Raw genomic sequence first — 144,179 nt, 5'->3', positions numbered from 1 at the left:
TCATTAATTTCATATGCTTTGTAATAGTATGATCAAGGTTATGTAAGTAGCATGTCACTACAAAAATTATTCTTTTTATCGTTTACCTGCTCGGGACGAGCAGGAACTAAGCTTGGGGATGCTGATACGTCTCCAACGTATCCATAATTTCTGTCGTTCCATGCTTGTTTTATGACAATACTTACATGTTTTGCTTGCACTTTATAATGTTTTTATGCGTTTTCCGGAACTAACCTATTAACAAGATGCCACAGTGCCAGTTCCTGTTTTCTGCTGTTTTTGGTTCCAGAAAGGCTGTTCGGGCAATATTCTCGGAATTGGACGAAATCAACGCCAAACATCCTATTTTTCCCGGGAAGCTCCAGAACACCGAAGAAGAGTCGGAGAGGGGCCAGAGGGCCACCAGACCATAAGGCGGCGCGGCCTAGCCTGGGCCCGCGCCAGCCTATGGTGAGGAGCCCCCAGGTGCCCCCTTGCGCCGCCTCTTCGCCTATATAATCCCTTTCGACCTAAAAACACAGTACCAATTGACGAAACTCCAGAAAGACTCCAGGGGCGCCGCCGCCATCGCGAAACTCCAATTCGGGGGACAGAAGTCTCTGTTCCGGCACCCTGCCGGGACGGGGAAGTGCCCCCGGAAGCCATCTCCATCGACGCCACCGCCTCCATCATGCTCCGTGAGTAGTTCCCCCATGGACTACGGGTTCTAGCAGTAGCTAGTTGGTATTCTCTCCTCCATGTACTTCAATACAATGATCTCATGAGCTGCCTTACATGATTGAGATCCATCTGATGTAATCGGTGTTGTGTTTGTTGGGATCCGATGGATGATACATTATGATTAGTCTATCTATAAAGTTTGTGAAGTTATTGTTGCTGCAATCATGTTATGCTTAATGCTTGTCACTAGGGCCCGAGTGGCATGATCTTAGATTTGAGCTCTATACTTATTGCTTAGATTGTATCTACAAGTTGTATGCACATGTCACTGTCCGGAACCAAAGGCCCCGAAGTGACAGAAATCGGGACAACCGGAGGGGATGGCGGTGATGTGAGGGACACATGTTTTCACGGAGTGTTAATGCTTTGCTCCGGTACTCTATTAAAAGGAGTACCTTAATATCCAGTAGTTTCCCTTGAGGCCCGGCTGCCACCGGCTGGTAGGACAAAAGATGTTGTGCAAGTTTCTCATTGCGAGCACGTACAACTATAATCGGAATACATGCCTACATAATTAATAATCTGGATGTTCTGTCTTAATGCTTTGATTCCTATCAATTGCCCAACTGTAATTTGTTCACCCAACACTTGTCACTTATTGGAGAGTTACCACTAGTGTAGATCGCTGGGAACCCCGGTCCATCTCTCATCATTATATACTTGTTCTACATGTCATTGGAAGTAGTATCAACTATTTTCTGGTGCCATTGCTCTCATATTGCTATTACTTTGCTTTGTATTCTTTGTTACTACTACTCTCATACTACTGCTACTTTCACATCACCCCTGTTGCTAGTGCTTTTCCAGGTGCAGCTGAATTGACAACTCAGTTGTTAAGGCTTATAAGTATTCTTTACCTCCCCTTGTGTCGAATCAATAAATTTGGGTTATACTACCCTCGAAGACTGCCGCGATCCCCTATACTTGTGGGTCATCACTCCAGCAGTCAATTGAGCTCGCACAAAATTATGAATGCGAGGGGCATCTCTAAATTTCTCCAGTAGTCCAGGAAGAGTTTTTGGAGCTTCATCTCGAGGAAATAAAGTCTTGTAAACCAGGGTCAACGTTCTCGTGCAAAAATTGAGAAATTCGCGCACCTAGCAAGCGCGATCTTGGAACCTAACAATTTGCTGGGTCCGTTCAGGGGTGGCCCAAAACAGACAGCCACGGTTAAGAGAAAGATTGACGAGGAGATTTGTTCTGACATTCACTCTTTCATCTTCAGTGGCAGCATCAAGAACAGAGCCTATTAAGTGACAAGGCAAGAAATTTAAGGGGAGGCACAATAAAACAAGAAAGAAGCAGTATGAGGTTGGAAAAACATACCTAGCATATCCGTGCTAGCTTCAGACATTAGCTCGAGCATGCTATTTTCTCGAGCAATGGCCTTTTCAGCTTCCGACACAGCAGCATCCTTGGCAGCTATGGCCTCTTTGGCTTGTTGGAGAGCAATTTTCTCTCTTTCAGATGCTTTTCGAGATTGTTCCATCATTGCCAGAGTTTGCTTTTTCATGGATTGAAGTTGTTGTCGAAGTTCTTGCAAATCTTGCGACAAATGTCTGCTTGCAGAACCTTCGATGAGGTTATTATCGACTAGCGTTTTCTTCGAGAAGGAAGAAGCAGGTGAAGTATCGGCAGAACAAGGGTCGGTGGAGTAGTTATCAAATATTAACTGGAAAAGAAAGTCTCGGGATCAATGATAGTGCAAGATAGAATTTCATCGATCTTCAGGAAATTTACATGGATATTACAGAAGAAGGTTCTCCAAAAGGACTACCAAGATAATTGTCGCCAAAGCTAATATGGCGACAATAACAAAAGAAACAGAGAAAGCAAAAGAAGAGGCATTCAACTAGACCTCTGGCCCTGATGAGCTAGGAGTTGCAGATGGCTTGATCCCGAGATAGGCCAGGATTTTCTTCGTGTTGGGCTTCGCTGCCTTGATCAATGACCGCCATTTTGTTTGCTCTATCTGCTCGGTGTCGCCAACTTTCATCCAGTCAACAGTTTGTTGGCTGTCAGCGACCAAGGCAACAGTGCTCTCGACAGCAATCTTCATATTTTCCTGGCGCATCTTCAGTCCAAGATCCTCCGGTGGATTGAAGTCCTTGGCAAGGGCAAGGAAAGTCTTGGGCTCCTCTTTCTTCGGGAAGAAGTAGGGGAACAGCCTTGATAATCCTGCGTCAGCATGCTCCATGCCCTCGCGAACCTCAGTTCCATGAAACTCCAGGAAAGAGAGTGCGTCAAGGAGGGGATCATTGTCGGGATCTTCAAGCTCAAATTCTTGGTTTGTTTTACCTGCCGCAGAAAATATATGTTGGTCGACAGCAAGCAAGGAAAAGCAAGCCTAAGAAAGATAGAAGGGATCGACAAAGTTACCAAGGAAGCGTCGATTCTGCGTATTCAAGCGCTTGATGATCTCCTGTTCACGAGTAGCCTGGGCGGCCTTGTGCTCGTTCAAAGCAGTTTCGGCGTCATCAAGTCTTTTTTGCAGATCTTCGACACCAGCAACTTTTGCCTTGGCCTTCTCAGCCTCTGCTTTAGCTTGGCCAGCGTCAAGTTCAGCTTTCTTGCGAGCCGTTTCACTTTGCTCCAGTTTCTGAGCAAGAGTCTCGACAAGCTTGTTGGCTTCTACAAGTTTCTCTACCAAAATAGTAAAGAATCGTCAAAATTGCGACAAAATAGGAGCAAGAAGCTATAAACAAGGGTCATTAAAAAGTTACTACCTTCAGTCTTGCTGGCATATTCACGGTACCCAATGAATTGGGCACCGATACGAACAAGCTCTTTGATCATAGGCTGTCAAAGAAGGACAAAGAAAGAAAACGTCGGTATGGGAAAAATATGAAGGCATGAAAAAGCAAACAGAGGAAATATAGATAATGACAAGAAAATCAAGAACTTACATCATCCAAGAGAGAATTAGAGGAGCTACCCAATTGGAGGGTAGGCTCCGGGATTGTTTCCACCCTTGTCCTTTTTGGTGAAGGGACAAGAGGGCTCGACGGAGGAGTGCGAGCGCCGACATTTTGTTGAGGAGGCGAGGATTCCTCTCCTTCAACTGGCGTCTCCGAAACAATTAAAGTATGTGACGTGCTCGTTCGAGCAGCCACATCAAGAGTTGGTACTTCTTCCTCATCATTACTACTATTAAAAGTCGACAGCATAAAAAACAAGATAGACAAAAAATTTCAAAAATAAGGGGAAATAAAGGTGACTTACGAGCTGATGAGGGATTCAAGATATGGATCATAAGTTGCCTTCTGACGTGAAGGTCCAACTTCTTCGGCTTTGGAGGTGCCGGAATCTTCGGCATCATTCCTCTTCCTCTTGTTCCTTGGAGAAACAGCAGGAGGAGGAGATTGTGCCGACGCAGTGCCTTCGGAGGCAGCCTCCTTTTCAGAAGATCCCGCAGAATTTAGAGAATCCACGGGTTCATTCACAAAGGAGGGGGCATCTTGGTTGTCATCAATGACAACGGCCCTTTCCTCGACTTCTCCACCTTCAGGAAGAGGAGGAAGCGAGACAAGATTTGGATGGTTCTGTACAAAAAAAACAGGGGAAGATATCAGAAAAGGAGTTACAAAAAAGATAGCAAAGCAATAACAAATCAATCGACAAAGGTTACCTTGGGAAGTGGATTGGCGGCGCTGAATGGTTTTACACGGCAAGAAGAAGGGACAGGATCTTTTTTGCTGAGAGACGAGATTTTTTGGACAAGCTTTTCTAAGTCCTTGACCTCTAAATCCGCTGACAACCGATCTGCGTCCTTGTCGCCAGCATATTTCCAGAGAGGGTATTTGCGAGCCTGAAGCGGCTGCACTCTAGTCCTAAGAAAATATGCCGTGATTTGGATACCTGACAACTCATTGCCGCGAGTATTTTGCAACTCATGGATGCGAGTCATCAGGGCTTCTGTCGCTATTTTTTCTTCTTCGGTAGCCTCTGCGTCCCAGGAGCGGCGGCGAAGGATTTTCTCGGCACCATCGAAGGGAGGGATGTTGTCTTCAGCACATCCATGGTTTTCTTCCTGGATGTACAACCACTTCTTGCGCCACCCCTGGACTGAGTCAGGAAGTTTGACGTCGAAGTAATCGACGGTGGGGCGAACGGAAATAACAACGCCGCCTATATTATAGGCGACGTTGGGAGAGCCATTACGGCGACAAAAGAAAATGCGCTTCCATAGCGCCCAGTTAGGCTAGACGCCAAGGAAGGCCTCGCAGAGGGTGATGAAAATGGAGATATGGAGGATGGAATTGGGCGTGAGGTGGTGAAGTTGCAGACCGTAAATAAAGAGCAGTCCGCGGAGAAAAGGATGAATGGGGGCGGAAAGACCGCGGATGAGGTGGTCGACAAAACTTACCCGATACCCCATTGGAGGGGTTGGGTAGCTTTCCTCACTAGGGAAGCTTAGCGCTTTGGGCTTCTTGCTAATCCCCAGCTTCTTCAGCAGATTGATGTCCTGGGTGGAAATCTTGGACCTTTCCCACTCCGCGGTTCCCAGATCCACGGCGGCCATTGATGATTCCGGTGTGCTGTGCCTGGTCAAACGACGCGGTGGCATCAACAATGGCGCAGGAATGCAGTTTGGAGAAGATGAGCTTAGGGAATTGTGGAGCGCAGGAGGTTTTGCAGAGGAGAGCACAAGAACGGCGCGAGCGGAAGTGCTCGAGGAAGAAGAAAGGAGATCTTATATAGAGGTGCGGCGAAGCGGCGGACCGTTGGATGGGAAGAGTGCGCGGTAGATGATAGCCACGTGGAAACAAGGGTAAACAAGTATTTTAACATTAGAGAAGTTACGGTACGTGCGCCAGAAAAAGCGGAGGACGTGTGTCCCCCACTTACACTACGTGTCAAGATAGTGGATAAATTGGGCCCGCAAGGCAGCGGGAGAAGACTTATCGCGATTTTTGACTGGCAATCGTGGCTATCGTCAGCAATAACGTCACCTTGGCAGAAGGAAAAATTCGCCTCAACATCTTCATAAAAGGCGACATGGAAAAATAATGCTGAGCCTTTGATCAAATACAAGTTTTTGATCAAATGCTCGGGGGCTACTTTGGAAAAAAGGAAAAGAAAGACAAAATAGAAATGACGTGAGCCTATGATCAAATACAAATATTTGTTCATAGCCTCGGGGGCTACTCCCATCGGGAGTGCTGTTCGCGCACCCGAGCAATTGTAAAACTTCGGGAGAGGAAAAAAATATAGCGGCATAAGGCGTGGAGCCTCCAACCAAGCACAAGTCCTTGGCTGTAGCCTCGAGGGCTACTCCCATCGGGAACGCTGTTCGCATGCCCGATGAAATTATAAAAAAGAGAAAGAAAGAATGAAAAGAAGAAAGATAGAAGAGCAAAAGAGTATATTTCGAGTTATAAATAACTCTGCATATACTCCCATCGGGAGAGCAATATAAGTCATCTCTGACTCGATAAAATGTGCCATTCCAACAGCCGAATAAGCACTCGATAATATATTCTCAGAACGCCAAAGTTGCGATCAATTTCTGAATGCCGCAAATTTGCGAAGGTAAGACCCCAGATCCGTTCTGTGTGGCGTGGCGCCATCTCTGACGTCGGTTTTCTACTTTTATCCGTATCAATAGATACGAAGAAAAATCCTAACGGACGCGTTAGGTACCCGATAAATTTTACTGGGACTCGACAGAATGGTAAGACCTTAAGCGGCACCTGTCGAAGTTTACACCAGTATCCCGAGATCATGTCCAGGGACGTGATCTTGAAGTAGGTTTTTGCGGATGGCCACTAGAGCAGTTAACTAGTACCTGATCCGTCAGATGAACTAGCCCCAACTACCATTATCCCTACACAATATAGAAGTTTATGTGAAGAAATATAGAAAAGTTAAAGTTGTCAAATAAAAATAAACAGTGGAGATTTTCCCTGACTCTACGATTCAAGCAAAATCTCGGGGGCTACTGACATAGGCATCCCAAATGGGCCTGCCGAAGATAGTACCCGGGGTTTACTGAAGGCCCACTACCCGAAGAATAAGAAGATTCGGAAGCCCAAGATATTATTAAGGAAAGCTAGAGTTGTAATAGGAAGTGTTATTTGTAATCTTGCGGGATGAGTTAGAAACCTTCCCGGACTCTGTAACTTGTACAACACGAATCCCTCGGCTCCGCCTCCTATATAAGGGGGAGTCGAGGGACGAAGAAATCATCGAATCATTGTTTCTCAAACCCTAATTTCACAATCGTCGAGTACTTTTCGGCTGAAACCTTCGAGATCTACTTGCCCTCTACTTCCAACTAAACCCTAGTCTACAACCCGTAGGCATTGACAAGTTAATACCTTGTCAACTAGTTTTCTGTAAGCCACATATTAACTATTGCTATTAAGAGTTTTACCCTATATGGTTATCGATATGAGCTTAGTGAGTTTCTCTTTATACCCCTCATATATGTGTTAAAGTACCAATACGGTAATGTCACTTCTCCCCGTTCACTTTACCACTATTCAAAGGGTAGTTCCCTCTCGAGACCATAAGGTAAATATTACATGGTTCACAACACATAATATCAAGAGCGAGAACTAACACACATTAATACTTAAAACCATAAATCATCTTTGATTCATCTCATATTCATGCTAGGGTTTTTCCATCTCCCCCAAAAAAATAACTACTCACAAATGAAGCAATAAAGAACATCATCATAATCTTATGGTGGGGATGAAATGAATGGAATGAATTCGAACACAAATCCACGATAGCAATCAAGATTACAATTTACAACTATGGTTGGAGGTGAATGGTATTGCTGATGCAGCGGTTGATGATGAAGGGGATAATGCCTTGTCCTCCGAGGATCCACGTAGCAGCCCGGATGTTGTCTTCTCCAAAGTTTCTTCTCGATCTGGATCGGATCTAGGGCGGTGTTTCTCTGTTTTGCGGAGTTGTGTGTCTCAGATCTCCCTGCCGTCTGCGTGAGATGAAAGTATTTGATGAGGCGATGCTCCTAACGCACCGTGCGGGAGGACCGTACGGGCGGACTCCCCCCGTACCGATGACCTCTAAACTTACTAGAAGTTGTCCTCGCATCCTCCTTTCGCTAAGGTGCATAATTAAGTGCTAAAATGATTTTTATCACATCAAAATACCATGAAATGATACAGTTTTTATTCATACTAGTTGAATGCCCGTGCGTTGCTACGGAATATCATGTAGTTTTTGGCCCGCACATGAGACCATAATGCACGTTCAAAATTCATAGTGAAGTGGAAGATATGCGAACAAAGACACCTTTTTATTCAAGATTTCAATGAATACCACGTCGAATCAAGGGGAAGAAAAAACAATTTGGATTACTTAAACTACGAGTCATGCTATACTTCAAGACTTCAATATCAGGGACACATTTCTATCTGCTATTTTATGTTGCCATTGATGTTTTTGTTGTTACTTCCGTGAAGTAACAATTTGTATAAGTAACAACAAGGAAAATTGTATAATTTTTGTCCATAACCTATTAGATAGGGTTTATCCATACTGAGTAAATCTACATGTTTTTTTTCTTCTGAATTTCTAAATTTTCTTAACATTCTCTTAATTCTTTTTGGGATTTATTGTAAGGGGCCACCCATGCTACAATTCCTTACTCAAAAGGGCATAAGTGAAGGCCACTCCAAGGGACCAATCGAGTTCATGGTCAAAGCAATGTGGTTCAAGTGTCGAGTGACTATACTTTTTTGAACTACAAACCAATTTTCAGGACATGCTATATTCTTGCTTGTTCTGTGTTCTAATGACCATTCATGATGACCATTCAGCAGAAAAAGCTCATTCATGTGAACCTGTTTCTAGATTCAAGCAAGTTTTTTTTACACTTCTACTAAGTATGTACATAAGTTGCAATTGCTCTAGTAAACCTCATGTCCATTAATTTCATTTGTTTGTCTCTTCATACTCTTGCATCTGAACTAGCCGTTACGTCTGGCTCTAGCGATCCAGGCGGATCCCTAACCGTGCGCTGTCGTGCTATGCCGGCGGGCAGGCGACACCGCCGCCTTACGCTGGCGCCAGGCTGCGGGAGCATCGCTGTGGCTACCGATCTTCATCGTCCGAGCAGTTTCGGGGTTCTCTCGCGCGGGGAAGAGGCGGAAGTCGACTGTCAACACCCGGATTTTTAAGTCCAGATGTCTATCATGCCATACATCGCAATCCCAGGAAGATTGTTTTTGCGAGACATAACAGTTGAATATCATAGAGTCATCATTCATTACAATACCAACATAGTCATTACATAAAAAGGATCACATGATCCAGTCTCATTACAACACTTGATCTAATGATCATTACACAAATACGTAGCGGAAGCGAAGTAGTAGTGGACTATCTATTCCACAGGCAACGCTTGACATTAGAAGAAGCTCCTAGTTGTCGTAGACGTCCTGCAGGCCGTCATCTTCATATTGCTATTCAGCTTCATAGTCTAGCCATTTGAATAGCCAGGGACAAAGCCGTGAGTACTTTCAAGTACTCGCAAACTAATACTAGAGTAAGTACTAACATTTCTATTGAGAGTGTTCTAAGCTCTAGAGATATTTGCATAAAGCCAATTTTAGTTCATAAACATTTTTGTAAAAGACTCCGCATGTGATAACTAACTCAAGTGGGAACATTAGTGTCATTCCCACAACTTGGTTGTGATTCAATTCAAAGTCACCTTTCAAGTTCATTCACAAGTCATAGTTGATATAAATTTCTGATGACAGAACAGTATGGTCTTTCCAACTGTCCATGACCGCGGACGCGGCTATTCGAATAGGAGGTTGCACATTTGTGTCACAACATTTGATTACATCCGTCAAGGATAACCTTGAATAATCGTAACTCAGTACGCGGATCATCAACCGTTAACCTTTCACTTACACACCCTAGTATAGGCACCTCTCCCCATGAGCTTGGCCTCCCGGTGATAGCCAACTGTTATCCCGGGAACTGCACAGGGCTTGGGTCGTACATTCACCTTATTTCACGTCATTTTACTTTCAAAGGAGGCAGCATCGGCATAACCTCTATGACGCTTGTTTAGAGGTAACCCATACTAAGACAAATAAACTTCCAGTTAAGCCCTACCCATAATCAGGTATTGTGGGGGTACTCAAAAATTGGAATGGTATCGCATCCAACTCAATCATCAGTTTTTATCAAATTCACCAAGTCATTTCAAGTCATATTCACCTTCAAAATCTTTAAATGAAATAACTCATCATTCCAAGGTTTTCACCTTCATTTCAAAATCACATGTTCCCATCTAGAGTAGTCATTTTTAATTTAGCACTAGCCACTAAGTGCGAGGGGTGCTAAGTAGTTTGCTTTGCTTCTAGGCTAACTTTGATGGTCTTGTATTACTCTAATACTAACCAAGTAAATCATGAATCAAAAAGTAACTTTGATAAATCAAATTCAATAAAGCTTGTAAATAAAAACTTGGGATAGGATCATTAAGCTTAAAGTAAAAAGGGGTGATGCCTTGCTCTTTGTTGAGCTTTGCATTTTGGAAGAATATTAGCTTGCCTTGGTTGGGGAATTGGTCAAAGTGATCTTCTTCTCCTTGGAAGTAGAACTCCTCCTCCTCTTGATACTCCTCGGTACTAGCGTCTAAAATCGAATACGAGGTATACAATCACCACACCAAACTTAAGTACTAGACTAAGCACACACATGAGTCACACAAACTAGGCTAGCATCACAACATTACTATTAGGTTGGTTGACTTTGTTTTCTTCTTTAAGAAAAATAATTTCCTCTCATTATAAATACCAATTAGGGTGTTTCTTTTAATTCATTAGAGAAATAATTTCCTCTCATTATCTTGTTAAGATTTAATTTCCTCCATGACTAATATATGACCTAGGTTGACCAAGGTCAACCTCTTCATACTCATCATTTAAGAAAATGATTTAAATGAGGTGAAGCACCTCATGCAATTTAATACCAACATGGTAATGATTTAATATCATCAAACAATTCCACATGAGATTTAATAGACCATGGTCTATATCTCATTTTTAGTTGTTTGAGACCAGATTTAAATGAGAGAAAAGCTCCCATACTATTTAATAAATAATTTGGCACCATTTAAATGGACTAGAAATAGCCATAGAGCCATTTTTTAAACTAGTCCATGATCATACAAACAACTATGTGATCTTTTTGCATAAACATGTAGAGTATGTGAAATGTGATTTATGAGAGTTGTAATCAACTAAAAAGCATTTTTGGTTGATTTTTAACAATTGTTTGAACTTACAAAAGGCCCTGCCTTGTTTATTTTTTCACATTAATTCTACAAAAAATCTAGGGTTGAGACCAGTGTAGTTGTGTAGATAATTTGCTCAGCTTTCCAAATATATAAAATTTGTTAAATTTGGCCAAGTAGATCTTCTGGAATTTAAATTGGAAGTTGGATCCAGTTTTGACTTTGATTTAAACTAAAATTCGGATTTCAAACTCACTGGGCTGGCGGGAAACTTAAACGGGCTACGCAGAGGGAAAGGAAAATGGGCCGGCCCAGCAGTGCGTCTAGCGCAGCGGGCCGCCTGACATGTGGGGTCCACGCGTCAGCGTGTTTAAACACCGAAACGGTACCGATCAACGTGGCCCGCACGATTAGAGCTAGATCTAACGGCTCACAGCCTTTCGTCGACGACGACGAGAGGCGCGGCCACTGGCGGCGACGGTGGGGGGTGGGAGGCTCACCGGCGGCGCGGCGATGGTCGGCGACGAGCTACGTCGAGGTTGTCGACGATGAGGAAGCAGATGGAAGCAGCGGCGTCTCCAACGGCGGCCTGAATCGATGGCGCCCTTCTCAGCACCTCCGCGGGCTCCGGTGATCAAATTAGCTAGCTACGGTGGCGAATCGAGCGAGGGAAGTGAGCGAGCAGGCTAAGTGAGGTAAGAGGGGAGTAGTGGTGTGCTTGGATTGAGGAGGGAGGCCCTCCTTTTATAGCGGCGAGGCGAGGCCGTGGGGCTGCGATGAGGTCATCCATGGCGACGGTGCTACAGCGGCTCTGGGGCACTGGCGATGACGCGGTCGGGCAGGCGACGTCCTGGCGATGACGCAGAGCTTGATTGTGGTGAAAACGAGGCACGGACGAGCTCGTGAGCTTGACGGGAGCTGGCAGGGCCGTGGCGGGACTCGTCGATGGTGACGACGGCTACAGCGTTCCCGCGGTCCAACGGTCATGTCCTGGCGTCTCTTGGTGGCTTTGCGCAGCTGCTGACGAGCGGAGATGGCGAGTGAGGGCGTGAAGCGTTGGGGCGACGTCATGCTCGTGCGTGCTCTAGCGCGCGTCGGTGCACGCTCTGCGTGCGCGCGCGTCACTGGGCACGTCGCATTCTGGCATCTGCGGTGCACCAACGCGTCGATGCTCGTGTCTAGCGGACTCAGGGGAGTGAGAGGAGGTGGGATGACATGGTGGTGCAGGGCTGAAGTGACCAGAGAGAGGGGTGGCATGGTGAGGGCATGCCATGCCACGGCATGGTCGTGTTTTGGCCATGGTGACCAAGGTGCAACGATGCAGAGGCATGGAGAGGCTAGAGGGGGTGCAGAGGGAGGCAGTGTAGACCAGGGTTGGACTTGGTCCAATTTGAAAAACCAGCATGGGCTCAAAAATGATCCATGCCTGCAAGGTGTTCAACAATATGGCCGCAAGAAATTAATTTTCAAAATTTTAAATGAATTTTGGTGGGTTGTAATCATATATTATTTGAAGTAGAATGGAGGTGGTGGTGGTCAAATTGGTGTTGATTTGCAAAATCACAAAATGCATATGATCTTCATTTTGCTTTATGGTTGCAACTTTGCTTGATCACCATTTGAATTTGAGCAAGAATTTGCAGGGGTTGTTTTGGGTAAAGTTGTTCACCTTGATGTTGTCTTGGATGAGGTGCAAAGATTTGGCATAGTTTAGTTTGAAAATCTTCCAAATCAGGGGCTCAAAGAGGGCATCAGGCTAAGATTGTCAATTTTGACCATTAGTGTATGTGAGTTGGAAATTCAATTTGTTTTCATTTTGATTTGAGTTTCTTTGATTCCAAAAGTGTTTATAAGTGTTTAGTAACCATTTCCAACCAAAGGTGCAAGCCAAAATGGTCTAGGTTAAGAATTTGCAAAAATGGCATAAGCCATATGTGAGTGTTGATTTGATTTTTCCATTTTATTTTCTCCTTTCTTTTTCCTTCCATTTGGGTGATCATGAGATCATTGATTAGGGTTTTAGTACAATGGTAATCACACAAGCAATCATCATGGCAAAATGCACACTAACATAATTAAAAAGGTGAGTTATATGCATAGCACTATATGAAGATAAAAAGTTTTTGTTGGTTCTCAATTTTGCATTTTGGAAACTTTCCTTTTCTTCTTTATTGAAAATTTGGGATGTTACATCGACGAGGGTTCCGATGCCGACGTCCCCATCGAATCAGCCCTTGACGTTCTCGAATCGGACAGTGAGCCGGAGAGCTTGTCGGTGATTTGTAAGGAGAGGAGAACGGATGAGGAGCTAGTGCAGGAGTTCTGGACGGAGATGGGCTACCCAACGCCGGCGTCAAGGTTTTGGGAGAAACCCATCTCCGCCAGCGCTGGTAAGGCTGACGAGTTTTCTGTCGTTGTGTGTAGGGACGATGAGTAGAGGTCAGTGCAGGGTACCAACGACGTCGTATCTTCTTCCTCTCGGGTTAGCGCCGGAGCTCCGATAGCGGAAAAGAAGGATATCGCTGTGGCGCCTTTTTTCCCCGTTCGGTGGCGTCCGAGAGCTGGATCCTGGTGCGGACCGTGTCCTCCGAGACAGATAACTCCTCTACCGGTCTTCGGCCATTTCCTTCTCATGGCTGGGTGGATGCCGGAGGAAGAAGAGAGCACGCCGGCAAGCCCTTCGGTTCAAACTTCCGCAGAGGCGAGATCTCGGGAGCAGTTACGCAGGGGTGGGCCCCAGTTGCATGGCGAGTTTTCGTGGGCCGACCTGGGAGAAGCACTCAGGTTTCTCTGGGTGGACCGTCATCGACACGCAATCAACGTGCCTTCCTCCTCTTCGATCGTCTCCGCCGCCTTGCAGACACGACCCTGCATCGCCACCGCCGCCCTCCCGCAGTACTCGCCGACCTTGTCGCGGGTTGATCCTGGGAGAGGGACAGGGTCTACGTCGCCATCTCCCCTGTCCCCGGTAGCATTTCCTCCGTCTACCCCAAGTCCTGCAGCAGCGTCTTCATCAAGATCGTCGTCGCCTGTTTCTCGGCCCGGACCGTCTCTGCCTCCCATCGTCGCGGCTTACCTCTGTCACGGTTGGGGGCACCCGGGCCGCCCGTCCTTCACGGAGGTCGCAGCCAAGCATCCTCTCACCATGTCGGGGTAGCGTCCGCCTCCTAGGGCGTCGTTCCAGCCGCCGGGGGAGGCAGGCCGGGGATGGTACCTCCGGTTTCCCGTCATGGTTACCCTACGGCGGCCGCGCGTCCGCAGCAGCCGCAATTTTGCCTGCAGCCCCCTCCGCCGGGTTACGTGGCGCCGCTGGGCCCAAGGACGGTTTTCCTTCCGCAGCCGTTGTGTCCTCTGGCTCCTCAATCGCAGCAGCAGTTGATACGCATACAGCACGCGACCGTTGGGAACCCCAAGAGGAAGGTGTGATGCATACAGCGGCAAGTTTTCCCTCAGTATGAAACCAAGGTTTAATCGAACCAGTAGGAGCCAAGAAGCACGTTGAAGGTTGATGGCGGCGAGATGTAGTGCAGCGCAACACCAGGGATTCCGGCGCCAACGTGGAACCTGCACAACACAAACCAAGTACTTTGCCCCAACGAAACAGCGAGGTTGTCAATCTCACCGGCTTGCTGTAACAAAGGATTAGATGTATAGTGTGGATGATGATTGTTTGCAGAAAACAGTAGAACAGTATTGCAGTAGATTGTATTTCAGTAAAGAGAATTGGACCGGGGTCCACAATTCACTAGACGTGTCTCTCCCATAAGATAAACAGCATGTTGGGTGAACAAATTACAGTAGGGCAATTGACAAATAAAGAGGGCATGACCATGCACATACATATTATGATGAGTATAGTGAGATTTAATTGGGCATTACGACAAAGTACATAGACCGCTATCCAGCATGCATCTATGCCTAAAAAGTCCACCTTCAGGTTATCATCTGAACCCCCTCCAGTATTAAGTTGCTAACAACAGACAATTGCATTAAGTATTGCGCGTAATGTAATCAGTAACTACATCCTCGAACATAGCACCAATGTTTTATCCCTAGTGGCAACAGCACATCCATAATCTTAGAGATTTCTGTCACTTCCCCAGATTCACGGAGACATGAACCCACTATCGAGCATAAATACCCCCTCTTGGAGTTAAGAGTAAAAACTTGGCCAGAGCCTCTACTAATAACGGAGAGCATGCAAGATCATAAACAACACATAGATATAAATTGATAATCAACATAACATTGTATTCTCTATTCATCGGATCCCAACAAACACAACATATAGAATTACAGATAGATGATCTTGATCATGTTCGGCAGCTCACAAGACCCGAAAATTAAGCATAATGAGGAGAAGACAACCATCTAGCTACTGCTATGGACCCATAGTCCAGGGGTGAACTACTCACACATCACTCCGGAGGCGACCATGGCGGCGTAGAGTCCTCCGGGAGATGAATCCCCTCTCCGGCAGGGTGCCGGAGGCGATCTCCTGAATCCCCCGAGATGGGATTGGCGGCGGCGGCGTCTCTGGAAAGTTTTCCGTATCGTGGCTCTCGGTACTGGGGGTTTCGCGACGAAGGCTTTAAGTAGGCGGAAGGGTAGGTCAGGGGGCGACGCGAGGGGCCCAGGAGACAGGGCGGCGCGGCCAAGGGTGGGGCCGCGCCGCCTGCCCTCCTGGCCACCTCGTGGCCCCACTCTGTTGACTCTTCGGTCTTCTGGAAGCTTCGTGGCAAAATAGGACCCTGGGCGTTGATTTCGTCCAATTCCGAGAATATTTCCTTACTAGGATTTCTGAAACCAAAAACAGCAGAAAACAGCAACTGGCACTTCGGCATCTTGTTAATAGGTTAGTTCCAGAAAATGCACGAATATGACATAAAGTGTGCATAAAACATGTAGATATCATCAATAATGTGGCATGGAACATAAGAAATTATCGATACGTCGGAGACGTATCAGCATCCCCAAGCTTAGTTTCTGCTCGTCCCGAGCAGGTAAACGATAAACAAAGATAATTTCTAGAGTGACATGCCATCATAACCTTGATCATACTATTGTAAAGCATATGTAGTGAATGCAGCGATCAAAACAATGTATATGACATGAGTAAACAAATGAATCATATAGCAAAGACTTTTCATGAATAGTACTTCAACACAAGCATCAATTAGTCTTGCATAAGAGTTAACTCATAAAGCAATAATTCATAGTAGATGCATTGAAGCAACACAAAGGAAGATTAAGTTTCAGCGGTTGCTTTCAACTTGTAACATGTATATCTCATGGATATTGTCAACATAGAGTAATATAATAAGTGCAATATGCAAGTATGTAGGAATCAATGCACAGTTCACACAAGTGTTTGCTTCTTGAGATGGAGAGAAATAGGTGAATTGACTCAACAATAAAAGTAAAAGAATGGTCCTTCAAAGAGGAAAGCATCGATTGCTATATTTGTGCTAGAGCTTTGATTTTGAAAACAAGAAACAATTTTGTCAACGGTAGTAATAAAGCATATGTATCATGTAAATTATATCTTACAAGTTGCAAGCCTCATGCATAGTATACTAATAGTGCCCGCACCTTGTCCTAATTAGCTTGGACTACCGGGATTATCGCAATGCACATGTTTTAACCAAGTATCACAAAGGGGTACCTCTATGCTGCCTGTACAAAGGTCTAAGGAGAAAGCTCGCATTGGATTTCTCGCTATTGATTATTCTCAACTTAGACATCCATACCGGGACAACATAGACAACAGATAATGGACTCCTCTTTTATGCATAAGCATGTAGCAACAATTAATTTTCTCATATGAGATTGAGGATATTTGTCCAAAACTGAAACTTCCACCATGGATCATGGCTTTAGTTAGCGGCCCAATGTTCTTCTCTAACAATATGCACGCTCTAACCATTAGGTGGTAGATCTCCCTTACTTCAGACAAGACGAATATGCATAGCAACTCACATGATATTCAACAAAGAGTAGTTGATGGCGTCCCCAGGAACATGGTTATCGCACAACAGGCAACTTAATAAGAGATAAAGTGCATAAGTACATATTCAATACCACAATAGTTTTTAAGCTATTTGTCCCATGAGCTATATATTGTAAAGGTAAAGAATGGAAATTTAAAGGTAGCACTCAAGCAATTTACTTTGGAATGGCGGAGAAATACCATGTAGTAGGTAGGTATGGTGGACACAAATGGCATAGTGGTTGGCTCAAGTATTTTGGATGCATGAGAGGTATTCCCTCTCGATACAAGGTTTAGGCTAGCAAGGCTATTTGAAACAAACACAAGGATGAACCGGTGCAGCAAAACTTACATAAAAGACATATTGAAAACATTATAAGACTCTACACCGTCTTCCTTGTTGTTCAAACTCAATACTAGAAATTATCTAGACTTTAGAGAGACCAAATATGCAAACCAAATTTTAGCATGCTCTATGTATTTCTTCATTAATGGGTGCAAAGTATATGATGCAAGAGCTTAATGATGAGCAAAACAATTTCCAAGTATCACATTATCCAAGAAATTATAGCAAATTACTACATGTATCATTTTCCAATTCCAACCATATAACAATTTAACGAAGAAGAAACTTCGCCATGAATACTATGAGTAAAGCCTAAGGACATATTTGTCCATATGCTACAGCGGAGCGTGTCTCTCTCCCACACAAAGAATGCTAGGATCCATTTTATTCAAACAAAACAAAAAACAAAAACAAACCGACACTCCAAGAAAAGCACATAAGATGTGATGGAATAAAAATATAGTTTCAGGAGAGGAACCTGATAATGTTGTCGATGAAGAAGGGGATGCTTTGGGCATCCCCAAGCTTAGACGCTTGAGTCTTCTTGATATATGCAGGGGTGAACCTCCGGGGCATCCCCAAGCTTAGAGCTTTCACTCTCCTTGATCATGTTGTATCATCTCCCTCTCTTGATCCTTGAAAACTTCCTCCACACCAAACTTAGAACAACTCATTAGAGGGTTAGTGCACAATCAAAATATACATGTTCAGAAGTGACATAATCATTCTTAACACTTCTGGACATTGCACAAAGCTACTGAAAGTCAATGGAATCAAAATATCCATCGAACATAACAAAACAGGCAATGCGAAATAAAAGGCAGAATCTGTCAAAACAGAACAGTTCGTATTGACGAATTTTATTGAGGCACCAGACTTGCTCAAATGAAAATGCTCAAATTGAATGAAAGTTGCGTACATATCTGAGGATCACTCACGTAAATTGGCATAATTTTCTGAGTTACCTACAGAGAATTTTTCCCAGATTCGTGACAGCAAAGAAATCTGTTTCTGCGCAGTAATCCAAATCTAGTATGAACCTTACTATCAATGACTTTACTTGGCACAACAAAACACTAAAATAAGATAAGGAGAGGTTGCTACAGTAGTAAACAACTTCCAAGACACAAAATAAAAACAAAGTACTGTAGTAAAAACATGGGTTGTCTCCCATAAGCGCTTTTCTTTAACGCCTTTCAGCTAGGCGCAGAAAGTGTATATCAAGTGTTATCAAGAGACGAAGTGTCAACATCATAATTTGTTCTAATAATAGAATCAAAAGGTAACTTCATTCTCTTTCTAGGGAAGTGTTCCATACCTTTCTTGAGAGGAAATTGATATTTAATATTACCTTCCTTCATATCAATGATAGCACCAACAGTTCGAAGAAAAGGTCTCCCCAATATAATGGGACAAGATGCATTGCATTCAATATCCAAGACAACAAAATCAACGGGGACAAGGTTATTGTTAACGTTAATGCGAACATTATCAACTTTCCCCAAAGGTTTCTTTGTAGAATGATCAGCAAGATTAACATCCAAATAACAATTTTTCAATGGTGGCAAGTCAAGCATATTATAAATTTTCATAGGCATAACAGAAATACTTGCACCAAGATCACATAAAGCATTACAATCAAAATCTTTGACCTTCATCTTAATGATGGGCTCCCAACCATCCTCTAGCTTTCTAGGAATAGAAGCTTCACGTTCTAATTTCTCTTCTCTAGCTTTTATGAGAGCATTTGTAATATGTTTTGTGAAAGCCAAATTTATAGCACTAGCATTAGGACTTTTAGCAAGTTTTTGCAAGAACTTTATAACTTCAGAGATGTGGCAATCATCAAAATTCAAACCATTATAATCTAAAGCAATGGGATCATCATCCCCAATGTTGGAAAAAAATTCAGCAGTTTTATCACAAGCAGTTTCAGCAGTTTTAGCAGTTTCAGGCAGTTTCTCACGCTTTGCATTAGAAGTGGAAACATTGCCAACACCAATTATTTTATTAGTAATAGTAGGAGGTGCAGCAACTTGTGTAGCATTAGCATTGCTAGTGGTGGTAATAGTCCAAACTTTAGCTATATTATCTTCTTTTTCATTTTCTTCTCTTTCCCACCTAGCACGCAATTCAGCCATCAATCTTATATTCTCATTAATTCTAACTTGGATGGCATTTGCTGTAGTAACAATTTTATTATGATGATTTTCATTAGGCATAACTTTTGATTTCAAAAGATCAACATCAGCAACAAGACTATCGACTTTAGAAGCAAGTATATCAATTTTCCCAAGCTTTTCTTCAACAGATTTGTTAAAAGCAGTTTGTGTACTAATAAATTCTTTAAGCATGGCTTCAAGTCCAGGGGATGAATTCCTATTATTGTTGTAAGAATTCCCATAAGAATTACCATAGCCGTTGCCATTATTATAAGGATATGGCCTATAGTTGTTACTAGAGTTGTTCCGGTAAGCATTGTTGTTGAAATTATTATTTTTAATGAAGTTTACATCAACATGTTCTTCTTGTGCAACCAATGAAGCTAACGGAACATTATTAGGATCAACATTAGGCCTACCATTCACAAGCATAGACATAATAGCATCAATCTTATCACTCAAGGAAGAGGTTTCTTCGACAGAATTTACCTTCTTACCTTGTGGAGCTCTTTCCGTGTGCCATTCAGAGTAATTGATCATCATATTATCAAGAAGCTTTGTTGCTTCACCAAGAGTGATGGACATAAAGGTACCTCCAGCAGCTGAATCCAATAGGTTCCGCGAAGAAAAATTCAGTCCTGTATAAAAGGTTTGGATGATCATCCAAGTAGTCAGTCCATGGGTTGGGCAATTTTTAACCAAAGATTTCATTCTTTCCCATGCTTGTGCAACATGCTCAGTATCCAATTGTTTAAAATTCATTATGCTACTCCTCAAAGATATAATTTTAGCAGGGGGATAATATCTACCAATAAAAGCATCCTTGCATTTAGTCCATGAATCAATACTATTCTTAGGCAGAGATAGCAACCAATCTTTAGCTCTTCCTCTTAATGACAAAGGGAACAATTTTAATTTTATAATGTCACCATCTACATCTTTATACTTTTGCATTTCACATAGTTCAACAAAATTATTGAGATGGGCAGCAGCATCATCAGAACTAACACCAGAAAATTGCTCTCGCATAACAAGATTTAGTAAAGCAGGTTTAATTTCAAAGAATTCTGCTGTAGTAGCAGGTGGAGCAATAGGTGTGCATAAGAAATCATTATTATTTGTGGTTGTGAAGTCACACAACTTAGTATTTTCAGGAGTACCCATTTTAGCAGTAGCAAATAAAACAAACTAGATAAAGTAAATGCAAGTAACTAATTTTTTTGTGTTTTTGATATAGAGTGCAAGACAGTAAATAAAGTAAAACTAGCAACTAATTTTTTTGTGTTTTGATTTAGTGCAGCAAACAAAGTAGTAAATAAAACTAAGCAAGACAAAAACAAAGTAAAGAGATTGCGATGTGGAGACTCCCCTTGGAGCGTGTCTTGATCTCCCCGGCAACGGCGCCAGAAAACAGTCTTGATACGCGTACAGCACGCGACCGTTGGGAACCCCAAGAGGAAGGTGTGATGCGTACAGCGGCAAGTTTTCCCTCAGTATGAAACCAAGGTTTAATCGAACCAGTAGGAGCCAAGAAGCACGTTGAAGGTTGATGGCGGCGAGATGTAGTGCGGCGCAACACCAGGGATTCCGGCGCCAACGTGGAACCTGCACAACACAAACCAAGTACTTTGCCCCAACGAAACAGCGAGGTTGTCAATCTCACCGGCTTGCTGTAACAAAGGATTAGATGTATAGTGTGGATGATGATTGTTTGCAGAAAACAGTAGAACAGTATTGCAGTAGATTGTATTTCAGTAAAGAGAATTGGACCGGGGTCCACAGTTCACTAGAGGTGTCTCTCCCATAAGATAAACAGCATGTTGGGTGAACAAATTACAGTTGGGCAATTGACAAATAAAGAGGGCATGACCATGCACATACATATTATGATGAGTATAGTGAGATTTAATTGGGCATTACGACAAAGTACATAGACCGCTATCAAGCATGCATCTATGCCTAAAAAGTCCACCTTCAGGTTATCATCTGAACCCCCTCCAGTATTAAGTTGCTAACAACAGACAATTGCATTAAGTATTGCGCGTAATGTAATCAGTAACTACATCCTCGAACATAGCACCAATGTTTTATCCCTAGTGGCAACAGCACATCCATAATCTTAGAGATTTCTGTCACTTCCCCAGATTCACGGAGACATGAACCCACTATCGAGCATAAATACCCCCTCTTGGAGTTAAGAGTAAAAACTTGGCCAGAGCCTCTACTAATAACGGAGAGCATGCAAGATCATAAACAACACATAGATATAAATTGATAATCAACATAACATGGTATTCTCTATTCATCGGATCCCAACAAACACAACATTAGAATTACAGATAGATGATCTTGATCATGTTCGGCAGCTCACAAGACCCGAAAATTAAGCATAATGAGGAGAAGACAACCATCTAGCTACTGCTATGGACCCATAGTCCAGGGGTGAACTACTCACACATCACTCCAGAGGCGACCATGGCGGCGTAGAGTCCTCCGGGAGATGAATCCCCTCTCCGGCAGGGTGCCGGAGGCGATCTCCTGAATCCCCCGAGATGGGATTGGCGGCGGCGGCGTCTCTGGAAGGTTTTCCGTATCGTGGCTCTCGGTACTGGGGGTTTCGCGACGAAGGCTTTAAGTAGGCGGAAGGGTAGGTCAGGGGGCGACGCGAGGGGCCCAGGAGACAGGGCGGCGCGGCCAAGGGTGGGGCCGCACCGCCTGCCCTCCTGGCCACCTCGTGGCCCCACTCCGTTGACTCTTCGGTCTTCTGGAAGCTTCGTGGCAAAATAGGACCCTGGGCGTTGATTTCGTCCAATTCCGAGAATATTTCCTTACTAGGATTTCTGAAACCAAAAACAGCAGAAAACAGCAACTGGCACTTCGGCATCTTGTTAATAGGTTAGTTCCAGAAAATGCACGAATATGACATAAAGTGTGCATAAAACATGTAGATATCATCAATAATGTGGCATGGAACATAAGAAATTATCGATACGTCGGAGACGTATCAGCAGTACAGCGCTCCGCCATCGCTCCCGCTGCAGCCATGCACCAACGGGTCTCAGTTCGGAATCAATATCACCCACCAGTGGGGATGCATCAACCTGTTCCGCATCATACCGCACCAGCCATATCGCAGCCGCAGCCGAGAGTGTTTGCGCTAGGGACTGCTCCTATGCCCAAGAGGAATAAGAAAAAAAATGTGGTTCAACTGGGTGCTCAAGGTCAATGTCTCCCTACCAATACCATGTAGCCGCAGCAGGTTGGAACTCCTTTTGTGCAGGGACAACCGCCTTTTGTTACTTCTGCTCATGGAGGTTATCAGCCTCAGTTTCAAGGTTTGGGTTCGTCTTCGACCATTTTGGAGCAACACCAGTATACATAGCAGCCAGTTCCGACCCCTGTGGTTCCAGTTCAGAGTGTACCGGTGGGGATGCCTGACAATTCTGCTTCTTCGGTGATCTCTTTGGTGGACAAGTCACAGCCGCAGGTTAAGGTCAAGAAGGCATGGTGCTGGAAATGCGCGGACCACTCTCATATGACCAAGGATTGTAAAGTTAAGCACTACTGTTATATTTGTGATAAGATAGCCCACCCCACGGCGTGTTGCCATGTTCTTAAGGCTCCGAGACCTTTTGCTTATATTGTTGGTTCTGGGTTGGCCGAGACTTTCTTCATAGCGCTGCCTAATGCGGTTGTTCGTGACGAGTTGACACCTACCAACTCTCCTGTGGCCCGTGTGGTTGTTACTGGTGATGCCGTGCCTGCAGAGTCGGTGGCTAGACAGGTAGCGAGGAGGTGTTTTGATTCCCCGGGATGGAAGTGGGAAGCTGTTGCTTTTGGAGAGAACGAGGTTAGTGTGCCTTCTTTTGATGATCTCAACAGAATGGATGGCATTCAAGTGGGAGTTCCAGAGTCGACTTCCTCTCTCAGCATTACCGCGTGGCAATCATCTGAGGTTCCACATAAGGCGGAGTTGGATCAAGTTTGGCTACATGTAGAGGGAATCCCTCACACTCTCAGGCACTTCTTGGGTCTCTGGGCAGTGGGTTCGTTGTTCGGGAAAACTCTGGACGTTAATCTACTAAGCTTACAACGCAGAGGTTTAGTCTGTGTGCTGGTGGCAATGCTTAATTCTTCGGTCTTGGATAGGACTATTTCGGAGCCAGGCTCATATGCCACATCTGATGATGTGGTGAAGCTGAAGTGTTTTGAGTTCCATTTCCGCAGAAAGCCCACTAATTTTATTCCTGACCCGGATTTTGTTCCATTCCTCTGGGAGAAGAGAAATGATGGAAATGATGAAGGTGGGGCTCATGAGGCAGTAGATGATGATGCTATGGATACCACAGAGGGATGGAATGACCCTTTAGCTACAGTTGCTTCTTAGGGGCAGAGTGGTGGTTCAGGTGGGACTATTGGGGCGAGTTCTGGGGTGTCACGAGTGGCTAGTGCTATCATGGCAGTGACTCCGTTGAATAGTAACACGCAGACCTCGGTGGCTAAGGAGATCGTGGCAAGGCTTCGAGAGGTGAGCCCAGAGCTAGAGAGACGCCCACTCCCACAGCGGAGATCGAGGCTGTCACTCCTGTTCTTTCTTCCTCGAGCAAGCCTCTAGGGCGGGCGGTGCTACCTGCTGGAGGGAGGGTGCATACGCTAGCCAGGACGTCTTCGGGGGCATCTCGACGCGCCTCTTTGGCGCCTGTTTCGCCTTCGCTAGGGACCACAGCTGGCGCCATCTTGGAGGATGGGCGGATGGACTCCGGCGCCCCCGCCTCTCCTCCCTCCGGCTTCAGCGGCTACGGAACACCAGGAGGGTGTGACCGCACACAGGACCTGGCGGTGGTGCACGTCGGCACTGCACCTCTGCCCGTCGAGGCAGCTGCCTCCAAGCAGCGTGCCATGGCACTCGCAGCGGCTGCAGCCGGCCAGCACGCCAGTGTTGCTGCTTCCGTGGCGGCAGAGCGTCGGGCTCTGGCGGCCATGGCGGTTGCGGGTGACGATGGTGTTCGGCGTGACGAGCATGGGGCGCCCGACGCGGTTGTCCAGCTACCACCGCAGCAGCCGGTCGATGGCAGCCAAGGACGCGCCATGCCGTCTCCGACCGCTCCGTCGACACTCGAGGCGGTGTCGATGCTTTCTTCGTCCATCACCAAGGGGGGGCTGCACCGTCTACTCCACCCCCCAAGGTGGCGGCCTCACGTCGCGCTCGGTCTGTCACTCCATCGCGTAGGAGCATGCGGCATGGAGTGGCAGTAGACAGCGCCGAGACCACGGATGAAGACTCTCTGGCCAAGGCGATGAGGCGCAAGGCGGCATCAAACCTCGACCCAATAGGTACTACACCAAGTGATAAATCCTTTCTTTCTTTTTCAACGCCTCATATTTCTTCCAAGTTAAATAATCTAGGCGTGTCTTTGGGTACTTCTCTTGATTTAGTTTCTGTTTCAACTAAAGCACTGAAACACATGGAGTTCGATAGATTAAAATGTACTCCTGTGTTGAAGAGTAAGTCGGATACCTCCCATAAAAGTGATGATGATGATGAAGTGTACGCCAATTCGGATGGTCGGCTTCTCTCACATATTTTAGGGGAGGTATCGGAGGTCGGACTAGACGACGCGATGCTTAGTTCATGATATGAACTCAGGGCAAAAGATCGCAAGTCTAGAACTTCCTCCATTAAGAAAAAGCGCTTGGTCTAATAAAAAGGCAAGAGTGTCCAAATATTCTCATGTTTCCAAATGAATGGTATGTTTAAGAATAGTAGAGGTCTGAGTGACTTGGCTAAGCACTTACACATTTATGACTCCATTCGGGAACATGCTTTAGATTTTATTGCGATCTCTGGGAAGCGTCATTATTCCACAAGCTTTCTAAACCGCCTTTCTGATGGCGAAGATTTTGCTTGGGTGTCGCGACCCCCTAGAGGTCGGTCTGGGGGTTTGCTCGTAGGCGTCCAAACTTTGACAATGCAAATATTGGATAATTTTGGTGGTGACTTTCATATAAAGCTTCACATTCGGAATAAATCTGATAATTTAATTTGGAGTTTAGTGTTTGTCTATGGGGCGGCCCAGGATGCCCTCAAACCAGCCTTTCTGCTTGAGATGGTTAATCTAGCAAAGGATAATCCACATCCTATTATCATAGGCAGGGATTTTAATTTGCTGAGATATCCACACGAGAAGAGTAAGGGCAGGTTTGACAGTCATTCGTCTTTTTTGTTCAATGCTGTCATAGAAAGTTTAGACCTGAAAGAAGTATCAATGACCGGGAGGCAATTCACCTTGGCTAATAGTCTTCCTGATCCAACATATGAAAATCTAGATAGAGTACTACTGGACTCGGATTGGGAATCAAAGTTCCCTCTAGTCTCGGTACGTGCTCTTCCTTGCATCGAGTCGTTGTCGGACCACGCTCCCATACTATTAACTACTGGGACTCCTTCTCCTTCGCGTAAACGTCCGTTCAAATTCAAACTAGGATGGATACATAGAGAAGGGTTCTTGGATATGGTTAAAAATGTATGGGACCAGCACTATGTTGCGGGCTCCCCAATCGAAAGGTGGAATAGCAATCTTAGGGCTGTGCGAAAATACCTTGGAGGTTGGGCACGTCATATGGCTGGACGGCTCAAACAAGAGAAGCTCAGTCTCTCGACGTCATTTGATGATCTATAGGCAATAGCGGAATACAGAAGGTTGACGACGCATGAACTTGATCTAAAAAATCAATACAATGCAAAGTTAGCCGGACTATTACGCGAGGAGGAACTCAAATGGTACCAGCGATCAAAGGCTCAATTCTTATTGGAAGGGGATTCGAATACGAGAAACTTTCATAGTGTTGCTAATAGAATACACAGAAAGAAACGAATTCATTCCCTTATCCAAGATGATGTCATGATCGAGGGACAAGAGCAATTATCGTCTTACATTACAACCTACTACAAAAGTTTATTTGGAGCACCTGAGGATTCTCATATCTCCTTGGATGAATCCAGAGTAGATGACATACCACAGGTGTCCCCTCAGGAGAACGTTGTCCTTTCCGCTCCATATACGGAGGAGGAGATTAGGAAAGCGGTTTTCCAGATGGAACACAACAAGGCACCAGGGCCGGATGGTTTCCCAGCTGAGTTCTATCAAACATTCCTGGATACTATAAAAAAAATCTCCTAGAGTTGTTTCAAGAACTACATGGTGGGCAACTAGTTCTCTTTCGAATTAACTTTGGGGAAATAATTCTCCTCCCAAAGGTTAATGATGCGGATCGTATCCAGCAATTCAGGTCGATTTGTCTACTGAATGTTTGCTTCAATTTTTTACAAAGGTTGCTATTATTAGACTTAATTCTGTAGCCGATCAAGTGGTGTGTCCTACTCAAATAGCATTCATGCAAGGTCGATACATCTTGGATGGTGTCGTGACATTGCATGAGACGATACATGAGATGCACCGCAAAAAGTTGAATGGGGTTATCCTTAAAATCGACTTTGAAAAGGCGTATGATAAAGTCAAATGGTCTTTCCTACAACAAACACTTCGGATGAAAGGTTTTTCTCCGGAATGGCGCGCTCTAATTAATAACTTCATCTCTGGCGGAAGTGTTGCCATCAAAGTCAATGATGATGTTGGCAAATACTTCCAGACAAAGAAGGGGTTAAGGCAGGGAGATCCGTTGTCTCCAATGTTATTTAACATTGTGGCGGATATGGTTGCTATTTTAATAGAGCGAGCCAAGGAAGATGGACAGATTGAAGGAGTGGTGCCCCACCTGGTTGATGGGGGACCGTGTTTTCTGTAGTATGCCGATGATACAATTCTATTTATGGATCATGACTTGGATAAGGCAAGAAATCTGAAACTAATCCTCTCAGCTTTTGAGCAATTATCTGGTCTAAAGATTAACTTTCGTAAGATTGAATTGTTTTGTTTCGGTAATGCCCAAGACGAGGCCGACCAATATGCCAAATTATTCGGTTGCGGTTTAGGATCTTTTCCAATTAGCTACCTAGGTATTCCGATTCATTATCGGAGACTTACTCTAGCTGAATGGAAATTGGTCGAGGAAAGGTTGCAGAAAAGAATGAGTAGTTGGAAAGGAAAATTATTATCTCTTGGTGGAAGATTGGTACTCATAAATTCGGTACTCACAAATATGGTACTATATATGATATCATTCTTCCAATTGCCAAAAGGAATTCTTCATAGATTGGATTACCTCCGGTCAAGATTTTTCTGGCAAGAAGATAGTGAGAAGAAAAATATCGGTTGATAAAATGGAGTGTTGTATGCCGTCCCAAAGATCAAGGTGAACTTGGTATCCATGATCTAGAGCTTAAGAACCAGGCCCTTCTAGGTAAATGGCTGGCTAGGTTCTTAATCGAGGACGGAGTATGGCAAAACTTGTTGATGAGGAAGTATGTAGGCTCGAAAGCGTTGTCTCAGGTTTCTTGGAAACCCGGAGATTCACATTTTTGGGATGGCATTATGGCTACTAAGAAGCACTTCTTTCCACACGGGTCTTTCTCCATTCGGGGTGGTTCGAAAATTCATTTCTGGGAGGATAAGTGGTTGGGGATAACTACGCTCCAGGAACAATATCCAGCTTTATATAGGATCGCACGTCATAAGGATGTAACCCTTCAAAGGGTGATGAAAACCTTTCCACCATCTATGACTTTCAGACGTAATGTAGTCGGTCCCCGCTTAACCAACTGGAATGAATTGCTACAGAGATTAGCTTCGATCCAATTGGTTCAAGGGAAAGATCTATTTCGTTGTGAACTCACCAAAAAATGGTAAGTTCATAGTAAGATCCATGTATGAAAAGCGTTGATTCAACCTACTCAACCGGTTTATAATAATAAAAAGATTTGGAAAATGAGGATACCACTAAAGACGAAGGTCTTTGCTTGGTACTTATGCCGTGGTGTTATTCTCACAAAAGATAACCTTGCAAAAAGGAACTGTCATGGATGTAGGAGATGTGTTTTCTGTCATGAGGACGAGACAATTAAACATCTTCTTTTCCAGTGCCGGTTCACCAAAGCTATATGGTCAACCATTCAGATAGGATCTAGCTTAGTGTTGCGAATATTTTCGGCAACTGGCTAAATGGGGTAGAGGTTAGGTTTACGAGTCTTATCAGGGTGGGAGCGTTAGCCGTTATATGGTCGCTCTGGCTATGTAGAAATGACAAGGTTTTTAAGGAAAAGAATTCTTCTCTTATGCAGGTAATTTACCGATCTACGGCTATGCCCCGTTTATGGTCGCCACTTTAGTGATTGGAGGACCGCGACCTCTTTATGGAGGTGTCTACACGATTGGATAATTCGGCCAAGGAGTTTATTATCCAACATGGGTGGCTGCATAGTCTGAGGATTGCGGCTCCTTCACCATGATTTTATCACCTTTGTATGAGAACTTTACTTACAGTTGAATCTTTTATGTTTGGTTGTATCCGCGAACGGTTGTGTGCATCCTAGCTATGCAAAGGCCGGGTGTATTACGTCAAACTCTGATGTAATAAAGCGCACTTTTTCAAGAGAAAAAAATGAATACAGATAGTTAACTTCATTAAGATTACTTAGGAGTAACAACATATTTGGTTTCTTTAAAGATACATAGCAAAAATGATTAAAAGGACCATATTTTTTGATGAGAAGTTGGATGTGTATGATTACATGGAGATTACTTGAAGCATGCAAGAAACATAAGAACAAGAGTACTTGGCCAAACTTGAGCAAATAAAAGAGGGATTCATAAGCATTAATTCACACGGTGTGGATTGAGGAAAATCTAGTTAGGAATCTAATTAGGAAATGTAATCAAGCCTTTCAAATTCACATGCTAGTGAATAAAAATGCTTTGTAAAATATTTCTTGAACTGAACAGTGCATTCATCGGAAGAGACATGTCAGTCTCCATGCTAGTTTTAACATATCAATTCTTGATCAATCTAGTGTCTGTAACAAATAAACCAAAGTGCACATCAAGCCCTATTGCCCTAACCCTTATAGCTATATAACCATATGAGTCTGTGTACCCATTTTTGCTGACAAATCCACCTTTCATTTGTCCAAGTATCTCAATGGTAACTTGGCGTGAGCCATAAATGGAATTTCCCTAGCCTGTAGTCAGGTAAAGTTAGGTGCCCACTGTTATCGCCAGATTTTAACCAAGTCCGGAGATGGGCCGTGATTAAATGGGCTTAGAGAATATGCACGGAAAATATTCATAAATCGGCCTTGTACAAGAGTTTGGGCTAGATTGCCTGTGTATCTGTAAATTATGGTAGGTTACGTGTCGGTTAGAATTAAGAGATAGAGTTTAGCTCGTACGCAGTTGGGTTTATTCCCAAGTTAGAAAGTCTACAGACTATAAATATGTATCTAGGGTTATTGAGAAAGGAGGACGATCATGTTCACAACAAACCAATCTAGACGCATCGCCACCCCTTGTTTCGAGGGTTTCTTCCGGGTAAGCGCCATGCTGCCTAGATCGCATCTTGCGATCTAGGCAGTATCTTGTTTATTCGTTGTTTATGTGTTGCTCGTACTGAAGCCTTGTTGATGGCGAGCAACACCGTTATCATAGATATGTTAGGGTTAGCATCGGTACTTTCTTGATGTATTCGCTTAGTTATGCTATCCCTAGATATCTAGCTGTCTTTACACCTATCTGTAGGGATTCGTTGCATAGAAAACAAAAAAATTCCTACCGCGAGAACGCAATCCAAGCCAAGATGCAATCTAGAAGACGGGAGCAACGAGGGGATGATCGAGACTCACCCTTGAAGATTTCCAAAGCCTACAAGAGTAGGCTCTTGTTGCTGCGGTAGACGATCACTTGCCGCTTGCAAAAGCGCGTAGAAGATCTTGATCACGGTGCCACAATCGGGCAGCACCTCCGTACTCGGTCACACGTTCGGTGTTGATGAAGTCGACGTCCACCTCCCCGTTCCAGCGGGCAGCGGAAGTAGTAGTCTCCTCTTGAATCCGGCAGCACGACGGCGTGGTGGCGGTGGTGGTGGAGAACTCCGGCGGAGCTTCGCTAAGCGTGCGGGAGCGTTGGAGGAGAGAGGGGCGGCTAGGGTTTGGGAGGGGGTGGCCGGCCACTAAGGGGGTGCGGCCAGGCTATGGTCTTGGGGTGGCCGGCCCCCTCCCCTTGGCCCCTCATTATATAGGTGGAAGCCCCAAGTGTTGGACTACAAGTCTTCTAATAAAACCCGAACCCAAAACCTTCCATGTGATAGGGAAACCTACCCAAGGTGGGAATCCCACTTGGGGTGGGATTCCCCCCTTCCATGTGGGGGGTGGCCGGCCCCCTTGGTGGAGACCAAGGTGGACTCCCCCCTCCTAGGGTTGGCCGGCCATGGGAGGTGGAGTCCCTCCGGGACTCCGCCTTCCTTAGTGATTTCTTCCGGACTTTTCTAGAACCTTCTAGAACCTTCCGTAGAACCTTCCGGATCATTTTAAATCTTATAAAATGACTTCCTATATATGAATCTTATTCTCCGGACCATTCCGGAACTCCTCGTGATGTCCGGGATCCCATCCAGGACTTCGAACAAAACTTCAAACTCCATTCCATATTCAAGTTCTACCATTTCAACATCAAACCTTAAGTGTGTCACCCTACGGTTCGCGAACTATGCGGACATGGTTGAGTACTCTCTCCGACCAATAACCAATAGCGGGATCTGGAGATCCATAATGGCTCCCACATATTCAACGATGACTTTAGTGATCGAATGAACCATTCACATACGATACCAATTCCCTTTGTCACGCGATATTTTACTTGTCCGAGGTTTGATCATCAGTATCACTCTATACCTTGTTCAACCTCATCTCCTGACAAGTACTCTTTACTCGTACCGTGGTATGTGGTCTCTTATGAACTTATTCATATGCTTGCAATACATTAGACGACATTCCACCGAGAGGGCCCAGAGTATATCTATCCGTCATCGGGATGGACAAATCCCACTGTTGATCCATATGCCTCAACTCATACTTTCCGGATACTTAATCCCACCTTTATAACCACCCATTTACGCAGTGGCGTTTGATGTAATCAAAGTACCTTTCCGGTATAAGTGATTTACATGATCTCATGGTCATAAGGACTAGGTAACTATGTATCGAAAGCTTATAGCAAATAACTTAATGACGAGATCTTATGCTACGCTTAATTAGGTGTGTCCATTACATCATTCATATAATGACATAACCTTGTTATTAATAACATCCAATGTTCATGATCACGAAACCATGATCATCTATTAATCAACAAGCTAGTTATACAAGAGGCTTACTAGGGACTCCTTGTTGTTCACATAACACACATGTATCAATGTTTCGGTTAATACAATTATAGCATGGTATGTAAACATTATCATAAACTTAAAGATATATTATAATAACCATTTTATTATTGCCTCTTGGGCATATCTCCAACAGTCTCCCACTTGCACTAGAGTCAATAATCTAGTTTACATTTGTAAAGATATAACACCTTGGCCTTCCGGTGCTTTATCATGTTTTGCTCACGGGAGAGGTTTTAGTCAACGGATCTGACACGCTCAGAAACGTATGTATTTTGCAATTCATTTGTGTCTCAACGCATCACTCATTTCCAAATGAGTCGGCATTAAATATGTTTGGTCTTCTGGTGGAACCTTAATTCCGCAGTCTGAAATATGTCACTAATATTGTCACACACAATATAGCTTCAAAGTTCTGACTCTGTCAGAACTACACCAAGTTCTCAAAGAACCTTTTGACTTAACATCCTTTGTCATTGTCAAAACAATGACATACTCTGCTTTCTTTTGTAGAATCCGTTACAATATTTAGAACTCTTCTAAATCTAGTATAGACAACTTCTATCTTATTGTGCTACCTTTTAAATAACACTTAGCCTAATTGAGATTTGAAATTCATTTTTATATGTGACCAAACTAATATTGGTGCAACAACTTACAGCGATTTGTTTGTCATTTCTCCATACAAAATTATATATATATCCTTGGTTCTTCTAAAGTACTCAAGGATATTCTTACTGTCATCCAATGATCATCATATGAATCATTCTGATATATGCTCATAACATTTTTAGAGCACAGGACATTTGATTCTGTACATATTATTCGTGATCCATAATCACTCATGTGTTTTTACTCATTGAGTGTCAGATACACTCAAGACTTGTTAAAACTTCACATGACAAGAATATTTTCGAAATAATTCTATATTGAACTACTTCAATATCCATTCTATGTACTTTGACTTAAACTTATTATGTGTTTCAATCTATCTTCATAGATCTTGACACTAAATATGTTTCAATCCATATCCTTTCATTGAAGTTAATTCTCAATGAAACCTTTTATAATCAAGTATATAATTACATTATTTATAATCAACTATATGTCATCTACACAAAGTATTATAAATATGTCTCAGCGCTCCCACTTAATTTCTTGCAAATGCAAGCCTCTTCATCGTCTCTGATGAAATCAAAAATTCTTTGACTATTTCATCTGGTGAAGATTCCAACTCCGCGATACTTACTTCATCCAATTGAAGTTCGTATACCTATCTAGTATTCCACGGACCAGCAAAACTCTTGGTTGTATCTTGTATACACCTTTAATACACACTTCTGATAAGTAATGTATTTTTCCATCCTACTAACATATCTCATAAAAGAAATATGTAGTGATTACTAGAATAATCCACATAGACTATAAGCATTACTACGGAAGATCTAATCTTATCGTAGTCAACTCTTTGAACTTTGTCGTAAACAAATTTTCGACAAGTCAAGCTTCTTCAAGGATATTTCATCCAAGTCCATCAATTTTATAGATCCATTTACTTTCAAAAAGTATTCATCTATCTTGGATTTCATGGCGTATAGCCATTTTAACGGAGTCAGGGCCCATCATAACTTCTTTGTTTGTAGTTGGTTTATCATTTGTACAAAATCAATCCTTTGTCCACAAATCATTTATTTGATCACAAAGTAAACCATACCTACAAGGTTCAATATGTACTTCCATCTCCATGGCTAAAACACTTTGTAGTCATGGGAGCCATGATCGTCGTGGCCGCTTCCGAAACCAATTCCGATGCTGCGCTACTCTGATCATTATGCTTAGGTTAATAAACCTTATCAAATTCTATTGTCCTCCCACTCAAATACTTCGCTAGAAACAATTTCTTGGAAATAAATAAGAAACATTGACAAAAACTTTGTCTTTGTATCCATAGTGGAAAGAATTCCCAATCAATATTTTGGGATAACCAACAAAGACATTTATCCGATTTTTGGTTGTAATCTTTAGACCAAAACTTAAAGAAAGGACTATTAGGGTTTATACCCATGCCATAACTCGTATGGTGTCATTTCAACGGATCATGATGATGCTCTATTTAGTGTAAAAGCAGTAGTCACTAAAGAATAATCCACAAAAATATAATGGCATCATTTTTATTTTTATCTCATCATTAACCCAACAAGGTTTGGATACATTTCTCGGATACTTTATCATCTCTACGATACTCCAAGAAATGTGAGTTGTAGAACAATTTCATAACTCTCTTAGATGTTCTCTAAAACTCGTAATTCAAATATTCTCCAAATGATCCAATCATAGATATTTGACTTTTCTTTTACGATGATTTCCACTTCATGCTGAAATTTATTTGAATCCATTCAAATGTTTCAAACTTCTTCCTTATCGAATATATTCACATATATATACTCAATTCATTGTTGGAAGTTTTTATGAAGTAGAAGAATCTCCCGCACACAACTATGTCCAGTGAAACACATACATCATCATGTATTTTTTCACTAAGTTAGTTGCCCGTTCAACTCTTGGCCTATGAACGGTATTTTAGTCATTCTCTTTTAGAAAAGATTTGCAAGCGCCAAATGATTCAAAAATCAAATGACTCCAATAATCCATTTGCATGGAGTTTCTTCATGCGTTCCTTTCCAATATGACCTAAATGGCGGTTCCACAAATAAGTGGAATTCAAATCATTTGCCTTATGGCATTTTTAGCGTCAATATTATGTGTGTGTGTGTTTCACCATTAAGATTTATAATAACTTATCCATCGTACATGGAGTAATGTCATAATTTGAACAACTCATTTGTTTTCATTTGACCAGAGCAAAATAACAATTATTAAGTTTTTTATTATAAATTCTAAGGGCTAGATAGAATGCCAACGATGAACATAATAACACTTTATTTTTGTTCCAGACGTGCATTCCTATCATATTCCTTGTCAATCACTTTGGCCATTGTATTCTTGTATTGCGTTGTTTCGTATGACACTTCATACCAACCAATATGGTACAAATACCCAAGAATTTCATTGTGTGACCAAACGAGGAATACCTCCATAACATGTATATCATTTATATACACCTGAGCTAGACTTTCTAGTCTTTTCTTTCTTTCTGCCAATAAACTTTTGTAGTTTCTCTTTTAGCTTTCCTCAATATTCAGAAAAACACTTCAACATCAATAACTTCTAGGTTTGTTGGTCAATGCCAATAACCTTGAGGTTCTTACTTTGAAGTTGATCATCAAATGACAAGTGTTCCGGATTTCACTATTAGTAACCTTTTAATATGATGAACAATTTCACTCATAATTTTATCCATCATATCATGATGACTTTTCGAGACCATGTCTGTACATGCTAGGCTCGTAAAGTATAACCTTAGTATTCGCATGTGCAAAACTGGCTTGCACCCATTGTATGCACACGTAGAATCTATAACACCCGATCATCACGTGATGCTTTGAAACGACGAGTCTTAGCAACGGTGCATACTAAGGACGATCACTTCATGGATATGCGAATATCGTTAGTGCCCCAATAGTTGGAGGATTGGGACGCCTTGCGTCTTCAGCCTTCGTACATTCCCATAAAACTTATGAGTTTATGTAGTCTCACCAAATTATATTCTATCATCTTGCAATAAGGTCTTAGATATCACATATATCTCATACCTTGATTATTTCTGAAAACTAAATTTTCAGCTCCTTAATTTTCAAACAGATTTGAACTTCAAGTTTCACGGAGACAAGATAACTTTAGGTACTAATTGAAATCATAGCTCTTTGAATCAACAATGTGAGGTTTACTAAAAGTTTGCAATAGGACTTAATCAATTCTTGATTCTTTAACAATACGGTACCAATCCGTAAAGTTTCTTGTCGGATTTTAACAGTATTTCTATCTCAATTACAAGACTAGCGCATGGTAGAAAACGGATGCCAATACTACAAAATTAATTCAAAATACTACTTAGACTATGTTTATGATAATTAGTTCATGTTTTAATCTAATTACTAATGAACTCCCACTTAATACAACATCCCTCATAGTTGTTAAGTGGTACACGATCCACATCCACTACACCAAAACCGATCATCACGTGAGATGATGTAGCTTCACTGGTGAACATCAACATGTTGATCATATCATCCATATGACTCGTGTTCAACCTTTCGGTTTCCGTTGTCCCGAGGCCATGTCTGTACATGCTAGGCTCGTCAAGCAAACCCAAGTATTCCGCGTGTGCAACATGGCTTACACCCGTTGTATGTGAACGTTGAGTCTATCACATCCGATCATCACGAGATGCTTCGAAACGACGAACTGTACAACGGTGCATACGAGGGGAGAACACTTTATTATCTTGATATTAATGTGAGGGATCATCTTATAATGCTACCGTCGTGTTCTAAGCAAAATAAGATGCATAAAGGATTAACATCACATGCAATTCATATGTGATATGATATGGCCCTTTTGTCTTTGCGCCTTTGATCTTCATCTCCAAAGCACGGACATGATCTCCATCATCAAGGGCATGATCTCCATCATCGTTGGCGTAGCGTCAAGGTCCATGGCGCCGTCTTCATGGTTGTTCACCTCATGTAGCAACTATTACAACTACTTTGAAATACTACTCAACATGAAATTTAAAGACAACCATAAGGCTCCTGCCGGTTGCCACAATACAATAATGATCATCTCATACATATTCATCATCACATTATGGCCATATCACATCACCAAACCCTGCAAAAACAAGTTAGACATCTCTAATTTGGTTTGCATATTTTACGTGGTTTAGGGTTTTCGAGAGAGATCTAATCTACCTACGAACATGAACCACAACGGTGATACTAGTTTTGTCAATAGAAGAGTAAATTGAATCTTCACTATAGTAGGAGAGACAGACACCCACAAAGCCTCTTATGCAATACAAGTTGCATGTCGAACGAGGAACAAGTCTCATGAACGCGGTCATGTAAAGTTAGTCCGAGCCGCTTCATCCCACTATGCCACAAAGATGCAAAGTACTCAAACTAAAGACAACAAAAGCATCAACGCCCACAAAACCATTGTGTTCTACTCATGCAACCATCTATGCATAGACACGGCTCTGATACCACTGTAGGGATTCGTTGCATAGAAAACAAAAAATTTCGTACCGCGAGAACGCAATCCAAGCCAAGATGCAATCTAGAAGACGGGAGCAACGAGGGGATGATCGAGACTCACCCTTGAAGATTTCCAAAGCCTACAAGAATAGGCTCTTGTTGCTGCGGTAGACGATCACTTGCCGCTTGCAAAAGCGCGTAGAAGATCTTGATCACGGTGCCATAATCGGGCAGCACCTCCGTACTCGGTCACACGTTCGGTGTTGATGAAGTCGACGTCCACCTCCCCGTTCCAGTGGGCAGCGGAAGTAGTAGTCTCCTCTTGAATCCGGCAGCACAACGGCGTGGTGGCGGTGGTGGTGGAGAACTCCGGCGGAGCTTCGCTAAGCGTGTGGGAGCGTTGGAGGAGAGAGGGGGCGGCTAGGGTTTGGGAGGGGGTGGCCGGCCACTAAGGGGGTGCGGCCAAGCTGTGGTCTTGGGGTGGCCGGGCCCCTCCCCTTGGCCCCTCATTATATAGGTGGAAGCCCCAAGTGTTGGACTACAAGTCTTCTAATAAGACCCGAACCCAAAACCTTCCATGTGATAGGGAAACCTACCCAAGGTGGGAATCCCACTTGGGGTGGGATTCCCCCCTTCCATGTGGGGGGGTGGCCGGCCCCCTTGGTGGAGACCAAGGTGGACTCCCCCCTCCTAGGGTTGGCCGGCCATGGGAGGTGGAGTCCCTCCGGGACTCCGCCTTCCTTAGTGATTTCTTCCGGACTTTTCTAGAACCTTCTAGAACCTTCCGTAGAACCTTCCGGATCATTTTAAATCTTATAAAATGACTTCCTATATATGAATCTTATTCTCCGGACCATTCCGGAACTCCTCGTGATGTCCGGGATCCCATCCGGGACTTCTAACAAAACTTCAAACTCCATTCCATATTCAAGTTCTACCATTTCAACATCAAACCTTAAGTGTGTCACCCTACGGTTCGCGAACTATGCGGACATGGTTGAGTACTCTCTCCGACCAATAACCAATAGCGGGATCTGGAGATCCATAATGGCTCCCACATATTCAACGATGACTTTAGTGATCGAATGAACCATTCACATATGATACCAATTCCCTTTGTCACGTGATATTTTACTTGTCCGAGGTTTGATCATCAGTATCACTCTATACCTTGTTCAACCTCGTCTCCTGACAAGTACTCTTTACTCGTACCGTGGTATGTGGTCTCTTATGAACTTATTCATATGCTTGCAAGACATTAGACGACATTCCACCGAGAGGGCCCAGAGTATATCTATCCGTCATCGGGATGGACAAATCCCACTGTTGATCCATATGCCTCAACTCATACTTTCCGGATACTTAATCCCACCTTTATAACCACCCATTTACGCAGTGGCGTTTGATGTAATCAAAGTACCTTTCCGGTATAAGTGATTTACATGATCTCATGGTCATAAGGACTAGGTAACTATGTATCGAAAGCTTATAGCAAATAACTTAATGACGAGATCTTATGCTACGCTTAATTGGGTGTGTCCATTACATCATTCATATAATGACATAACCTTGTTATTAATAACATCCAATGTTCATGATCACGAAACCATGATCATCTATTAATCAACAAGCTAGTTATACAAGAGGCTTACTAGGGACTCCTTGTTGTTCACATAACACACATGTATCAATGTTTTGGTTAATACAATTATAGCATGGTATGTAAACATTATCATAAACTTAAAGATATATTATAATAACCATTTTATTATTGCCTCTTGGGCATATCTCCAACACTATCTTAGGTGTAAGGACAGCACCTCGCTTAGTCTTTATTTAGTAGATTCGATCCGTTATGGTTGTTCCTTGTTCTTCAAGGTTTATTTTGATATCCATATAGTTAGGCCTTGCAAACGGGTTGAATGATCCAGTAGTGCGTAAGGTGTAGTTTGCTGATCCTAGAGGGGATGTTCCGGGAATCAACTCTACGTTGGTTTTGAGGCCTTGTCTAGGGTTGGTTTTCTATCATCTTTCGTGTCTGCCAGGCTCAACTACGTGTAGGATGTTCCGGTTATATGGTGAAAACCCTAAATCATCGTAGATCGTTTTAACTTAGTATTCATCAAGCAGGACCACCATGTTATCGTAGATCCAATCATGGGTGGATCGGCTCCTTGAGCCGATTCACAGGATAACCTGAGAGCCGATCGAGGCTCGTATTTAATGTTTACGTGTATGCCATGCAGAAAACTAGTCGAAGCAATCCATCACCTTCCTGACCAGGTATAGGTCAGGTGGCACGCCCTTGCACCAGCTAGGACGTGTGCCGGAGCATTGCGGGCCGTCGCCCGAGGGACCAGGGCCCACCAGTAGTCCTGGGAGCCTCCCGACTCTCCGTGTTGCCCGTCGCTGCTCGCCGGTGGGTTTTGGCAGGCAACACATTCTAGCACGCCCGGTGGGACACTCTACAGCAACTACGTCAACATCTACAGCTGAGATGGCGGACGCACCAGTCACATACGAAGATCTGACTGAGGAGCATAAGAAGAAGTATAATGAGCTTAAAGCTCTCTTCGAAGCCGATCTCATCGGCTCTTTTGAGAGGACCCGTACACATGGCATTAGGTGGAAAGGGTTCTCAGCCGAAGGCGCCCTCGATGAGGTGGATCTGTCTACCGCTTCAGAAGAACGCACCAGAGCTCTGCGTCAAGAAGTCAATTACATGGTGGCTCATTCGCTACACCGTCATTCTGAGAGCCTGGTGAACGCTTTCGAGCGCGTTGCGGTTCGCGTGGTGCAGGAGATCATGAAGCATCAGTACTCTCCGTCAGGACCTACCCTAGGGACTCACCAGGGAGAAATACCATTCCAGACCAGACCGCAGCTTCCATTCTCGCTTGCAGCTCCAGAGCCGCCGGGTTCACCGGCGTACGTCTTCTACAAGATTGGGGGCGATCCTGGTGATTACCAGTTCCTGTGTGAACCACCTAAGGAAATCCCGCACGGATACATGTGCACGTACGTGCCGGACTGCAATAACTTGGCGTGCACGAATCAGGTTGCAGCAGGAGGGATTTCTGGAACAGCAGGAGGGATTACCGGAGTAGACGCCGATAAATAGGCGTGGCTGGCCAAATATGCCACTGGAACGAGTCATCAAAGCTCGGCCCCTGCAACTCATACAGTGGACCAAATCAGTGCAATCTTGAGAGACCAGTTCGGCATGGTGCCAAAAAGGAGGGCAATCGGCTATTCTAAGCCGTACCCCAACGAGTATGATTTGATTCCACTGCCGCCCAAGTATCGGCTCCCTGAGTTCTCAAAGTTTAGTGGATCAGAAGGCTCTAGTTCAATTGAGCATGTGAGACGATATTTGGCACAGTTGGGCATGATTTCAGCATCAGACCAGTTACGTGTGAGGTTATTTGCGCAATCTCTCACAGGATCGGCTTTTGGGTGGTACACCTCGTTGCCACCAGATTCAATCCGGACGTGGAAGCAGATGGAAGAGCAGTTCCACATGCAATATCACTCAGAAGCGACCGAGGCTGGCATTGCCGATCTGGCGCAAGTGCGACAGAAGCGTGGAGAAACGGTGTCGGAATACATTCAGTGTTTCAGGGCTGTCAAGAACCGATGTTATTCGGCTCGATTGGGTGAGAAAGAAGCAGTCGATCTGGCAGTGTTGGGCCTCGCGGCGCCGATCAAGGATATGGCTTTCCAAGCAGAATACAGTTCACTGGCGCATATGGTTTAGAAACTATCATTGTATGAGCAGCGCCACCCAGAATTGTACTAGGACAAGTTCAAACGCCCGGTAAGCCTGGTTGAGACAGAAGATGATGAAGATTCTACAGGAGACCAGGAAGTAGCTGTAGCTGAATGTGCTCGGGGGGCAAATCCCGTGTCCTGCAGATGGGTGAAACCACAAGGTCCTGCAAAAGGGTTTGACTTCGACGTAAGCAAGGCTGAGCAGATATTTGATTTACTGCTTAAGGAGAAACAGCTGAAGTTACCTGAAGGCCATAAAATCCCTACGGTGCAAGAGCTGAACGGAAGACCGTACTGCAAGTGGCATAACTCGTTCACCCATATCACCAACGACTGCAAAGTGTTGCGTCAGCAGATCCAAATGGCGATAGAACAGGGCCGTCTGATTTTCGGTCATTACGCCATGAAAGTGGACATGCAACCGTTTCCTGCCGTCAACATGGTGGAGTACTGCAGTCACTCCGTGAGGCGCCAGCCAGATTTCTCGTTCAGTATTAACATGGCAGGACCTGTATACCACCATGGTAGGGACAAAGAAGGGAGCAGTCGCTCTCGTGGCAAGGAAAAGGAGGAGGCCGGCCCACGCGACCGGCCCCGATATGATGACAGACGGTACATCACAGAGGAGCAAGTGAAAAACGTGCGGTACCAACGACCACTCTCCGAGCATCTCCTTAACAAGTATGAGCGTCAGTACGACCGACGCCGGCGATACGACATAGACGACGAAAGGGATCGTCGGTCTAGTGTAGACAACAGAAAATATCGTCGGTATGATAGAGACGACGAAGGATATGAGCGCTGCGCTAAGGGAAAGTCGAGAGAGCAGGAGGACATGGACAAACACTGGGATTGTCCTTTCTTTAAGCACTACTGGGATTCAGGAATGAGCCGATTGCCTACAGTCGACAACTACCCGAAATGTAGATAGAAGAAGGACACAGGTGACATGTCAGTGTTCAAACGCCTAGGACCTCTCCCATCTCGGAACAAGCAAGCTGAGTCCTCTCGGGTGGAAGACCTCGAGGAGCTAGAAGATGGAGATGAAGAAGAAGAAGAAGAGGATAGATACCACCGGCCAAGGTGGTGCCCTGATAGACTCAGTCACTCCCAAAAGCGTAGGGTTCAGCGACTACGTAGCTTGGAGGAAGCCGAGAGGCAATACTTGCACACGTTGAGGAAAGCGCGGCCCGATGTGGCCGTGAAAATTTAGCAAACTTTGGACGAGGAGAGTCGTCCACAGAAGAAAGAATGGCGCCCCAAACAAATGAAAGCCAATGATAAGACATCGGCTGGCACAAACATGGTGTTCATACTTCCGTCTGAGTTTTGTGCTCCAAGAACAGAAGAAGCACCTGTAGTACAGCTTGACTGCGGCCCACGGCCAGTTATCTTTGAAAAGCTGCGAGAGAAGAGCTACAAACATCTGAAGGCCCTGTACTTAAGAGGTTATATCAACGGGCCGCCTGTGAACAAGGTGTTGGTTGACACGGGAGCGGCAGTCAATATAATGCCATACTCCATGCTACGACGTCTGGGACGCTCTAGCGCGGATCTGATCAAAACCAACGTCATACTAAGCGACTTCAACGGCCAAGCATCAGAAGCGCAAGGCGTTCTGAGCGTGGATCTAACCGTAGGCCGAAAAACCATCCCTACGTCATTCTTCATCGTCGACAGCAAAAGCACCTACGCTGTCCTACTAGGGAGGGATTGGATTCACGCCAACTGCTGCATTCCATCCACAATGCACCAATGCTTGATACAGTGGGATGGAGATGAAGTAGAAGTCGTCCATGCAGATGACTCAGTCGAGATCTCAACAGCCGGCATGAACATCTGGGAAGTGGAAGACCAAGAGCCACTCTCTGGAGTCAGTTTGGATGGCTGTGAGCGCATCGAAGTTACAAAAAACGGGGTGAGGCTGGTCTTATCCACCGGCCTGACGGAGTAGAAAGAGCAAAGTCGAGCGACGTACGTGGTGAGGCCGATCCCTGCGATCGGCCCCAAAAAATAAAAAGGAATGATCTCAACTCAAGCACGTCACGTAGTCGTAGTAACGGGAGTCCTTCCCGTAGTAGAGCACGAACAAGTTGTAAACCTTCATTGAGCAATGCAATCAAAATGGGGGCCGATTCCAGCAATCAGCCCATATTATCCTCGCCATACATTTTGCCTGTGTTTAACATCGATCTAGCAGGCGACGGAAAGCTAGGGTATGGGTTTACATCGGCTGATGAGCTAGAAGAGGTTGACATTGGTCCTGGGTATAAGCCACGACCAACTTTTATCAGCAAAAAGTTAGATCCGCATCTGAGGAGCCTGATGATAGCTCTGTTGAAAGAATACCCAGATTGCTTCGCATGGGATTACACAGAAATGCCTGGGTTAGACAGGAGCATCATTGAGCACCGGCTCCCTCTCAAGAAAGGATTTCGGCCGTTCCAGCAACGTGCACGTCAGATGAAGGCCGATATTCTGGAAGAAGTCAAGAAAGAGATCGAGAAGATGTTGGACGCCGGGTTCATCAGGTCATGCAGGTATGCTGAATGAATTTCTAGTATCGTACCTGTACAGAAAAAGGATGGCCGATGGCGTGTCGCCATAGATTTTCGAGATCTCAACAGAGCTACTCCAAAGGATGAGTATCCAATGCCGATAGCAGAGACATTGATCAATGCAGCTGCTGGTCATAAGGTGTTAAGTTTCATGGATGGCAATGCCGGCTACAACCAAATTTTCATGGCTCCAGAAGATATACACAAGACTGCATTCAGGGTACCAGGTACAGTGGGCTTGTTTGAATACGTAGTCATGACTTTTGGACTGAAGAATGCCGGCGCAACGTACCAAAGAGCCATGAATTACATCTTTCATGATCTGATCGGCAAGTTGGTGGAAATATACATCGATGACATGGTGGTCAAGTCTGTCTCCGTAGAAGGACACTTGGAGGATTTGCGACGCATCCTGGACCGAACTAGAAAATTCGGGCTAAGAATGAATCCAAAGAAGTGTGCTTTTGGTGTAACGGCCGATCAGTTCTTGGGTTTCTTGGTTCATGAACGTGGAATTGAGATCGGCCTGAAAAGTCAGGAGGCAGTGCAAACAATGCAGCCACCCACCACGAAGAAAGAGCTACAGTCTCTCATCAGCAAAATCAACTTCGTCAAAAGGTTCATTTCCAATCTGTCAGGACGAATCGAGCCATTCATGGGACTGGTGAAAATTAAATCTGATGATGAGTTTCACTGGGGGGCAGAGCAACAGCGGGCGTTTGACGAGATTAAAGAATATCTGACGAAGCCACCTGTGTTGGTTCCGCCCCAGCAAGACAGACCATTCTATATATACTTGTCAGTGGCTCACACTTCCATCGCCTCAGTGGTGGTGCAACTGTATGATGGTCTGGAGAGAGTTGCTTTCTACCTCAGCAGGAGGATGCTGGATGCAGAGACTAGGTACCCTGAGATCGAGAAGTTTTGCGTCTACCTATTCTTTACCTGCACCAAGCTTCGTCACGTCTTGCTGACAGCAGAAATTGTCATCATATGCAAGTCAGACGTCGTCAAACATATGCTGTCGGCTCCTGTGCTGAAAGGCCGACTCGGTAAATGGATGTTTGCATTATCGGAATTTGATCTCCGGTATCAGCCTGCGAAGGCAGTCAAGGGACAAGTGTTGGCCGATCTTATTGCTGAACGAATCAACACGGATATAGCAGCACTATCGGTACGTGCATGGGCCATGTTTTTCGATGGATCGGATTGTGACGATGGTTGCGGCATCGGTATTCTACTCGTGTCGCCCCGGGGGGCAACATATTCCTTCTCCATCAAGTTATCTACCTCTTGCACCAACAATGTTGCTGAGTATGAAGCAATACGCAAGGTAATGGAGTTGCTTATAGAAGCCGGGGCAGAAGCAGTGGAACTTTTTGGAGACTCAAAACTGGTGATTTCCCAGCTCACGGAGGAATACAAATGTGAGAGTGAGTCGCTCTTCCCATTATGGATGCAATGCCGTGAGTTGATAGCACATTTAGGTACATAAACTTCAATTGGATCCTAAGGTCGCAAAATACCGAGGCCAACGATCTTGCACAGATGGCATCAGGCTACAAGGACGTAACTGATGGAGCCAATGTTCAGGTGCAGTTCCTGGAACAGGATGACTGGAGAGCCGATATCTTCAATTACTTGAAAGATCCGGCTCGGGGGGCACCTAAACGGATAAGGTACAAGGTCATGAAGTATGTCCTTATAGGAGATGACATGTTCTACAGGACTTTGGAGGGGTTACTTCTCAAGTGCCTGGGGCCAGCCGAGTCGAATCGGCTCTTACACGAGGTACACGAAGGCGCCTGTGGAACCCACCAATCGGCTCATAAGATGAAATGGTTGATCAGGCGATCAGGGTTTTACTGGCCCACCATGCTTGAGGACTGCTTTAGGTACTATAAGGGGTGTCAAGCGTGTCAGATGTTTGGGAAAATTCAGATGGTGCCTGCATCAGCAATGAACCCTATCATCAAGCCTTGGCCGTTTCGAGGTTGGGGCATGGATATGATCGGCAAGATCAATCCTTCATCAAGCAAAGGCCACGAGTGGATTTTGGCCATTACAGATTATTTCACTAAGTGGGTGGAGGCCGTCCCTATGAAGTCAGTGGCGTCGAAAGATGTTATTAGTTTCGTTAAAGAACATGTCATTCATAGATTCGGGATTCCCCAGACTATCACGACCGATGGAGGTTCGGTCTTCATTTCTAAGGAGTTCAGAAAGTTCTGCGACGACATGGGGATTAAGTTGATCCGATCGTGTCCATACTATGCTCAAGCAAATGGGCAAGCTGAAGCGTCCAACCAGAGCCTTATCAAGCTGATTAAGAGGAAAGTTGACGAGCACCCTAGACGTTGGCATGAGGTATTGTCAGAAGCTTTATGGGCTTATCGCATGTCATGTCATGGAGCTATAAAAACCTCGCCATACCATCTGGTCTATGGACAAGAAGCCGTATTGCCTTGGGAAATTACGGCTGGATCGAGACGTGTTACATTTCAGAATGATCTAACAACGGAAGAATATGCAGCCCTGATGAGTGATAGTTTTGAGGATCTAACGGAACTCAGACTTTGGTCGCTGGAGAAGATTAAAGAGAACAAAGCCAAGGTAGCTCGCGCATATAATAAGAAGGTGAGACCAAAGGAGTTCCACGTTGGTGATCTAGTATGGGAAGCTGTATTGCCATTAGGAACTAAGGATAAAGTGTATGGTAAATGGTCTCCTAATTGGCACGGACCGTACAGAGTCGACCAAGTTTTGAAGGGTAATGCATACATGCTCGAGCAGCTGGACGGTGTTAAATTCCCAGTAGCTATCAATGGTCAACATCTCAAGAAATATTTCCCAAGCATGTGGGATGACGGACAGTGAAATATGGGGGCCGATGCATTAAATCGGCCAGTAAAAAACAAAATGTACATACAAATCACAGCTGATGCACAGACATCGACTTTAGAAAAATATGCAAAACAGCAGGATACAAGTACAGCCGATGCACAGACATCGACTTCAGACTAAAAAGCCGATGCACAGGCATCGACTCGAGAGGTACAAGCTCAATTGAGCAGTTATCAGGTTACAAAGAGAGGCTCTACTGAAGGAATGCCTCGAGGGCATGGAGGGCGTCAGCACGCACACGATCCACCTCGGCGATCTCGGCCTCATCATCTTCGTCCTTGCCTGTCACCAGCTGTCTGTTCAGGGCATGTATGTCGGCCAGATCAGTCTTCAGTTCAGCTTTGAGGCCTTCTGCTTCCTTTTGAGAGCGTGTAATAAGGGCTTCCTTATCATGGATGAGTTGTTTGGTTGCCCGGACCCTCTCTTCAAGGTCCTCCAATTCCTTTCGCAAGGCTTCAAGTTCAGCAGTGCTGATAGAGGTGTCAGTTTTGGCATCCAAGGCTGCCTTTTTCTCATTAAGCCACTGACATTTGTCTGCAATATCGGCTTTCAACGGAAACTGGGCGTGGCGTAGGTCGATTCTCTGACGAGCCAGCTTCACCCTTGACCTGAAGGCAGACAGAGTCACAACTGGCCAGAGTTTCACCTGCAGCATCACCGGGAGATGGGGCTGGATGTCTTCAAGGATGCTCTTCACTTCCTCGGGGTTTTCAACCAATGTCTCAATTGAGGAGGAGAGCAGGGCCTTGAGACGCTGGAGTTGACCATGGGTAGCGCTGGGTCTTGGCTCCTCACTTGCCCTAGAAGTAGCTGGTTCGATGGATTCAGGGTCGAACGTTAGCAAGCTTGAGAGGTCATAACCCTGACAAACAACGAGAACAGCGTCAGTATGCAGCAAAAGAGAAGGGTAGAGCCAAGGGAAAGGAGTGTACCTCTCCTAAGACCAGAGGAATAGCCGATGATGAGGTGATCGGCTCTTGTGTTTCTGCTGTGGGCTTGGCCAAGTTGGAAACCTTGTCGGCTACACTTTTAGAAGTTGTTAGGTCCAAGGTGGCGGATGGCATTAGTAGTTCCTCGACTTCCCCACTAGAGGTGTCATCAGTCTGCAAAGAAAGTGGTTAGCCGGTGCGAGCAGCGATGAGTTAGCATGAAATATGAGCCAGGGGGAGTAATTACATTTGAAGCCTCCTGGTTTAATGAAGAGGCTTGCGGTTCCTTGCGAGCTCTCTTGATGCATTGGCTCTTTGTGTGTAGACCACTCTGCCCTGCTTTGATGGGAGTTTGGGAGGCAGCAGGTTCAGGAGCTGACCTTTTCTTGGAAGCCGATGGTGGCAAATCTGGCTGGCTCTGTGTGGTGGTTTTCCCGGAGTTGCCCGAGCTCGAATTCCCTCGGCTGGATTGGGTTTCCTCGCTGGAGTTGTCTTCAGTGGAGGCCTGTAAAAGAAGAGTTAGTAAACCCCAGCATATTTACAGAAGCCTGTAAGGGTAGATAAAATCAGCCAAGGCATGGATCAGCTTACGTGCAAACTTCCTTGAGCTGGAGTAGGGTTTTGGCGCTTCAAGGTCTTCCTGGCAGCTACCTTCCTCACTGCCGTTCTCGCCTTGATTGAGGCTCGGGGGGCAGCTGGCCCAGAAGATACCTTGCTCTTGGGAGCCGATTTTGGTGAAATCGGCTGGTTCTGCATCACAACCTTCTTCAAGGGTGGTGAGCTTTTGCAGAAGAGGACCACCGGAGCTGGTGGGAGGAATTTGAAGGGGGAGCCGTCATCATGTGCAGGTTCTGGACCATCTTGTTGCTGCAAAGAGACAGAGCAAGGTTACAAAAAATCATTGTGAGCCACTGCAAGAAAATTTGTGAGTGATGGTACCTGTTCTGCAGGGATATCATATTCAGCATCCAGTTGTTTCAGCAACGGTCCCAGAGCTCTTCTGAAGGCATGAGTCTTCCACATAGATGTAATGTCCCAGGTTTCGAGATGATCGAGGGGTAGATTTTAGAAAGGGATGTGCATTGCATGGTAAATTACGGGGAAATTTCGCGCTTTTAAAACAAAACTGCATCGAAGGGGAACAGGTTTCTCTCTCGACATCCTACAGGGTTAGGGTTTCGAGAGTGCGATGAACTTGTTCTTATTTAACTAGATTAGGGTTTTGAGAAGAGGGAAGAGATATTGCATTGCAATGTTAAGTTACATGATTGAATTAAAAGTTAAGTTGTATGATTGAATTCAAACCAAATTTGAATTTGAATTTCAAATTCAAACATTAATTAAATAACCATAAATCAATTATGAGGAAATTCATCTAGTCAAATACAAATAATATACATTATGAACAATACAAATAAGAAGACAAGCTCATTAGAGAAAAACTTGAGCTTTATTGATTAACACACATTATACAATGTCTTTACATTATTCACAAATGAAATAAAGGAATATTACAACATATTACAAGAATTGGACAAAAAAAAGAAAAAAGTAAAGAAAAGGAAATTACAATTCAATGATCTATCCTAACACTACAAGCTAAACTTCATTTAGTCTTGTACTTGATGATCTTCATGATCATTGGAGCAACAGATTGATCCCTGCACACAACAAAGCAAAGAACTAGTTATGCCAAGTGGCATTGCCACTTGGCAGGTTAGAAAGAAATGGAAAATGGTGGATAATACCAAGTCTGCCGAGCTGATCCACTCTCACAGCCAAGTGCAAAGCATCAGCATACACACACAACAGCCTGCTCACAGGGCTATGTGCATGCAGCACACACACACAATGAGTCACCAGAGGGGAGAGGTGGAGCTGTCGACCAGAGAAGCAAGGGCCAACCATATAAAAGCTTTTCCACAGTAAACCCTAAGCCAAATCCATCGACAGGCTGCATTTGGTAAGTCACCAGGAACCAAGAACAGTCAAGAACAGCAAGAACAGGAAGAACAGCCAGAGCTGTTCAACCTGTCCAAAATCACCACAGAATCAAACCAAGATCACAAGCTCACAAGGAAGAGCAGGACAAGCACCAATTCATCACTGAAGCAATCCTCTACACCAACCCCATTTCTAGGAGCTGGAGTGAGGTATACACAAAGCATCATGAGCAAGCATCTGTCTTGCTCATAAATAAGCATATGCACCAATCACACACAAGCAAAAGGGTGTGATACCCTATTTGTGTCATCATCTGGCTACTAAGCCATATGGTGCAAGCAAAGGTAGTAAAGGCCATTAGGAAATCATCTTATGGGAACAGCAGCTATGAAAATTAATGCATAACTGAAGAAATCCAGCAAGAGATGAAGACACAGCTAGCCTAGCCACATACTTAGCACCTATAGCTAATGATGCCATCAGACTGATAGACACTCTGTGTCTATTCATGTTGTCAACATCAAAGTCCACTGGGAATCCATTAAGGGATTAGCCAGTGTGCATCTATTCACCACAGAAAGCCAATATTGGTGGGAGCTACCCTAACAGCAATGATTTACTGTCAGGGCCACCTCAACCACCTTACCCAAATCCCACAGAGAAGCTAAGCACATATATCATTACCCAGAAGGGTTCAAATGATGCTAGGGTTCCCAATATCTTATTGGCATCCCTCTAGCTCTACTAAAACAACTCATATGATCATCACTGCAAGGCAGTTCACATCATTTATCCATCTAATCAAGCAAGGAAATACAGATAAATGAAACAGACAAGTAATCAAAGCACCAACATCTTGCCAGTGACCCAATGGATCACTACAAGCATCAGATGATGCTTGAGCAAGCATCAACACACACCAGCACAAGTATGTGTGTCACACAGACACCAGGATGAGCATCAGATAGGCACAAACAGTAGATAGTAAGCAAACAACATGCACCTGGTGATCACTGGATCATCAGTGCTTGCCAAATTATGCAAGTGCTTGTCAGAGACAAGCCTGGCATCAATTCATGAACTACATAAATGAAATAGCCCAATTAAGCAATAAGTGTATCACCGACACTACAAGAAAAGTTCTGATAGACAACGTCTCAAAATCGTCCGCTAAGGGGTATTTTTCGTCGCCTATGGGCCTAACCCGATGATATGGGTTCTGTTGTGGAAACTGCGTCAGGCAAAGTCCTACGACGATTTTTTCGGTCCGTCGCGCTTGGGCGCCCTTCCGCCACGGAAAATCGGACCGTTGCCCAAGTGTTTCCGGGAGCCCGTTGATCGCCGACGTCATGCAAACCGACACGTGGCGTACGCCGTTAATCGCGATTAACGGCGTTAACCGGCTGAAACCCCGTGGTAGATGGTAGGCCCACACGAGGCCTGCCACGTCTTAAGCGGGCCGGCCCATTAAGTTTGCGGGCCGGGCCAGCTGACTTAGTTTGACCGGTCAACTATATAGCTGGGCTGGTCAATTAGTTACGTGGGCCGGGCCTAACCTCTAAGGTTGACTGGTCAAAACTTTAATGGGCCGGCCCACTAAGTATGTGGGCCGGGCCGAATGCACTCGTTTGACCGGTCAACAGGCAAAAGGGCCGGCCCACAAGACATGTGGGACCCACTTTCCTGGTATCGGGCCGGCCCATTTACAAAGTGGGGTCCACATTAAAGCAACTGGGCCAGCCCAAGAAGTTATTGGGCCGGCCCAATTAGCATGTGGGTCCCACTTTCCTGCTATCGGGCCGGCCCATTTAGTACGTGGGGTCCAAATTTGATCAAATGGGCTGGCCCAACAAGCCAGTGGGCCGGGCCAAAAGCACCGGTGGGTCCCACTTTCCTGTTAAAGGGCCAGCCCATTTAGTATGTGGGGTCCACCATATAGCAAGTGGGCCGGCCCAACAAGATAGTGGGCCGGCCCAACAAGATAGTGGGCCGGCCCAACAAGATAGTGGGCCGGGCCAAAAACACAGGTGGGTCCCACTTTCCAGTTAAAGGGCTGGCCCATTTAGTATGTGGGGTCCACCATATAGCAAGTGGGCCGGCCCAACAAGATAGTGGGCCGGGCCAAAACACTGGTGGGTCCCACTTTCCTGTTAAAGGGCCGGCCCATTTAGTATGTGGGGTCCACCATATAGCAAGTGGGCCGGCCCAACACGCTAGTGGGCCGGGCCAAAAACACAGGTGGGTCCCACTTTCCAGTTAAAGGGCTGGCCCATTTAGTATGTGGGGTCCACCACATAGCAAGTGGGCCGGCCCAACAAGATAGTGGGCCGGGCCAAAAACACAGGTGGGTCCCACTTTCGTTTTAAAGGGCCAGCCCATTTAGTATGTGGGGGCCACCACAAAAGCAATTGGGCTGGCCCAACTAGTTAGTGGGCCGGCCCAGTAGTGGGTGGGGTCCACCTTAAAGCAAGTGGGCCGGCCCAATAAAAGTGCGGGGTCCACAGTAAATCAAGTGGGCTGGCCCAATAAGTAAGTGGGCCAGCCCGTTTAGTTGCTGTTTACATGCCGGCGTAATAGGCGCTTTAGGATTTTGCGGGCCGGCACATATGTGATTTCGCTTAATTGGGCCGTTTAAGGGATGGGAATTCGTGATTTAGATATTGAGAATATTTACGCAGCATTGATTTCTGTCGGATAGCCTCACTTACCACAAGCACCAAAGAAAAAATGCGTGAAAGAACTATAAAAACTAACTAAATATTACATCAGCTGCAAGGCATTGAAAAAATATTACAGAACCCAGAGAAATTGAATGGTAATTAAACCTAGCAATACAATGAAGGGATCCGGCAATCTTTTAAGTTGTCCATGCAGCACCTATATCCGAAACAAAGACATTACAAGTTAAGACAGCAACAATGGAAAGGCAAAGACACTACAATATTGTTTGACAAAGAATTTGGAACTCATCATTTCGTCGTTATAACAAGATCATTGTAATGCGCACAATAAGCAAACAAAGAGTGCATGCCGCATACCAACAGCCAATATAACAGAGCATGTTAGAATGAAACAAATAGACTTACTACCGTCGAGTCCCATGCAAACGAACATGTTCGGGGAGTACAAAATTGGCATGAACAACATAGTAGCAAAGCTATAAATTTTGTAACAACGATCGAGCAAGATGAAGTTATGATGGCTACATCTACAGAGCAGGGAATGTAAACCAAAAATAGAAATTACGATGGCAAAAGCTAAAGAGGAGGGAATGTGAACCAACATGTGCCAAGTGCAATTACTTCATTTTGGCCGTGAACTAAATAATACTCCTGAACTTATAGTGAAGGGGATGAAAATCAAGATGTTTCGGGATATAAACTTGTAATGAGCAACACATAGAGGATAGTTAATGCTGGAGCTTAGGATGGACCAGATACAGAATATAGTGGGATCACCTGTGAACTTGTATAAGAGGGAATGCAAACCAATATGTTCAGCTTTCCATATGTGAGCGTCATGCCAAGTCAGAGAAACAAGTCAATAATGCAGCTTTTGAAGAACAAGATGGCACGCAAAATTATTATCTAGTAGTATGACAAGTTTATTTGTACTACAGGCTAGATAGCAGAGTGATAGCATGCCAAACTAAGTCCTTACTTTGTTAGCTTACAATGAACTAGATACAAAAATGGCATCACCTGTAGTACAGGGAATGCAAGCCAACATGTTCATGGAGTAAAAAATTGGCACAAACAACATAGTAGCAGGCCATAATTTTTGTAACAACGACTGAGCAAGATAAAGTTATGATGGCTAGATCTACAGAGCAGGGAATGTAAACCAAATATAGAAGTTACGATGCCAAAAGCTATAGAGCAGGGAATGCGAACCAACATGTGCAATTACTTAAAATTGGCCATAAACTAAATAATAGCAGGATGTTACTATAATACCTATAATTTTTGTAACAACATCTGAGCAAGATAGAAGTTATGATGGCTACATCTACAGAGCAGGGAATGCAAACCAAAATGTTCAATCGCTTAAAGTTAGCAATGAAGTAGAAAATAGCAACGTGTTACGGTCATAGCTAGGAATGAACTAAAAGAGCTTCAGACAAACAAGCATCTGAACCCATAACATGGCGCTAAAACAAGGGACTTACATTAGGAGAAGCACTCTGTGGGAGTCACAGCAGATCTTCCTGGGGTTGATAGATCCGGTGATGAAGTACGCTACATGTGCTACTTGGGGTTGGAGAGACGGCCATTACACTTCATGGTTACTCATCTCATCTGCAAAAACGTAACGGCGCATCGTTAGCACAAATAGGTTCCCCCAAGATTAAGAGTTTAGATCATGCACGGCGCCGGTGAAGCAGATCCGGTTCATGCACAGTGGTGTCGGTGAGCAAGATACGATGCGGTGGACGACGGATCCGGCGAAGCGGCTCCGGTGGGGTGGACGATACCGCAGCTGAAGCGACTGCGGTAGACTGCTGGATGAGCATATGGTTTCGAGGTTCGGCGGGGATGATCCGGTCCGGTTGATGATGGCGTCGATGAAGCGGCTCCGGCAGGCAGCCGGATGACGAGGATCGCGAGGGCTCGGGTAGGCCAGGGAAGTCCGGCGGGGATGTTCCGGTGCGGTGGTCGTGGAGGTGGGAGAGAGGGACTTGGGAAGTTCCGGTGGGTGGTCTGAAGGAAATGTATTTTTTTTGGGAGGGTTTCCTGGGCTAGGGAGGTGGTGATCCAAAAAATGACGGGCAGACCCCCCCACCAACCGACTTTGCTGCCATCTCCACAGGGGTAGAATAGGAATTTGGAAGCGTGTGAAATTTTTGTATTTTGTGGGCGGCAAGTTTTGCCGCTATGAGATTTTGAATTTGGCCACCATCCAAGTATAATGATAAAAAATTGTGACACCGTACTAGTACCTCTGTTCAAGGCCGAGTGCAAAATCAAATCATCATCACGTTGAATATAGGTCACTACCATGATCATGATCTATCTTCTGGACAGAGATCCAAAGGCTCCCCACGTTCACAGGGCACAACGTGACCTGAGGCTTCCCATCCACCATTCGTTTCAATCCAACGGCAAGGAAAGCAACAGCGTGACCCGATTAATTTCTGTTGAGCTGAAGAGCTGCTGTGTTCTCTCGAACCTGAAGAAATAGAGAAGGGAACAGAAGATGATTTCGGTTCCGAGCGCATCTGTCCGGGCCAAAAATGTATCTGGTACAAACTCCAGCGGGATGACGCATAGTGACTGGGCCGTTCGCAGCGACGCAAACATGCCCAAATATGTGTCTCGGATCCGTCGCGCGGACGCTGCGTGGACGCGTAAAGTGTCCGCTCGCGTCTGGAGAACGTTTCGTCAGGCCCGCTTGGCAGTGACCCAGCATCGATGCGTCTTCTCAGCGGCGCCGCTTCGGCAGTCTGCGGTCGCGTAAAATGGCGATGCCTCGGGTGGCACGCGTCGTCACCTACCTCTGCGAATGGCGATGCCACGCGTGCAGCGGCCGTCGCGTGCCTCCGACCTATATAAACAGGAGCGTACGCATATCATCTCCTCCCACACTAAACCCTAGCCGCTGTCGCTCAACCTCCTACTGGGTTTGGTATAGAACTAGAACGCGTAATTTAATCTCAAGTTTGATGTGCCCTGTGAACGTGGGGGCACTGGATCTATGTCCCTATCTTCTTAATCCCAATCAAAAATGCGTTTGAAATATTTCAGGATTGGTGGGAGATTTTGCCGCCCGACTGAGATTAAATTAAACCACGCGTTCGACAATTCAAACTTGAGACCAAGGCTATGATACCATTTAAGTTCGAACTGATTGAAAAAGGCTATGCAATTAATTTATATAACATCCACAGGAACAACTACCAAGTTGATCCCAACCGCAGATAAATGCATCCACCAACAATAGTAGGAACGGTGCCTTATTCTAAGGAAACATTTCACAAGACCAATGTACTCACTATGTAGTGTTCATCTCCAATTATCTATGGCATTTTCTAAGTCTTTGGAAGATTATAACGAACTTGATTGGCCTCGTGCAATAGGGCATCACATGCTTCTAATCTCGATCTCAACATGTTAACTTTTGTTCTTAGCATAGCTGTTGCAACTCGTTCTACTTGGAGTTGTTCCTCCAAAACTTGAGCAAAGAAAGACTTGGACTTGGGCTTCAAAACCCAGCATTTCGCAGGAAAGAGATGTCTTTATATTTCCCATGTTTTGCCATCTCGAATTTCATATTAGCATGACAAGTTTTGAGTTGTGTAAAAAGAAAAGTTATTACAAAGAAAAATGCAGATGGTAGATTTAATGTGTACGAACTACTTTTAATCATACAAGTTGGCATGCCTGACTATAATAAGGACCGTCTATCTTGCTAGCAGGCATAATTATTAAGGTATTATTAATGGGCTACCATGTTCATAGTCTTCGAAGAAACAACCTTTATTGCATTACGAGCAGAAAACAGTTCACACGTGCGCTCAGATTCAAATTTTCAGCATGCAGCCGATTTATGGTTTAATTGAAGTACACATCATTATATTATTTCACACAAAATACAGCAGCCACATGGAACATATCTAATTTTAGTACAACAACAAAATTTGCAATTATTACAGACCAGGAAATTTTGAACGAAATTTTGAGCAGTAATTAATTACAGCATTGGCATCAGGTCCACTTGACTGAACAACAGAATCAAAGTTTATTTAGACACCTTCAATTCCCAGACACATCACAACTGGCTTACCATTACAAGTGCATAGGAGATTCTTTAGAACATTTTCTGTCAAAGTTTGCCTATTTTTCAATTCATGTATCTCTTGGCGTGTGTTGGCAATTATTTCATCAGCATCTTTGTTTTCCCGCCCAAATATATCAATTGCCTCTTGGAGTGCATCCCCCAAATCTCTTTGTGCCGGATTAAGTTGAGCAATAGATACCATGGGCCTATGCGAGCAATATGCACTCTCACTGCTGCTTTGTGAAACATCAATACTTGAGGCATTGGCCCTTGCTTCTGGCTTTGTAGCTTTATTTGAAGCCTGAAATTTAGATAAAACAAGTTACAACATCATATGATGCAATAAAAGACCTCCAATTTCAAGAGCATCATTGAGCTGATATAACATAGCAAGCAATCCAAAATAGAGCCTCGTACATCTATTTCTTCTGGAACGGTTGGTGTACTGGACTCAGTGGACCAATGAGAGCACGTGCCACTGTCACTGTTGCTCTGTGAAATGACCGCAACACTTGATAAATGGGTTGTCCCTACTGACATTACAGCTTTGTTTGCAGGCTGAAACTAAGACAAAACAAGTTAAAATGCAATACAATACACGGCAAACAAACAGCACTGTTGACATAATTTTGAAAGAACCATGGGCAGATATAACAAAGAAACCAGTTAAGCCACATGCCTCTTAGAACAAACCAAACTAGATCATGGCGATGATGTATACAATGAACCAAGCAACTAGACATCATGTGCCCAATAACGAAGCCAGGTCACTGCATAGAAGAAATCTAGCAAATAGCCAAATACAGTCAAAACATGTGCATGTTGGATTGGATACAATTAGGAAAATAATGTATGATTGATTTAAGCATGCTCAGATAGTGCCTTCGACAACGTAGAAGGTCAATGCAACAATTAATTGTATGGCTTGTATGAAGTGCCATAACATTTAAATTAAGCATAACGAGGCATTGCTTAATCTGAGAACTGAGTGCTAGCTCAGTGGCAAGGCTTGCGAGTGCACAGCCAGCCCACCCGGGTTCGAGTACCAACGGGACCGAATTAAACAAGAATGAAGCGAGATGTCAGTACAAGTAGTGGCAATAGAAATGCAAAATCCATAACAGGGCCAATGACAACATTCACTTGCCAACAAAATCTAAGGATTTAGGGTCTGTTTGTTTGGGCTGCAGCTTTTGAGAAGCAGCTGTAGCTGGTGGGCTGTGAAAAAGCAGCTGTGAGAAGCAACTGTTGGAAGCAGAGATTTGATGTCTGGTTGAAGTGCTTTTTATGGCTGCTGCTGTTGGTTTAGGAGTGAAATGTCTGAAATGCCCTGAGTGCTGAAGATGTTGAATATATGCAGATTTGAAACGAATTTGCTATTTATAATAGTTTCATTACATAATTATCATGTTTAATAACCCCAAAATACTTCAATTTATCTTTCTTTTTTGCTAAAATAATTTTGAACACTTTTTGTATCGAAATATTTTGGAGTGTTGTTTAGAATTAAATATAGCTTTTGGCTTCTAAGTTAAAGTTTTTACGGCTTTAAAAAAAGTGTAAACAATATCACAAGACATCTCACTAACCGTTAATTGATCGATCACCTTAATTTTAGGAATTAATCAGTCGATTGTTAATCAGCGAGGTTGCTTTAAATGGGCAGGCTCTAAGCTCTAAAATATGCTACTGTATATTGAAAAGTAAGATTTGCAAAATAGCGCACAAAAGGATTTTTGCAGAAGTATTGCCTTGATTGCTTGAAGTAAACGATGACATCCAAAATAAAATATATATGAATAGGATTGTCAAATCCTTCTCATCTTCACCGTCATGTGAAACTGGTAGCTACCATATACAGTACAGGAGAGGAAAATAAAATTGCATCGCATGAAAACCGTGCTCTGTACCAAACTACCAATTACTCTGTACATCAATACTTCAATACTGTGGATTGGACGGAACTGTGGAGGAAGAATTTCCTGCAGCAGCCGAGCGGGTAGTGAAGAGCCTCGCGCCGGAGTGAAGATGGACCAACCGATGGAAGAGCAGCTCCAGGCGGTCTGCTGAATGAGAAATTGTGACCCCGCAACGCCTCGAGCACCTCCTGTCGCCGGCGGCCGTGCTCAGATTCCTCCTCCTAGGTCGCGCCTCCCTGCTCAGCGTCCTCCTCCTAGGCCGCGCTTCCCTGCTTGTCCGCCTACGCGCAGAGGAGGCGGTCGACCTGGCCCTCGGCCTCGAGGCTGACCATGGGGCCACGCATGCTATCGCGGCGGAGGCGCGCCCCTGCTGCAGGAGCTCCTACACCATGCTCTCTGGCGTTCCTGACGAGCTTGCAAGTGGGGACGGACTACTGGGACGGCAGCGGCGGATACTGGCGACGATGCCGGCCGGAACGACGACGGCAGCCGGGCAGGAAACCCTAACCCTATCCTTTCATTGAACGGGACAGGAAGAAGGGGAAAATGGGCACTGGGCTCTCGGGCGGGGAACGATTGGAAGGGGCGGGCCAGAGTTGTACGTGAGGGCAGTTTTTTCGTTGTTAGCAGCAAGTGTTAGGGGCATTTTGGTCCACCGCCGCTCGGGAGCAGAAGAAGCTCGGGAAGCAGGTCTCGCCCAACTTCCGGATTGCTAGTTCATTTAGGCACAGCGCTTCTTCAAAGTGCTTTTCTAATTGTTGGTGTTTGTTTGGGCTGCTACTTTTGGACCTCAAAAGCTCTAAAAGCGTATGTAAGCCCAAACAAACAGGGCCTTAGCTTTCATATACCCTCAAAATTTAAAATAGTGTAATCCCCCGAAAGGGTATCATGGTATCATTTAATCTCAGCTATCTCACCCCTAATACCAAACATGTATCATTTAATCTCAGCCGTTCTTTTGTTTTACTCAAGAAAACATTTTTATTTTGGGAGTTTATAGAAGCACAAGCCATCGTCTACATTGGCACTGTGTTATGAAAAATATCATCTTCATCGTACATGGTTATGTGAAGATATTGATATATAATTCTGTGCTAGGAAAACAAATAGCAATTACTATGTTACAAGAACCATCTTCAAGCTCGAAGATACGAAGTTCATTGGTCCACCAACCAAGGCTGATAAAATATTATATATTAATTTAGTACTAATATTTCGTATTTACTCATATTAAGGTCTAACTTTTTTCCCCATGACAACCCAGTTTTGATATAAAATCTAACGGTGGCCATGTGTGGGTCACATAAAAAGTATTGAGGTAGTAAATTTATACATAGATATTGGATAATGTATTTTAAATTTCAAAAAATATGGTAGAAATATATAAATTAGATAGTCTTGTCGCAATTGCAATATGCATGCCGCAAAAGGTAAGATAGATCCTTAAAAATTCTCGACTCTAATCACAAAAATATACATAATCCTAATGGGGTGTCCATGAAAAAGTTTTGTCACTTTCGTATTAGGGTATACTTCTATTTCATACTGACTAAAAAACTTAATTGTAATGAACTCACATATTACTCCTTCCATTACTTCTTTTAGGGTGTATTAGTTTTTCAAAAGCCAAACTTTAGGCTTTGTGACTAATTTTAGCAAAAAATAATAATTATCAACATCAAATAAAATATGGAAATATATTTTAAAATTATATATGTCGTGACGTGCAAAGCACGTGCTACTTACTAGTAGATTACTAGAAAATGAATGAAGCAATTGAACATGGAGCGTATTATATAAACAGCCAGATCATTTGAATATGGATATACCACATCATGTCAATGGGACTCAGAAAAACAAAGCTAGACATTTAAACAAGTAATATAACTATTTTTTCACAATGTTTCAAGTAGAATAGGAAGCTAGGTTAGGAATAAAGCAATCATGTTTCAAGTAGAATAGGAAGCTAGGTTAGGAATAAAGCAATCATGTTTCAAGTAGAATAGGAAGCTAGGTTAGGAAAAAAGCAATAAAAAAACACGAAGTGCATCATTTCAGCTAGGATCATTTCTATCAAACTTCATGCACTAGCCATGGAACAACAGGCAAACTCAATGAAGCAACAGGCAAAAAATTAACATAATAGAATTTTAGGACTTATTTAACATAGCCAAATCATGTAACTTATACCCAGGCATGCCGGATGCCAGATGGGTCAAAGGCAGTGTGCAATGTTCCATATGGTCATTGTTTATATTTTATTAGATTCCATTATGCAACTTAGGTAGTGCAACATACAGAAAATGATGCAATTGAACTACGCACAGGAGGTAAATTAACATTCCAAAAAAAATAGGGAACTTACGTGAGCTTTTTTTTGAGTCACACGGACCTCATCAGGTACTTGGGCGTAAGAACCTGGTGCCACACTGTTTCTCCTCTGCATGAAGGAGAGGCCAATTGTAAACAGAAACAGGATCCAAGATATAGAAGTTTGCATTAAGCAATATACAAAAAACAGCAGGTACTTACATGATTATAGGTGAGCTTTACTCTACGTTTCTGAGTGTAAGATGTGCCTGTTGCACGTGTAATAACAACAAATAGTTACGAGTCAAGGATTTGCTATAATTAAATTGACACCAAACAGTAGTAGAAACATTATGACGTGCATAAACATGTAATACAGGATCGCAGAAAGATATCAAACATGATGTAACTAGAGCAGTAGCCTACGGCCAAATAGTGAGAAATTGTAATCGTGTCAATGGTGGACTTGTATAGCCTACCCCAACTTGTTTGGGAATAAAGCTTTGTTGTTGGTGGTGTTGTTGTTGTTGTTGTCAATCGTGGACATGTAGAGCATTCAACGGCTCATGATTGGTGGCTCATATTTTGTAGAGTTTCAGCGAATGGGTGGGTTAGGTCACTCAGACCACGACACTCTGTATTTATATCATCTGAGTTAGGGTTACAATACCACTGGACATGGGCCTCTATGGGCCTCACACTGGATACAATATTACTACTGCGCTACTACTAAACTCACTCATGGTCCAACACACCCCCTCAAGATGATCATGGGTAAACAACCATGGCCATCTTGCAACAACATGACACATATGACAACTACGAGTAATGAACTTTCAGCATAACTCCTAGTATACATGATAGCATTGCACATTCCATCATCTTGTCATCTCGATTCATCTCTTCATCAGCAGCGAAGACATCCAGCTTCAACCATCTGGGATACGCACAACTCCTAACCATACACATCCTCAACAACCCCGGCTGCCTCACCACACAAGTTCCGCAGAACCATCCACACTCGCCTCAATGTCCTCAGCCTCTCTTCTCCACTCTGCCCGGCCACTGACCTCTTCCGTCTCTCCCACAAACCCCCAGCCAACTCCTGCATCAACCATCCACTCCTCAAGCACCCATGCCTATCCCCCGGTCAGGCCTCAACCAGTCTCACCTCAGGCACGCATGCCTTTCCCCTGGACATATCCACAACCATCACCATCACCACTAAACCGCAGCCTCATCAACTCCATCACGACTCAATCGCAGCCTCATCAACTCCATCACAACATATCCTCACAGCCTCACATCTCCATTTTCTCCTCACTTCCACTCGGATGGTGCCTCGTCTGTGCGCCCTGGCCAACCTGGCAGACCGCACCTGGCCACATCGACCGGCTCGCGCTGGTCAACGTCCAGCACCAACCTCCGGCTCCGCCCTACGCTCAAAGGCTCGGCCCACTCCGCACACCTCCAACATCTCCCCCTCGCACGGATCCAGATCTCTCTGCCACGGATTCACTTCCTCTTCTCTCCTTTCTAAACCAAAATGATCTTGACCCTCTTCTTTGTCCCCGCGCGAGCAGCCACCGATCTCACACAACTCGCATCGCTGTGTGTGATAGCCGCAACCCACGCAGAGCACCTGATGCGGCCTCCCGCCGCCTGGATTTGTATATCTCAACGGTGGTTTTTGTGGTCAAAGGAAGAACTTGTATGGTACTATTTGGGGCGGCTAGCACTAGCAGGAAGGAAACCTAGGCTCTGATACCATGTAGAGTTTCAGCAAATGGGTGGGTTAGGTCACGGAAAAAAAATACTTATGCGTCGTGTTTAAATCTAAAGTATGAGGTGGTTACAAACGAAAGCACTTGTAAGTTAAAAATATACTAGCACGAATTCAGAAATACAGTCAGCTGCAATACTCCTAACAGAACAAAACGCGCAGGGATGTCTGGTTACCTATTTCTGGGCGGCGTTTAGACGTGTTCCGCGTTCTTACGGGTGACGTGGAGGTCGGCGAGGGGACTGCTGTTGCGGTGGGTGCCGGGGAAGCAGATCTTGGGGGGTCGGAGAAGGACATGCTGGGCGGTCGATGAAGTGTTCAGCGCGCCGGCCGAAGTAGAAGGTCGGTGAAGCAGATGATGTGCAGTGCACGGGGACGTCGGTGTCGGCGAAGCTGGTCAGGTGCGGTGGTCGATAGAGTCGGCGAACGAGATACGGTGCGGTGGACGCCGGAGTAGGTGCAGATCAAGCGGATAGGGCAGCCTCGAGGTTTGAAGCCGTGGCAGCTTGAACGGCGAAGTGCGGCGGTGATTTTCCGGTGCGGCGGCCGTGAAGGTGGGAGGTAGGTAAGAGGAGCGGTTTCTCTGAGGGCTTGCGGGCGAAACTAGGGTGAAGCTGGGCGATAGAGGAGAAAAAGGGAATTTCGCAGTCCTTCTTTTGAGGGAAAAAAATATTCGCAGATCTGAAACTTTGCGGCGCGAGATATTTGGGCGTTGGCGGGAAATTTTACCGCTCGATGAGATTAAATTTTGTCTGCAGTAGGTAATAATAATAATAAATAGTAGGCCCTACTAGTAGTACTGTAAGTCTGTTCAGTAATCCAAGGGGGTCGAGGTAGAGGAATCCATTATGTGAATCCACATTTCAAAGTGTCCAAAAATTCTAAACTGAAATTTTACATGTATATCTAGACATTTTATGTTGGTACATAAGTTTTTTTAAAAAAATATGTGGCTCCTGTAAAAAAAGACAAATTTTGATGCTGTAACACGACTACGTACATTTTTTGCCTTTTTTGTACACACCACACAAAATGTTGTTTTTCCACGAAAACTTATGAACGAACATAGGATGTCACAATGTATACCAAAAAAATTATATCAGATTTTTTTAACATTTATATAATTGTTTTTTTTATTATTTCCAATAATCGGTGCATATGCACGTGTGTGCCAAAACGCCACCTCCAGGGGCTAGGAGTTTCTAAACTTCTTATGGCACATCAAATAAAATGTTGTTCAATCAATAATAATAATGTGCTTATGATTGTTACTCCCTTCCACCATTAATAAAGTCCACATCGGTCTCGTGTCAAACTTTGACTCGAGATTTAGGTACCCACATGATAGTGCTAGTATCATAGCTAGTATCATACACATTGGTCCCACAAAACTGCTGATGTGGCAGCTACTTAAGTAGGAGAGAGGAGATTAGTGTAACATAAGTGGATATTGTATCATAGCGCAAACAACGAGATACATGCTTAGGGTTAGGGGTAGATACATGATTTTTCTGGTTTGAATATGTCTAGACCTTATTTATCAACTTAATTGAATGCTTACTATATAACATAAGAAGACCTTGTTTTTTTATTTTGTTTTTTAATTTTTATACCCATTTGAATCTTGGTCAAATCCGAGGTTTCACCAAGATTTGAATATAAGTTTAAAACATGAATATGAAAAAGTAAGCATGCATGTATGCTTCTTAATTAATCACTTCGAAATGAAGCTCTTGGGAGGGTTTTTGAAATTTCCATGTTTGAAACCAAAAACCACATATCTTCATGCATGCGCTTGACTTCATGAGACAGAGTTTAGTGTTAGGGGGTAGATACATGATTTCTCTCGTTTGAATATGTCTAGACCTTGTTTATCAACTTAATTGAATGATGCTTACTATATGACATGAGAAGACTATGTGCCTTGATTTTTTTTAATTTTGCCCATTTGGATCTTGGCCAAATCCTAGGTTTGACCATGATTTAAACAAGTTTAAAACATAAATATGAAAAATTAAGCATGTATCATTCGTAGTCACTCCAAAATGAAGCTCTTGAGAGGGTTTTTGAAATTTCCATGTTTGAAACCAAAAAACCACGTACTTCTCTTCATGCTTGACTTCATAAGACAGAGTTTGGGGTTAGGGGTAGCTTGATACATGAATTTTCTGGTTTGAATATGTCTGGACATTGTTTATCAACTTAATTGAATGCTTACTAGATGACATAAGATGACTATGTGCATTGGTTTTTCATTTTTTTTTGAATTTCTATGCCCATTTGAATCTTGGTCAAATTCTAGGTTTGACCATGATTTAATCAAGTTTAAAACATGAATATGAAAAATTAAGCATCTATCCTTCTTAGTCACTCCAATATGTAGCTCTTGGGAGGGTTTTTGAAATTTCCATGCTTGAAAACCAAAAACCACTTTTCTTCATGCATGCTTGACTTCATAAGACATAGTTTAGGGTTAGGGGGTAGATACATGATTTTCCTACTAGTTTGAATATGTCTAGACCTTGTTTATCAATTTAATTGAATGCTTACTATATGACATGAGCAGACCTTGGTTTTAATTTTTTATACCCATTTGAATCTTCGTCAAATCGTAGCTAGGTTTGTTGACCAAGATTTGAACAAGTTTAAAACATGAATATGAAAAAGTAAGCATGTATGCGTCTTAACTAGTCACTCCAAAATGAAGCTCTTGGGAGGGTTTTTGAAATTTCCATGTTTGAAACCAAAAACCACTTCTTCTCTTCATGCTTGACTTCATAAGTCAGGGTTTAGGGATATATAGGGGGTAGATACATGATTTTTCTGGTTTGATATGTCTAGACCTTGTTTATCAACTTAATTGAATGCTTACTATATGACATAAGAAGACTACGTGAATTGTGCTCACTGAAGTGTGGGACCTCACACATGGGAACCACACGTAAGTGACAGACTTGTTGCTCTAATAACTCGGGTGATCATTATACTGTATTAGTACATAGTTTCCTATGGATCCTTCTTAGTCACTCCAAAATGAAGCTCTTTGAGAGGGTTTTTGAAATTTCCATGTTTGAAACCCAAAACAACTTCTCTTCATGCTTGACTTCATAAGACAGAGTTTAGGGTTAGGGGTAGATACATGATTTGTCTAGTTTGAATACGTCTAGACCTTGTTTATCAACTTTAATGCTTACTATATGACATAAGAAGACTATGTGCTTTGGTTTTTCATTTTTCTGATTTTTTTTATTTTTGATGCCCATTTGAATCTTGGTCAGATCCTAGGTTTTACCAAGATTTAAACAAGTTTAAAACATGAAAATGAAAAGGGAAGCATTTATCCTTCTTAGTCACTCTAAATGAAGTTTTTGGGAGGTTTTTGAAATTTCCATGTTTGAAATCCAAAACCACTTCTCTTCATGCTTGACTTCATAAGACATAGTTTAGGATTAGGGGTACATACATGATTTGTATGTTTTGAATATGTCTAGACCTTGTTTATCAACTTGAATGCTTACTATATGACATAAGAAAACTACGTATGTGCTTTGGTTTTTCATTTTTCTATTTTTTTTTTGAATTTTCCGCCCATTTGAATCTCTGTCAAATCCTAGGTTTGACCAAGATTTAAACAAGTTTAACACGTGAAAACGAAAAGGTAAGCATGGATCCTTCTTAGTCACTCCAAAATGTACCAATTGATAGATGTGTTAACTTTGCTTCATGGAAAAAATAATGTCATGTAAATGAGTTAACTTGGATTTCCTACCCTTGAATCCATAGGAAAATTTGTTCTAATGCACTATAATAATCAACCGAGTTTTTACACCAACAGGTATGTCACTTACGTGTGGTGCCCATGCGTGAGGTCCCACACTTCAGTGAGCACAAGTCACGTGCAATAGGTACGCAAACTCCCAGCCATTTTCTTTGTCAAGAGAAGACGCATCAGGATGCGTATTAGAAGTCTCTGGGTCCTTCAGGATCCTTCGGTTGTCCCTCTCACAAAAAAAAATAAATCTCTCTCATTCTCGGCCTCGCTCGACTCGCTCGCTCGCTCGCTCGCACCTCCTGCTCACTGACAAACCCTGCACAACAGTCAACATCATCACCCGAAAAAGGGGAGACACCATAATGCTCTCCCTCCTTCTTCTCTCCTTCCGAGTGATCCCTCTTCCTCCGAGTTTCACTCGACGGGCAAACACATATGTGCTGCATAGTAGAGTAATACTAATAAAAAGGAACGTAGAAAAATCGACCTACGAATCTATAATTAAATAGGTTAAACTAGGGTTTTGCCCAAGATTACAGATCAAGGTTCAATTAAATCCAACTACGGGGTTCGAACAACCCCATTTCTAATCAAAGAATTTTTTCGACGTCATCCAAATGGCCTCAAACTATAGCATGGGCGGATCCAGACTATAGCATGGGCGGACCAAGATAATTTAAACAAGTTTAAAACATGAAAATGAAAAGGGAAGCTTGTATCCTTCTTAGTCACTCTAAAATGAAGTTTGGGGAGGTTTTTGAAATTTCCATGCTTGAAACCAAAAACCACTTCTCTTCATGCTTGACTTCATAAGACAAAGTTTAGGGTTAGGGGTAGATACATGATTTTTCTGGTTTGAATATGTCTAGACCTTGTTATCAACTTAATTGAATGCTTACTATATATATGACATAAGAAGATCGACTATGTGCATTGGTTTTTCATTTTATTGTTTTTTTTAATTTATGCCCATTTGAATCTTGGTCAAATCCTAAGTTTGACCATGATTTAAACAAGTTGAAAACATGAATATGAAAAATTAAGCATATGTCCTTCTTAGTCACTCCAAAATGAAGCTCTTGGGAGGGTTTTTGAAATTTCCATGTTTGAAACCAAAAACCACATATCTTCATGCTTGACTTCATGAGACAGAGTTTAGGGTTAGGGGGTAGATACATGATTTCTCTGGTTTGAATATGTCTAGACCTTGTTTATCAACTTAATTGAATGCTTACTATGTGACATAAGAAGACTATGTGCCTTGATTTTCCATTTTTTTAAATTATGCCCATTTGAATCTTGGCCAAATCCTAGGTTTGACCATGATTTAAACAAGTTGAAAACATGAATATAAAAAATTAAGCATATATCCTTCTTAGTCACTCCAAAATGAAGCTCTTGGGATGGTTTTTGAAATTTCCATGTTTGAAACCAAAAACCACATATCTTCATGCTTGACTTCATGAGATAGAGTTTAGGGTTAGGGGGTAGATACATGATTTCTCTGGTTTGAATATATCTCTAGACCTTGTTTATCAACTTAATTGAATGCTTACTATGTGACATAAGAAGACTATGTGCCTTGATTTTCCATTTTTTGTTTTTTCTGAATTTTTATGCCCATTTGAATCTTGGTCAAATCCTAGGTTTGACCATGATTTAAACAAGTTTAATAAAACATGAATATGAAAAATTAAGCATATATCCTTCTTAGTCACTCCAAAATGTAGATCTTGGTAGGGTTTTTGAAATTTCCATGTTTGAAACCAAAAACCATGACTTCTCTTCATGCATGCTTGACTTCATAAGACAGAGTTTAGGGCTAGGGGTAGCTAGATACATGATGTTTCTGGTTTGAATATGTCTAGACCTTGTTTATCAACTTAATTGAATGCTTACTATATGACATAAGAAGACTACGTGCCTTGGTTTTTCATTTATTTTCATTTATTTTGAATTTTTATGTCCATTTGAATCTTGGTCAAATCCTAGGTTTGACCATGATTTAAACTAGTTTAAAACATAAATATGAAAAATTAAGCATCTATCCTTCTTAGCCACTCCAAAATGAAGCTCTTGGGAGGGTTTTTGAAATTTCCATGATTGAAACCAAAAACCACTTCTCTTCATGCTTGACTTCATAAGTCAGGGTTTAGGGATATATAGGGGGTAGATACATGATTTTTCTGGTTTGAATATGTCTAGAACTTGTTTTCCAACTTGAGCTTATCTAGAGCTTGTTTTTAATTTTTTTTATACCCATTTGATTCTTCGTCAAATCCTAGGTTTGTTGACCTAGATTTGAACAAGTTTAAAACATGAATATGAAAAGGTAATCATGTATGCTTCTTAATTAGTCACTCCAAAATGAAGCTCTTGGGAGGGTTTTTGAAATTTCCATGATTGAAACCAAAAACCACTTCTCTTCATGCTTGACTTCATAATTCAGGGTTTAGGGATATATAGGGGTAGATACATCATGATTTTTCTGGTTTGAATATGTCTAGAGCTTGTTTATCAACTTAATTGAATGCTTACTATATGACATAAGAAGACTATGTGCCTAGATTTTTCATTTTTTTAAATTATGCCCATTTGAATCTTGGTCAAATCCTAGGTTTGACCAAGATTTAAACAAGATTAAAACATGAAAATGAAAAATTAAGCCTTGATCCTTCTTATTCACTCCAAAATGAAGCTTTTGGGAGGTTTTTTGAAATATCCAGGTTTGAAACCCAAAACCACTTCTCTTCATGCATAGTTTAGGGTTAGGGGTAGATACATGAATTTTTGGTTTATAGTAAGCATTCAAGTTGATAAACAAGGTATAGACGTATTCAAACTAGAAAAATCATGTATATACCCCCTAATGCTAAACTCTGTCATATATATGAAGTCAAGCATACAAGAGGAATGGTTTTGGGTTTCAAACATGGAAAATTCAAAAACCCTCCCAAAAGCTTCATTTTTTGAGTGAATAAGAAGGATCCATGCTTACTTTTTCATTTTCATGTTACTGACTTGTTTAATTCTTGGTCAAACCTAGGATTTGACCAAGATTTAAATGGGCATAAAAATTCAATAAAGAATTCAAAAAATGAAAAACCAAAGCACATAAGCTTCTTAAGTTATAGTAAGCATTCATGTTGATCAACGGAGTCTAGACATATTTAAACATTAAAAATCATGTATATACCCCAAACCCTAAACTCTGTCTAATGAAGTCAAGCACGAAGAGAAGTGGTTTTCGGTTTAATTTTTTTTTGAATTGTTATGCCCATTTGAATCTTGGTCAAACCCTAGCAGGTTTGACCAATATTTAAACAAGTTTAAAACATCAAAATGAAAAGTAAGTTTGGATCCTTCTTATTATTCACTCCAAAATGAAGCTTTTGGGAGGTTTTTTTAATTTTCCATGTTCGAAACCCAAAATGATATCTCTCCGTGCTTTACTTCATAAGACAAAGTTTAGGGGTAGGGGGTAGATACATGATTTTTCTGGTTTGAATATGTCTAGACCTTGTTTATCAACTTGAATGCTTATTATGTGACATCAAAAGACTATGTGTTTGGTTTTTTTTAATTTGTTATGCCCATTTGAATCTTGGTCAAATCCTAGGTTTGACCAAGATTTAAACCAGTTTAAAACATGAAAATGAAAAGTAAGCCTGGATTCTTCTTAGTCACTCCAAAATGAAGCTTTTGGGAGGTTTTTTAAATTTCCATGTTTGAAACCCAAAACCACTTCTCTTAATGCTTGACTTCATAAGACAGAGTTTAGGGTTAGGGGCCAAGTATATACATGATTTTTCTTGTTTAAATATGTCTAGACTTTGTTTATCAACTTGAATGCTTACTATATGACATCAAAAGACTATGTGTTTGGTTTTGATTTTTTTGAATTTGTTATGTCCATTTGAATCTTGGTCAAATCCTAGGTTTGACCAAGATTTAAACCAGTTTAAAACATGAAAATGAAAATGTAAGCCTGGATTCTTCTTAGTCACTCCAAAATGAAGCTTTTGGGAGTTTTTTCAATTTCCAATCTTTGAAACCCAATACCACTTTTCTTCATGCTTGACTTCATAAGACAGAGTTTAGGGTTAGGGGGTATATACATGATTTTTCTGGTTTGAATATGTCTAGACTCGTTGATCAACTGTAATGCTTACTATATGACATAAGAAGCTTATGTGCTTTGGTTTTTTTTTCTTTCTTTTTTGAATTTTTATGCCCATTTGAATCCTGGTCAAATCCTTTGTTTGACCAAGATTTAAACAAGTTAAAACATGAAAATGAAAAAGTAAGTCTGGCTCCTTCTTAGTCATGAAAATGAGTTAACTTGGCTTTCCAACCCTTGAATCCATAGGAAACTTTGTACTAATGCAGTATAATAATCACCCGAGTTTTTACACCAACAGGTCTGTCACTTACGTGTGGTGCCCATGCGTGAGGTCCCAAACTTCAGTGAGCACAAGTCACATGCGGTAGGCAGGAAAAATACCCGATCAATCCGGCGGTGGTCGTTAAGGACCCGATCGCATTTCTTGCTTTCAGACTGGGGTCTACCATGTAAAAGTTTGTTCCTTTTGGATGCATCACTCGTATTTGCAAGTTTTTTGGAGGTCCCGCAAATTCAGGGTAGCATCATGCCCCCCTTCCCACGCCAACACAAACAGAGTTCAACACAACCTAATTAAGCAAGGTTCAACACAGACATAGTTCAACAACCCCTAATTAAGCTAATAGGTTCACCACAAACGCTGCTGAGCAGCAAACATAAACAGAGTTCAACAAAAGATGCTGCTTTTGAAGCAGTAGGAGATACAAACATGCACAACAGTTACGGAGTATATTTACCATCTTCTTCCTGTCGCCTCCTCCCGGTCCCGCTTCTTCTGCTTCTTGCTGCCCATACCTTTAATCTTTGGTGGCTTGGGGTTGGGAGGAGGCACACGACCGGTCTCGATAGCTTGGTTCAATTTCTTCCTTAGGAATAGCCCATAGGCCATGTGGTTGGCTATGAAGCCGGATCGGTTAACAGTTTCCCCAACTTTGAGACAGCCGGACCCACCGGCTTCGGCATGCTGCAGGACGCTTCGAAAGTCAACCTTTATGCTCTTTGTGCAGAAGGGGCAGCTGTTCTGGCACCGATCCAGGGTTCACTCCAATACTTGTCGAACTTCCCCGCCTTAAGCTTGTTGAGAGTGGCCCTGGCCTTCCTATGACGCGACTCGACATCGCTGTCAACCTCATCAGTAGCAACCTGATACATGCCAAATAAATAGGTGAAGCAAATATGTAGCAGTTGCAACTAATAATGAATATGAATCTAAAAAGATTCTGACGCTAATTCAAAACCCTATAGCGTAAAAAAAAGAGGGAGAGACCATAGAGCAAATCGATACAGGGCTATGTTGAATAAGGGAGAGAGGTGAATCGGATGTGAAGCAAATATGTAGCAGTTGCAACTAATACTGAATATGAATCTAAAAAGATTCTGACGCTAATTCAAAACGCTATAGCGCAAAAAAAAGGGAGAGACCATAGCACAAATCGATACAGGGCTATGTTGAATAAGGGAGAGAGGTGAATCGGAACATACTTCCTCCCCCTCGTCGACGATATTCTCGTCGAAGGTCGGCGGCGGCGGTTCAAAGATGAGTTCAACCTCGTCCTCGTCATCTAGGGGATGCTTCCCAAGAGAGTGGACCCATCTACCAACAGCATCAGATGCCGATGAGCGACCGATGGCCCGACCTTCGGCAATGGCCTCCGCTTCGTCTTTGGCATCCGCTGCGGCGATGATCGCCACTGTTGCGGCCATGCGTGCTGCGGTCGCGGCTCTGGACGCCTCCTCTGCGGCTAAGGCCAGCCGCGCGGCTTTCGCTTTCGCTGCGTTGACGGCGTCGGTTGGGCTCTCCATCGGTGGAATGGGAAGGGGAAGTGAAGAGAGGGTTTTTTCCTAGTCCGTGGAGAGAGGGAGAAGTGTGGACGTGAAATGGATAACTGACCATATTTCAAGATTTGGGAGACATAGCACAAACGGGCAGATGACAGCGCGTGGGTGCATTACCTCATACTGCCTCTGTCCTAGAAAGAGCGTACGTGTGGGTTTTCAAGGCATATTAAGGATTTTATTATTACCCACACACATTTATTTTGTACTTCTCTACAGTGTTGACCGTGCTACTACTATTTGTGTTAGTGCGCCAAAAACAAAATATTATTTTCTAAGTGCCAAATTAATCTAGGGCGTTGGTTGTGAACCGGTGAACAAAAAAGAGATAGCCCAAAAGAGGAACACACCAAGGTACAAAAACTAGCATATATGCATGTTTCTATGTACATATATATGACCCTGGGTTTGTAGATAAAAAACATTCATATATGCGCTTACTATTAATATACATAAGTTTATGCTGATTCTCTTGGTTTAGGTATATATATGGTTAGGCATCACTACTAATTCAGAAAAAACAAAAATGTAACCCTTCAAGTGAAGTCATTTTAAGTGACCTAACAACTAAAATTCATATATAGGATTTGTATAGGAATTATGTAGGATTTAGATCACATGTGAATTTTCCCCACACTAGTTGTTTGATTCATAGGAACATATCCTATAGGAATCTTGCAAAGGCAAATCCTATAAGAATAAAACATTAGGTCATACCTCATGGAAAATTTCCTTTGGCACAATCAAACACAACTCATCTTCCTATATGATTCAACTAGCCATTAAATCTCAATCCTATGTTTTTCATATTTCTATGGTTTTCCCATCCTATGAATCAAAGGAGCCTTAGGGCTTATATCTTTTTTTAGAAAGGCAAACTATGTTAAGATTGGCCAAGTTTTACGAAAAACCTTTAACATGCAAAATACAAAGTTGAGTCATTTCGTTTGAATCGGAGGGAGTACATTTGACGTTATGGTACTATTTGACAGCTGCTTGGCACTGTATTTTTTTTCGAACCAAACTTCCCCCTTCATGAAGCTTTTATTTTAGCTTCAGTGACTTGATACATCCATATATCTAGACAAAGTTGAGTCAATTCATTTGAATCAGAGGGAGTACATTTGACTATATGGGTATTGTTTGACAACTGCTTGGCACTGTCTTCTTTTTCGAACCAAACTGCCCCCTTCACGAAGCTTTTATTTTGGGATAGAGCTTCACTGACTTGATACTTCCAAGTCTCACAGTGACTTGGTGCCACCATCCACCATCCATCTCAGATCCAATGTATGCGATCGACTTCGAATTTAAACTAAATAATTATTATAATTGCTCAGAAATATTTCAAGAACTTCCAGTTAATCGTGCATATTTTGATTTATATTTTGGTGAAGTTTCATTCAATTTGAATCAAAGGTTTGTGAGCAAATATATACTCCCTCCGGTTCATATTAATTGACTCTAATATGGATGTACTAGACACATTTTAGTTCTAGATACATCCATATTGAAGTCAATTAATATGAATCAGAGGGAGTATTTAGTTTAAACTAGTGCTCGTATACGTAAAAATCTCTTTAATCACAAACTAATCGTCCGAGTGGGATGAAATATTCACAGATTTTAGAACAAGGCATCTACATTTTACTGGATTTTTTTCATAATTTTTGTTTTTAGGTTCGAAATAAGAGATAGTTTGGAACGTTGGATCTCAAATGGTTGGTAGATGGTGGCACCAAGTCACAATGAGATTTGGAGACTTCAAGTCACTGCAGCTTTGTCCTTTTATTTTGACAAACTGCAGAGCCGCTGGTGCATCTATGGTTGCGTACGGCCGACGCCATTTCTTAGCAAGTTCTTCCTATAAGTAGTAGTATCCATACTCCACTCCAAGGCATGTATAAAAAAAAGAACCCATCCCGTTCTCGTTTTCCCAATCACTCTTCTCTGAAGATGGAGGAGGCCCTCTTGTTGTGCCCCCTCTGCCTGCTGCCCTTCAAACCCCCCATATCCAAGGTCGCTCCCTTCCGATTTCATTCTTAGGTTCACCTGTGAGAAATGTCAATGACAACTAATGCCACGTACGTTGTTCCATGCAGTGCAAGGGCGGTCATATGGGCTGTCGGCGCTGCGTCGACGAGCTTGCACCGAACCCGTGCAAGAAGTGCGAGTAGCCGGCGAGGTTGCCGCCGTCGAATCGATCTGGGGTAAGATTGCCGCCGTCGAATTGATCTGGGGCAATGGTCAAGTGCGTCGGCTGCCAGAGCTTGGTCGCCTCCACGGAGTCCTACAAGCACTATATCGCGTGCCCGCATGGTCCGTGCGGCTGCACAGAGGCCATCAATACCGGCTGCAGCTTCACCGGCCCGCCGCGGGAGCTCCTGGTACACCTCCAAGCATCCCACTCCATCCCAGTGTTTACGTTCCAGTATGGCATACCCGCCTGGTGCATAGTTCGTGTTCCGGTACAACCGCGGGGACACCTATTCATCGGCAGTGGGGAAGAAGACGGTAGCGTGTTCGCCATCACCGTTGGCGCGCTCGGCCTGACCACCATTGTGTCCTGTGTGTGCATCAGGTCGGCCGCGTGCTTGTTTCCGATGTACAAGGCGCAGCTGCTGGTGATTGGTCCGCCGGCGCCGGCGACGGCTGGGACCAGTGACCTCTCAACGGACACCTTGATGGCGGTAATCGAGCCGACGAGCTCCCCGACGCCTAGCTCGATCATGTTGCAGCAGCTCACTTCTTTCCTGGCGGTGCCGCCCCGTTACGCGAAGCAGAATGGAGGGCAGCGTGTGTTGCCTATCTGCGTTTGCATCAACAAGAAGGTTATACAATAATCTTCGTTTAGTCATACTGCAATGTAGTTACTCGAAGATCGGAGGGAGTAGTTTAGTTCGAAGTAGGGTTCGTTCGGATGTATTTTGGACTTGTATAGTAGTACTACTACTCCAGAACTATTAGCTAGCTAGTTGGAGTGCTAGAATGCAGCTCGGAGTATTATAGTATTTTGGCAGTACTACTAGTATATGTATGTGACTGCAAATTCAAACTAAAATGGAGTATTTCTTGCTAATGTTGTTCTTTTGGAGTCATCATTTTTTTCTGAACGTGTTAACTATGCTATTGTCTAAGGATTCGTTTAGATTTCTTTGGTTGAATTCATATTTCGTCTCTTCCTAATTTGGCAAAACTGCACTGTCATGGGCATTCTTACAAGGTCGCTGAAGTTTCGAAGTTTCTTAATGTATATTGCGTAGGGTGTACCCCCTTAACATGGATCTGTTGCATTTTTGGGTTGTATTTTTTTTGGCAATTTTCAGGACCATAAAATAGCACGCCTTCAGTTGAAATTTGAATTAGTGGCCGATACTAGCATGGAGTAGCCACGGAGTCGTAGTTGATGGCGAGAAGGTTGATGCCTTGCTAGGTTGGTGTACGTTGCAAAAAGAACAAGGTTGGTGTGTATTTGTTTTATTTGTTCACCATAATACTGACATGGCCATCGATTTGATTAGACAACACAAGCCTGGGATGTTTCACTTATTTATTGTAGGAAGCACGATTAATGTTCTGTAATGATGGGGCTACTCCTATAGTCCGTCTGCTCCTACTCGGGTGTCGGGTCACAGTCACACTCTCCTCTTTTTTTGAACACATTCACACTCTCCTCGAAACTGCAGTAGGCAGGAGTAGCGTCTCGGTTCACCTCCGTCGTCTATCCCCACTCCGCCCAGCTTCCATAGCACGCGCCTGCGTCTCCGCCATGGCGCTTTCGCATCCTATCCAGCAGTGCCCAGTTTGAGAGCCTCTGTTCTCCAACTCAGACCCCCACCTACCGCCATTGATCGCCATCTCTCTCCCAAAGTTCGAATCAATAGATCTCCCAAGAAAATACCAACCCCATTGTACCACCTGCCTCATTGCGATGGCGAAATCGAGCAGGGTCTGTGGATCTGGGCTGTTTCACAAGGTGTTTACGGAAGGCCCCCTTGAAGTGCTCATCAGCCAGTGCGACGCCATCACCGCCGCGTCCCTAGTCGGTTCCTCCAAAAGTATTCTTCAGTTAGCCAAATACAGTGCCACTCTGCCTGCTTCTCAGCCGTTTGGCCTTCCGTGTGTTCTCTGTTGTGACCCGGCGGATAAACCATGGGTGTTCAAGGAGGATTTGCCGGTGCACAGCAAGTGCAAACTACTGCCGCTGGACAGGTTCTCCTATGATGGCCTAATGCCACACGGTAAGGATGAGGAGCGGGCAGGCGCCAATGGAGATTGGATCGCCATGGTTGGCCCCGAAGGCAAGTGGAACCTCCTCAATGTCTACACTCATCGCAAGATTAAGCTTCCATCTTTGAGGAAGAAGTTGGAAACCACACGCAATCCACTTATATTCGAGTATCAGCGTTCTGCTATTCAACTGCAGAAGATAGCTATTTGCCAAGTTCCTACAGCTGCTAGGGGGTATAAAGATTTCTCCCTTGTCGCAATCTTCGACTTTGCAATTGCCTACCTCCATGGCGAATATCCTCGTACATGGATATTTCTTGAAAACCAGTTTCAGTACGGCGCCATATCTTTGCGATGCAATTATACATAACGGACTTGTGTTCGCCGTTACTGAGCTTGGAAATGTTTATGCATGGGATCCTAATCAATTTGGTAACATTTCCTCCCTATCTTTTTTATATACGTAACTTATATCACCTCTTATTTGTTGAACTGTCTTGGCATCATTTGGCTTAAAGGAATTCCATAGGCGCACACAATAACCCTCTTGTGGTATGGACATATTTAGAATTTAACATCTATAGGAATTTTAGTATGGTCTAATGTGCATGTTGTTCCTTAGGAAAAAGGCCCCCAGGTAATTAAGTTTCTTTATTATTACTCCCTAGAAAATTTAAGGTAGAGTAGAAATAGAATCAATAAAGCTGCCATGCAATATTGATAAAGACTTTCATTTGTTTATATTCCCCCGGTTCTAGAGAATAAGGAGTACTATATTCAAACCATCTAAAATTTGGACCAATATTTTGGGGAACATGTTTTTAATCCATATGAAGTTTTACCAAGATGTTCGAAATATATTTCAAACCATCTTATGTTCGACCATTATTTTTTAAAGTACTAGTATTGGCATCCCAATATCAAATCAATATCACTAGTAGATAAATCATGAAATATATTTTCATGTGACGTGCTCTTTCCTTTTTCAAGGTCCTATAGTGCTCCCTGCTCCATTCATTCCGCGGACGGCTGGATTTGATGGCTATGATGATTTTGACTCTAATAGTCGTACGTGGTGGCTGGCAAGATCTCAAGATCGTTCTAGACTTCTCCTGGTCTATGCATGTGGCGTAATGGATTTTGACGCTGACGGTGCTCCAATGTATTATTATGATAGTACCCCTTCTGTCCATTGCGGTCGCGCTGTTCACAGCTATTCGGAGTATACCTGCATTGTATTCTCGAATGACACTAGTCGGTTACTTCCAGCCAACCCGTGGGAAAGGGTTACTAATCTTGGAGACTATTCTATGTTCCTTGGGTTGAACTATCCGATTTTCATGCCAGTGGGTGGTGCAACATTTCCCCCAGGATATTTGACAAGAAGAAACTGCATCTACACCACGCCTCAGACCATTGGCTCTCAGTTTGACACATCACATCAAGAAATTTTCCGCTTCAGTCTAAATGGCGAAGACCACCAAAGCATCTCTTTCTCAAGCAGCGGTCCAGGGGCCAACTGGCATACGGGGTTTTGGTTCATCCCAAGCTACACCAACGCGCTGGACTGGAACAAAGACAATCAGAGTTAGGGATATTTATGTAATAGTAGGATCATACTACTAGCTAGCTCAGTTGGTCTTGACTCCTATTTAACTATTTATAGCTAATGGACTTAGGTGATTAACTGATGCTATTTGCATGAACCGAGGTGCTTCTTTTAATTTGATCAAATACGGTCTATGCACATGCATGGTTGTTTGGCTGTTTCAGTGTCCCTAGAGGCATACATATATACTGTTATTTAGCAATCTTTATTACAGTACAAAGGTCTTAACCTCATGGTTCACAGAAAGTATAAACGTAGATCAACCATCTAAACATAGAAGACATTCTAGTGTATGATTCTTACATATACACATCAACATCCTATCAGAAAATCTTAATGTGAATTGTACTGGCTGTACAAACCCGTGCATCATTCTCTAGCCGGTTGCACCCAAAAACCAAATCGTGGTACTTCATAGTTGACTGTATGTAGGACAATATACAGATCCAATGCGAAGCCATGGGTATCACCTGCATGATAGAACCATATTTCACATGGTTGGAGGTACTCCATATGGCATTTAAAATCATTCCTTGTCCTTCATATGGCCCTAAAAATAGTACAGTTGGATTTGTGGGTTTTAATTTTTTATTAACACACTCAATTGATTGCCCAAACATTGATTAATAATATTATTAAGGGGTGTGATGTTGAAAGCCATAAGAACAATGTGCCAAACAATCTTTGCTAGCGGACGGTAAATGTATACCCATCAGAAATAATCAGCAGACGAGCATGTTTCTTTGGTCGTAATAACTGCTGCATCATCTTAAAAGTAAATGGCATGACCATTTATTTGATTTGATAGCGTGCAGCTAGATGGCGTACATTACTATCTCTACTTCCTTGGGTCGCCCAAATCTGGAGTACTAAAAGCAAATCCTGGTGATTCATTTGACAAGACAACACAGATGCGTCTAAATTTCTCCGCCCATATTATATTATAGTAATATACGAAATCTGGAGTGCGTTGCCTCGTTGCCTTCCAAGAGAAGCTGCATTCCTTGCCAAAAAAGAGAGAGAGGCTGTATTTATAACTACCTCACCGGCCGCCACTAGTACAAACCATCACTCCCTCTCCACCTCCACCTCCATCTCTTCCCTAGTAGCTCCACCTCCATATCGGCGACGGACCACAATCGCGCGGCTTCGACTTCCTCTTCGACGGCGGCGGCGACAGAGGCGTGAGGCACCTTCTCCGCGGCGCATCACTCATCCTCGTCCCGCGGCAACAATGGTTGTATGTGAAATCACCATACCCTTGTGTATGGTAGAGATGATGATGTGCGGATAAAATTTTATTGGCGGTTGCTCATCCTTGTTTGAATATTTGGTGTAGATTCACATCTAGGGCAGGGTGTCAAGCGGGGTGGGTAGCGGGCTAGCTAGTTTTAGTGCGAGTGCTTTAAATCTGCTCTAATCTCAACCACTATTTGCTCTAATTTTCTGCTTTGCGGGACGATTCGCGGACGCCGCTTGCAACCCTAATCTAGGGTATTGATCCTAGTTTAGTAGACTACTAGGATTTACATGCCAATTTGTTTTTAGACTAGATCCGGATATTTGTCAATACTACTACGTACTTCTTCCGTTCGTATTTAATTGACTCTAGTTGAAAGCATCGACAGTTCATTTTCTTCTCTCCCTCGCATCGACTAATTAAAACCGAACAGAGGGAGTATTAGGAATCCATGTGCATCCGTACTACCAGTAAGGTATTGCGTTGTTGCAGAGGCTCAGTGTAATCAATATCTTTCGATATTAATATACTCACTTTATCAGAAAATAAATTAGTAATCCATGTTCAAACTTGCTAGTTTGATCGACATTTGATGATGATTTGTGAGGCCATGTATGGGCCTAGTTTGTTTTGCCTGGTGGTCAGTAGGCTGATGATTTATTTTTTGCTTGGTCGATCTGTGGTCGTTCCATGGCCACTGCTGATTAAGCATTACTAGAATCAACAATTTTTTGCTTGTCTGGTGATTGGAAGTGTATGCGCTAGCACCATCGCACGATGATTAGTCTTAATGGAGATGCAGATGTCGATCAAGAGGGAGAAACATATCTTGATCATGCATTTCTCAGGAGATTACTTGGTGATTGGAAGTAGAATCCACAATTTGTTGTGCAAACTTCTCAACATATGCATATATTCAATGAATTGGCTTTGTGTGATCAATAGTACTTCTTATTGCAGATGGATGGAGGGGAAAGAGCGAAAAAACCGATACTTAGTGAGATGACTTCTCATTCTGTGACTTCGATATCCCGTATAACAAGGTAAATATATAGAACGACGATTCGTAGGTGATAAAAGCAGAATCCACAATTTGCCGTGCAAACTTCTCAACATATGCATATATTTGATTAATTAGTTTTATGTGATCAATAGTATTACTTATTCCGTATGGACGTAGGGGAAGGAACGAAAAAGCGGATGCTATGTGAAATGACTTCTAAATCTGTGTGTTCCGATATCCCGTATGACAAGGTAAACATATGGACCGACGCTTGTTTTGCCGCTGCCCCCGTTAGATGGCTAGATGCTCTGGTCTAATTTCTGTTCATGTGCTTATTATTGCAGAAACATAGAGTTGAAGAAAACTCTATATTGTCCGATGACAAAGGTGAAATGGCATGCCGCCTTTAAACCTCCGACGCCACCTTGTTTACCGTCTATGGAGACTGATGCAATGGACCTGGTACCGATGAGCCTATACCCGGCATCATCGTGCCACATGAAGAAGGTTGTGGATTGGGTTTACCCCCTGCTGTAGAAATCGGTGGTGCAGCTGGAGCTGCTAGTGTAGAGCCTCTAGTGAACGGTGTCGTGCCACGGGAATTCTCTCGAATCGGAGCAAAACGGTTTACCTATTGTCAAGACCGATTTAATCGGTGCCGATGCTGGAGTTGCTACCGATGATCCCGCACCCGAAGGAGGTTTTGTATTGGTAGAACCCATCATGACTATGCCCACAAGATCTTGACTGGTGGTGGACCTGGAGCTGGTAGGGTAGAGCCTCTAGCGAAAGGTGTCGTGCCACGAGAATCCTCTCGAAGTGGATATTGGTGGTTTACCCTCTGTAGAGACTAGTGGTCTACCCGGAGCCGGTATTGTAGAGATTTCAGCAAACGGTGCTGTCCCACCCGACTCCTATGAATCGGAGCATGTACCTGATGTGCCTTCTGTAGAACCCGACGCACCTGTAAGTAGTGGTGATGATTCCGCTGAATCTGATCAAGAAGGATCTGCATCTCTAGGACAAGATGTCACCGTCATTCACCTGAACCCGAGCTGAAGTCGCAACGGTAGCTTATATAGCACGGACTGTCCTTCAAGCTCTAAAGATCCAGTTGGGTGGTTCACAGACCAGCTACTCCAAGCCATTGTCACTACAAAAGACCAGCCAGCATGCTTCGTCATCTCCTCGCATACTGTTTGACAAGCTGAAGCACCGCAATCGGCGCATTGTTCAATCCCATCAGCATGGAGAGAGGAGCTATGTTTATGTCAAGATGATTCATGCTGATTTGGTAAGGTTCCATGATAAGATGTATGGGTGGGGTGAGGCAAGAGCCACATTTTGCAGCATTCACACAGTCTTCGCTCTTGAGCCGTGACCCCATGGATGCTTACCCGCTGGTGCAGCTGTCCCGACTTGATATATGTTTTATGATCAGTATGTCATTGTCGTGGAACCGTGATGTGGAGGTACCTTTCTTATGGTTTCTAGGCTTTTGGTTTCAACATGTATTATGGAGCTTACCTTAGGACTTTCGCATGCGTTTGGCTGTTGACCTGTAATGTTTGTGGTTGGTTGTCTAATCTACTTGGCACAATCACATTGCAAAGGCAAATGTTCCTTTTCTCTTTAATTGTTATTATGACTTATGTGTTATAACCAGGCAAGAATATGCAATCTTGGTTCTCTCGACCGATATATATGTACACACAACTTTTGTTCACATAATAACACTTACACGGGAAAAGAGTAGCTTTCTCTGTTGGACAAACACCAAACCACAAAAGGGTAACAACACAATATCCAAACTAGGTACGGCACCTGTTGAGCATACATGACTTTTGGCGTAAAATCACGTTAACCAACACTAGCATCATCTTGTTCTTTGCAAGGTGCTATGCTTATCAGTCTAATCCCAATACACCACCTACTTCAGGTGGCACGATGATGTCAAGTGCAGGCTCACCAAGACCAACTCTCTTGCATCGGTCTCCATTGAATGTACGCCATCGCTGCAGAGACACCATTAGCAATGCAAGCTGAAGGTGTTCTTATCCTCATATCGGGATCACATAATACAGGTGTCAAGCTTCATGCACTAGCCAACACAATAAAAAGTCCGAACTAGGATAGCTAGGAAAAAAACATGAAGATCTTTTTTCGAATCCCACGCTGAACATCTTTTTTAACTAATTAGGTAAGCTCCTGCCGACAAACATATTACAGCAACTCCAGCAAGTGGCTCTATATTTTGGCGCTGTGGGCTGAATGGCTGATGCTGCGCATGGAGCCGGCAATAGCTTCACCGGAAGCTGCAAACTGTGGCGGCCAAATGCAGGGCTGAAACAGCGTATTTTCAGAGGCGCTATAAATGCAGCGCCAAAAACAGAATATAATGAAAAATAGAGTGCAGTAAAACAGAAAATCAAACAAAGACTAGAAATAGACATAAAATAGGATAAAATTAGCTTGATAGATACTCCGTAGTTCATATTTTTACAAAGTAGTGCGATAAAACTAAACTAAAACTCGACATCTGACGAGTCCGGTGTCGTGCCCGACACCGGATCCGACGAGAAGAGGTCAATCCAATGGGGGTCGTCCTCGCCAATGGTGGTCGGCCCGGCGAGCTGCGCTTCGATGAAGGCCCGCTTCGTCGCCTTCTCCGCCCTCCGTCGTGCGCGGTCCTCCTTCTTCGCTGCCCGCCTCGTCGCCTTCTCCGCCCTCCGTCTGCGGAAGTGCTCGTTCTCGGCGGCAACGTCCTCGGGGAAGCGGGCCGCCCACTCGCGCGCCGCGCGCTCGTCCCGCTCGGCGATGCGCAAATGGCGCTCCGTCTCGCGGCGGCGGTGCTGTTCCTCCTGTCTAACGATGTACGGCGGCGGCGCGAGATCCTCGGCCTGCTGGCACGTCCACACGTCATGGAAATTCATCGACGATCGCGGGCGCCCGAGCCACCACGCCACGGCGTCGTACGCGCGCGCGGCCTCGTGCGCGGTCTCGTAGGTGCCGAGGCCGATGCGCTCGCCGCCGTCACGTATCTCCGCGTAATACGTACCTTTGGGGCGCGCGCGGACGCCGCGGTACCCCGTGCCCGAGACACGGCAGTACCGCGAGCTCGACGCGAGACGAGGCATGGCGGTGGCGGCGGAAGCGGAGCCGCGGCGGCGATATTAGGCGCAGATGGGAAAATTTCAGCAACCCGTGTCCATTTTTTTTTTGGCAGGATTACGCCATGTACCACCTTCCAATTAGAAAATAGTACTGTTCAGCCTTCCCCTGTTGGGCCCAATATTTCACTTTGGGTTGCCAACGGCCATCTACATGGTAATTGCTCTCGGCCTACTTGCTCCGGCTGTCAAAGCCCAATAACTACAAATGGGCCTTTCTGCTCATGTAATTTCGGCCCTTTTCTAATGAAACACAGATCCTATGAATGGCAAAAGAAAAAAACGCGGAGATTCTACATAAAAGTTGTTTTTATTTATTTTGAATTATTGGGTTCCAATTTTTGAAACTGCTCATGCCCAATATGAAAATCCTTGTTCGCTCCATACCCACATGGATAACGGTATTTTTAATAATTCATAAAGTGGATTTGAAATTTAAAACATATCCTAATAATTCCATGATTTAATCTATCAACTTGCAAGATCTTGGAGAGAAAAAGCTTGTATTAGTCTGCAGAATCCTCACCGTTTCAAAGGCGGCAGTGGATCAAAAGAAAAAAGGAAGTAGCCAAAAATTAGGGGTCAAAAATAACTCCAAGAAATGAAACTTTTATTGTTCGTAGAGGATGACATGCGGGACCCATGAGCCAGCAGCTTACTCAACGTTTCAAAGGCGGCATGAGATCGGAAGAAAAAGGCAAGTGACCAAATATCAGGAGCCAAAAATAATCCAAGAAATGAAACTTATTGTACATAGAGGATGACATTCAGGTCCCATTTTGCAGCAGCGGTTTCAGCGTTTCAAATGCGGTTTGAGATCAAAAGAAAAAGAAAGTAGCCAGAAATTAGGGGGTAAAAAAACTCCAAAAAAAGAAAGTTGATTGTACATAGAGGATGACATGCGGGTCCCATGAGTCAGCAGCTTACTCAACGTTTCCAAGGCGGCAGTGGATCAAAAGAAAAAGGAAATAGCCAAAAATCAGAGGTGAAAAAAAAACCAAGAAAAGAAATTTTATAGTACATAGAGGATGACATGCGGGTCCCATGAGCCAGCAGGTTCCTCAACGTTTTCAAAGGCCGGTGGGGATCAAAAGAAAAAGGCAAATAGCCAGAAATTAGGGGTAAACAATAAATCCAACAAAGGAAAGGTTTATTGTTCATAGATGCTGACATGTGGGACCCATGAGCCAGCAGCGTCAAGGCAAGTGACCAAAAATCAGGGGTAAAAAAATCCAAGAAAAGGAACTTTATTGTACATAGAGGATGACATGTGGGTCCCATGAGCCAGCAGCTTACTCAACGTTTCAAAGGCGGCATGAGATCGAAAGAAAAAGGAAAGTGACCGAATATCAGGAGCTAAAAATAATCCAAGAAAGGAAACTTTTATTGTACATAGAGGTTGACATATGGGTCCCACTAATACAAGCTCTTTCGCTCGAAGATCTTGCAAGTTGATTGTACATAGAGGATGACATGCGGGCCCCATGTGTCAGCAGCTTACTCAATGTTTCCAAGGCGGCAGTGGATCAAAAGAAAAAGGAAATAGCCAAAATCAGAGGGTGAAAAATAAATCCAACAAAGGAGAGGTTTATTGTCCATGGAGGCTGACATCTGGGACCCACGAGCCAGCAGTGTCCTCTACGTTTAGAAGGCGACTGGGGATCGAAAGAAAAAAGGCAAATAGCCAGAAATTAGGGGTACAAAATAACTCCAAGAAAGGAAGTGTTTATTGTTCATAGAGGCTGACATGTGGGACCCATGAGCCAGCAAAGTCTTCAACGTTTCAAAGGCGGCAGGGGATCAAAAGAAAAAGGCAAATAGCCAGAAATTAGGGGTACAAAATAACTCCAAGAAAGGAAGTGTTTATTGTTCATAGAGGATGACATGCGGGACCCATTTAGCACAGCGGTCTCAACGTTTCCAAGGCGGCACGGGATCAAAAGAAAAAGGAAGTAGCCAGAAATTAGGGTTCAAAAATAACTCCAAGAAAGGAAACTTTTATTGTTCGTAGAGGATGACATACGGGACCCATGAGCCAGCAGCTTACTCAACGTTTCAAAGGCGGCATGAGATCGAAAGAAAAAGGCAAGTGACAAAATATCAGGAGACAAAGATAATCCAAGAAAAGAAAACTTTATTGTACATAGAGGATGACATGCGGGTCCCATTTAGCGAAGCCGGTCTCAACGTTTCAAATGCGGCTTGAGATCAAAAGAAAAAGAAAGTAGCCAGAAATTAGGGGGTAAAAAAAAACTCCAAGAAAGGAAAGTTTTATCGATGAGCCAGCAGAGTCCTCAACGTTTCAAAGGCGGCAGGGGATCAAAAGAAAAAGGAAATAGCCGAAAATCAGAGGGTGAAAAAAAAACCAAGAAAATGAACTTTTATAGTACATAGAGGATGACATGCGGGTCCCATGAGCCAGCAGGTTTTTCAATGTTTCAAACGTGGCATGAGATCAAAAGAAAAAGGCAAGTGACCAAATATCAGGATCCAAAAATAATTCAAGAAAAGAAACTTGATTGTACATAGAGTATGACATGCGGGTCCCATTTAGCAGCAGCGGTATCACCGTTTGAGAGGCGGCAGGGGATCGAAAGAAAAAGGCAAGTGACCAAATATGAGGTGCCAAAAAAATCGAAGAAAAGAAAGTTTTATTGTACATAGAGGATGACATGCGGGTCCCATGAGCCAGCAGGTTTTTCAACGTTCCAAACGTGGCATGAGATCGAAAGAAAAAGGCAAGTGACCAAATATCAGGAGCCAAAAATAATTCAAGAAAAGAAACTTGATTGTACATAGAGTATGACATGCGGGTCCCATTTAGCAGCAGTGGTATCACCGTTTGAGAGGCTGCACGGGATCGAAAGAAAAAGGCAAGTGACCAAATATCAGGAGCCAAAAATAATCTAAGAAAAGAAATTTTACTGTACATAGAGGATGACATGCGGGTCCCATTTAGCAGCAGCGCTCTCAACGTTTCCAAGGCGGCAAGGGATCAAAAGAAAAAGGAAGTAGCCAGAAATCAGGGGGTCAAAAAAAATCCAAGAATAGAAAGAATTTTGGTTCATAGAGGATGACATGCGGGACCAATGATCCTGCATCGTAAACGGCTCGATCGGAGAACGTTGAACGAGATGGCGCGATCGAGAAAAAAAAATGCCAGAGAGGCTGCCATCTGGGCCCTACATCCCTCGGCGGTGCGGATTTGCGTTGACTCGGCCGGCGAACCCGAGATTTCGAGATGCACCACGTCTCGGGCCACCATACGCGACGTTTTGGCCGCTTTTGTTGGGCTAGGTGGCCTCAAAAACGAGAAAAAAAAAGTTTTGACATGCACCACGAAGGGACCAAAAATCGTCGGCCATGGTACACCAGCAACCACGGCGCGACTTCAACTTCGTCGGCCATGGCAACTTTTCTTGTAGTGCGATAATCATCTCAATAAATCTATAACTGTATCCAGCAACACATTATCCAGAGGGGAAACTATCTAGCCAACCATCATGCTCAGTTGAGCATTCTCATGAATCAGGACACAATGAACTAGCCCAGAGGCACTGACACTTGCAAATATGCAAGGATTAATCACAGCAATCAAGCCAGGGGCAAGAACCCAGGACCAAACATGATTATCCAGTAAGAGCAACCACAGCTGGAGCAACATGGCAAGCCATGAGCATCACAGCTTGCTCATGAGCAATTATAGTGTCAGCACAGAAGAAGAATTAGCATGAACATGAGCATAGAATTAGCAGTACAAGCATAAGCTAGAGAGAGGAGAGCATCAGTACAAGCACACGAACTAGAGCAAGGCCATGGCAAGCAGAGAGCAGCAGCAGCACACCCTAGGGCAGGCGCAGTAGCTAGGATGCAGCACATAGCCATAGCAGCACAGTACACCACGGCATCTCCATGAAGTGAGACAGCCATAGCTCAGCTAAGAGGAGGAGTTGAGAAAGAAGGAGGAGGGGAGCACTTACCGGCGAAGCAGAGAAGCGCAGCCATGGCGGCACGGCGGCACACGCCGGGCAAACGGCGGCGCCAGGCCAAGCCAAGCCAAGCCGCCAGCTCGCCGCAACGCCAGCATCACCACGGCGGTGCCACGGCACCAGGAGCATCGGCGGCTAAGAGATTGCCGTGGACCTCACGGTAGGCGAGCTGTGGCGACGGGGGCGAGTTGAGGAGGCGACAAGAACCGAATCGACGTGGACCATCGTGACCGCCATCGAGCGGCGGTTCTGTTATGACCAACCGCGCCGCCGGAGTTGGCCGGAGACGGCCGGAATATTTCGGCGAAGGCGGCGGCGACCACGGAATCGCCAGAGACGCGAGGGGATTAGGGTTTCGGTGCGAGGAGAGAGGAGCGAGCGAGTGGGCCGACCGAGCCAACAGGGTGGCTCGGGTGCGACCTAACCCGTTGGGCCACCCTGACAGGTGGGGCCCAGGGGCAAAATGGTCTTTTCACAATTCTTTAAAATCCAGGAACTTTGAAATTACACCATAAATGTTTAAAAGCTCTAAAAAAATAATTAAAAATATGAAAATTGATCAGCATAAAATTCGCTATCTAAATAAAATATCAAAGAGAATTTTTGAAGAAAACTAAGAATAAGTCTCAATTTGATGATTTAAATAACCATTTAAATCACACATATTATTTTCAATAATGAAAATAAGACCATAAGTTCTTTTAAACTGTAAAAACACCTTGACAACATTTCAAGGTTGTATATTACCCTAAATTAAGTATCTCCAAATTGTTCTTAGTATTAACCTCTCACATAAAATAATAACGACATCGGAAGGGGGAAACAAACCCTAAAACTGGAATCATGCATAATTGCTTCTTTAACCATTGCCCTTATCGGACAATGATGTTATTTTTCAGAAACAGAGGACAAGGGTCAGTCCACACCATCCAACTGCAAAACTTTGCAGTGTTCAGGCAAGTTCATCACTTGCTCATGTCATTTGAGTATTTCTATCAAATTACTTGCAAAGTACTATGGTTATCACTATTGCATAAAAACCAAAACCACTATTTTCATAACTATGAATATGACTATGTGGTTGGCAATGGAACCATGGATTGTGTTGATATGGTGGAGGTTCCATTGCAAGGGTTTATATCCATCTAGGATTAAACAACAAATGTCGCCAGTAATTCTTGTGCCGTAATAACCGTGTTAACCATAAGATCCGGAGTGGGACGGAATAGTCAAAAGTGTTTCCACCTCTCGTTCATCAACGGATGCTCATTACCGGGTGCTCATGATCTTGCGAGACTTGATGCAGGGGTGGGAACCCGTAGAAGTCCCAACGGTAATGAGGTCTATGATGGGTTGCAACTGCCGGCGTAGGAATGTATGGTAGAGCCCTGCATTGACGTCGTGGTCGGAGTCCACCCTGAAATCTATGGGAATAATGGGGCCGGCGTGGACCCAAGGTCGGAGTTTGCAACAAAGGGTGGGTGTTCGAGGTAGCGGAGGAACATGATTGGCTAGACCTTATACCGGGCCTCACACCGAAGGAAGTGTGGACGGGAAAGCTGCTCGGTTGGCACCAAGGTTAAGATCTCTTATGGGTAAAGCAACACACCTCTGCAGAGTGTAAAGAACCGTGACCTGTCACTCCCTGTTCCGGGATATGGAACTGCGAACGCGGCCAGAAAGGAGCTCCATGAAGTTCTAGTAAATCGGTGAAGGCTGACGGACATAGCTCCTTGAAATAAAAGCAATCTCTTGAAGAAATGTTTACCAAAACCTGCATTGGTATTAGACTTTCTGGTCTAATATCGTAATTAGTGCATTAAACACCTCTTATCTATAATGAACTTGTTGAGTACGCTCGTACTCATCCCACTCTTAAATCCTTTGCTTAGATTGTCTGAATCGTCTGGAGGAGGACTACGACAACCCTGAAGGAGCCGAGATCATCGGCTATGAAGAACCAGACCTCTCTGGAGGTATTGAAGGCGTAGACTACCTCATAGTCTACGGAACCGGGGAGGCTTCCGGAGGAGATCAAGCCTAGAAGCATCGAGTAGTAGTAGTAGCCGAGCAGCACGAACTCTTAATACTTAGCTGCTCGAGAGAATAAATGTATAACTTAGTGAAACTTCTATATTGTAAGTTAAGTTGGGTTCACCTCGAACCCAGGAGTATCCCTCTTAGGACCCAAGAGGAGCTCCGAGACGATATGTGTATATTGCTTGTAATAATAAATGAATGAGTTATGGACCTGCTATGTTCTGTTGTACTACTCTGAGGGATGTAATATTTGTGGAATGGTACTTTGTGAATGTTATATCAACGACTAGCATACTACAACATGCAGTGGTATGCAGGGTCACCACAGTTGGTATCAGAGCAAAAGCTTTGACCTTAGGTTGGAACCTAGTAAATGGGACCGAACGTTAGGAGTCAAATAGGACTAGTAAAGAATTCTCTAAAAATATGGTGAATATTCAATTGAGAATACAACAATCATATCTTTTAGTGCGATAATTCTTTATTATCTCTATTATGATGCATTATTACTAATCTTATATTCTTTCTATTTCTACAGCCAACAATGGCAAGTTCACGTCCGGGACGAAACGTGAAAGTGATGGATTCAACACTGAGTGAATATGAAGGAGGACTTGCAGATATTTTACGTGCCATGTTACTTGAATTTGGGTGTGATCCCCGGATCCAAGTAAAGAAATACATGTACTACGATGGTACGGTATTGGCAAAGTGTAGGGTAGGGCTGCGACTTCCCGAATCTTTGGGAATGAGCGTAGTAATGCCAGCAGGTGAAGCCAGAACTATCAACACAGCCTACCATATAGCCGTTATGAGAGCCATAACCGATATTCGGGAGCATAAGACGAAAGAGCTTATGGGTTCCGAATTCACCCACATTCCTCGTATGGAGGAGGAAGATGATCCCATGCTCAACCACTTCAAATATGCAAAACGCAAACCAGTAGAAGCTGCAAAATACATGGACAATAGTCGCAACTTACTATCATTGTTCTTTCAGTTGAACCGTCATTTGACGGGAGCAATTGATACAATGCTAGAGGAGTTCACTGAACCCAAGGAGGAGACTAGGGGGAAAGAACCTATGGAGAATGTGGTGCACACACCAGTTTACTCAGCCGGTGACTACATTAGTATTGATCCTTTTGAACGAGAAACTACACCTGTTACACCTGGGAACTATTTTAGTAGTTCCTATAGAGGTTATGAGGGTGGAGAGGAATCCGGAAACAATCAGCGTTCCGTGACTCCTATAGAAAACTCCACAGGTTGGCGTTGGGGATCTGATACTGGAACTCATAGTACTTCAGTGTATTATGATGGAGAGATGAATGAGGACGCCACGACCCAGCACCAGAGTTATCCGTGGAATGGGGAAGAAGATGGAGGGTATCCTACATAGGTTGAGTTGGATACGAATGTTGGAAACACCTATGGTGGAGCTACAGGGGAGTACACCCGATGGGTGGACTATGATGCACTTAATGACCAGTTTGTGAACACTGATTTCTCCCTAGGATCGTCATCTGATTCTGACTACCAGCCGACGGGGAGACCTTATGTTCCAGGTTCTTTTAGGAGGACGACACGTTCGACCGGATGGAAGCCTAGGATGTACCAGGAGTGAAGCACGACTAGAGACCACCAAGGGAGGCGAGACTATAATACACAAGTACCACGTGTATTATAGTATGTAATATTTGTAGAAATTTGTACATATACTTCAATAAGTGAGTTTGCATACTCACAACGTCACTGAGTATTGTAATAAGACCACTTAAGTATGTATATACATGGTATATGTTTTGTATGATTTGGATTTGCTTCTTGATTTCCATTGCGTGACTAGTTCTGTGCACAAAGTTGAGCTCAGAAAACTTGCGCATGGAGTAATTATGAGTATCATCTTGTGTTGCAGAACTAGGGGGTTATGTCGGGACCGGTAGGAGAGGAGACAGAAGCGCAGCGCATGAAGCACGAGGCAAAACAGAAGGAAGAGGCTGACGAAGCAGCCAGGAATCAGTTTCCACCACCACCACCACCCATGACGCAACAGAACTTCGTTCAGTATATGCAGATGATGGAAGAGAGGCAACGTATCACGTTGGAGCAGCAGAATAAATTCTTCCAGGAGCTGCTGCAACAGAACCGGGTAGAGAGACCCGAGAATCAGGGAGTCACCTTAGCAGAATTCCAGAACACCAAGCCTATATCCTTTGCATACGCGCCCGAGCCAATGGACGCGGAAGATTGGCTTATGGACACTGAGCGAAAGCTCAACACTGTTGGTTGCAACGACCAGGAGAAGGTCCGTTATGCTACACACTTGTTGTGTGGACCTGCCGCATCATGGTGGGACAACATCGTAGCCGTTTATCCGGCTGGAAAAGTGTTTACCTGGGAGGAGTTTGCGAGGAAGTTCAGGGAATCCAATGTCCCTGAAAGTATTGTGGAACTGAAGCGTCGAGAATTTGAAAGTCTCGAGCAGAAGGACAAGGCCATCCTGACTTATGTCAGGGAATTCTCAAAACTGTCCCGGTACGCTGTTGAAGAAGTCAACACTAAGGACAAAAAGAAGAAGAGGTTCTTGAGGGGGTTAAGTCCCCAGTACAAGGTACAGCTCCGAATGATGAGAGCAACTGAGTTCCAAGAGTTGGTGGATGCAGCCATCACTCTTGAAGATGACTTTAAACAGCTGCAAGAGGAGAAGAGGAAGAAGGCCAAGTTTGAGCCTAAGAGGTTTGTCAGTAACAAGCCCAATACCAGCTTGAGTTTCAAGCCAAGATACTACTACTACGGTAGCAGGAAGAACCAAGCATTTCAGACTGCAAATAAGATTGTGTGCCGTAGCTGTGGAGGTACGGAGCATTTCTCCAAGGACTGTAAGAAGCCCAGGATAATCTGCTTTGGATGTCGTGAGGAAGGACACATGCTTAGGGATTTCCCTAAGAATAATAATAAAGGAGGTCAGCCTGGAGGGGGAGCAAGCCGAGGAGGAAATAACGGAGGGAACTGGAAGAACAGGAAACCCTTCGGCAAGTTGAACTGCACCAGCTTGGAGGAGGTGGTTAACTCCGATCAGGCGGTGATAGGTACGCTTCAGATACTCACTCATCCTGGCAAAGTACTTTTTGATACTGGTGCAACTACATCATTCATTTCTCAGCAATTCATCATCAAACATGGGATTAGTTGCACTAAGTTAGATACACCCATAAACATACTTTCCGCGGGGGGGAACGATAGTAGTAACCCATACCAAACAAAAACAAGTCATCATGATCAATAAGTGCGCGTTCGACGCAGACCTGTTCATTTTACCGATGAAGGACATTGATGTCATTCTTGGTATGAACTGGTTAGAAGCTAACGGAGCATTGATCGACTGTGTGAACAAGACTGTGTCTTTGAAAAGCCCTGATGGAAGTAGAATGATCTACCAAGGAGACAAGCATACACAGATCGAAGTCGAGCTACAGTTGAATAGCATGAAGGAGGTGAAGTTGGAAGATATACCTGTAGAAAATGAATTCCAGGATGTGTTTCCTAAGGAATTACCTGGAATGCCACCAGACAGGGAGATAGAGTTCACTATCGACCTAATCCCAGGAACAGCTCCGATTGCTAAAGCACCATATAAGATGGGGCCCAAGGAGTTAAAAGAACTAAAGGAGCAATTGGATGACTTGGAACAAAAAGGATTCATACAAGAAAGTGTTTCACCATGGGGATCACCTGTGATCTTTGTAGATAAAAGAGATGGTGGTAGAAGGATGTGCGGAGACTACAGGAATTTGAACAACGTCACAATCAAGAACAAGTATCCACTTCCAAGAATACAAGATCTATTCGATCAAGTTAGAGGCGCGGGAGTCTTTTCCAAAATTGATCTAAGATCCGGTTATCACCAGATAAAGATCAAGAAGGAAGACGTTCCGAAAACTGCCTTTGTTTCAAGGTATGGACATCATGAATACCTTGTAGTGCCTTTTGGATTAACCAATGCCCCAGCAATTTTCATGAATCTCATGAATAAGATCTTCATGCCATATCTAGACAAGTTTGTCATCGTATTCATTGATGATATCTTGATCTATTCCAAAGACAAAGCAGAACATGCTGGACATCTGAGGTTAGTGTTGCAAACACTAAGAGAACATCAACTCTATGCCAAATTCAGCAAGTGTGAATTTTGGCTAGATCAAGTGGAATTTCTTGGTCATGTCATTAGTAAAGATGGAATAGCTGTTAACCCAAGCAAGGTAGCAGCAGTTCTAGAATGGGAAGCACCCAAGACTGTCAAGGAAATCCGAGGATTCCTAGGAATGGCAAGATACTATCGGAGATTCATTGAAGGATTCTCCAAGATAGCAGGACCAATGATGAAGCTGTTAAGAAAGAACACACCATTCGTGTGGTCAGAGGAGTGTGAGAAAAGTTTTCAAACTCTGAAAGAGAAACTCACCACAGCACCGGTGTTAGCAGTTCCTGAAGTTGGCAAGGATTACACCGTGTACCGTGACGCATCCAAGCATGGATTGGGTTGCGTACTCATGCAAGATCGGAAGGTAATATCTTATGGATCAAGGCAACTCAGACCTCATGAAGTGAACTATCCAACACATGACTTGGAATTAGCAGCAGTTGTATTTGCACTTAAAACATGGAGATATTTTCTCTATGGAGCCAAGTGTGAGCTCTATACGGATCACAAGAGTCTCAAATACTTCTTCACTCAGAAGGAACTCAATATGAGGCAGAAAAGATGGCTTGAACTGATCAAGGATTATGATTTGACCATCAATTATACTCCAGGAAAAGCCAACGTTGTAGCAGATGCCTTGAGTAGGAAGAGCACCGGAGGAGTGGAACAAGAGTTATCACCGGAGTTGAGGAAGGAAATAAGTCAAGCCCAGATACAACTTTGGGAGAAAGAAGCTCATGAAGGACTATCGGCTTTACAAGTAGCCGATGAGCTAAATGTCAACCTGAAGAATGAGATAATGATGGGTCAGTTGGACGATCCATTCATCGTGGAGGAGATGAGAAGGATAGATGAAGGAAGACCATCAGAATTTCATCGAGGAGAATCGGGATCATTATGGTTCCAAAAGAGGATTTGTGTTCCTGATATTGCTGAAATCAAGGAAGTAATACTCCGGGAAGCCCATCAAACACCATATTCCATTCATCCGGGAAGTACAAAGATGTACATGGATCTAAAGGAGCTCTTCTGGTGGAACAACATGAAGAGAGAAATAGCACAGTATGTGGCAGAGTGCCATACCTGCCAAAGGGTGAAAGTTGAACACCAGAGTCCGGCAGGGAAGTTACAACCTTTACCCATTCCAGAATGGAAATGGGAGGAGATAGGAATGGATTTCATCACCGGACTACCCATGACCAATAAAAAGAAGGACATGATATGGGTAATCGTGGACCGGTTGACGAAAAGTGCACATTTCTTAGCAGTAAACCAGCAAGATAAAGGAGAGAAACTCATCGATCTTTACATCAAAGAGATCGTGAGTAAACATGGAGTGCCCAAGAAGATCGTGTCGGATCGAGGATCCGTGTTCACGTCAGCATTTTGGAAGCAATTGCACGAAGCTTTAGGATCCAAGTTGGACTATAGTACCGCCTATCAGCCCCAGACAGCTGGACAAACCGAGAGAACTAACTAGATCTTAGAGGATATGCTTAGGGCTTGTGCCCTAGACTTCGGAGGATCATGGGAGGAGCACTTGCCACTAGCAGAGTTTTCATACAATAATAGCTATCAAAGCAGCATCAAGATGGCACCGTTCGAAGCTCTGTATGGAAGGAAGTGTAGATCACCCATATGTTGGTATGAAGCTGGAGCAAGCAAAGAGTTAAATCCTAATTATGTCAAGGAAAAGCAACAAATCATCGACATCATAAGAGATAGGTTGAAGATAGCTCAAAGTCGGAAGAAGAGTTATGCCGATCAGAAGAGAAGAACATGGGAGCCACAAGTTGGAGACATGGTATATCTCAAGGTGTGCCCGATGAAAGGACTTCATAGATTTGGAGTAAAGGGAAAGTTAAGCCCTAGGTACATCGGACCTTTCAAGATTCTGAGTCAAAACCGAGGGTTAGCCTTTGAATTGGAACTACCGGGAAGGTTATCTCAGGTTCACAACGTATTCCATGTGTCGTAACTCAGAAAGTTTCTAAAGACCCCAGATGAACCAGTATCACATGAAGAGCTCGAGTTACAACTAGACTTGACTTACATCGAGAAGCCATCGAAGATTCTCGAGGAGAACTGGAAACAACTCAGGAATCGAGCTATAAAATATTGCAAGATACAATGGAAGCATCACCCCGAGAGGGAAGCCACCTGGGAAAAGGAGGAAGACCTGAGGAAAACATACCCCGAACTCTTCAGGTATTACAACCACAACTTCGGGACGAAGTTTTCTTTAAGGGGGAAAGGCTGTAATGTCCCAGGTTTCGAGACGATCGAGGGGTAGATTTTAGAAAGGGATGTGCATTGCATGGTAAATTACGGGGAAATTTCGCGCTTTTGAAACAAAACTGCATCGAAGGGGAAGAGGTTTCTCTCTCGACATCCTACAGGGTTAGGGTTTCGAGAGTGCGATGAACTTGTTCTTACTTAACTAGATTAGGGTTTTGAGAAGAGGGAAGAGATATTGCATTGCAATGTTAAGTTACATGATTGAATTAAAAGTTAAGTTGTATGATTGAATTCAAACCAAATTTGAATTTGAATTTCAAATTCAAACATTAATTAAATAACCATAAATCAATTATGAGGAAATTCATCTAGTCAAATACAAATAATATACATTATGAACAATACAAATAAGAAGACAAGCTCATTAGAGAAAAACTTGAGCTTTATTGATTAACATACATTATACAATGTCTTTACATTATTCACAAATGAAATAAAGGAATATTACAACATATTACAAGAATTGGACAAAAAATAGAAAAAAGAAAAGAAAAGGAAATTACAATTCAATGATCTATCCTAACACTACAAGCTAAACTTCATTTAGTCTTGTACTTGATGATCTTCATGATCATTGGAGCAACAGATTGATCCCTGCACACAACAAAGCAAAGAACTAGTTATGCCAAGTGGCAGGTTAGAAAGAAATGGAAAATGGTGGATAATACCAAGTCTGCCGAGCTGATCCACTCTCACAGCCAAATGCAAAGCATCAGCATACACACACACAGCCTGCTCACGGGGCTATGTGCATGCAGCACACACACATAGTGAGTCACCAGAGGGGAGAGGTGGAGCTGTCGACCAGAGAAGCAAGGGCCAACCATATAAAAGCTTTTCCACAGTAAACCCTAAGCCAAATCCATCGACAGGCTGCATTTGGTAAGTCACCAGGAACCAAGAACAGTCAAGAACAAAGAAGAATGTGAAGAACAGCCAGAGCTGTTCAACCTGTCCAAAATCACCACAGAATCAAACCAAGATCACAAGCTCACAAGGAGGAGCAGGACAAGCACCAATTCATCACTGAAGCAATCCTCTACACCAACCCCATTTCTAGGAGCTGGAGTGAGGTATACACAAAGCATCATGAGCAAGCATCTGTCTTGCTCATAAATAAGCATATGCACCAATCACACACAAGCAAAAGGGTGTGATACCCTATTTGTGTCATCATCTGGCTACTAAGCCATATGGTGCAAGCAAAGGTAGTAAAGGCCATTAGGAAATCATCTTATGGGAACAGCAGCTATGAAAATTAATGCATAACTGAAGAAATCTAGCAAGAGATGAAGACACAGCTAGCCTAGCCACATACTTAGCACCTATAGCTAATGATGCCATCAGACTGATAGACACTCTGTGTCTATTCATGTTGTCAACATCAAAGTCCACTGGGAATCCATTAAGGGATTAGCCAGTGAGCATCTATTCACCACAGAAAGCCAATATTGGTGGGAGCTACCCTAACGGCAATGATTTACTGTCAGGGCCACCTCAACCACCTTACCCAAATCCCACAGAGAAGCTAAGCACATATATCATTACCCAGAAGGGTTCAAATGAAGCTAGGGTTCCCAATATCTTATTGGCATCCCTCTAGCTCTACTAAATCAACTCATATGATCATCACTGCAAGGCAGTTCACATCATTTATCCATCTAATCAAGCAAGGAAATACAGATAAATGAAACAGACAAGTAATCAAAGCACCAACATCTTGCCAGTGACCCAATGGATCACTACAAGCATCAGATGATGCTTGAGCAAGCATCAACACACACCAGCACAGGTATGTGTGTCACACAGACACCAGGATGAGCATCAGATAGGCACAGACAGTAGATAGTAAGCAAACAACATGCACCTGGTGATCACTGGATCATCAGTGCTTGCCAAATTATGCAAGTGCTTGTCAGAGACAAGCCTGGCATCAATTCATGAACTACAGAAATGAAATAGCCCAATTAAGCAATAAGTGTATCACCGATAATCATCTCAATAAATCTATAACTGTATCCAGCAACACATTATCCAGAGGGGAAACTATCTAGCCAACCATCATGCTCAGTTGAGCATTCTCATGAATCAGGACACAATGAACTAGCCCAGAGGCACTGACACTTGCAAATATGCAAGGATTAATCACAGCAATCAAGCCAGGGGCAAGAACCCGGGACCAAACATGATTATCCAGTAAGAGCAACCACAGCTGGAGCAACATGGCAAGCCATGAGCATCACAGCTTGCTCATGAGCCATTATAGTGTCAGCACAGAAGAAGAATTAGCATGAACATGAGCATAGAATTAGCAGTACAAGCATAAGCTAGAGAGAGGAGAGCATCAGTACAAGCACACGAACTAGAGCAAGGCCATGGCAAGCAGAGAGCAGCAGCAGCACACCCTAGGGCAGGCGCAGTAGCTAGGACGCAGCACATAGCCATAGTAGCACAGCACACCATGGCATCTCCATGAAGTGAGACAGCCATAGCTCAGCTAAGAGGAGGAGTTGAGAAAGAAGGAGGGGGGAGCACTTACCGGCGAAGCAGAGAAGCGCAGCCATGGCGGCACGGCGGCACACGCCGGGCGAACGGCGGCGCCAGGCCAAGCCAAGCCAAGCCGCCATCTCGCCGCAACGCCAGCGTCACCACGGCGGCGCCACGGCACCAGGAGCATCGGCGGCGAAGAGATCGCCGTGGACCTCACGGTAGGCGAGCTGTGGCGACGGGGGCGAGTCGAGGAGGCGACAAGAACCAAATCGACGCGGACCATCGTGACCGCCGTCGAGCGGCGGTTCTGTTACGACCAACCGCGCCGCCGGAGTTGCCCGGAGACGGCCGGAATATTTCGGCGAAGGCGGCGGCGACCACGGAATCGCTAGAGACACGAGGGGATTAGGGTTTCGGTGCGAGGAGAGAGGAGCGAGCGAGTGGGCCGACCGAGCCAACAGGGTGGCTCGGGTGCGACCTAACCCGTTGGGCCACCCTGACAGGTGGGGCCCAGGGGCAAAATGGTCTTTTCACAATTCTTTAAAATCCAGGAACTTTGAAATTACACCATAAATGTTTAAAAGCTCTAAAAAATAATTAAAAATATGAAAATTGATCAGCATAAAATTCTCTATCTAAATAAAATATCAAAGAGAATTTTTGAAGACAACTAAGAATAAGTCTCAATTTGATGATTTAAATAACCATTTAAATCACACATATTATTTTCAATAATGAAAATAAGACCATAAGTTCTTTTAAACTTTAAAAACACCTTGACAACATTTCAAGGTTGTATATTACCCTAAATTAAGTATCTCCAAATTGTTCTTAGTATTAACCTCTCACATAAAATAATAACGACATCGGAAGGGGGAAACAAACCCTAAAACTGGAATCATGCATAATTGCTTCTTTAACCATTGCCCTTATCGGACAATGATGCTATTTTTCAGAAACAGAGGACAAGGGTCAGTCCACACCATCCAACTGCAAAACTTTGCAGTGTTCAGGCAAGTTCATCACTTGCTCATGTCATTTGAGTATTTCTATCAAATTACTTGCAAAGTACTATGGTTATCACTATTGCATAAAAACCAAAACCACTATTTTCATAACTATGAATATGACTATGTCGTTGGCAATGGAACCATGGATTGTGTTGATATGGTGGAGGTTCCATTGCAAGGGTTTATATCCATCTAGGATTAAACAAAAAATGTCGCCAGTAATTCTTGTGCCGTAATAACCGTGTTAACCATAAGATCCAGAGTGGGACGGAATAGTCAAAAGTGTTTCCACCTCTCGTTCATCAACGGATGCTCATTACCGGGTGCTCATGATCTTGCGAGACTTGATGCAGGGGTGGGAACCCGTAGAAGTCCCAACGGTAATGAGGTCTATGATGGGTTGCAACTGCCGGCGTAGGAATGTATGGTAGAGCCCTGCATTGATGTCGTGGTCGGAGTCCACCCTGAAATCTATGGGAATAATGGGGCCGGCGTGGACCCAAGGTCGGAGTTTGCAACAAAGGGTGGGTGTTCGAGGTAGCGGAGGAACATGATTGGCTAGACCTTATACCGGGCCTCACACCGAAGTAAGTGTGGACGGGAAAGCTGCCCGGTTGGCACCAAGGTTAAGATCTCTTATGGGTAAAGCAACACACCTCTGCAGAGTGTAAAGAACCGTGACCTGTCACTCCCTGTTCCGCGATATGGAACTGCGAACGCGGCCGGAAAGGAGCTCCATGAAGTTCTAGTAAACCGGTGAAGGCTGACGGACATAGCTCTTTGAAATAAAAGCAATCTCTTGAAGAAATGTTTACCAAAACCTGCATTGGTATTAGACTTTTTGGTCTAATATCGTAGTTAGTGCATTAAACACCTCTTATCTATAATGAACTTGTTGAGTACGCTCGTACTCATCCCACTCTTAAATCCTTTGCTTAGATTGTCTGAATCGTCTGGAGGAGGACTACGACAACCCTGAAGGAGCCGAGATCATCGGCTATGAAGAACCAGACCTCTCTGGAGGTATTGAAGGCGTAGACTACCTCATAGTCTACGGAACCGGGGAGGCTTCCGGAGGAGATCAAGCCTAGAAGCATCGAGTAGTAGTAGTAGCCGAGCAGCACGAACTCTTAATACTTAGCTGCTCGAGAGAATAAATGTATAACTTAGTGAAACTTCTATATTGTAAGTTAAGTTGGGTTCACCTCGAACCCAGGAGTATCCCTCTTAGGACCCAAGAGGAGCTCCGAGACGATATGTGTATATTGCTTGTAATAATAAATGAATGAGTTATGGACCTGCTATATTCTGTTGTACTACTCTGAGGGATGTAATATTTGCGGAATGGTACTTCGTGAATGTTATATCAACGACTGGCATACTACAACATGCAGTGGTATGCAGGGTCACCACAATAGACCACCAAGCCTCAAAACCGTCAGTTGATGAGGTGAAAGAGCGGTTGAGGATTACCTTCAGGCCAGAGACCGTAGCGTTGGCGCTGGATGATTCCGCCATTGGATTCGCTGCGGAGTTGAATCTGCGCGATTGAGATTTGAGATTCGTGTGGCCGTGAGTTTGGATCTGTTAGAGCGGCGATTTGGGGATCTGAGTTTACTCTTTCAGACAAGGGTTGCAGGTTACCGTTTGAATAGGCAACTGACTTGGCCTTACTTGCGTTTTATGGTAAAGGCCGATGCGCTGCCATCGGCTCTTTGCGCGTTGACTTGCTTTGACAATCGGCAAAATTGATATAAAAGAAAAATCGACATGGAAACATTTTCTTCATTGATAAAGGGGATTTTTTATAGTGAAGAGCCGATTGCTCGAGAAAGGAAGAACAAAAGAAGAGTCGATTACTACTACTAGTCCTATGCTAGTAGTCCCTAATCTAGGGGTCGTCGCTGCCCTCGTCGTCGCCGTCGTAGCTGCCGTCGGCGCTGCTGTCGGCGAGCTCCTCGTCGCTGCTGCCGTAGCCCTCGGCAGGGGCTTCTTCCTCCTCCTCCTCCTCCTCGTCGTCGTCGTCATCCGACCCCGCGCGGAAGCGCTTCGCCGGCGGGTACTCGTCGGAGGAGTCGTCATCCTCCTCTTCCTCCTCCTCGTCGGAGGAGGTGAAGTCGTCCCAGGAGAAGAGGTCATCCTCGCTCTCCGCCTCCAGCTCCCCATCGACGAGGAACTGGAAGTCGTCTTCTCCGTCAGTCAAGGACTTGTCATCCTCGGACCAGACGGAGGAATCATGATCCTCCTTGTCCCACTTCGGTGGGGCAAGGATATCGTGCGCCGCCATCGAGTCCCACTCCGGCGTCGGCTCACGAGAGGAAGAGGATAGGGAGGAAAGACCCGATGAGGCAGAGGAGGAAGAGGAAGACATGGTGCAGAGGAGGGTTTTTCGATGGCTAGTGCGGAGCAAGAGGATGAAGAGGCGAACTGCTCGGTGCGGTTAAATAAAGGGGATATAGTGGAAATTTAATGCTGCGGTAGTTTCCGAGGAAGTGGTGCCAAAGAATTGTCAAATCGTGCAGAGAAGTTGAGAAGGCAAGGCATCATGATGAAAGGATACTGTGACGGTTCTGCTCTGCCACGACATGACCCTACGAAGGAAAAACAGAGTGGTTTTTGGAATTATCATTGCCAAAACCAGGGGGGCATGTGTTATCGCCAGATTTTAACCAAGTCCGGAGATGGGCCGTGATTAAATGGGCTTAGAGAATATGCACGGAAAATATTCATAAATCGGCCTTGTACAAGAGTTTGGGCTAGATTGCCCGTGTATCTGTAAATTATGGTAGGTTACGTGTCGGTTAGAATTAAGAGATAGAGTTTAGCTCGTACGCAGTTGGGTTTATTCCCAAGTTAGAAAGTCTACGGACTATAAATATGTATCTAGGGTTATTGAGAAAGGAGGACGATCACGTTCGCAACAAACCAATCTAGGCGCATCGCCACCCCTTGTTTCGAGGGTTTCTTCCGGGTAAGCGCCATGCTGCCTAGATCGCATCTTGCGATCTAGGCAGTATCTTGTTTGTTCGTTGTTTATGTGTTGCTCGTACTGAAGCCTTGTTGATGGCGAGCAACACCGTTATCATAGATATGTTAGGGTTAGCATCGGTACTTTCTTGATGTATTCGCTTAGTTATGCTATCCCTAGATATCTAGCTGTCTTTACACCTATCTTAGGTGTAAGGGCAGCACCTCGCTTAGTCTTTATTTAGTAGATTCGATCCGTTATGGTTGTTCCTTGTTCTTCAAGGATTAGTTTGATATCCATATAGTTAGGCCTTGCAAACGGGTTGAATGATCCAGTAGTGCGTAAGGTGTAGTTTGCTGATCCTAGAGGGGATGTTCCGGGAATCAACTCTACGTTGGTTTTTAGGCCTTGTCTAGGGTTGGTTTTCTATCATCTTTCATGTCTGCCAGGCTCAACTACGTGTAGGATGTTCCGGTTATATGGTGAAAACCCTAAATCGTCGTAGATCGTTTTAACTTAGTATTGATCAAGCAGGACCACCATGTTATCGTAGATCCAATACGAATCATGGGTGGATCGGCTCCTTGAGCCGATTCACAGGATAATCTGAGAGCCGATCGAGGCTCGTATTTAATGTTTACGTGTATGCCATGCAGGAAACTAGTCGAAGCAATCCATCACCTCAGGTATAGGTCAGGTGGCACGCCCTTGCACCAGCTAGGACGTGTGCCGGAGCATTGCGGGCCATCGCCCGAGGGACCAGGGCCCACTATCAATCCTGGGAGCCTCCCGGCTCTCCGTGTTGCCCGTCGCTGCTCGCCGGTGGGTTTTGGCAGGCAACACCCACAACAAACAACATTTTTGTGAAAAAATATCATATAAAAATATCACTGAATATGATACCGAAACTATTGCCCCCAAAAGGTAAAGCTTTTGGCTCGTTTCAAAAAAAACTCCATAACCATGCAATAATTTAAAAATTGATAATGTACAGGTCACCAATTTCCTAGCTTCTTACCGCGCTAACTTGTAGTACGCATGTCTTTCAAAACGCCTAGTTAAGCTTTGACACTGATCGTCGAATGACCTCACTCTACAATACCTCAGAACTTCAGAACTAAATCATGGTGCATCTAACTGCATAAAAAATTGCAGACAAAGGAAAATTCAGTTACTTCGAGAAAAGGTGAGGATAATTCAATGCCAACAAGATTTCAGTTGAAAACATAACTGCTGCAGTAAAACATTATTGCGACCAGTCTAATTTGCCTATACAAGAATACCTCGTGTGAAATTCTGAATTGCAATATGTGTCATCATGCAAGGTGAATATTCTTGGGTACTGCTCTGTTCTGATCGTCATCGCTGCTCCTGCCTCAAACCGCCGCTCAGTTGTAGAAAGCAATGTTAAATCCGATTGTCCGAAGCCATGCAGAAAACAACGACAGTTAGGATGGCCCTTATCATCTATAGTACCATTTAGGGGGAACATACAAAGGATCTAGTGATGACACCTTCATGGCTCCGTTTAACTGCATCACATCTGCTATCCACAAGAGCAGGGGTTTCAGCGATTGATAGAGGTTCTTGATATTCTTACCAATTGCAGCTGAGATTCTTCAAGCAGAATGACAGGTATGAATACAGAATCTTCGATGAGTCATCATGCAAGGTGAATCTTTGCCTGCGTGGAGTTCTCCGGTACTGCTCTGTTCTGGTCATCATCCCTGCTCCTGCCTCAAACCGCTGCAACGTATTGGAAAAATATCAGAAAGAGAAAGAGATACAGATATGAGAGCATATGAGATACAAATAGGAGCGTATATTGAAAAATGAGAGGTGGGAGGCGCTATCCTCAGGCCTGAACGTCTTCAGTATCCCCCGCACGTATGTATACGCCGGCCGCACGCAACACCAGGTCGCCACCGAGCTGTTTGACCAGTGAAAGAAAGCATAGCGGCAGATCTACCATACCAACAAAAGAGGAAGTGGCCGTCCTCCCCCTTCCATTGGTTCCGGAGGAGGTCGGGGCGTTGCTTCCCCTTTCTCTTGCCGTGTTCTGAACCGATGTTTTGACTTGTCGGTGCCACGAAGCGTAATTAGCTAAGCCAAGATCAGTACCATCCTCGAAATAGGCTTTCGTCCCGCTATATTAATATAGCAACCGACCGATACAACGAGACAGCTGGGGCCGCAGCACAACCGAACCCAAACGAAAAAGAAAAAGAAAATAAAAAGAAACTAATGCCGACACCGGCAGATTGACGAAAACGGGGATGACTCCGCAACCGCTGCGCCCTCCGGAGAAGTACCACCACGCTCCTAGCACGCCGAGACGCCGCATACCAAGCAGCACCTTCAACAAGGGAACGACGACGATGACGTTGCTGCCCGGACTAGGCCTAGGGTTTCCCCCGGTACGCGGAAGGGATTGGGGAGGGATACATCCGACGCCCTTCAGGAAGGAAGGCGGCACCCGCAGGCGTCGCCGCGTCAGAGTCGGGCATGCCGACACGGATTTCTCCTGACCACCAAACCCACCACCCTGAACGCCCCGACGTGCTCCACCAAACAAGCCACCAACCAGCACACGCCACCACGGTCTTGTAATCACCCTCGCTGTCGCATTGTGGTCACCGGGACATGGCCTAGAGGAAGAGACGACAAGCAGCAGGAACGGGGGTAACGGTACCACAACCGGGCGGGAGGGAACTACCTCCACCGCTTTCGCGGTCGCCGACCGGACATGGCAGCGAGGGCACACCAGGCCCGAACTGACCCGGCCGGGCCCAAACTGGCCCGTAAAGCCCTGCTGCCAAGCTGCAGCAGGCCGGCCGCAGCGCCGCCACCACCCATCCACCGTCGCCACACCATCTCCGCCGCCAGGGAGCACCGCCGGCGCGCCGTAGACGCAGGCAGCCCGCCTAGCCCATCTGGGCCCCGCCTGGGCCAGATCTGGGCCGAGCAGGACCCGCCCGCGCCACCCGCCTTCGCATCTCCGCCGCCAAGCAGCGGCGCGCCGTCCCTCCTCCCACCCGGCGCGGGGCTCACGCCGCGCCGCGGACCGCCGCCGCCGAGCAAAGACCGCGCCGCCAAGGAGCCGCCGCGCCGCGGGCAGAGTCAGCTCCCGCCGCCGCCGGCACCGCGCGGGCAACGCCCGGCGGCCCACGCCGGCGGCGACGGCCGGGGAGAGGAAGGGGAGGAGGACTGGGAGTTGGCGGCGGCTAGGGTTCGCCCGTCGCCTGTCGGGGGGGGGGGGGGGGGGCGGGGGGAGCGAGCGAACAGTTTTTCGTCCGTGTACCTGAACCAAGTTCTTCTATTCCTACTATTTTGCTCAGATCAGTACCATCAGCCGTCCTATATCATCAGATTTATGTTGGCGGACATGATACCTCCAATGACGACTATCAAATGCATTGAGTGTCAAACGATCAACTCCCATTTAATAGTAAAGATTTTACCATTGTCTTATTATTTTGAGATCCGGCGTAGACAAGCATAAAAGGACGCGGTAGCGCGGTGAAATACAAAAATCCTATTACTACTCAATTATAACTTAAGGAAATAACGGTGTAAAAACATGCTAAAATATGCTCATCAACATTCTCCAGCTAGACTCTTGCTTGTCCTCGAGCAAAATAGAAACTTCATGAAGCGTAAATCGTTAAAATAAATGAGATACTATGAATTTCTGCCCCGACACCTCGATGCTTTGCATCACGTTATATGCAGTAAGAACTTTTAGACGTGAGAACGTGTATGAGATAGCACCAAGCATCAATAGAAGAATCAATCTAATTTCAGCGGGTACTCTACTCCTTACATGGCACTCATCTACCTACAGTAGCATTGTGATGCTCCTTCGTCTACCTATCTAGACTTGTTATGTGTGTTAAACAGCGGAGAGTACTCTTTATCAAGCGCCTAGGAACTGTACATGTGGTTTCACCGTGCCCGCAATGGTTCCGTAGGCATTTGAAATAGTGGCTCGTGTTCGGGCGGTATGCCGAGAGCAGGAGAGGTTAATGTTGTCAAGATAGATGCCGCGACACTGCACACTCTGGCTGCACAGAATCCGGATGGCTTTGGGGTTGGAGGATGTCCCGTGGATGTTGATGAACCTGGCGTCAGATATGGCCACAGCGCTATCCTGCAAACACAACAAAGTACACGCAAATGATTTCAAATTATTTATTTATATGATGCAGTGGCAACGTGGTGATGAGTTCAGTCACCTGTGGCTGACAATTTCCCGGGGGACAATAGAACTGGTCAATGTCAATAGGATATTGGACATCAGTCATGTTGAGGTTCTCAAAAAGGAAACCATTTGCTTTGCCACTGCCACCCTGCATCAGTAACAATTTAACACCATACTATATATTAGGGTAGTATTGTTATATATGCCTATTATCTGCAGCTAGCTTGTGTTATGTACATGCTAAATGCAACCATCAGTAAATATCTTTGAATACATGATGTATAGGCGCACTTATGCACAAGGCAAAGGCATGTTGATGCCGCATTAGTGTTACCTGCCATGATTTGATCCTAACACCAGTCATAGTTTTAGAAAAGCTGCAGTTGGATACTGTAATCCTTTCCACAAGTGCTGTCGTATTGTTGCCTCCAAGGCTTCCCACACTACATAATAAGATCAGAAAGCTTCTTAGCTCAATGTATGTTACTGCTGGGGAAGAAGTTCATCAGTATTTGGTCAGCACGGGCTGCATGGTTGAGTAGTTTTACCTGATGCCATGACCAGGCCCACACGCACTGTTGGTGATATTAACATCACTGGTCCCTGATAGAATCGACACGCAGTCGTCACCTGCATTTGTGCAATGTCAGTAGTTCCCAAAATAACACATTTCAGGACAGTGTGCAGTAAACATGTATGCATTTGAAGGGCTGCTGAAAGGACTGTACCGGTTTTGAAAGAGCAATTCGAGATATAAACGTGGTCGGAGAAGGCCATGGTGATCCCGTCCGTGTTAGGGCTTTTGCCTGGCGCCCTGACGGAGACGTTGTTCACCTGCACCTGGCTGCACCGGAACAAGGTCATGTGCTTGTCTGGGCTGTCCTTCAGGTGTATGTTCTTCACGGATAGGTTGTTGCAGCTTGCGAATGCTAGCAGCTGATTTCACAAACACAACAGGTACATAAACATGTTGTCTACCTGACCAGTTAGAGGCTGAAACTGAAAGAGATGTTTGTGGTGTGCACTTACAATTGGCCGGACACGGCATTTCTGTCAAAAATGAGAGGATGCATCAGTTTGTTGCAAATGAATAGAGGAAGAGATCGAAGCAAGTGATATCTGCTTAGGCCTGAGGAGCCTACCTTATTGTTGAAGCAACTCCACCAGATGGCGCCATTGCCATCCATCTGGCCACTCCCATTCACCGTCAGGTTGTTGACGCGGTAGAAGGTAAGGAGGTTCGCTGCTTTCGTCGTCCAGATGGCGTTTGGCGCCACGATGTTCCCGTCCAGCTGCAGAGAAACTGATTCAGTTATCTCTTGCTTATTACAGACGGATGGAAGATGCAGGAAGTTCATACTGATCGTCAACAAATGTTACCTGCACGGTGACAGGCGACTTGCAGGGTCCATTCAACCTGATCTGGCTTAACAAAAACGTCTTTCCTCCAGGGATGACCATGGTCGGCGAGCTGCTGTCACCGCAAGTTGCGTTCCATGTCGCCGCGATCGCCTTTGGACACAGAGAAGATGCCACAATAAGCAAACAAATAATCTGATCAGCAATGCCATGGCGAAGCCAGATTTCCAAAATAAGATCAGGTTTGCGCTGGTGTTACCTTTGCATCATCTGTACTGCCATCCCCGGCAGCATGGAAATCCATGACGTTGTATCTTTTTCCTTGCCGACCTGCTGCAGATTGAACGGCGGCCGCGAACACGAGCAGCAGCACGAAGAAGATCCTCTGCCGTTTTCGAGATATCCGTCAGGCAAATCAACATATACTACTCCCTCCGATAATTGTAAGTGTCATTTTTTTTATTCGAATTAGTTATATTTGAACGAGAGAAGTCCAATTTACCTCCCTAAACTCGTCTCAAATTTCAGATTACAACCCTTAACTTTAGTTTGGATTAATCTTCAACCCTAAATTCTATAAACCGTTCGGCATTGGACCTTCTACCTTTTTTGACATGTATTGAACCGGTTTTTCTCGCCAGTTAGCGGTATTTCTTTCTATGCCTACTCATCAATATAAAATATACACGGTACACGAAAAAACAGCTTAATACAATGCAAGCGGTGATTTTGAATCGTTTTTAGAATTCAGGGTTGAAAGTTGAACCAAAGTAAAGTTGAGTGTTGTAAGCTAAACTTTGAAACAACTTTAGGGGGTAAATTGAACTTCTCTCTATTTGAACTGTAACCATGACCCTTATTATGGATCGGAGAGAGTATAGAAGATAAGAACAGGATCTACAATTCTATCGAGCTGATGAACAATGGTGAACTGAATCGACACATACCATGATTTACAGTACCGGTAGGATTAGCAGCCACGCGCTCTTGATTTGATGAAGAAGAGCTGAGGATGCTACGATTGCAGTGCACTGCCAATGCGCGATCACACACGTATAGCAATGGCAGCCTCTCCTATCTTCGTAATGCTCTAGAAGATCAGAACTTGTTCGCGGCGGTGGTTCTTACTTCTACGTTTGAACAAGGGGATTAGCTGTGATCCAGCGTATCGGCAACATCCAGGATTGTCAGGCCCGTAATTTCGCCAGCCGATCGATCGATCCTCCTGTGCTGGGCTGCTTTTGCTCGTTTATAAATATAAGCAACGACAATTTCAGAACGGAATCGTGCTCGTTTTGGAAACGAGTTAAAGTTGGAATACAGGCAGTAATACTACTCCCTCCGTTCCGTAATGTAAGACGCTGGGATAGAGTCCCGACCAGGTGAAAATAGGGTAAAAAGTCGTTTCTACCCCTAATTTGAAAATACTCCCAGATCACGATCCTCTTCCCCGCGCGTCCTCTTCCTCGCGATCTCGCCTCGCCTTCGCCCAGGATCCGCTTCTCGGCCACGATCTCCTCAACCACACTCCTTCTCGGCCACAATCCCTCGCCCAGGAGCACCTAAGAGCTGCTTCTCCTCCGCCCATCTACCATCAGGTGCTCCTGGGCTCTGCATCAGCTACACCTCCGGCCTCCAGCACTTCTCCTCTGCCCAGGTCCACCTCCGGTCAAGACTCCCTCCCGCTGCTTCACCTACAGCATCCAGTTGTTTCCCCTGATCATTATACTCACTCCCAGGTCGCCAGCTCTCCTGAGTCCATGATCGTCCAGGACAAGAGGGCCGGAGTGGACAGGGGGCGGTGGAGGTGGGGGTGAGTGCAGGACCGTCGACGGCTGCGGGGAGCGGCCTGGCCGTGCTTCTGTGTTTCTCCTCTGGCCCTGCAACAACAATTGTCAATTCAGCACATCAATATGGTGCTGCCGGACCTCAATTTCAGTCCACCAGTAGATGAACAAGATGAACAAATGGAAGTAGCTGATGCCTCCTCGAAATAGGCTTTCGCCCCGCTATATTTATATAGCAACCAACCGATACAACAAGCACGTTGGGGCCACAGCACAACCAAAGCCCAAAAGAACAAAAGAGAAAGAAAAAAGAAAACAATGCCAACACCGGCAGCTCGACAAGAAGAAAGACGACTTGCCACCGCTGCGCCCTCCGGAGCAATCCACCACGCTCCAAGCACGTCGAAGCGCCGCATATCAAGCAACACCTTCAACAAGGAAAGCGACGACAACGCCGCTGCAGCCCGGACTGGTCCTAGGGTTTCCCCCGATACGCGGAAGGGATTGGGGAAGGGGGACAACCGACACCCTTCAAGAAGGTAGGGCGACACCCGCAGGCGTCACCGCGTCGGTGTCGGACCTGCTGACCAGGATTTCTCCCGCCCACCAAACCCACAAACCCGGACGATTCGACGTGCTCCACCTGACGTGCCACCCACCAGCATACGCCACCACGGTCTTGAAGTCATCCTCGCCATCTCGTTGTGGTCACCGGAGCAGGGCCTAGACGTAGAGAAGAGAAGCAGCCGGGTCGAGGGTAGCAGACACCTCAGCCGCGCGGGAGGGAACTACCTCCACCGCGATGCCTTCGCGGTCACCGACCGGACATGGCAGCGAGGTCACACCAGGCCCACACTGGCCCGGCCAGGCCCTCAGACCCGCAAAGTCCTCACGGCCATGCTGCAGCAGGACGGCCGGAGCATTGCCGCCACCCAGCCACCGCCGCCGCGCTCCTCTACCTCCAGGGAGCTTCGCCAGCAAGCCAGGGGCAGGCGGCCCATCCAGCCCAGATGGGCCCCAACCTGGGCCCAGATCTGTCTGGGCCGAACAAGCCCTGCTTAGCACCACCGCCGGCGTCGCTCCGCCGCCAACGACGACACCGCCGCCCCTCCTCCCACCCGGCACGCGGGTCTCACACCGCCACGCCGAACCGCCGCCGGCCGAAGACCGCACCTACCTCGCGCAGGCGCAGCGCCGAGAGGGGAAGTCGAGGGCCGCCGCCGCCGACGCCGCCCGGGCCTAGCCCGGCGATGCACGCCGACAACGGCGGGGGAGAAGAGGAGGAGGGGGAGCTGGACGAAGGAGGCGGCGGCGCGGCCCCGTCGCCCGCGGGGGACGACGCGGTCGCCGGAGCGTTTCGCGAGGGAGCGTTTTTCCCGTGATTTCTCCAAATGGAAGTAGCTGATGAACAAGATGTTAGAGTAGATGATGCAATGGATGATGTGGATGACCAAGAGACAGGTACAAACAAGTTCAGTTAACTTCGTCGATCATTTATATTCACAAGTTTGAGTACATTAATAGAGGAACTAGCACTAATGTTGCTTTTAACAGTAGGACAAGTTAACTGCAAAAGCTATAAGTAACAGATTCACCTCACTAACCAAACATGAGATTTCCCAGTGTCAGATGACAAGCAAAAACATTCTACACCAACTTGGGTATCAAACTCAAACATCACATTCACTTCAAGATGGTCCCACGACCAGAAACTAGATTCATGTCCAAGATAACTATTTTTTCAACCAACAACAGGTTCCAGTACCACAAATCACCACCAAGAGGTTCCAGAAACACATGGCATGTTGACATACACAAGACTAAGAAATGGGACAAAGTCTACCTTGTTTCTTACGATGCTACCAATCTTGATAATGTCACAATTCATCTCATCATTGAGTACTTTGATTGCCTGCGAGGAAAAACACTGGTGAAAGGGGAAGTGCTGGTCAGACCATAATTGCATCAAATGGCATAGGACCAAGTCTCAGTACACTCAAACAGAAAAATGAATTGGAATGATAAAACATACAGTAGCATCAGCTTACCATTGCTGGCATGCCTCTGTCCAGATGACGACGCTGACCAGCTTGCCATTGCCGTTTGCTTCACCATTTCCTTCAACAATAACTGCATGTTAGTGAAAATTACTGCCAAGAAAACTTTAAGAAACTTGCAGCCTAGAATATCAGCTAAAGCCAACTGAACTAACTGAAGAAAATACAGTTGACACCTCAAATCATCTTTTCATGGCAATGAACCATATGCAAAGCACTGAGTCTCCAGCAACAAGTCTATTAGCGCTAACAAACACACTATGTACTGAGCCAGTAGCTAAGAGGTGTCTTTTGGGTTGGTACCTGGCTCTCGATTTCAGAAACATCTGTGACTTATATTTTAGGAATCTGTTTTTTTTTTTGCCAGCCCGTAGAAGAGAATTTACTGAAACAAGGTGATGATGTAGGAGTACTAGGAACAAGGCCTGGAGAATTTACTGAAACAAACTTGCCTCGGAAGATGTGCCTGAACTTCCACTCGTTGTCATGGATGTCCCTCGCAATTAGCTCCTGAGCATCCTACAAACCACACTATACCACCTGTTATTGGCAACAGCAGACCCAAAAGGCAGGGTGCGAAATGGAAAGGGGCACCGCCCAGAAGTAACACACTCATCACACCAGAGGAGGGAAGACGCGCTCAGCGGCATGGCACGGCACGGAGAAGCCGCCGTGCGTGTTGGTGTCGCTGGTGGTGAGCGTCTTGCAGAAGTAGTTGGTGGGCTGCTTGCTCATGATCCCCATCTCGGCCGGCAGGTAGACGTCGTTCTGCTCTTGCTGTAACCACAGATCAGCGCAATGGAAAGGATGAGAACTCCATGTAGAATCTCATGAAACAATAACAATTTAGATTCGGTTGAGTTTTAAATACTAAAGCACACAAGATAGAAGTTTAGCTACAATTCGGTTGTTCTGGCTAAGCACATAAGCAGAAAAGCAATCAATCTAGAAAGCGCAAAAGAAAAGAAGAAATACCTACAGCAGAAGCAAGCACAAGCAAAAAGCGTAAGCAACACAAGCACAAGCAAGCACAATCACAAGTATCTACATCAGAAGTGGAAGCAAGCTACAAGAATTTGTTGCAAGCAGAATTCCTACCTATTGACCATATCCTGAAATCTGCTACTGTTGCTACTGTTATTTGTTGATTATTATGTGCTCAGTACTCAAACTGAATTACTGGTTGTACTGCTATTATTATGTGTCAAACTGCTTCACGGTTGCTGTAATTCAGTTGTCTATATCTCTAGCAAGCATGCACCGCAATTCTGAAAACAATCCGATTCAGGTATTGCAGAGGCACTTGGATAAGAAAATTTGGACAAGTACAATTCCTGTAGCGGCGTATTGCAGAGAGACATTTGGATAGCACATGGAGTAAACCAATAGCGAGTTTGACAGTAGTTAGGACATACCCTTGTCGTCCTTCGGGCGTTCGCATTCACCTCCAGGTCGCCTCCGAGCTCCCGCTCCCAGCAGCCGTCGCTGTTGTCCTGAAATGGAACATAATGCAACTCAAACAAAGTTCCTCACATACAGGACCAGAAATGTGCACCTGTGATTTTCCTAAGTTTGAATCTTTCTTAGCAAACGAAATCGTCCTCGTCATTATGCTAGATAAGCAGAGCATCATTTAACCCTGTTGTATAAAATGAACTGCTATTATGCTTCAGACTACATTCCAGGACATGGTAAAAGAGAAAGAAAAAATAAACAAACTTGGAGTTGCTCTATTCATCATATAAACAAACTATAGATTTATTCATTCAGTAAAAAACACTTGGAGCATGCTTAATAACACGACATTTGTTCCAGCAGTTATCATATGAAGATATTGAGATGGTATAGTGTGAAATGTAAATGCAAATGCACAACATGAAGATTGGATACCTCACTGAAGCTGACAGGCAGAAACTAGAGTCTACAGGCTGGATGGGGAAAAAGATGAAGATGAAAGGTAGGTATGCTCACACACATGGAATTTCAGTAAAAGAATCATGTTCCTGTCGGCAACCAGTGTTGTAGCATCACACGCTTCAGAAATGATCAAATGAATACCACAAACGCTAGAAATATTGAACTCGTAGTACATGGTACATCTAACAATGGTAATTTTTCAAACGATTTATTGTGAAGCACAGAGTTTGCAGTCGCAAGTTGGGTTGCGGGATCTACAGGCAGGAATAAAGCATAATGATGCAGTGGATGAAGAGTCTACAGGCAGCACGAGGCGGATGTCCATGGAGTTTGGTTAATTATTAGGGAAAGTTGTAGAGGGAAGGATCGGATGCTGACCTTGACGCGGCGAATCCGAGCGCCGCCGAGGAACCCCACCACAACGCACACCACCACCACTTTCCTCTCCATCTCGTGCTCCTCCACCAACCTCCGCCTCCGGCTACCTCAAACCACCGCTGAGATCTGGGAGGATTTCTCCAAACCACCACAACCTACGAGTGGAGCTCCGCACCACCACAACCATGATTGGAGCTCCACCCAAACTTTGGCTCGACGGATCGAGCACCAGCACTGCAGATCCGGTGGTCGGAGGAGGAAAAATCGTATTTTTCTCGAGCTTGGTGCGACAGATAAGCGAGAGACCGCGGGAGAGGCGACAAAGCAAGCGGAAAAGGGCGGCGGCAACGCGGGCGAGGGAGAGGGCGGCGGAGACGAGCGCGAGGGAGAGGGCGGCGGCGGGCTGCGCGACGCGAGCGAGGCTGCGGGTGAGGGTCTGTCCGTGCCACTGAAGCGGGGCCATCTGCGCGATGCGAGCGAGGGCAAAAATGGAAAGTCATAAAATTTCGTAAAGTTGGCCTACAAATCCCCAACGTCTCTACTCACAGCAAGTTACAATTGAGTCCAGTCAATTAACTATAAGATATTAAATAATATATTTTAGATGAGTTGGAGGAGAGAGAAGAGGAGGGAGAAGAGAGGTGGGTGATACGTCTCAAACGTATCTATAATTTTTTATGTTTCATGCTAGTTTTATGACAATACTCACATGTTTTATATACACTTTATATCATTTTGATGCATTTTCCGGCACTAACTTATTAACAAGATGCTGAAGCGCATTTTCTGCTGTTTTTGGTTTCAGAAATCCTACACCGAAAATATTCTCGAAATTGGACGAAACAAAAACTCACGGTCTTATTTTCCACGGAGCCTTCCAGAAGTCCGAAGAGGAGACGAAGAGGGCGACGAGGCGGCCACACCCTAGGGGGGCGCGGCCCCACCCCTGGCTGCGCCGCCCTATGGGGTGGGCCCCTCGAGCTTCCCCCGACTCTGCCCCCTCGCCTATATAATCTCTCCGTTGTGAAAACCCTAGTACCGAGAGCCACGATACGAGAAAAGTTCCAGAGACACCGCCGCCGTCAATCCCATCTCGGGGGATTCAGGAGATCGCCTCCGGCACCCTGCCGGAGAGGGGAATCATCACCGGAGGGCTCTACATCACCATGCCCGCCTCCGGACTGATGCGTGAGTAGTTCATCCTTGGACTATGGGTCCATAGCAGTAGCTAGATGGTTGTCTTCTCCTATTGTGCCATCATATTTAGATCTTGTGAGCTGCCTATCATGATCAAGATCATCTTATTGTAATGCTACATGTTGTGTTTGTTGGGATCCGATGAATATGGAATACTATGTCAAGTTGATTATCGATCTATCATATATGTGTTGTTTATGATCTTGCATGCTCTCCGTTGCTAGTAGAGGCTCTGGCCAAGTTGATACTTGTAACTCCAAGAGGGAGTATTTATGCTCGATAGTGGGTTCATGCCTCCATTGAATCGGGACAAAGGATGTGAAAGTTCTAAGGTTATGGATGTGCTGTTGCCACTAGAGATAAAACATCAATGCTTTGTCTAAAGATATTTGTATTGTTTACATTACGCACAGTACTTAATGCAATTATCTGTTGTTTGCAACTTAATACTGGAAGGGGTGCGGATGCTGACATAGGCATCCCCAATGGGCCTGCCGAAGATAGTACCCGGGGTTTACTGAAGGCCCACGACCCGAAGAATAAGAAGATTCGGAAGCCCAAGTTGATATTAAGGAAAGTGAATTGTATTAGAGATGATGTTTGTAATCTTGCGAGATGAGTTGTAAATCGTCTCGGACTATGTAACTTGTACAACACGAATCCCTCGGCTCCACCTCCTATATAAGGGGGAGTCGAGGGACAAAGAAAGTATCGAATCATTGTCTCTCAAACCCTAGTTTTCATAATCGTCGAGTACTTTTCGGCTGAAACCTTCGAAATCTACTTGCCCTCTACTTCCAACTAAACCCTAGTCTACAACCCGTAGGCATTGACAAGTTAATCCCTTGTTAGATGCTAACCCGAATGTGGACTTTTTAGGCATAGATGCATGTTGGATAGCGATCTATCATCTATGTTCTCTGTCGTAATGCCCTAAGTAAAACTCATAGTAGTCATCATGATATGTATGTGCATTGTTATGCCCTCTCTATTTGTCAATTGCCCAACTGTAATTTTTTCACCCAACATGCTATTTATCTTATTGGAGAGACACCACTAGTGAACTGTGGACCCCGGTCCATTCTTTTACATCTGAAATACAATCTACTGCAATCATCGTTCTCTGTTGTTCTTTGCAAACAAACATCATTCTCCACACCATACGTTTAATCCTTTGTTTACAGCAAGCCGGTGAGATTGACAACCTCACTGTTAAGTTGGGGCAAAGTATTTTGATTGTGTTGTGCAGGTTCCACGTTGGCGCTGGAATCCCTGGTGTTGCGTCGCACTACACTCCTTCACCAACAACTTTCACGTGGCATTCTACTGGTTCGATAACCTTGGTTTCTTACTGAGGGAAAAATTTACTGCTGTGCGCATCACACCTTCCTCTTGGGGTTCCCAACGGAAGTGTGCATCACACGCCATCAAGACCTTTTTCTGGCGCCGTTGCCGGGGAGATCAAGACACGCTGCAAGGGGAGTCTCTCACATCCAATCTCTTTACTTTATTTTATTGTCTTGCTTTACTTTATTTTATTTTCTGTCTTGTTTGCTTTCTTTATATCAAAAACACAAAAAATTAGTTACTTGCATTTACTTTATTTAATTCAGTTTGCTTTACTTATTTTTACTACTGTTAAAATGAATACTCCTGAGAACACTAAGTTGTGTGATTTCACTAGCACAAATAATAATGATTTCATATGCACACCTATTGCTCCACCTGCTACTACAGCAGAATTTTATGAAATTAAACTTGCTTTACTAAATCTTGTTATGAGAGAGCAATTTTCTGGTGTTAGTACTGATGATGCTGCTGCCCATCTTAATAATTTTGTTGTACTTTTTGAAATGCAAAAGTATAAGGATGTAGATGGGGACATTGTCAACACCCGGATTTTTAAGTCCAGATGCCTATTATGCCATTCCTCGCAATCCCAGGAATATTGTTTTTGCGAGGCATAATAGATTGATATCACAACACATCATTCATTACATACCATAATCGTCTTACAAATAAAGGATCACATGATCCAGTCTTATTACAATAATAGAAGTTCTATTGATCCATTACATAACACATAGCGGAAGCGAAATAGCATAGTCGTAGTCCATCTATTTCACAGGCAACTGTTGACGTCAGGAGTGATCCTAGTTATCGTAGACGTCCTGTTGTCCGTCATCCTGATACTGTTGCTCTCCTTCAAAGTCTGGCATTTGAATAGCCAGGGCAAAGCCATGAGTACTTCAAAGTACTCGCAAACTAATACTAATGTAATTACTTAATAGGTATATTAATGGATGCTAAGCTCTAGGTTTATTTGCATAAAGCCAAGTTTTAGTTTGATAAACATTTAGTAAGCCTTATCATTTGCTAGAGTAACTCAAGTGGGAACATTAGTGTCATTCCCACAAATCATTGTGATTCAAGTCAATATCACCTTTCAATTCATCATTCCTTTTTAAGATCAAAAATTCTGATAACGGAATAGTATGGCCTTTCCAATCGTCCGTAACCGTGGACACGGCTATTCGAATAGGTTTAACACTCTGCAGAGGTTGTACTCTTGTGCCACAACTTTTGATTACATCCGTCGAGGATAACCCCGAATCATCGTAACTCAGTACGCGGATCATCAACCATAACCTTTCACTTATATATACTAGTATAGGCACCTCTCCCCATGAGCTTGGCCTCCCGGTGAAAACCAACTGTCAACCCGGGAACTGCACAGGGCTTGGGTCGTACATTCACCTCACATTCACATCATTTCACATATACGGAGGCAGCCTCGGCGTAACCCCTATGATGCTTGTTTAGAGGGAACCCATACTAAAATACACAAGTTTCTAGTTAAGCCCTACCCATAATCAGGTATTGTGGGGGTACTTGTATAATTGGAAGGGTATCGCATTCAAACCCAATCATCAGTTTTCATTTAAATTCACCAAGTCAACCATGTCACCTCCAAAGTCAAATTCTTTCAAAGTCATTTCATTTCACCATGTTCCCATTTAGAGTAGTCAAATTTTATTTGATTAGCACTAGCAACTATTTCATGAGGGGTGCTATCTAGCTTTGATTTGTTCTAAGCTAACTTTAGATATCGTTCTACTCTAGACCAAGTGAATCATAAATCAAAAAGGTACTTTGAAAGTAAATAAGCAAAATAATTGCAAGGTAAGAACATGGGATAGGTAAGACATTAAAATAAGGTGTGATGGTGCCTTGCTCTTGTAGAGCTATGCACTTGGTGTTTAGCAAGGGTTAGCTTGCCTTGAGCAGGGTAGTTTTCAAAGTTCTCCTCCTCCTCCTGGGAGTAGGCTTCCTCCTCTTGATACTCCTCGGTACTAGCGTCTATATACGAACACGAAGTATAAACACCAAACCAATCTTACATGCTAGACTAAAACACACCAAAGAGTTCACACAACTAATCCTAGCATCATATCATTCATGGCATGGTAAATTAATTGGTTGGTTCTTATTTAAGAGAAAAATAATTTCCTCTCATTATTCTTATTACTTTGATTTTCTATTTAGATCTTTAGAGAAAATAATTTCCTCTCATTAAATCTTATTAAGATTTCATCTCCACAAATAATAATAAGGTATGAAATATAAGTTGACCATGGTCAACATTCCATATCTATTATGAGGGAGTATAATTTAAATGAGGTGCTACACCTCATACAATTTAAAACTAACAATTAAATGGTTTAAAATCTCTAAGTAATAACAATCAGAGGTTTAGTAGCCTAAGGCCATTTCCTCTTATTGTACTACTTAGGATCAAGATTTAAATGAGAGAGTAGCCCTCATACTATTTATAAGATTTAAATTCTAAAATTTAAATGCACTAGAAATGGCTACATAGCCATTATTTTGATCCAGTGCATGATCATGCAAACAACTTGGCTATATTATTGCATAATCAACTTGAGTACAACATTTATAAGAGTTGGAATCAACTCAAAATCATTTGTAGATAATTTTTAAAAATTATTTGAAGTTAGAAAAGGCACTGCCTTGTTATTTTTAGCAGATTAATTCTACTACGAAATTGGAGATGGGACCAGTGGCATTGGCTAGAGAATTTCATGAGCTTTCCATAGATATAAAGTTGGCTAATTTGGTGCAGTAGTTTGAAAGTTATTCAATTTGGAAGTGGACACCAGTATTGAATTTGAACTGAAACTATTTAAACGAAATTTGAATTCTTGGGCTGCGCGGGAAAAGGAATTGGGCCGAAACGACTTTAAATCGCGACACACGGCCCAGCAACACAGCCCGTGTGAGTGGGCTGCCTGACGAGGTGGGGGCCACCCGTCAGTGGCTCGTAACAGAGCGAAACGGTACGCTCGTTATCAACCGTCGGATTAGAACAAGATCGAGTGGTCGAGGATCATCGTCGTCACCGACGAGATCCCGACGGAGTGACGGCGAGCCTAGGGGGTCGGAGGACCTACCGGCATTCCCGCGGGGTTCTGCTAGGTGCGAGGCGACATTGTCGACGGTGCTGAAGCTCCTGGTAGCAGTGGCGAGGCGCGGGGAAGCGTCAATCGTCGGCGGTGATCTGCGGGCTCCGGCGGACTTCGTCTTGCAATTGGTGGTGCTCCGGCGAGGTGGGGTCAAATTAACTGGTGGGGAAGAAGCAAGGATGGGAGGAGAACGAGTTGGTGTGAAGAGTTGGGGCTCGGGACGTCTCTATTTATAGCGGGGGAGGTGGCCGGCGGGTGCTGTGAAGGAGCGTCCATGGCGCGGTGTCTACGGTGCTCGAAGGGGCAAGGCGAGGACGGCTATGTGTAGGCGGCGTCCTGGTGATGCTCAAGGCGCAGCGAGCGCAGAGAAAAGAGGATGGGATCGATCGGGCGCGTGCTCATCATGCCACGGTACCCGCGGTACTTCTCCGGCGAGGACGACGGTGACAAGGCGGCCGCAGCTATTTGAGTATGTCTACGCGGTAGAGGGTGGCGAGGAGATGCTCGACGCAGGCGTAGCCTTTGCAGGGGAGGGCGAGGGTGCTCGAGCGCGCGACGTACTGGCGCGTCCAGAGCGCGCTCACCGCGTCGGCTGGCATGCACTGGCATGGTTTTGGACGCGCGCGTTCTGGCCAATGCCATGCCTTGGCGAGCTCGGGCCATGCACTGGCATGATCGTGGTGATGAGTAGATGCTCTGGGACAAGGTGGTGCTGAGAGAGGGAGGCCAGAGAGAGGGTGACCAAAGGTGGTCGTCATGGTACATGGCATGAGCTTTTCTCTCCTTTTCTTCACTTTAATCGACCAGGGCAAGGACGAGTCTTGATGCAGGGGTTGCAGGAGAGTCTAATGATCACAAGTTAAAAGTGGTTTAGGCAAGAAACCAGTGTGTAATAGGGTGTAACCAAATTCTGGAAAGTTGCCTGCAAGGTGTTCGGAGGAATGGCCGCAAGAACATTTTTGAAGAATTTTGGAATTCTTTTTGGTGAGTCTCAAACATATAATTAATGTGAAAGATTGGTGGTGGTGGTATTCAATTTGGAGCTGTTTTGCAAAAATTTCAAAATGTGGTCATCTTCACTTTGATTCAAAGTCACCACTTGTCAAATCCCTACTGGTCAACCTGGTCAAAGTTAGCCATGGTGGTCAACATCAAAGTTGTTCACCTTGACAAGGTCTTGGATGACATGGCAAAGGTTGACCAAGTTTGGTTTAGGAAAAGATAAAACCAGAGGGGTAAAGTGAGGAACATTTTATAAAACTCACTTTTGACCATTATCACATGTATGTTGGTTTTGAGATTTGCTTTGATTTGATTCTTGTTTCTTTGATGCATTTGTGTTTGTTTATCATATATAAGTATTCTACAAGAAGGAGATCAAGCAATGGTGGCCTTTGGTGAAGATTTGCAAAAATGGCTAAAGGTGTATGTGAGTGAAAATGGGATTTTCTCCCTATTTGATTTCTCTCCATTTGATTTGACTTTTGTTGACTATAATGTGATTCTTATTAATTTAGAAACATTTCCAAACCATTGAACCTATTCCAAAAGGTCTAGATCAAAGATTTGCAAAATTGGCCATAACACATAAGAGGTGATGTGTCAATTTTTCTTAAACTTGTAAATTGTTTCCCTTGCTTTACTTGGGCATGGGTTAGGGTCAATTTAGTGTTATATTAAGTTTAGATATGGTTTCCCACCATTTGGTCAATGTTTAAAGGCATAGAACAAGAATTGGGTATTATGGCTATGTGCCCCATATGCCTCTATGCATATGTTGCATTTGAGTTTTAATGTGACTTGGCTTGACCAAATTGGTGTTGTTGAGTGTTGAAATGGTATAGAGAAGTGATCCAACCATTCACAACATGTCTTAGGGTCAAGATTCTTAAATTCACAAATTTACTATTTTACCCTCATATGCCTCTATGGCATTTTAGTTTCTTTTTATTTCTTTTGGAAACAACTTGGATTAGGTTTGATAAGTACTAGGTAAGGTGTATGAAGGTTTTTCCAAACCTCTAAACCAAGTAGAAGAGCTTAGGGTAAAGATTTATAAAAATAGCCATAGGCACATATACCTTTTTCTTATTTAATTTCCTTTTATTTTATTTGAACTAGGATGGTGAAAAGAGGGGTGAGGTTTAGGGTTTAAGATTATTTCAATCTACTTTAACAAGCAATCATGGCAATAGCACAAGAATTAAGCAAGATAACTATGTATCAAACTTAATTGAATAAAAGTTTTTGTTGGTTCCAAAATTTGGAACTAGGGAAATTCATTTGTTTTGTTTTAAAAATTTTGGGATGTTACAAACCCTTCCCCCTTAAACAAATCTCGTCCCGAGATTTTAAGAAAAGTTAGGTTCCTAAGAGAGATTGAGCATTTTGATTAACAGGGAGACATACTTGGCATGGTCTGGGGTGCTTCCTGAGCTTCAGTGGCAGTCATGTGGTAGAGGCGGCCATTGTTGTTGTTCTGGTTCCTTCTTCCTGCGAAGCGGCGCTGTTGTTGAGCCGGTGTTGCGGTATTGGCGGCAATCTTGGCAAGCTTCTTGGGGCACTCGTTGGAGTTGTGACCCACAACTCCACATTCGTAGCAGTTGATTGTTGCCTTGTCCTTGGGGATGATAGGGTAGCATTGCTTCCAGTCCTTGGGGCAGTATTGGTGTTGTTGTTGTTTCCATTGTTGTTGTTGTTGTTGTGGTGGTTGTTGTTGTTGTGGCTATTGTTGTTGTTGTTGCCTCCGGGCTTCGGGGGTCCTCCGTTGTTGTTGGTGTAGTTGGGGCGATAATTCTGGGCAGGGGGCTTGTTGTATCTTGGGGTGAATCCTCTAGAGGAGTTGTTGCGGTACTTCTGGGTATGGTGGGGTCCATTCTGGTTCATCATTCTGCGCTTGCGGTTCTCATTGGCCTGATGCAGCTTTCCTTCCATCTGTATGGCTGAGTCCACGAGGGCTTCCAAGTCAGCGAACGGAATGTTCACTAATACCGTTTGCATCTCATCATGCAGTCCATTCAGAAATCTTTCCTTTCTCTTCTCGTTGGTGTCGGTCTCATCCGGGGCGTACCTTGACAGAGTAAGAAACCTGTCGCGGTATTCCACCACGGACATCCTTCCTTGTTTGAGTTCGCGGAACTCGTCTCTCATTTTCTTGATTAGTCCTTGGGGCACATGGTATTTGCTAAACTTCAGCTTGAAGTCTTCCCATGTCATCATCAGTCCTGCATTCATGGCATGGGCACTTGTCCACCAGGCTCTGGCAGGTCCTGACAGGTAGTGTGTGGCGAACAGTACTTTTTCTGCGGCTTCTACTCCCGCAACTTCGAGGTTGTTCTCCATTGTCTGGAGCCAGTCATCAGCATCTAGGGGTTCTTCGGTCTTGTTGAAAATAGGTGGGTTGGTGTTTTGAAAGTTCTTCAACTTTGATCCTGGGTGATCGTGGTTTCCATGGCCTTGGTTGTTCTGAGCTATCTGTTGCAGTGCAGCAATGTTTGCTTGGCGTTCAGCTCTCTCGGCTTCTCGGTCTGCCATCATCGTCTGCAGCAGTTGCATCATGGCTTCTTGGGTGGTGTTGCGGGTTGGTGGGGCCATCTGATTATTGAGGTGGATGATAAGATAAGAGGGAAATTTCTATGGTTTGTTTTGTTAAATTTTAAAAAAAGTTCATAACTTGAAAATTTGAGTAGTGTTGAGGGGGTAAAAACCAACAACACTTTTTCATTCATACCAAACATCACACATTACAAATCTAACACAACGTTGGTTTGAAGAACCATTCATTCGCTCTACGATACAAGGGGATCCTGATACAACTCACACCTACTTAAGTGCTAGAGTGATACTACTCTTCGGGGTGGATTCTTCGTCGTCACGTGTAATGTGCTTGGCGAGAGGCGAGGGCATTGTCCAACTCCTTGCGGGTCTTGTACAGCATGAAGTCGAGGTGTGCTACATAGTGGTTCATCTTCGTGTGCGGGGGCATGGTCATCGGTCTTCCGGTGGGGTCATGTCTTGGGTAGTAGATGAAGCGAGTGTTCTTAATCTTGTTCTCATTTTGTCCACATAGACGAGAAATTGCTTCTTGCATAGCTCTGACTAGTCCTTCCTTCCAAGTGTTTCCCGTTACAGAAAACCATATGGTTTCCCATAATGGGGCTCCAAGCTTCTTTCGTAGATCGGCAGAAACTTCCCACCGAGGTGGTCCTCCGGAGTGATTGTTGAGGGGTGTTCCGAAGAACTCGGGATACGGGCGTCCTAGATAGTCCACTAGTTGCTTCAAGTCTTTCTCGAACATCAGTTTTCCCCCGTGGCCAAGCTGATAGAACTCCCATTTGTACTCCATCTGTGAGCAATTAGGATGAGTAAGTTAGAGAGGTGTGTCAAAATTTTATGTAGCAGTATAAGAAGAATAGAGCATAACCTTCTTATTTTGAAGAAGATCTCAAAGATAAGAGGGAGAATAAGTTTTTCTTAAATAGTCACTTCATTTGTTTTAAAACTACATTTTTCAGACGTCCATTCTAACTAGGGTCTCCTAAGGTCAACAATGGCTCTGATACCAACTTGTCAACACCCGGATTTTTAAGTCCAGATGCCTATTATGCCATTCCTCGCAATCCCAGGAATATTGTTTTTGCGAGGCATAATAGATTGATATCACAACACATCATTCATTACATACCACAATCGTCTTAAAAATAAAGGATCACATGATCCAGTCTTATTACAATAAAAGAAGTTCTATTGATCCATTACATAACACATAGCGGAAGCGAAATAGCGTAGTCGTAGTCCATCTATTCCACAGGCAACTGTTGACGTCAGGAGTGATCCTAGTTATCGTAGACGTCCTGTTGTCCGTCATCCTGATACTGTTGCTCTCCTTCAAAGTCTGGCATTTGAATAGCCAGGGCAAAGCCATGAGTACTTCAAAGTACTCGCAAACTAATACTAATGTAATTACTTAATAGGTATATTAATGGATGCTAAGCTCTAGGTTTATTTGCATAAAGCCAAGTTTTAGTTTGATAAACATTTAGTAAGCCTTATCATTTGCTAGACTAACTCAAGTGGGAACATTAGTGTCATTCCCACAAATCATTGTGATTCAAGTCAATATCACCTTTCAATTCATCATTCCTTTTTAAGATCAAAAATTCTGATAACGGAATAGTATGGCCTTTCCAATCGTCCGTAACCGTGGACACGGCTATTCGAATAGGTTTAACACTCTGCAGAGGTTGTACTCTTGTGCCACAACTTTTGATTACATCCGTCGAGGATAACCCCGAATCATCGTAACTCAGTACGCGGATCATCAACCATAACCTTTCACTTATATATACTAGTATAGGCACCTCTCCCCATGAGCTTGGCCTCCCGGTGAAAACCAACTGTCAACCCGGGAACTGCACAGGGTTTGGATCGTACATTCACCTCACATTCACATCATTTCACATATACGGAGGCAGCCTCGGCGTAACCCCTATGATGCTTGTTTAGAGGGAACCCATACTAAAATACACAAGTTTCTAGTTAACCCTACCCATAATCAGGTATTGTGGGGGTACTTGTATAATTGGAAGGGTACCGCATTCAAACCCAATCATCAGTTTTCATTTAAATTCACCAAGTCAACCATGTCACCTCCAAAGTCACATTCTTTCAAAGTCATTTCATTTCACCATGTTCCCATTTAGAGTAGTCAAATTTTATTTGATTAGCACTAGCAACTATTTCATGAGGGGTGCTATCTAGCTTGGATTTGTTCTAAGCTAACTTTAGATATCGTTCTACTCTAGACCAAGTGAATCATAAATCAAAAAGGTACTTTGAAAGTAAATAAGCAAAATAATTGCAAGGTAAGAACATGGGACAGGTAAGACATTAAAATAAGGTGTGATGGTGCCTTGCTCTTGTAGAGCTATGCACTTGGTGTTTAGCAAGGGTTAGCTTGCCTTGAGCAGGGTAGTTGTCAAAGTTCTCCTCCTCCTCCTGGGAGTAGGCTTCCTCCTCTTGATACTCCTCGGTACTAGCGTCTATATACGAACACGAAGTATAAACATCAAACCAATCTTACATGCTAGACTAAAACACACCAAAGAGTTCACACAACTAATCCTAGCATCATATCATTCATGGCATGGTAAATTAATTGGTTGGTTCTTATTTAAGAGAAAAATAATTTCCTCTCATTATTCTTATTACTTTGATTTGCTATTTAGATCTTTAGAGAAAATAATTTTCTCTCATTAAATCTTATTAAGATTTCATCTCCAAAAATAATAATAAGGTATGAAATATAAGTTGACCATGGTCAACATTCCATATCTATTATGAGGGAGTATAATTTAAATGAGGTGCTACACCTCATACAATTTAAAACTAACAATTAAATGGTTTAAAATCTCTAAGTGTTAACAATCAGAGGTTTAGTAGCCTAAGGTCATTTCCTCTTATTGTACTACTTAGGATCAAGATTTAAATGAGAGAGTAGCCCTCATACTATTTATAAGATTTAAATTCCAAAATTTAAATGCACTAGAAATGGCTACATAGCCATTATTTTGATCCAGTGCATGATCATGCAAACAACTTGGCTATATTATTGCATAATCAACTTGAGTACAACATTTTTTATTTATGAGAGTTGGAATCAACTCAAAATCATTGTTTTTTCTTTAACTGATGACTCTTTGTTTCTTACTTCTATCAAGCTATACACTTTCTCTACGGCTCGGACTTAATGATAAGCGGGGGGGGGGGGGGGAACATCCTCCATAATTTTTTTTGTTTAGAATTGAACAAAAAAGGAAAGGAAAAAAGGAATTTATAGGGACAGTGTTACCTCCTATATCCCCTGGTGTATGTATATTGGAGGAATAATAAAACTATTCAGTACAGCAGTCTCGCGCACTTACGTCCTCGCAAAGTAAATAATGATCATTAAGGCCTCTGAGTGAGTCAATGTTCTCGCTACTAAAGATAGAGTTTCCGTGGATGTTCTTTCTTTTCGATTGGTCTTTCCGAGTGCTTCACCTCGTAAACTCGGGCCTTCATCCGTAGGGCAAGAGTCGGTTTCACTGCTGGTCTATAAATCAGACCAGGGAGAATGTAATTCCATTCCCTCAACATTGGCCAAATTGGAAGGTCAAGCAAATTGAGAGAATTTGATTTCAAAGTGGATGGCTAGCTTGAATCTTAGATGCATGGATCTGACTAACCGGAGATCGGACTGCTTAGTTTTGAAGAAGAAAAATACCTTTATTATGTTCCAAATTAGGCTTGTAATTCGAGTGACCAATGGTAAGGATTGGCGTGGGTTTAGAGTGGGTAGCCCGCTCGCTATCTTTGTCTTTCATTTCCCATGGATTGGAAAACATCTTACTCGCCATGGGGCTCAACCACACTTCTCATCGTCAGCCTAAGTGATTGTTTCTGTAAGCTAGCTTCTCAAGGGGCTCTAACAAGGAAATACTAAAGCTGGCTCCCCTTCCGACTTGCTTCCGAAAGCAGAACAGAAACTACTAACTACCTCCTCGAACTAGAGCTCAAGAAATGGAAATAGGAAACAAAATAACCTAAAAGGATAGATAATTTTTAAAAATTATTTGAAGTTAGAAAAGGCCCTGACTTGTTATTTTTAGCAGATTAATTCTACTACGAAATTGGAGATGGGACCAGTGGCATTGGCTAGAGAATTTCATGAGCTTTCCATAGATATAAAGTTGGCTAAATTTGGTGCAGTAGTTTGAAAGCTATTCAATTTGGAAGTGGACACCAGTATTGAATTTGAACTGAAACTATTTAAACGAAATTTGAATTCTTGCGCTGCGCGGGAAAAGGAATTGGGCCGAAACGACTTTAAATCGCGACGCACGGCCCAGCAACATAGCCCGTGTGAGTGGGCCGCCTGACGAGGTGGGGGCCACCCGTCAGTGGCTCGTAACAGAGCGAAACGGTATGCTCGTTATCAACCGTCGGATTAGAACAAGATCGAGTGGTCGAGGATCATCGTCGTCACCGACGAGATCCCGACGGAGTGACGGCAAGCCTAGGGGGTCGGAGGACCTACCGGCGTTCCCGCGGGGTTCTTCTAGGTGTGAGGCGACGTTGTGGACGGTGCTGAAGCTCCTGGTAGCAGTGGCGAGGCGCGGGGAAGCGTCAATCGTCGGCGGTGATCTGCGGGCTCCGGCGGACTTCGTCTTGCAATTGGTGGTGCTCCGGCGAGGTGGGGTCAAATTAACTGGTGGGGAAGAAGCAAGGATGGGAGGAGAACGAGTTGGTGTGAAGAGTTGGGGCTCGGGACGTCTCTATTTATAGCGGGGGAGGTGGTCGGCGGGTGCTGTGAAGGAGCGTCCATGGCGCGGTGTCTACGGTGCTCAAAGGGGCAAGGCGAGGATGGCTATGTGTAGGCGTCGTCCTGGCGATGCTCAAGGCGCAGCGAGCGCAGAGAAAAAAGGATGGGATCGATCGGGCGCATGCTCATCATGCCACGGTGCCTGCGGTACTTCTCCAGCGAGGACGACGGTGACAAGGCGGCCGCAGCTATTTGAGTATGTCTACGCGGTAGAGGGTGGCGAGGAGATGCTCGATGCAGGCGTAGCCTTTGCAGGGGAGGGCGAGGGTGCTCGAGCGCGCGACGTACTGGCGCGTCCAGAGCGCGCTCACCGCGTCGGCTGGCATGCACTGGCATGGTTTTGGACGCGCGCGTTCTGGCCAATGTCGTGCCTTGGCGAGCTCGGGCCGTGCACTGGCATGATCGTGGTGATGAGTAGATGCTCTGGGACAAGGTGGTGCTGAGAGAGGGAGGCCAGAGAGAGGGTGACCAAAGGTGGCCGTCATGGTACATGGCATGAGCTTTTCTCTCCTTTTCTTCACTTTAATCGACCAGGGCAAGGACGAGTCTTGATGCAGGGGTTGCAGGAGAGTCTAATGATCACAAGTTAAAAGTGGTTTAGGCAAGAAACCAGTGTGTAATAGGGTGTAACCAAATTCTGGAAAGTTGCCTGCAAGGTGTTCGGAGGAATGGCCGCAAGAACATTTTTGAAGAATTTTGGAATTCTTTTTGGTGAGTCTCAAACATATAATTAATGTGAAAGATTGGTGGTGGTGGTATTCAATTTGGAGCTGTTTTGCAAAAATTTCAAAATGTGGTCATCTTCACTTTGATTCAAAGTCACCACTTGTCAAATCCCTACTGGTCAACCTGGTCAAAGTTAGCCATGGTGGTCAACATCAAATTTGTTCACCTTGACAAGGTCTTGGATGACACGGCAAAGGTTGACCAAGTTTGGTTTAGGAAAAGATAAAACCAGAGGGGTAAAGTGAGGAACATTTTATAAAACTCACTTTTGACCATTATCACATGTATGTTGGTTTTGAGATTTGCTTTGATTTGATTCTTGTTTCTTTGATGCATTTGTGTTTGTTTATCATATATAAGTATTCTACAAGCAAGAGATCAAGCAATGGTGGCCTTTGGTGAAGATTTGCAAAAATGGCTAAAGGTGTACGTGAGTGAAAATGGGATTTTCTCCCTATTTGATTTCTCTCCATTTGATTTGACTTTTGTTGACTCTAATGTGATTCTTATTAGTTTAGAAACATTTCCAAACCATTGAACCTATTCCAAAAGGTCTAGATCAAAGATTTGCAAAATTGGCCATAACACATAAGAGATGATGTGTCATTTTTCTTGAACTTGTAAATTGTTTCCCTTGCTTTACTTGGGCATGGGTTAGGGTCAATTTAGTGTTATATTAAGTTTAGATATGGTTTCCCACCATTTGGTCAAGGTTTAAAGGCATAGAACAAGAATTGGGTATTATGGCTATGTGCCCCATATGCATCTATGCATATGTTGCATTTGAGTTTTAATGTGACTTGGCTTGACCCAATTGGTGTTGTTGAGTGTTGAAATGGTTTAGAGAAGTGATCCAACCATTCACAACATGTCTTAGGGTCAAGATTCTTAAATTCACAAATTTACTATTTTACCCTCATATGCCTCTATGGCATTTTAGTTTCTTTTTATTTCTTTTGGAAACAACTTGGATTAGGTTTGATAAGTACTAGGTAAGGTGTATGAAGGTTTTTCCAAACCTCTAAACCAAGTAGAAGAGCTTAGGGTAAAGATTTATAAAAATAGCCATAGGCACATATACCTTTTTCTTATTTAATTTCCTTTTATTTTATTTGAACTAGGATGGTGAAAAGAGGGGTGAGGTTTAGGGTTTAAGATTATTTCAATCTACTTTAACAATCAATCATGGCAATAGCACAAGAATTAAGCAAGATAACTATGTATCAAACTTAATTGAATAAAAGTTTTTGTTGGTTCCAAAATTTGGAACTAGGGAAATTCATTTGTTTTGTTTTAAAAAATTTGGGATGTTACAGACATTATAAAACTGAAATTGTTTCTTTTCTCCTTAAGAGGAAGAGCTAAAGATTGGTTGCTATCTTTGCCTAAGAATAGTACTGATTCATAGACTAAATGTAAAGATGCTTCCATTTGTAGATATTATCCTCCTGCTAAAATTATATCTTTGAGAAGTAGCATAATGAATTTTAAGCAATTGGATAATGAACATGTTGCCCAAGCATGGGAAAGAATGAAATCTTTGGTAAAGAATTGCCCTACCCATGGACTAACTACTTGGATGATCATCCAAACCTTTTATGCAGGATTAAATTTTTCTTCAAGGAACCTATTGGATTCAGCTGCTGGAGGTACTTTTATGTCATCACTTTGGGTGCCGCAACAAAGCTTCTTGATGATATGATGATCAACTACTCTGAATGGCACACTGAAAGGACTCCTCAAGGTAAGAAGGTAAATTCTGTTGAAGAAACCTCCTCCTTGAGTGATAAGATTGATGTTATTATGTCTATGCATGTTAATGGTAGATCTAATGTTGATCCTAATAATGTTCCTTTAGCTTCATTGTTTGCTCAAGAAGAGCATGTTGATGTGAACTTCATTAAAAGTAATAATTTCAACAACAATGCTTATAGGAATAATTTTGGTAACAGTTATAGGTCATATCCTTCTAATAATGGTAATGGTTATGGTAATTCTTACAACAATAGTAGGAGTGTACCCTATGGTCTTTAAGTCATGCTTAAAGAATTTATAAGTACACAAACTGCTTTCAACAAATCTGTTGAGGAAAAGCTTGGTAAAATTGATGTTCTTGCTTCTAAGGTTGATAGTCTTGCTGCTGATATTGATCTTTTAAAACTGAAAGTTATGCCTAATAAAACTAAAGATATTAAGTCATTTGCTACAGCAAACGCTATCCAAGTTCGATTTAATGACAATATTAGAACGATGGCCGAATTGCATGCTAGGTGGGAAAGAGAAGAAAAACTTGCTAAAAAGAATAATGTAGCTAAAGTTTGGACTATTACTACCACTAGTAATGTTGATGCTTCACATGTTGCTAAACCTCCTACTATCAATGGTTAAATAATTGGTGTTGTCAATGTTTCTACTTCTAATACAAAGCATGCAAAATTGCCTGAAACTGCTGAAACTGTTTGTGATAAAAGTGCTAAAAAATTTCAGAGTATTGGGGACAATGATCCCATTGCTTTAGATCATATGGTTTTGATTTTGATAATTATCATATCTCTGAAGTTATTAAGTTCTTGCAAAAACTTGCTAGAAGTCCTAATGCTAGTACTATAAACTTGGCCTTTACAAAACATATTGCAAATGCTCTCATTAAAGCTAGAGAAGTGTAATATCCCAGTATTTGGGGTTACAAAAAGAGAGAAAACAGATGTGTACATTGCATTCATGCATAGAAAATCCGGGGAATTTTCGCGTTTTTGCTTAAACCCATCAAAGTGATCGAGGTTTCTCTTACGTCGATGGAATTCAGTTAGTAATCGACGTGAGTGCGTTAAACATCGGCATGACCTTTGTAAATTCATGTGTTTTAGGGAAACAATTTGAATTCAAATTCAAATATGAAAGGTAGAAATTCAAATAAGAATTTGAATTGGAACTTTAAATCTAAACAAGTATATAAACATAATACGTAATAGTAAACACATTTGATAATTCCAAATGAATAAATAATTCAAACTTTATTACAAATAACATTATTCAATAAATTACAAGTTAGAAAAGAAATAGAAAATTATAAAAGAATACAAGAGATTTCTAAACTAAATCTTCATAATCCAAATCTTCCCAATTTTCTTATCCTTTATCTGCAAAATAAACAATAAAGACAAAGAAATGTTGTGTTAAGGTTAAAATGTCTGTCTCCGCATTTTGGGAGACATTTTAATATTGGAAACTAGCTATTAGGAATTAAGAACTTGTCTTAATACCCACACGGTGATTAGAGGGAGTAAATCTTCAATAGGCAACAAGAGACAATCCGAGAAGGCTGATCACTATTCCATAAGAGGCAACAACGAGGCATTTTCATTGACAATCACTAATCATCTCTCAGGCCACAAGGGACAAGCAGACAACAATTGATTGATTCCATTCAATTCTAGGCAACCATGCTATATTATCTTAATCTCCCTCTAATCTAGCTAGAAACCATAAAGCCCACATGTTTTAATTTAAGTAATCCACCAATGACATTAAAGCGTCAAGATGAACCATTAGCCCACATATTAAAGTTCAGAGGTATAATGTTAAGCTCACATACCAACAGATCAATAGGAGTAATACATCTGGCAGTATCAAAAATACATGACAGCTCTAGCTAAGCACAAGCCCTGCCGTGCCTTGCACTAGCAGGCAAGGAAAACCAACTTGGCCACATGCACAAGTGGGGTCCATCCTTAAGCAGCACACTCACAAGCTTGCATGGCATAGCTGTCGACACCACAGACAGTAGCTCAGTACTATAAAAGCAAGGGCATCACAGCTAGCCAAACCATTTGGCTTTGGTTTCACTAAAGCACACCCGCTGTTCCATCCCAGTAGTTATAACAGCAAGAACACCTCATGATCCACAAGAAAATCAACTTCAGTTCAACAGCCAAAACCACAAATCCTTCCCAGGCAACCATTTAGGAGATCAGTATCAAGATCACAACCAAAGTTACAAGGAGAACCATGGTGACAATAAGAACCCAGGAGGAGCAGGCACAACCCATGGAGGAGGTGGAAGCCAAGATCAGCAACAAAGCCATATCAACATCAAGCAAGATAAAGCTACTCTCCAACAGCAGGTTGTTAGGCAACAAATTAAGCATATCATCTGTTCTTAGTTTTACATGAGCACATCAATAAGGGGGAAAAAGAAATAATACACAGACAACCAATCCAACTACCCTTCCACCAGATTCTATCTAGGAGGATTGGAGGGATTGTTTTCTCTCAGTCTTGAATAGAAGTGCTATTCAAATTCATCACAGAGAACTTAAGGCAGAAGAAGTATCTGTTCTTATCAAATAAATTGTGCCTCAGCCATTGCATCATAGGCCGGGCCAAAGAATCAAGCCATATATGTTCTTATCAGATTAATTATAAGCAAGCCATCAACATAACCACAAGATCTGATCATGTATGCACATGATCCAGTAAGCAGTTCCATCCATCAGAGGCTATAAGCATACAAGCTAACACAGAAAGCCATCAAGTAAATTGCCTAACCAAGCATCAAGTAAATATAGAATGCATCCTTTCAGTAAAAGCAACGTAACCCGTCATGTATGCATGGGATGATAAAACAATTCCAAACAGGGGAATCACAAGAATATAGCAGCCAGTAGGGCAATTACATGTTCAGCATCAAATTGTAAAGGTTACATGGTGTCCAGGAATTATTCTTAGGCCAATCAAGTAACTTCAATAGCAGTAGTGCTTCAACCAGAATTTAGTGCCACCAAAAAAATCAATTAGAGTTATACAGTTGCTTAAGCCAGAAACAAATAGACATACATTACTTGTCTGGTTGAAGCGGATATATATGGGCTTTGATGTCCTAAATGATCAGCTAGACCAACATTTAGCATTGTGCAAATATAATTAACCACTTGACCCAAGCTTGAATAGCTCCAACCAAACTCACAAGACACTGGATTATCTAATAGTAGTATCACATAATGATCATCATTAACATAAATCAACCAGTTCAAACGCCCGCAAATTCATGACCACCAAATTTATAGCTATAGAGAATACAGAGAGAGAGAGGAGGGGTATAGCTCACAGTGAGTTCAATCGAGAGTTGGAGCAGTAGTTGACGCCGGGGTTGCTCCCGCGACACCGTCCCGCCGGCGTCGAGGTCGAGGAGGAAGTAATCACTAGCATCACAACACCATGCCACCACCAGCAACATCACCACACCCACACCATCAGCAATATCCGGAGCAAGCTGAGAGCAGAGACACGTATGGGCGCAGTAGGCATCGAGGCGGTGGGTGGCAGCAGCAACTCCTATGGTGGAGCCACGCGTAGGAGCAGAGAGCGTCCAGGTGGTGGGGGCCGACGGCGAATATCTTGTCGGGGCGGCACCGACAGACGACAACGCCAGGAGCGGCCGGCGATGACCAGATAGGCATGAGGCGGAGCTAGGGTTCCAGGGTCGGGGGTGACCGCTGGAGACCACCAGCGCCAAGTCAGGCGAGGGGGTCTTGCGTACAAGAGAAGGCGGAGCAGGGCCGACCAACAGCGACACCAGAATCGGCCGGCGACGGTCGTAATAGGAGGCGGCTAGGGTTCGCAGAGGGGCGCCTGGGCGTGGGCGACAAGGGCACCGCGGCGAGGGAGTTCTGGTGGACAACAAGGAGGAAGGCGGCGAGGCCTCATGGGCGAGCGGCGGCGCCGGAGTCGGCCAATAGCTGGCCGGGCGGTGGCGGCCGGAGCGGCATAGGCGCCATCGCCAGGAAGGGAGCGAGGGAGGTCATCCTCGTGTACGAGTGCGGGTGAGCGAGGAAGCGTGGGGATCGGGTTGGGTTAGACCCAACCGACTCGGGCCATTGGGCCAAACCCAACAAGCCATTTGGTCTATATTTTCTTTCTTCCCTTTCTCCTAGGAAATTTTACCATTTAAAAGGAAATTAATTACATAACAACCAATAAATAAAAGTGGGTAACAAAAAATTACCTTAATAATAATAATATTTAAGAAATACTTTAAAATTAAAGGAACAATAACTTGAAGTTTTCTCTAAATTTTAAAAGGCCTAATTTAAAATCCTAAACTAATAAGACCTAAATACTAAACATATAATTTTATGGTTTCTATTCTTCACATAAAGAAAATATTACTTTGCATTGAAATGCCATATAAAACAATAAATAATTATTGATGATTGTGTTTAACCATATGACAATCCTAACCAATCATTACTTCAACTATTAATTCAAAACCCTAAACCCTAATAGTATTATCATATTTTATTAAGTCTTTTGACATAATATAATGTTAAATCTATTATCATTTTATTTCAAAGTAATTAATCACTTTAACTCCGTTACCAATTATTGTTTTAGGAATTATATCACAAATAGGAAAATTTAGTTCCATTATGAAATCACAACTTCATAATTTCATGAGAATCATAAACCCTAAATCCTATTTAAAACCCTAACTCTATTATCTTATGTGAAACCTAATTTACTTCTAACCCTAAACCCTTAGGATGATAAAGTATGATCATGTTAAATTCCTTTGACTGATAGATCCATAATTAGCAACTAAATACTTGTTCTTGTTTCCATAAAATAATAAAAGCCATAGAACTAATAAATTGGTAGTTTAAGTGTTCATACTAAATGTAATCTAGTTAATCAAGTAAGTTCAACCAAGTGTAAACCCTAGTTACTATTACCAAAGTCATCATCCTTAATTAACCATGCTTAGCATCACACCATTGTGATGAACTCCAATAGCAACTATGCCAGATATTATGCACTACGTACTTAGTGGAATCATCCTATTTTGGAACCACCATTCATTACTTAGTGGATTCAATAAGAAACCCTAATACCTATAAACCCTAATTGCAATACTTATTATTACTTAAGAAGTATGTTCTTCAAAAGTTATTCTTTTGAAGTAAATAGGGAGTAGCCATCAAACCTTCTTAATAGGATCGATAAACCCTAGCCAGCTATCAACAACAAGGTATACCAACCTTGATAACACCTATGTATAATGATTTTCTTATGATATGCTTCACTAAAACCATATGATCTCTAGCTATTGATGAATCCAACCCTGTTGGGATACATCTAATACTTACTCCAAAAACTAATTGGAACCATAGAAAACCATCGAACCCCACAAACCCAATTATCATACTTGTTCTTTATTAAAGGACATGTTCTTCAAAAGTTATTCTTTTGAAGAATATAACAAGTAATCATTAACCATGCCATATAGTACTAAAACTGACAACTGTTCTTTACATATTAACATTATGCTAATTATCATTCCTTGTGTGCTCAATTGATTACTATGCTTTATTATATAACTTGTACATGATATCAAGTAATCAAACCTTAATAAGAACCTTGCTTGTGAACCATCTCTAAAAGTGCAACACACCCTAAAGAAATCCTTACAACTCACTAATCCTAAATCATTGGGGTTAGGTCACGCTTAGAGCGATTGCATCTCATACTTATGCATTGTTGCATCCTTGCCAATCTTTTAAACATCGTCCTTACCGGACGATGATGCTATTTCAGAATTTGGAGTTATTGCATATCGAAGACCTTGCCTGCATAATCTTGCAGTCAAGAAAGGCAAGTTCATCGCTTGCTCATGTCATTTGAGTATTTTTACCAAATTACTTACAAAGTACTATGTTTATCACTATTGCATAAAAAGCAAAACCACTATTTTCATAACTATGAATATGACTATGTGGTGGGAAATGGAACCATGGATTGTGTTGATATGGTGGAGGTTCCATTGCAAGGGTTTATATCCATCTAGGATTAAACAACAAATGTCGTCCAGTGATTCTTGTGTCATAATACCCGTGTTAATGATACGTCCAATTTGCATCACTATTTTATATCATAATTTGCTGTTATTCATTGATATATTTCATATTGGGACACAATACTTATGTTATTTCATCTATTTTGCATGTTTCATCATTATTGGAGGATCAAGCACCGGAGCTGTGGATTCTGCTGGAAAAAGCACCGTCGTAACGCAATATTTCGGAAGATCAACTCGGAAGGAAATTATACCAAAAATCCTATTTTTCAAGATGACGAAGGAAGCCGAAGGAGGAGCTGTGGTGGGCCCACACCCTAGGGCGGCGCGGCCTGTGCCCTGGCCGCGCCGGCCTATGGTCTGGGGGGCCCACGACCCCTTTCGCCTCCTTTTCTTCGCCAAACCCTTCGTCCCGAAGACCTAAGCCACAGAGGGTACCTCGCGAAGAGTTACAGCCGCCTCTGCGGGGCGGAGAACACCAGAGAGAAAAGAGCTCTCCGGCGGGCAGGAATCCGCCGGGGAAATTCCCTCCGGGAGAGGGAAATCGACGCCATCGTCACCGTCATCGAGCTGGACATCATCGCCATCACCATCATCATCATCTCCACCATCATCACCGCCGTCATCACCGCTGGACACCGCCACCGCCGTAGCAATTTGGGTTTGATCTTGATTGTTTGATAGGGGAAACTCTCCCGGTATCGATTTCTACTTGTTGTTGATGCTATTGAGTGAAACCATTGAACCAAGTTTATGTTCAGATTGTTGTTCATCATCATATCACCTCTGATCATGTTCCGTATGATGTCTCGTGAGTAGTTCGTTTAGTTCTTGAGGACATGGGTGAAGTCTAAATGTTAGTAGTGAACTATGGTTGAGTAATATTCAATGGTGTGATATTTAAGTTGTGGTGTTATTCTTCTAGTGGTGTCATGTGAACGTCGACTACATGACACTTCACCATTTATGGGCCTAGGGGAATGCATCTTGTACTCGTTTGCCAATTGCGGGGTTGCCGGAGTGACAGAAACCTAAACCCCCGTTGGTATATCGATGCAGGAGGGATCGCAGGATCTCAGAGTTTAAGGCTGTGGTTAGATTTAATTCTTAATTACTTTCTTGTAGTTGCGGATGCTTGCAAGGGGTATAATCACAAGTATGTATTAGTCCTAGGAAGGGCGGTACATTAGCATAGGTTCACCCACACAACACTTATCACAACAATGAAGATTATTTAGTTGTATGTAGCGAAAGCACTAGACTAAAATCCCGTGTGTCCTCGAGAACGTTTGGTAATTATAAGTAAACAAACCGGCTTGTCCTTTGTGCTAAAAAGGATTGGGCCACTCGCTACAATTATTATTCTCGCACTTTACATACTCGTACTTTATTCAACTGTTACATCAAACCCCCCTGAATACTTGTCTGTGAGCATTTACAGTGAATCCTTCATCGAAACTGTTTGTCAACACCTTCTGCTCCTCGTTGGGATCGACATTCTTACTTATCGAAGATACTACGATACACCCCCTATACTTGTGGGTCATCAAGACTATTTTCTGGCGCCGTTGCCGGGGAGTGAAGCGCTGTTGGTAAGCGGAATTGGTAAGGAAAACCTTTACTGTTGTGCTGATTTTATTTCTGCCTGCTGCTATAAGTCATTATGGAGAGATCTTCTCTTCAATTTTTATTTGGGAAATCTACTACTACTGCAACGGTAGTGGATGAAGCGCCAGGTGAGGAAGTAATACCATATAAAATACCTATGAAAATTATTGAACGTGTTATGGATAACCGCTATGAAGGGGATGGAACAGTCCACCCCGGTGATCATTTACTGTTTTTGCATGAATTATGCGGGTTATTCAAATGTGCAGGTATTGCTATGGATGAAGTGAGGAAGAAATTATTCTCTTTATCGCTGTCTGGTAAAGCGGCGCATTGGTATAAATTATTGGATAATGGGGATTCTCTTGAATGGAATGATATTGTGCCCCTGTTTTATTCTAAGTTCTATCCTCCAAGTGAAATTCATAAGGATCGGAATCGCATATATAATTTTTGGCCTCATGATGGAGAGAGTATTGCCCAAGCTTGGGGGAGATTGAAGTCTTTAATGCTCAAATGCCCCATTCATGAGCTTCCTGGTAATGTTATTATTGATAATTTCTATGCAAGACTTTCTTTTCAAGACAAGACCTTGCTGGATACTTCTTGTTCTGGATCATTTACACGCAACAAAGAAGAGTTTAAAAGGGACCTTCTTGATCGGATCCAAGAATATACTGAAGGTTGGGAGAACGACAAGGATAGAGAATCAGGTATAATTTATGATTATAAATGCATTGAAGCTTTTATGGATACTGATAAATTTCGTAATATGAGTGCTATATATGGTCTTGATTCTCAAGTTGCTCTAAATCTTTATAAAGCTTTTGCCTCTCATTATGAATTGCCAAAGAAGAATTTTGATAAGTATCATGAACCGTATAAAGATAAAATTGATTCATCTATTAATAAATGCGTTGTAGTTAAAACTGCTGATTATGTTATTCCTGAAGCTTATATTGAAAAAACTCCTTTCCCTGCTAAAATGAAAGAGTACTCTGTTATAAATAGTGCGGTTCATAAAAGTGAAAAGAAACCTGTAGAACCTGAAGAACAAATAAAAGTTGAACCTGCTGTTGCAATAGTTAAAGATCTTGTGACCGAAAATGTGGAGGATGGTCATATTATTTTCTGTGAAGATGCTTCTAATATTGTTTCACATCCTAATAAACCCAAACAAGCTAGTGTTCCTATGCTATCTGTTAAAATTGGTGATCATTGCTATTATGGATTATGTGATATTGGTGCAAGTGTTAGTGCTATTCCGTATGAGCTTTACACGGAGATTATGCACGAAATTGATTCTTGTGAACTTGAAGATATTGATGTGGTTATTCAGCTGGCTAATAGAGAAACTATTTCTCCAATTGGTATTGTTCGAGATGTGGAAGTTTTATGCGGTAAGGTTAAATATCCTGCTGACTTTTTGGTACTTGGTTCTGCTGCTAGCGATTATTGTCCTATTATCTTTGGTAGACCTTTTCTAAATACTTGTGGAGCTATTATAGATTGCAAGAAAGAGAAAATTTTGACTAAATTTGCTGGTGAATCTTATGAGTTTAATTTCTCTAAATTTACTAAAACTCCTTATAAAGCTGATTTGCCTAGTAATGATATTAAAATGGAGCAATGTGCATCTATTGTTCTTGTTCCTAATAATCCTTTGCAGCAACATTTGGAGGATAGCGAGAGCGAAATTTTTAGGAAAGAAAGAGATGAGCTTGAGGAAATTTTTCTTCGTCAACCTATTCTCAAGCATGATTTACCGGTGGAAGATTTGGGTACAACACCGCCACCAAAGGAAGATCCTGTTTTTGATTTAAAGCCTTTACCTGATAATCTTAAATATGCTCATATTGATGATAAGAAAATATATCCTGCTATTATTAGTTCTAAGCTTTCAGAGATTGAGGAAGAAAGGTTATTGGAAATATTGAAGAAGCACCGAGGCGCTATTGGCTACACTCTTGATGATTTGAAAGGGATTTCTCCTTCTATTTGCCAACATGCTATTAATATGGAAGACGATGCAAAGCCTGTTGTTGAACCTCAGCGTCGTCTAATTCCAAAGATGAAGGAAGTGGTAAGGAATGAGGTATTACGACTCCTTGAAGCTGGTATTATATATCCTATTGCTGATAGTAGATGGGTTAGTCCTGTGCACTGCGTTCCCAAGAAAGGAGGTATGACTGTTGTGCCTAATGATAATGATGAGCTCATTCCTCAGAGAGTAGTTGTAGGGTATAGAATGTGCATTGATTTTCAAAAAGTTAACAAAGTTACTAAGAAAGATCATTACCCTTTACCATTTATTGATCAAATGCTGGAAAGATTGTCTAAAAATACTCATTTTTGCTTTCTTGATGGTTATTCTGGGTTTTCACAAATTGCTGTTAAAGCTAAAGATCAAGAGAAAACCACTTTTACTTGTCCCTATGGAACTTATGCTTATAGACGCATGCCTTTTGGTTTATGTAATGCTCCTGCTACTTTTCAAAGATGCATGTCTGCTATTTTTCATGGTTTTTGTGAAAGTATTGTAGAGGTATTCATGGATGATTTTTCCGTCTATGGGAATTCTTTTGATAGTTGCTTGCGAAATCTTGATAAAGTTTTGCAGAGATGTGAAGAAACTAACCTTGTTCTTAATTGGGAGAAATGCCACTTTATGGTTAATGAAGGAATTGTATTGGGACATAAAATTTCCGAGAGAGGTATTGAAGTTGATAGAGCTAAAGTTGAAGCAATTGAGAAAATGCCCTATCCTAGGGATGTAAAAGGTATTCGTAGTGTTCTTGGTCATGCTGGGTTTTATAGGAGATTTATTAAAGATTTCTCCAAGATTTCAAAGCCTCTTACTAATCTTCTTCAAAAAGATGTACCATTTGTTTTTGATGATGATTGTAAGGAAGCTTTTGATACTCTTAAGAAAGCCTTAACAACTGCTCCTATAGTTGAACCTCCTGATTGGAACTTACCCTTTGAAATTATGTGTGATGTTAGTGATTTTGCTGTAGGCGCTGTTCTTGGACAGCGAGTAGATAAAAAACTGAATGTTATTCATTATGCTAGTAAAACTCTTGATGCTGCTCAAAGAAATTATGCTACAACTGAAAAAGAATTATTAGCTGTAGTCTTTGCTTGTGATAAATTTAGATCTTATATTGTTGATTCAAAAGTTACTATTCATACTGATCATGCTGCAATTAGATACCTAATGACAAAGAAAGATGCTAAGCCGAGGCTTATTAGATGGGTACTTCTTTTGCAAGAATTTGATTTACATATTGTAGATAGGAAAGGTGCTGATAATCCTGTTGCTGATAATTTGTCTAGATTGGAAAATATTGCTTACGATCCTGTTCCTGTTAATGATAGTTTTCCAAATGAACAATTGGCTGTAATAAAGGTGAGCTCGCGAGACAGTCCTTGGTATGCTGATTATGCTAACTTTATTGTTTCCAAGTATTTGCCTCCAACCTTTTCAGCTCAGCAAAGGAGGAAATTCTTTTATGATTTGAGGCATTATTTCTGGGATGGCCCACACTTATATAAAGAAGGAGTGGATGGTATTATGCGAAGATGTGTCCCTGAATATGAACAACAGGAGATATTGAGTAAATGTCATGGTAGTGCTTATGGAGGACATCACGCCGGAGAAAGAACCGCGCAAAAGGTTCTACAATCAGGTTTTTATTGGCCAACTCTCTTCAAGGATGCGAGAAAGTTTATCTTATCTTGTGATGAATGTCAAAGGGTTGGTAATATCTCCAGACGCAATGAAATGCCTATGAATTATACTCTTGTTATTGAACCGTTTGATTGTTGGGGATTTGACTTCATGGGACCTTTTCCGTCTTCGGAAGGTAACACTCATATACTTGTTGCTGTTGATTATGTTACTAAATGGGTGGAAGCTATACCTACAAAAAGTGCTGATGGTGAGACCTCTTTAAGAATGCTTTTAGATAGTATTTTTCCTAGATTTGGAGTACCTAGATATATTATGACTGATGGAGGTTCTCATTTTATTCATGGAGGTTTTAGAAAAACTCTTGCTAAGTATGGTATTAATCATAGAATTGCTTCCGCTTATCATCCTCAAACTAGTGGTCAAGTAGAATTATCAAATAGAGAGATTAAATCTATTCTGGGAAAGACCGTTAATAAAACTAGAAAGAATTGGGCTAGTAAATTGAAGGATGCACTATGGGCTTATAGAACTGCTTACAAAAATCCCATGGGAATGTCGCCTTATAAAATGGTTTATGGGAAAGCTTGTCATTTACCTTTAGAACTAGAGCACAAAGCTTATTGGGCTGTTAGAGAATTAAATAAAGATCCTAAACTTGCCGGTGATAAGAGGTTGTTGCAATTGAGTTCTCTAGATGAATGGAGAAGTGAAGCTTATGAAAATGCTAAACTCTTTAAAGAGAAAGTTAAAAAATGGCATGATAGAAGGATTATCAAAAGAGAATTTAATATTGGGGATAAAGTCCTATTGTATCGGTCTCGTCTCAGATTCTTTGCAGGGAAATTACTCTCAAAATGGGAAGGACCATATGTTGTCGAGGAGGTGTATCGTTCAGGAGCAATCAAAATTAGCTCTCTCCAAGGCAATGCTACGCAAGTGGTGAATGGACAAAGACTCAAGCATTATATCTCAGGTGATTCCTATAATGTTGATGTTGATATTATTCAAGTGGAAACACCGAAAGTTTTCATCAAAGGGCAAATTGACAAATCCGCTTAACTCGACTTTGAATAGGTAACAAGATCGGTAATGAAAAGTACGCAAATTACTTTCTGAACTATATTTTTGCTGTTTTTGGAAAATATGAGAAATTACGAGTTCGAAACGGAGTGGAAAGGACGCACGAGGGGGTGCCACCATAGGGCGGCGCGGCCTGACCTGGGCCCGCGCCGGCCTATGGTTTGGCCGCCCCGTCGCCCCTTTCCGACTCTGGTTCGATCTGGTGCTTTCCCTTTGACGAGAAATTTTTTGCTATATAATCTCCCGGACCCCTGGAGGTCCGTATATCGTGTTCTCGACGTGTTTTGTTTCGAGCTGTTTCTGCCAGGATCTGTTTTCGGTTTAGAAGCACCATGGTCTCCAAGAACAAGGGCAAGGAGTTTCCGGATGAAGATGATCGAGATCTTGGGTGGAAAGAGGAAGACAAGGACATCAAGAAAGAAGATGAAGAAGAGGTGGAGGAAGACTCGCGCGCACATCCGCGTGCTACCATCGCAAGCATCAAGGTGGTGGACAACCCTTTTAGTGCAAACAAGAGCGCAAGAATTCGCACTGGAGGAGCGGTTCCACGTCATTACCTAGCTCCGAGAACATCTCCATCAGGCACTCATCACCCCTTCCACAATCTAATTTTCAATAATCAAATTGAAGGGACTCCCAAGGCAGCATTGCCTAGCCAGTGGGATATAGATCGCTCTAACATTGCAGGGGAGAAGGGGCCTGAAGCTGAAGAGTGGGGAAATAACTCCAAGAGCTGGGACTCGCCATCAGACAGACTCTTTAACCGCGTCGAGCAAAACTCAGAGATGATTCGCAATCTCATATACAGGATTGACGAGCTTCAGGAGCTTATTGAGAAGCTTGTCAGGAATTCATCACCACCATCGCCGAAGGAGTAATTCATCATCGGTATTGGCATCCCCTTGGTTTGTTCCAAGCTTGGGGGAGTGCCGCGGTATCACATTATCACTACCTTTTACTTTTATTGTCAAGTAGTGTCATATCATGAGTAGGGAAGTTATCGTATAAGATGGGTTGCGTTTGGAAGTATCTCTCCTTTAGTTGGTTATCTATGTATCCCTTGGTGTGAGTTATCATTATGAAATATTAATGAGAAGTCTTATTATTTACATATTGCACATCTTATTTTAGTTTGCAATCTCTACTATATGATTCACCTTGTTGTTAGTATTGGTATCACTTTGGGAGCATTGAATAAATCTATTTGGTTTTGGCAAACTTAGCATTGGTCAATAGCAACAACACTTTGAGGTTTAAATAGAAAAGAGAAATACATGAAGATGTTTCATTGTCTTTCTTGTTAGCTCATAGCTTATTATTCTGAAGTTAAAATTGTTTGTGCTTACAAGGAAGATGCATGATTGTTTCTATCATATGTATATTTGTTTGTTTCCCTCGACTCTTATGCTTGCTAATTAACCTTGCTAGCCAAAGACCTGTACTGAGAGGGAATACTTCTCGTGCATCCAAACCTTAAACCAAACCTATGTCATTTGTGTCCACCATACCTACCTACTACATGGTATTTTCTGCCATTCCAAGTAAATACTTCATGTGCTACCTTTAAACAATTCAAAACTTAGTATCTCTTATTTGTGTCAATGTTTCATAGCTCATGAGGAAGTATGTGGTGTTTCATCTTTCAATCTTGTTGGGCAACTTC

The 144,179-nt window shown here is 43.6% G+C and overlaps 2 protein-coding genes and 1 long non-coding RNA gene across 10 annotated transcripts; all 3 read right to left on the bottom strand.

The window, feature by feature from the left end:
• Window positions 1-29,244: 29,244 nt before the first annotated feature.
• On the bottom strand, window positions 29,245-103,585 carry LOC139837523 (uncharacterized). The gene is made up of 3 exons (XR_011754016.1): window positions 103,098-103,585; window positions 102,833-102,951; window positions 29,245-29,583 (listed from the first exon to the last, which is right to left on the bottom strand). It is a non-coding gene; the product is annotated as an uncharacterized lncRNA (long non-coding RNA).
• Window positions 103,586-105,570: 1,985 nt separating this feature from the next.
• On the bottom strand, window positions 105,571-107,749 carry LOC127341179 (probable polygalacturonase At1g80170). The gene is made up of 9 exons (XM_051366956.2): window positions 107,634-107,749; window positions 107,396-107,527; window positions 107,158-107,307; window positions 107,045-107,065; window positions 106,744-106,951; window positions 106,564-106,645; window positions 106,350-106,458; window positions 106,050-106,163; window positions 105,571-105,964 (listed from the first exon to the last, which is right to left on the bottom strand). Exons 1-9 carry the CDS (start codon window positions 107,676-107,678, stop codon window positions 105,731-105,733), a joined length of 1,095 nt encoding a protein of 364 aa, XP_051222916.1. The 5' UTR covers window positions 107,679-107,749; the 3' UTR covers window positions 105,571-105,730.
• An 881-nt stretch (window positions 107,750-108,630) lies between these two features.
• Window positions 108,631-113,928, bottom strand: LOC127341180 (auxin response factor 12). Of its 8 annotated transcripts, none has more exons than XR_007875318.2 (7): window positions 113,514-113,928; window positions 112,634-112,711; window positions 111,840-111,995; window positions 111,671-111,737; window positions 111,194-111,291; window positions 111,005-111,088; window positions 108,631-109,254 (listed from the first exon to the last, which is right to left on the bottom strand). XR_007875318.2 is itself a non-coding variant. In XM_051366957.2 (7 exons), exons 1-6 carry the CDS (start codon window positions 113,583-113,585, stop codon window positions 111,046-111,048), a joined length of 498 nt encoding a protein of 165 aa, XP_051222917.1. In that variant the 5' UTR covers window positions 113,586-113,928; the 3' UTR covers window positions 108,631-109,254; window positions 111,005-111,045. The 8 variants fall into 8 exon arrangements, 6 of the variants coding, with proteins under 6 accessions (XP_051222917.1, XP_051222920.1, XP_051222919.1 ...); XR_007875319.2 differs by having other exon boundaries at window positions 111,194-111,279; XM_051366957.2 differs by having other exon boundaries at window positions 111,210-111,291.
• Window positions 113,929-144,179: the final 30,251 nt, after the last annotated feature.

Source organism: Lolium perenne, chromosome 3, assembly GCF_019359855.2.
Source record: "Lolium perenne isolate Kyuss_39 chromosome 3, Kyuss_2.0, whole genome shotgun sequence".
In the NCBI taxonomy this organism is placed as follows: domain Eukaryota; kingdom Viridiplantae; phylum Streptophyta; class Magnoliopsida; order Poales; family Poaceae; genus Lolium; species Lolium perenne.
This window is presented reverse-complemented; position numbering and strand designations above follow the sequence as displayed.

What these genes read in the sequence shown, in the direction of transcription:
- LOC127341179 (XM_051366956.2), bottom strand. Translation starts at nt 107,678, where the DNA reads ATGGATTTCCATGCTGCCGGGGATGGCAGTACAGATGATGCAAAG. An exon ending in GAATTGCTCTTTCAAAACCG is followed by an intron (nt 106,646 to 106,743) that starts GTACAGTCCTTT and finishes GCACAAATGCAG; the next exon opens with GTGACGACTGCGTGTCGATT. An exon ending in CGGGAAATTGTCAGCCACAG is followed by an intron (nt 105,965 to 106,049) that starts GTGACTGAACTC and finishes TTGTGTTTGCAG; the next exon opens with GATAGCGCTGTGGCCATATC.
- LOC127341180 (XM_051366957.2), bottom strand. Translation starts at nt 113,585, where the DNA reads ATGGAGAGGAAAGTGGTGGTGGTGTGCGTTGTGGTGGGGTTCCTCGGC. An exon ending in AGCGCGTCTTCCCTCCTCTG is followed by an intron (nt 111,738 to 111,839) that starts GTGTGATGAGTG and finishes TGTGGTTTGTAG; the next exon opens with GATGCTCAGGAGCTAATTGC. An exon ending in GTTCAGGCACATCTTCCGAG is followed by an intron (nt 111,292 to 111,670) that starts GCAAGTTTGTTT and finishes ACTAACATGCAG; the next exon opens with TTATTGTTGAAGGAAATGGT.